Raw genomic sequence first — 122,523 nt, 5'->3', positions numbered from 1 at the left:
ACTGAATGACTTCCTGGTGGGTGGCGCCGATGCGAAGAGTGAGGGGAGGAGTCTGCCACTTCACCAGACCAGGGGAGAGGGGGGAACCATCAAGAGTGAGGAGCCGAATGGGCGGGGTGACTGGCAACCGGGGAATATTCCTGGATGAAGCGAGTCCAGAGTCTAGGAAGTTCTCTTCGGAGCCCGAATCAACAAAAGCAGAGAGAGAGGTCCGTCCAGTAGTCCATGACAGGGTGGCTGGGAGAAAGAGTCCGGATCCAGGAGAGGAAGAAGTGACACTGGCCATAACAGCGGGGGGATAGGAGCGAGGAGGGCGACTGGGTCAGGCGGCTCAGAGGTGATCAGGGGAACCACAGTAAAGACATCGCCCCTCACGAAGTCGGCAATCTCTCTCCTCAGAGGTCAGTCTATGGAAGAAAGGCAGTTGGGAGGGTGTGGGAGGGGTTCGATTGTCCGACCTTCGCTGTTGAAGCCTGAGCTCTAGTTCAAAAACTCTAGAAATGAAGGATTCAAGTCATGGGAAGTCCAGGGGCAGGTGCACCACATGATCCTTGAATTCATCAGATAATCCGAGGCGGAAGAAGTGAATCAGGGCATTGTGATCCCAAGCGAGTTGAGCAGCCAGAAAACGGAATTCAGAAGAGTAGTCCTAAAGAGAGCGAGATCCTTTAGTGAGGGAAGTGAGGCGTGCAACAATAAGGTGGCGAGAGTGCAACTGCCCAAAGGCAGATTGTAGAGCTGTCTGAAAAAGGTGGAAGTTGGCAGTCTCAGGCACGTTTCGAGAGAGGAGATGTGCAGCCCACTCCAGAGCTCGTCCAGAGAGGTAAGATACCATAAAAGCAATCTTTTCTCTATCGGTGGGGAAGCAGTCTGGGCGGATGTGGAAAGCCATCTGACAGTGAGTCAGAAAGCCCTGACAGCTGGAGGAGTCACCATCAAATTTTTCCGGGAGGGGAGGGGGTAGAAGATTAATTTGCGTTTGAATTGGGGGTGCAGGGGCAGGAGCTGCAGGTGGGGGAGGCGGTGGAAGTGCAAAGTGGTCAGCTAGTTGCTGGACTGCCGTAGTTAGCAGGTGCAGGTTCCGGGAGTGTTCGTGGAGAATAGAAAGATGACTCTGGTCCGCTGGATCCATTTTAATGTGGCTCACTATTCTGTCAGGGGACCTATATGTGGGAATAGGAGGATCCTTATGCGTGACTGGAATCCCACAGGACGCAGAGTAGCAAAGGGACGATCCGAAAGACGAAATCCAAAAGGCTGGGTCGATAAGGGAGGCAGAGGGTCTGGTAACGAGAGATATCCAAAAACAATCCAAAAGTCAAAATCCAGGAAGCAAGGTCGAAAAGGGAGGCTAGGGGTCTGGCAATGAAAGATATCCAAAACAATCCAAAAGTCGAAATCCAGAAGGCGAGGTCAAGAGGCAGAAGCAGAAGATTCGTACCGGGAGATCAGTCGAAAGGCTAGGAAACGCGCACTGGAGAATACTAAGAAAGGCTTCTCAATAGTGAGCGTGGGAAGGTGTGCGAAGGGGGTTTAAATACTGAAAGGAAAGGGGTGTGATTGGATGGTTAGGGAGTGAGAATCTGATGCATGTCAGAATGTGATGGGTGCAATCAGGGATGAGATTGTGAAGCAGAGGTTCCGGGAATGTAACGTCGTTTGCGAGGGAGAGTGTGGAATGTGACAGGGGCAGAATGGCGTTTCCGAGGTAGAGTGTGGGGTGTGACAGAAATTAATACATGCTCTTGTACACAGCAGGTTAGACTGCAATGCCCTACTATCAGGGTGCACCAACCACTCTTTCAACACCTTACAACGAATTCAGAATGCAGCAGCTAGAATTGTTACTAGGAGCAGAAAGTATGACCATACAACCCCCATAATTAGCTCTCTTCATTGGCTTCCTGTCAGGTATAGGGTGGACTTCAAAATCTTTCTACTTACTTATAAGGCTATCAGAGGTTGGGCACCTGTCTATCTATTGGAACTTATTCATGTTTACCATCCAAGTCGCCTGCTTAGATCACAGAATGCAGGTCTTCTTCATCTTCCACGCATTAAAAAAACAAACAGTTGGCGGTAAAGCCTTTAGTTACAGGGCCCCTAGCTTATGGAACGGTCTCCCACCCCATGTTCGGGATGCCGAGTCAATATCAGTATGCAAATCCAGACTGAAGACCTATTACTTCAGCCTAGCCTACTCACACCTTACATCATAGCCTGCTGCAACCATGGCTGCTGGTGCTGCTGTACATGCCATTGTGTGTCTTTATCTTGGCCCACCAGGTAGATACATCTATTCTGACCAGACTATCCTATTCTCCTCCCCACATGTCCGGATGGTGCCTGGGCTGGGCACCATCTGAGTTGGATGCTGCATCATTGCCATGGATCCCAGAGGGACATCGTGGATATAGCTATCGTTTAAGAGGAATTTGCTGGTCTACAGAGATCTGCATGGAGTACTGACATACAGAAGGCACAACGGATGGATTAATACCTTTATTCGTTTTTCCTTTTTTTTATTGTATAATGTTAGCATGGCCAAAGGGGTTGGGCAGCCAGCTGACCTTAGACCCATAGAGTAAGGTTCTCCTTACTAAGGAGTTTTGGTTCCTCTCACCCGTTGTCTTCTGGTCTTTTCTGTTCTGTATTCACAACATGTATGGTCACTTGCTTTGTAAAGCGTCTTGGGGTGAAAGGCGCTTTATAAAAATAAATTGAATTTAATTTAATAGATTAGCTTTAAAGGTCACATAGCGCAGGAGTAGTTTGTGTAGCCTAAATCACAAACTGAGCACAAAGCAGTAGCCCAGAAGCAGATTTTGTGCCAGCCCTGAAAGCAGTGAAATGTTGTGCACCTTTTGCAAGAGTCTGGTCTCCTATATGCTCTCAGATCTCTTCCTGAATTGAAGGTGGGAAAATAAGTGCATCACAGTATTAAAGTAATACTTTGTATTTACATTTGAAACAGCTTTGAACGTTTCATAAGACTCCTTATCTGTTCCTCATCTACCTGTAGCTCTGTAGAGAGGCGTCATACTATTTTAACTTACATTTTCAACTTTAAAGTTCACTTGTTTGCTTAGCACTGAGCTATTCTGAGCACTGACATTCCTTTGGATTGTGCTTCTAATGTTTTTAAAGACTGTGTTTGCATCTGTAATTTCTCAGATCAGAAGTAAATTAGAGACATCTCTAATAATTTTTAAAAATACCTGGAAATGAAATTATACATAGCAAAACCTTGGCTTAATTGTTCGGCAGATAGGGACGCTGTATCTTTAAGAATGAGACGCTTACGTATATAGGAATCCAGGACAACAGCGCCAACCATGAAGCGAGTCGTCGGTGTGTACTTGGTCTGTCAAAATACGGCGGTCGCGTTCACAACAGAAAGACATGATCTGTATTTTACTGGTCGCGGGACACGGCACTCTTCTTGAGACACAGATCAAGGTACGAAATAACGTGTTCTCGGCCCGGAACCTTACCAGTACACATCATTTGTTGCTCGTTTCGGTTCTCCAGGCCACGCTAACGATTCAGTACAGTACTATTGCTGCAAACGGACACGTACTGTAGTACGAGTTGGACAGAAAGAAACTTTGCCCTCGAATTGTTTCGTTCATACTCGGGTTTTGAGTTTAAAATGTTATCAGACTTCAACTTCAGCGTGACCGTGATATTCAAGCATGAAGGAGCTGCATGATTTAAAGATGATATTTCGGGTTGGGGCTCATCTCGTTATGAATGGAAGATTTTGTGATAGGGTGCCCACGGGAGGAACTGCTGCACTCCAGTGAGGTGCTGACTCCGGTCACGCGTGGGAGATCTCGAACTGACTTGAGCGCAGCTGAAAGGCTTACAATCAAATTGTATGAAATCTAATATCACCAGTTTAGGCTGCAGGAGACTCAAACTGTAGAGATATTTCTTGCTTTAGAAAAGACTGCCGTATTTTGTTCAACGTTCAAATTAAAATCTAGCCCAAACTAAACGGTTCTATCGGGACCTGAAAACTAGTTGTCTAATGTACTACGGTCGATACCGTTCATTTTAAAAGTGACAGTTAATCGATTTACTAAAGTCGTTATGCTTTAAAATACTCCTAAACGTCTGAAGCGTGCAGTAAGCACGTTACGTCTCCAGAGGTCTCTGTTTTTTTTACGGAGAACCAAGCTAGGGGCTTCGCACAGTTTGTACAGCGCTCAACCGCCCACGGTATACTGCGGATCGGACGACCCAGGGCTGAAGACTGCTGCATTTGATAAAGAACTGGTGCAGAGTTCAGTAGTACACTATTGACGAGAAGCACCCATACACACATACTGTAGCTTTACATTATCTGTAACAACGGCAGGACAGAGCTACAGGGATGCATTTGTATGGCCTGTATCTATTGCGACAAAGGGACAGTCAGACAGAGCTCCTGTTGTCTGTATTGTATGTAGACACACAGACAGAGCTCCTGTTGTCTGTATTGTATGTAGACTCACAGTCAGAGCTCCTGTTGTCTGTATTGTACTGTATGTAGACACACAGACAGTGCTGCTGTTGCTTGTCTTTATTTCCATATCACCCTGCAACTCCCAACTGACAACCCACTGAAGCTAAACAGATGTGAGTCTGGTCAGTACCTGGATGGGACGCCTCCTGGGAAAAACTAAGGTTGCTGCTGGAAGAGGTGTTAGTGAGGCCAATAGGGGGTGCTCACTCTGTGGTCTGTGTGGGTCCTAATGCCCCAGTATTGTGACAGGAATACTATACCAATAAAAGGTGCCATCCTTTGGATGAGACGTAAAACCGAGGTCCTGACTCTCTGTGGTTATTAAAAACCCCAGGGCACTTCTCGAAAAGAGTAGGGGTATAACCTTGGCATCCTAGCCAAACTTCCCACTGGCATATAGCAATCATCTCTTAATAATCCCCATCTCTGAACTGGCTTCATCACTGTTCTCCTCCCCACTGATATGTGGTGACCATACTTTGAGCACTATGGCTTGCCATCGCATCATCCAGGTGGATGCTGCACACAGGTGGTGGTGGAGAGGATACCCATTACCTGTAAAGAGCTTTGAGTGGAATATTCAGAAAGCTCTATATAAGTATAAGAAACTATTATGGTAATTGTACTGTAGACACACAGACAGAGCTCCTGTTGTCTGTACTGTAGACACACAGACAGAGCTCCTGTTGTCTGAGTTGTACTGTAGACACACAGACAGAGCTCCTGTTGGCTGTGCTATATTTAGCAGTGATCTGTGTTTTCCTGCTCTTTCTCCCTGCCCTCTCTCTCTCCAGTATACTTATCTCTCTTTCTACTGTCAGAACGATGGCACCGGTCTGTACAGTCACCTTGCAGGGGTGCCAAAGGCTCTGCTGCCTGGAGTGGGAGGGAAGAAGATCCTGGACTTCTGGTGGGAGACAGTGAACATGTGAGTGGCTCTGGCCTGTGGAGGGACAGTTATGGAGATCCGGCTCCTGCTGTGAAGCACCTTTAGCCATCTCAGGTTTTACCTGCATTTGTGTGTAAGATGATGGTTATGTAGGTGCGTAACAAGTAGCTTTAAGTAGAATTGCATAGACCGGCACACACACTGAAAGTTAGGTCTCTGCTTCATCTGCACAGCTTGTTCCAGTTCAAACATGCATGTTCCCTGGGGGAGAGTAGTCTTAGTGTTCTCACACTTCCAGAGCAGTGAGGACTACGCCCCAGGGTTGTGCTGTTTGAAAATGATAAGTTCTGCATTGTGCCGAAACGCACACAATCAGCCTGGTTTCAAGGGGGTAATTCTGTTTTTCTGTGTCCAGGCGGCAGCTGTTCAGCGAAGTTTATCTCGTCACCAATGCTGATAAGTAAGTTCATGCACCAGATTTTGTTTTGTCCTTGAAGTTCTTGTTTGTGAAAAGCAGCATTTCCTGTAACTGCAGAGCTTTCCACAGGGGCTGGCATGGGGTCTTCTGTCTGCTTCGCTCTCAGGGTATAAAGCCTGCGTGCTGTCTTGCAGGTATAAGCACTATGAGCGCTGGGCCACGGCCAATGACTTTCCAGTGGAAAACCTGGTGAACGACGGCAGCACCACGCTGGAGGGCCGGCTAGGAGCCGTGGCTGACCTGGAGCTGGCCATCCGCAGCCGCCGGCTCAGCGATGACATCATGGTGGTATGAAATTCACCAGGCAATCACTGCTCTAACTGGGGACAGCGCTCCCCAGCCAGTGCCCCCTCACACAGAACCGTGCATCACGGAGCTGCACATGTGGCTGTAGGATTAATTACTCGGGTGTCTCCAGTGGAACAGAGAACTTTCTCAAGATGCTGTATCAGGAACTAAGTTAGTCACACTTTAGGAACACATAGCCTCCATGAAAACAGAGCTTGATAATGCTGCCCATCCAACTTCTTTCCCTTTCTTTCCTGCTAAGGCCATTTCTTAGCATTTTGGTGATGCAGTTGCTAGTAGCTCAGTAATCTGAATCATGTCAAGCTGTGTCTTAAAGAATTGAACAAAATCAGCTTCCAACAGTGTGGCCTAATGAGTTGGTTTCAGACCTCTAAGACTTTCTGTGTGAAGATGTGCCTCCTGTCTTCAGTTTTCAGCGTTAGACGGCACTATAACTTTGTGTTCCTGCCTTGCGCAGATTGCAGGAGACATGCTATGCGCGGACCAGAACTTCGACATCGCCCAGGTCTTGCGGTTCTTCCGGTCAAAGGTCAGTCGAGCTGGATCTTGTTATCATGGCACAGGCCAGAAGGCTGACCACACTCCGCTTCCATCCTGTCATTGTAGGTTGGGTTTTAAAGGCTGCATGTCGCCTATACTCCAGATTCTTCTGTTCTTGATTGGTATATCCTTCCTGCCATAATGCAGCATGAAAGACGTAATTTGGAAAGATACACATTACTTTAATGGTAGTCACAGCACTAGTGTGACTTAGCTCTTGCAGTGCTCTAGCTGCTCCACTTGGCCTTTGGCAGCCCTCTGCTGTCCTGCCTGCCTGGAGCTCCTATGTGGGTGCAACATTCATCTTGTTCTTATCTCTGTCAGGGTGGCGAGCTGGCCATTTACTATGAGATGGAGGAAGGAGAAGAGACCACTTCCAGGGGGATCGTGGAAGTTTGCCCTGTAACTCACAGGTCAGACCTATGCACTCTCTCTCTGTCTTTGACTGTATTCTTGGTCTTGGCTTCAGTTGCTTTCCTTTCTGTAACCAGTTTGGGAAGGACACAGAAATGTGCACATGATTGCAGCACCTTGTAGAAGCAGGAATTATGTTCACTAACGATCTTGTGATGCTGCTGCTCCATTTCAGAATAACGCGGTTCCTGGAGAAGCCAAATGCAGGACTGACGGGCTCCCGGTTGGCCAGTGTGGTCTTCTACTGCCTGCGCAGACAGACCTTGCCCTGCCTAGCCCAGTTCCTTGACCTGCATCCTTGCGCTGAGGACAGGATGCTGGGCAGACTCTGGGTAAGGGCTGCACAGCTGGGCTGCAGGAAACAGAATAACAGGTTGAGATTGTGTCAGTGAGCACAGCAGAAACCCTGTAACCTTGGCATTTCACCTGAAGTCCACGATATATGCAGTTATATATTCTGATATAGATATATATTCTGCTCGCGTGCGATTTGCACTTCATAATAATCACACTTGGTAGCCCGGCAAATCTGCACCCTGAGATTACAGCATTGATCCAATGGGTGCTATCAAAGTGATTTTTAATTTCACAGAATCACCTTCGACACAAAATAATTTGTCCCCAAAAACTAATTAATAAATTAATTTCCACCTATGTTCTTGTACTCTTGGCAATGTTGAAAATGCACCCTTGGATTGACCTTTTCAGCATTTTGAATCCTGGAATCTGGATTTTCCCTGTTCTAGGTTGAAAACAGTTCAGCTAAATTGTCTGCCTGGAGAACTGTCATTGTAAGCAGTTGACCTGTTCTCCTGACAGAACACTTTCTCTGCCTTGTCCTGTAGGAGTGGCTGGTCAATGAGGAGAAGCTCCCTGTATTCGGGATGAAGTTGCCCACAGGCTTCCAGCTCATTGGACAAGTGGTAGGTCTGGTCATTCTCCATGGACCTCTGCTTTTTTGTTTATAAAATCTAAAAATTAATTATCTTTTAAGGACACTTAACATCCTGAGAGAAGACGTCTGACACTTTTCACAAGTTTGCTTGCACGAAATCAGTGCATGATGCTCAGTGCAGGGCACTCAGTGCACACTAAGCGAAGGATGGTCAGTGCATGACACTCAGTTAAAAATTCTTGGTGTCCATTCAGTGCGGGACGGTACATTTACACTCGGTGCAGGACAGTCAAAGCAGGATGAACAAAACATGACGGTAAGTACATGCTCAGTGCAGGATGGTCAGTGCATGCTCATGTCCTGTTCGTGTTCCAGGGGCTGGCAGACTATACCAAGTGGCTCGCACACTACTCTGCCAAGCAACAGGAGTCACCAGGCAAGCCAATCACCAGCCGATCATACGCCAGGTACAACTCTTTCATAGTCTCACAGGTGACCATCACAGCTTAAATAGAAAGTGCCCAAAGTTGAATAATAATAATTATTATTATTATTTATTATACTTATATATCACATTTCTGGACATTTCACTCAAAGTGCTTTATAGGAAATAGGGACTCCCCTCCATCACCAATATGCAGCACCCACCTGGATGATCTGACTGCAGCCATCATGTGCCAGTATGCTCACCACACGACTGGAAAAGGCCAATGGGAAATTTGGCCAGGAGACTGGAGTAAAACCCCCACTCTTTTCAAGAAAGTCACTGGGATTTGTAATGACCATAGAAAGTCAGGACCTCAGTTTTACGTCTCATCTGAAGGACGCCGCCTTTTTACAGCATAGTGTCCCCGTCACTATACTGAGGCATTAGGACCCACACAGACCGCAGGGTGAGCGCCCCCTACTGGTCTCACTAACACCTCTTCCAGCAGCAGCATTAGCTTTTCCCAGGAGTCTCCCCATCCATTTGAAGTTGAAGGAAGCATTTGCTTCAGCCTGCTGATTAGTGTCTAATGAGAGCAGCTAGCAATGTACCATGCCTGTACTGGCACCGCCCGACTCACGGGGTGACCTCTCTCTCCAGAATCGGCCTGATGGGGAATCCCTCCGACGGCTTCAATGGCAAAACAATAGCCATGACCATTGCTAACTTCTGGGCAGAGGTCACCCTGACGGAGAGCCAAACCTTGGTAAGACACTGCTTTATCCTACATAATTAATTTAAAATGAAGTCATTTAATTACATAATATCTGCATTTTTTCTACTTGATATTGCTACTTATATTCTCCAGAGTTGATGTCGAGCAAGAAAAAGCAGAGCAGAATTTGCAAAAGAAAAGGATGCAAAGACATTTGCTCTGGTGACCTACTTTGCTCTGGTGTGTGCTTGTCAGGTGCTAGTCCCTCATCCCCTCAATGACCCCACGGAGTTTGGCAGCCTCCAGGACCTCTACTGCATTAGCAGGAAGGAAGGGTACGTACCCACAGTAACCATCACAACTGATCATGCCTAGAGCATGAGAGCATGGGAAAGAGGAGGAAACTCATTTTCCAGCTAGTAGCTCACTGATCCAAAGATTTTTATCCTGGCATGTTCCAACAATATGGTATGGTATCCTGATTTAGACACTTTTTGTGGAAAGATGTGCTTCCCATTCTCAGGTCATCATACCTTGTGTCCCTATCTGGCAGCTGAGCGTGTCTGCTCTATCCCAAGATGGTGTTGTACTGTATTCGTATTCTCCTCTGTGTGACATCCTTTCTCTGGCTTTATCTCCTAAGGTACCTGGGGGGTTTGAGGCTGCTGCAGGCCACCTGTAAGAAATTCTACCACTTCTGCTCCAAGCAGGGGTGAGAGACATTTCCACTCTGGGCAGCATCAGTGTCTGCATGTCCATGTGTGTTATAGCCTTGGCAATGTTTGTTCTTTCTGAGTTCTTCACTTCAAGATGTAGCAGGAGAGGGGTCGCGGGAGAGCTCCGGTTCCTCAGTGGTGATTGTTAGGTAGAAAAAATATTCAAAAGCTAAAGAACTGTTCTGGTTTAATAAAGGAACATCCTTTGTTGCATTAATAATAATTAATAATAATTGCTTACACTTATATAGCGCTTTTCTGGACACTCCACTCAAAGCGCTTTACAGGTAATGGGGACTCCCCTCCACCACCACCACCAATGTGCAGCCCCACCTGGATGATGCGACGGCAGCCATAGTGCGCCAGAACGCTCCCCACACACCAGCTATTAGTGGGGAGGAGATCAGAGTGATGAAGCCAGTTCAGAGATGGGGATTATTAGGAGGCCATGATTGATGAGGGCCAATGGGAAATTTGGCCAGGACGCCGGGGTTACACCCCTACTCTTTTCGAGAAACACCCTGGGATTTTTAATGACCACAGAGAGTCAGGACCTCGGTTTTACATCTCATCTGAAGGACGGCGCCTGTTTACAGTGCAGTGTCCCCGTCACTATACTGGGGCACTGGCCCCACTAACACCTCTTCCAGCAGCAACCTTAGTTTTTCCCAGGAGGTCTCCCATCCAGGTACTGACCAGGCTCACACCTGCTGAGCTTCAGTGGGGCTGCTAGTTGTGAGTTGCAGAGTGATATGGCTGCTGGCGTTGAAGAGAGGACCCTTTGAAAGCCCAGAGACATGATTAAAAGCCAACAGCTGTAGTCTCATTGTCTGATTACTTCTGAACCCGTTTCTAAAACAGACAGGTACTCGACCCAGTACTGTGCAGCTTGCCAATATAATTTCAAAATACAAAAACAGAGAATCAGAAGGTTTTTCTGAATAGGTCCCATTTTTCTCCCTGTGTCAACAGTATCGCTTTAAGCAAGCAGAACTTCACTCTGAAGTACGACACCAACATCCCCCGTCAAGTGGTGAGTGTGCGCGCGGAGTATCGACAGCTGGGTTTGCGTGTTCCGCTGCTCTATTGCAACACGCCATGGAGGGGTGCTACAACATTAGGGAAAGTGTGGTAGAAGCAGTACTTATCCAGATGCGATAAGTTAACAAAAAATGAAATAATGAAGCAAAACAAAATAGAAGGATGATACTGAACTGTGGTTACCAGCTTTACAAAGTAAGTTTAATTCAAAATATAGTATAGTAAATATAAAGTAAAAGGTTTATTCCATGCTGAAAAGAGAAGAAAAGAGAACAAAGAAAACACAATGTTTCAGCTGTGGAGCCTTCTTGGGGTGTGATAAATATTAATATTAATCATTCAAATATTATCTATGTAATAAAAGATGTTCCTACTGTAGATGTAACCGTGTTATAAAAGGTGTACAAAATTTCAGAATTCTGGTGTTAATTCCTTGTTCTTCTTCCTCTCTCCTTCTCTAGGGGCTGGCAGGCAGCAGGTAAGGGGATGGCCGGGTCACCTGTCACTGACCACAGAACAATGACCTCTACATCCACTCAGTCCTGGAGATCACTATACTCACCCGTTCCTTCAGGGGGCACTTCATGCAGTGGCAGCCCTCTTCACATGGGCATTTGACAAGGAGGATGCTCTTGTGTTGCTAGGGAGTGAGCTGCTCAACAACAAGTCAAGGTTAATTCAAGTTCAAGAAGTAAAAATAATAATAAGAAAACACGCTTAACAGCTGTGGAGCCTCCCTCCACAGCCCAGACATTGTAGTTCTTCTTTTTTCTGTTTGCGTATCAGGATGGGGCTATGCTGCCTCAAAACACTTCATCGGGACTGGGCTGCACAACCCTGAGAGATTCCTTGCTGCATGACCACACATGTGCTGTCTTAACTGATGTCTGATTCTGTGTCTTTCCCACAGTGCCATCGTGTCAGCCACTCTGAAGTGTCTGATGAAGTTTTACAACATCACAGACGGCGTATGTATAGCCAGCCTTAGGTCTCGCATGGCTTGATTTCTTCGTGACCATCATCATGACTGACTTCTGCTTTTCTTTGTGTGCGCCTGTAGGATCTACCCAGACCAGTTCGGGCCAACTTCATCTTGAATGTGGAGACAGAGGAGCTGTTCATCACCGCAGGGCTCCAGGATAGGGTAGTGCAGGTCAGTGCCAAGAAAAAGTAGGACGAGAACATGGCAGCAACAGACAGACATCACCACAGTAACAGCGAGTAAATCTTAGCAAGGAAAAACAGAATATCAAGATGAGATTTTAGTTCAGATCTTTGGTTACCTGTGGCTTCATGGTGGAAAGTTCCACAGGGCAGGGCAGGGGATTCAGTCTCCAGTAGAGGCACTCACAGCCAGAGGGGTGACTACTCAGTTCAGAGGAATGATTAGTGCTGCAGGGTGGCAGTAATACACAAAGATGACCTGGCATGCTCTCAGTTAGCAGGAGGATTTGCCTCAAAAGGCACCTCAGAAGTTTCAGCTTCGCAGGAACTGCTGCAACTGGCTTGTGAACAAAGCCTCTGGTGCTGCCCCCTGGCTGTTAGATAAGGTAGTGACATTGCAAGGGTCCCCTGCAATGGGTCAGTCCTCTTTGAACAACACATAGGCTCTTCTTACATCCCCCTCCGTGTTTGTCTTCACAGGTCTACGAGGGCCTGGTGTACATGGACTTCGGCAAAGAGCTCATGGAGGGGAAAGGCTATGGTATTCAATCTTCACACTGGGCAGTCTGGTTGCTCTCGACACAAAGATTTAGTCCAATCAAGCAGGCGTGTTTTAGCTCAGTCGGATACCCAGACCCATCTGGTTCAATCAGTTATGATTTTATCTTTTGCCATTTCCACTCACGTGCCCTCTGCAAGCACTTCCCAGGTACGCTGCTGAGACAGTAACTGACAGCAGAGAGGGAAGGCAGATTCCCCACTGACTATTCCCATCTCTTTCTAGGAGTCAGCCGCAGTGTTGAGGCCACTCAGTGTGTTTCTTTCCCACAGGAGAGTACATTCCTATGGACATGAACTGCCTGCCTCCACTCTGGCTGGCATACCTGGGAGATCCCAGCGACTCCGGCCGGATCCACAGCAATGTCCGTCAGCGCTGGCTAAATGGTGAGGAGCACAGACAAACGGGCTGAGACGCAGCCGGACGCGCTGACTGGGTGACATTCAGCCAAACGCAGTGACTGGCCGATACGTAGCCGGACGCCGAGAGCACAGTGCAGTGCCAGTGAAAGGCAAGAGCTAGAGGATTGAGGACAGGCTTGTCCTTTTTATAAAATAGGAGTAAGAGCAGCTGTATAGGGTTCAAGGAGCACTTCTACGAAGAAGTGCTGATTCACTGAGATCTCTCAGGAACCGGACTAACAATTATCCAGGATCGGTGACCAAAAGTAGTCAGCTTGTTGAGGGATTAATGGGATACTGCTGCCATGCTCTGTGTTCTCATCTGGCAGGAGAGCCTGATGTGGTTGAAGCCATGAAGTCGTTTGCAGAGCTGACAGACCAGGCCAGGTGGGTCCTCTCTCTGAAGTCATCTGTGCCTTTATCTATGAAACTCAGAATGGCCAAAAATGAGTGGAAGTCTCATGACTCTCTGTGGTCATTAAAAATCCCAGGGCGTTTCTCGAAAAGAGGAGGGGTGTAACCCCGGCGTCCTGGCCAAATTTCCCATTGGCCCTTACCAATCATGGCCTCCTAATAATCCCCCTCTATGAATTGGCTACATTACTCTGCTCTCCTCCCCACTGATAGCTGATGTGTGGTGAGCGTTCTGGTGCACTATGGCTGCCATCGCATCATCCAAGTGGATGCTGCACATTGGTGGTGGTGGAGGGGAGTCCCCATTACCTGTAAAGCGCTTTGAGTGGAGTGTCCAGAAAAGCGCTATATAAGTGTAAACCATTATTATTATTATTATTATTATTATTATTATTATTATTATGATTATGATTAAGTCAATTGGCCACACAGACAGGCACCCCTGGAATCAAGTCAAGTCAAGATGGTGCTCTGGGGCAGGGGCTGCTCCATGTCTGTCCTTAATGACTGCCTCTGTTTCCAGGAACGCGCTCCAGGAGAGGGATTGGTCCAAACTGGCTGAATTGATGGACAGGAACTTTGAGCTGCGGAGGTATGAATGGCATAGCAGCCCTGATTCCAGTGCTTACGATTCCCATAGAGCAGTGGTTCTCAAACTTTTTGGACCAAGTACCACCCCTAATCCAACCAAAGCATCCAAGTACCACCTACAAGTCATCATCTCATAGGAACCCCAGAAATTCTCAGTGACCAACATGAGTGCGCGTGCACACACACACACTCACACATACATATAATAAATATTATAATAATAAACTTTATTTGATATAGCGCCTTTAAAGGTGGCTTCTCAAAGTGTTTTACAGAAAAAAAAAACATTAACAACAACTAATAAAAAAGCACCATTTCAGTGAGAGGGGTGAGCCTGTTTAGTTGAGCAAAGCAGATGTGAATTAATTTTTCGAGCCTTGATACAATTCACAACAGAGTCTAATAGATATTAAATCGTCAGGCATTTTCTTGACGGCAAAGGTCTCGCGGTGGATGTTGTAATGCGTACATTAATTTCTGGAGCAACCTCTCTAATTCGTGCAACTACACCGCTATGTCGGCTTGTCATTGCTCTAGCACCGTCTGTTCAAACTCAGACGCATTTTATCCAGTCGAGGCCATTCTCTTCGATAAATTCATTCAGAAGCTGAAATATGTGCTCTCCTGTAGTTCCTGTTGGTAGCGGTTTACAGAACAGAAAGTCTTCATGGGACATGCCCTCAAACTCGTATCTAACGTAAACTAGCAAATTGGCCAAATCGACTACAGACTCATCTAATTGCAGTGAAAAACATCTGCTCATCTTAACGCGCTCTGTCAGTGTACTTTTGATATAATCCTTCATTTCAATAATTCTATGAATGACTGTGTCTTTCAGGGGGAGGGGGGCAGCAGGTCGAGCTGTTTAGCAGCTTTTTCTCTACACATAATACGTGTCAGCTCTTTTGCCAACGGTAAATTAGGTTCTTCAAAAATAGTGTGGCTTACCTGCTTTAGCAATCCGCAAGCTTGCATTTTTCCGCGTTTCCGTTTTTATTTCCATATTTATTTAAAGTTTTTATTTCATGCGCATGGGAGCGAAACACAGAGACGCTCGGTGTATTTTTCTCAAATTAGAACAGTTCTTAAATAGTTTTCTGTTATCGCGCTTTCGTGTGCTCCCAAGATTACCTGCGTTCGTAGCACGTATTTCTATGCATTCCTGTGTTTACAACGTTGGCATTGTTCCAAAATCACGCACATTCTCCTTTCTCCCTATTTGCTGGAGATGCAGTAGCTTTTTTTAAATACAATTGGTCACTTGCATCCGTAGCACGCATTCCTATAGAGTGGTATAGAATTACAGAGTATCTCTTGTGTCCACTGAAGTATTAGCGCACACTGTATCGTAGTACATAGGCTGCGTATTCGACACGTATTAAAATACAAAATATAAAAAACCCGCCCCGATTTTTCAGCGCACACGACACAGTTCCAGGGTCATTTGGCGTACCACCTGGCGGCACTCCACGTACCACTGCCGGTACGCGTACCACAGTTTGAGAACCACTGCCATAGAGGACCAGGCCATTTCAGGTTTTATCAGCTTCTGATGTTCATACAGCAGACAGATGTCTCAGTGTGCAGATTTGTACAAAGCACCATCGCAAATGTGAAATAAAGCACATTGTTCTGACTTATAACAGGAGCCTGCAGCTTACAGTAAAAGCTGGAATGGTTCAAACTGGCATACACTGGGGCTGCAGCTGCCAGTCTGTGCAACATGCTTGACCCTACAGATATATCATTACTTCCCTTGCTTAACTTTGCCCCGCCTCGTTTTCTGTTCTTTGGAAAGATCAGAAGTGAGAGAGGATGCAGATCTCCCACAGACGCCTGTGTCTGTAGTACTTCCTCATGCAGGAGAGCGCAATTGTGGCCCAGGGCTATAGTCAGGCCTCTTCTCTCTCGCAGGTCTGTCTACACCGATGAGTGTCTGGGACAGGGCAATCTGAAGATGGTGGAACTGGCACGACAGGTACAGCATGTCCCATGCTGAATGCTGAATTTCTTTTAATCTGGGCATTTCTGCCTTTGCTACAGCCTTCACAAAATGCCCGTTCTGAATTTCATTACAGATGGATAATTTTATTTAAAGCCTCACTAGGCAAGATACTGATCCATCAGCTTCTAACTGTATTCCACAGTTGGACAAAGAGTTGCAAAGAGATACATTACAGATATTCACTCGAGCAGGAAGGGTGTGCAAGGGTTTGTCACCATGCGTTTTGTGTGTGTCTCCCCAGTTCGGCTCAGCAGCGAAGCTGCCAGGCAGCGGAGGAGCCGTGGTGGGACTCTGTCTAGACCCTCACAAGCTGGTAAGAGTGGGCTGGTCTCGCACATCCCTGCCTTTCTCCTTCACACCACTGCCTGGGTCAGGATGAGGGTCTGGCTGGGGTCAGGGATCACTCCTAAAGCCCCCCTGACAGCTGAAGCTGGGGCATGTGGTGCCTCTGTCAGGAGATGTCATAGCAAAACAGAGGTGACAGGGCCCATGGCTTCGGGAGATCTGTTAGATTTGGGATGCTGGTCATTGCAGGCACAGTCATGTTTTTATAAATAAGTACATACAAAATGTTTATAAACCTGTCAGATTTCGAATTAGGCCCCCGATTTCTCTGCCTCATTTCCCTAAGGGCATAGAGAGGAGCCCTGCAAACTCTACATGCCGGCGAGCTGCCTGTGTACGGGTTGTCCTGTGGTCCTGTGGTCTGAGGGCTGTGTGTTCTACCACCAGGGGGAGCTGAAGCGGGCCTTCCAGGAGGCTGGCTGTGTGTTCTGCCAAGTTGTGCCGTATGACCCCTCCTCCAGCACGGTGCAGGACCAGGGCTGAAGGACAGAGAGGAGCTCCATTCCGGCTGGCTGCCAGCTCAACAGTGCTCCTCCTGCACAGGAGAGGGCAGGCAGCCAGAGACAGTCGCTCTGTAGACCGCTGGAGGAAGCTGTGTCCTCTGTTCCTGCTGTTTTTCCAGCTTAAGTGTGAAAGACACACTCTTCCCAGCTATATGGGCCCAAATCACAAGAACAGACAATGGTACTTTTAGTTCAGGTGGGTAGCTGTGACAGCGTGCGTAGGCTGCAAAGGAACAAGTAATAGGTTTATTCCATGCTGAAAAAAAGAAGAAAGAAAACACGTTTTGGCTGTGGAGCCTTCTTCAGGTGTGAGAAAGACAGGGCAGTAAGCAAAGGTAATGTAGCAGGAGAACAAAGACTGGGAGAGAGGAGGAGTGAGAGGCGGGAGCAGGGGACAGAAAGAGAGGCCAATCAAGAGGTGGCCCCCAGTGGAGGCCCTCTTTTCTGACCGCCCCATCATCTCATATCGCCGACCACCTAATCTGCGCAACCTTCTTGTTCACAGCTCCCTTGACCGCCCTCAGCAACCAACCACACCAGGCAGGTGATACAGCGAGCTCTGTTGCAAGTACACATCTAACACCACACTCATTCAAGGCCCCTCAGGACAATTCCGGATCACCCAGATGGCATCTTGTACCTCCAGCAGCCTTATTTACTGTATCTCTTGCAGTAAATGCCCAGTCATCTACTTTAGAGAAACAGGAAGGAGACTCGGAGACCGCTTCAGAGAACACGTCAGGGCTGTGAAGATTAAAGATCTCTCCATGCCCTTTGTTTCTCATTTCACCTCTGACGGCCATGACCACTCTAATCTCTCCATCTGTGTTCTCAAAGACGGTTTTCCGAACTAATACATCAGAAAGACTACAGAAACCAAAATAATCCTGCAGCTAGGATCACACCTTCCCCCTTCTCTTAACGACAGACTACTTTTCTTCTAAATTTTCTCCATTCATTGGAGGTTTCATTTCACACTTCTCTACACCTATCCTGACTTCACACCTCCTGATTGGCCTCTCTTTCTGTCCCCTGCTCCCGCCTCTCGCTCCTCCTCTCTCCCAGTCTTTGTTCTCCTGCTACATTACCTTTGCTTACTGCCCTGTCTTTCTCACACCTGAAGAAGGCTCCACGGCCGAAACGTTGTGTTTTCTTTCTTCTTTTTTTCAGCATGGAATAAACCTATTACTTGTTCCAATGGTACTTTTAGTTACACAAAAATGAATGCTTTTCCCAAGTCAGAATGTACATTTTAAAGGATACCTAATAATGCCGAAGGAAGCAAGTGTGAGAACAAGCATCTTGAGTTGTGTGAGCATTATGTCAATAACTAAGCTATGTCTTATCTTCAGTTCCTGCATTATACCACACAGCAGGCCTTCAGTCTGTAAAGTATCGTAATTGGCTGTCAAATAACTGATTTTATGTCTGCATTCTTTAATGTCTGGAACATGGGAAATAATACATACATGGAGCTAAATTTTGTACTTTTTCATTTTTGTTGTGAATATTCAGTAATACAAGCATTTTTATGTTAAGTGCATTGAAAAGAATGGTTCTGTACATTAGATTCTGTAACATAAGCCATATCAGCAGCCAGCAGCCATATCACTCTGCAACTCACAACTGGCAACTCACTGGAGCTCAGCAGGTGTGAGCCTGGTCAGTACCTGGATGGGAGACTCTTGGGAAAAACTAAGGTTGCTGCTGGAAGAGGTGTTAGTGGGGCCAACAGGGGGCGCTCACCCTGTGGACCATGTGGGTCCTAATGCCCCAGTATAGTGACGGGGACACTATACTGTAAACTGGCGCCGTCCTTCGGATGAGACGTAAAACCGAGGTCCTGACTCTCTGTGGTCATTAAAAATCCCAGGGTGTTTCTCGAAAAGAGTAGGGGTGTTACCCCGGCGTCCTGGCCAAATTTCCCATTGGCCCTTACCAATCACGGTCTCCTAATAATCCCCCTCTATGAATTGGCTTCATTACTCTGCTCTCCTCCCCACTGATAGCTGGTGTGTGGGGAGCGTTCTGGCGCACTATGGCTGCCGTCGCATCATCCAGGTGGGGCTGCACACTGGTGGTGGTGGAGGGGATCCCCATTACCTGTAAAGCGCTTTGAGTGGAGTGTCCAGAAAAGCGCTATATAAGTGTAAGCAATTATTATAAGATGCAGCTGGTTACTAATGGTTCTGAAAGATTTAGATTTTTTACCTGCTTTTTGAAGTGTTTTAGCTTGAGCACTGACTGCTCTGAAAGGTTGTGAAACCATTTGCTGGGCTGTATGACACAAGCTGGAGGGTCCTGAGATGGGAGATGGAAATTGTAATTCTGTGTGACCAGAGTACAATGACGTCACAGAGGGGCCGTCATGCTAATACTGGACCAGCTGGTCACATGACTAGGTCACATGACTACAGTCCAAGAGCAGCTGGAACAAGGTGGCATTGATAATTCTGAATTTGGGACTTAGAATGGCCTTAGAACCTCCTGATATACTTTCTACTTTTATTCATACAGTTAGAAAGAAGCTGTCCACTAGAATTAGAATAAAAACAAGCCTAAGGACACTTAAATGCAGTCCTTCAGACTGTCAGACCCGGACATAGTCCTATTTACGAATGTAATCACTTCAATAATCCCCGATATCGCCATATACTGACTTAAGTAACAGGCATGCTACCGTAACACGTCGCCGTCGCTCCACTACTGATGTCGTGGCATATCGATACTGGCGTATGAAGGTGTGCAGGCAGCTGTGTCTTTAAGACGGGGGAGGGCCTCCAGCACGGCAACAAGGACAGGCCGAGCCGTTCCGTCACGATCCATTCATAAATTAGTCATTGCAGGAGGAAGTGCAGTCACAAGGGATTATTAATTTCGAGACCTGTATGTGTGGAAATGTTTGGCACTCGGCTCGGAGGAGATCCTGGCTGTGAAAACTCTTCCGATTCGCCCAATTAGCGCATCTGAGAGAGAGAGACGAGCAGGAGCCGACTGCCTGCCCCTCTCCAATCATGATTTGGTGCGCTGTGCTCCAGGAAGCGTAGCTCTAGCTGTGTGTTAACATAGGAAACTGAAGCTGCACTTTTTTTGAGTGCGATCGCACTGTACTTGCAAAATCCTCTCCAGCTTCCTCCTATGTCTCTGTTGCTCTGTGGCTCTGGCTGGGAGGTAGCTGAAGTACAATTAATGGAACCCTGAACTATGGCAGCGAAAGAGGATCTCTACACCAAAATCGTCCCGCGGAGGCACCGCCAGAACCGTCCGGGAACAGTGAAGCATGGGTCCAATCTAGACGTGCTCCTGTCCATGGGCTTTCCCAAAACCAGGGCGTGAGTAGTCTTCTGGCATCCCATTGTCTGTTGTTGTGGTCGGTGTTCAAGCGCTGGCGGCAGCCCTGCGCTGTTGCAGTGCGGTGCTGCTTAAGCCGCTGAACGGCCCCGTTATGCTTTCCAAACTGCTCGGGCTCGGCCGGTCTGGTTCTGCTTTACTGGTATTCGGTAAGGGGAGGCCTCATGGTAAAAGACGCACTACTATCTGTGTATTGTCAGTACTTGCAAAATAATAAAAAGAAGAACGATGAAGAAATTGGCACCGGAATTGATCCATTCGGGGGTCTGTTCTGCGTTTCCAAGAGGGTGCCATTCTGTCTCGGTTTGGTGCAGTGCGAGTCTCGGTGCAGAACGCGCACAGGGGACTGAGGGCTGGAAGAGCCGCGCCGCTGCGTCAGTGGTCCCCGTGCAGGGTCAGAGCCGCGCTGCCCGGTGCCAACGTCTCCCCCCGTGACAGCATTCCCCAGGCGGCCGGCGGTCTCTCGGGCAACTCGCTGGGCAGCCGGCGGCTTTGGCGTACCTAAGGTCACTGTCCAGCGGCAGCGTACTGGTCGGGTCACCAGTCTCTCGGCTGACCTCTGACGCCATCTCAGCTTTGACCCACACGCGCTGGCACCTGCGCACGGGCGCTGCTTGACAAGAGGGATGTCTACCGCGCCGGCTACCGACAGCTTGCTCGTCAGATTCTTCCATTCACAAAACGCCACCTTTCCGTTTTTTGCAGCTGCATTGGGTATATGTTGACTTATTCATGAACGCCTATGTAGCTGTTCTGGCCTTTCTGTTGTGCAAGTAGTTTACAGTCATATAGGCTGGATGCTGGACTTGTCCCAGTAACAACAAAGCTATTTTCTGGCAAAGGCTACTGAATTAGTCGTGCAGCTCCACAAAATGTCGCGTAACGTCTTGAAACTGGATTGTAACGACAGTTGGCTTTAATGTCTATAAACGATCGTGCCTGTTGAATGGATTTTGTTGTTTAGTATTTAAAGTAAGTTATTTCTAAAAATCTTTTTGTATTCCTGTACGGTTCGTGTAAAATATCTCCATCCAAGCAAGCGGATGCGTCCGTAATTCATTAACTAATTGGGGTGTTTATGAAGGCTGTTACGGAAGAATAACGCGCGTTAACTTTTGGCTCCTCATCTTTGTTTGTAAGATTGTGGCAGCAGGTTCTGATTACTGTGGCTCTGAAGTGGATTGGCCAGGGCCCACGAGTTGTTTTGACATTGCTGCTGCTGTGAAAGCAGAGCTCTCCCCGCTCTTTAATGTCGCACAGGGACATGAACGTGTGAGAACGGTGTCATTCTGCGCGCCTCCTTCCGAACGGCGCTGCGCCGCGAGTACGGGGCGTGGTGTGCCTCGGGCTGCCGCAGGCGCGGTCATGAGCCGGCAGTGCGCTGCCCGGTCCAGGCCAGGCCGCTTGTTCTGCAATTTCATGTTTTTCGTTTAGTGGGATATCAAAACACTACAACTATAAAACACTCTGTATCCGTGCACATATTTTGGTGTGGGGGGGGGGAGATTTGCTTGGAGGTAGTATTAGGTCGATCTCCCACATTCACGAAGTGTTTTAAGCTGGTTGTTAATAGGTAGAAACATAGTAACAGTGTCAGCACTTCTGTCCCCTATGGACACCAGCGGTGATCCAGGTTACAGCAGCAGTTACATATGGCTCTTTCAAATCTGTACATGAAGCGGGATTATCATTTTCGATCACTTGATTGCAGTATCACTTTCAGTCGGATTGTCAGTTTTTACAATGTGGGCCGTCGAGCATGTTCCGGACCCCCACAACCCTTCATGTAAAGAGGGGCCTCTTATGCCTCTGGCTTCGCTGAGGCGAGTGGGACAGCAGCCCTGGTGTGTCCAGCCTGTTTCTTTGTGCAGGACAGCCTTGCACTGACGCACTGTACATGTTGGGCTGCTCCAAGTTTGAGAAGCAAGGAAGGACCTGCTGTATAGCATGACGTCCAACCCTTTAAACGATAAGAAACTGTCCTAAAAAAGCACAACAAAGGCGATTTTTGTATTACCTAAACAGGCTCTGGTATGAGACTGAGAGTAACGAGCAGAGCTCAGTACTGTGGCCATCCCAGCCTTCTAAACGTGAGACCTGTGCAGTGGGTCAGCAATCATGCAGGACAGCAGCCTACATTTCAGTATTGATCTATCGGGTCTCACTCCATCCCAGAAATGAATCAAAGACAGTCAGGACACAGCTGTGTAATTGTATACAGTACAACCTACAGAATCACTTCATATTAATATGGGTTTAACGCCACCTCAGAAATAAAGAGGGCCAGCAAGTGAGCACAAATCTGCTTCTGGATAGCACAAAAAATATTCTGCGTTATCAATGCAACTTTACTGTATATATTACTATTTGCGAATGCGCTGTATAATTTTTGTATAAACCGTATATTTTTGTGAGAAAAAAGTGTGAGTAAAAACTCCAACGTTGAGGCTTATTATCATATATTGTTACAGATTTCACACTGCCCTGCTCTGGAGCCAGTCCTGTTACCTTTCATGGAGATCTGCTCGTTTCTCTGAAACGCTGCGTAATTTTTTAAAATACGACTATTTTAAAATATTTTGAGTTTCTTTCCAACTAGCAATCGTACACCAGGCACATGAACATGCGGTTGGAAGGAAACATTTCTGGTTTTCAAAATATTGCTTGTTATAGTTTCTGATCGTTAATCACTGAAATATTAATCAGCGGAATATTTGAATCATTTTTTTTAATTAGACCGAAAATCTAGTAGCTTGGAGAAGTTATCGTTTGCCTTATTAATAGGCTATCCGAAACAAAAATCGCTACGTTGTTAATTTTGTGACCTTTGAATGTGGTGACTAACTGTTTAGGTGTCTAGATGGTTATCATCTTGGAGGGGTGAGCTCTCCGGCTGCAGATCTCGGCGGGTGTGTGGGTGTAGGTCGTGGCTCTGCCTTCACACACGCTGTCCAGCCAGCGGCTCAAGACTCACTAGGACTGCCCTGCCCCACTGAAAACATTATTAAACCAAAATCCATTACTACAGAGGCACCATTCATTGTCGACCCATTGCAGCAACAATCATGAGAACTCTTTTACCACTCAAACACACACGCACACAATACGCCCGTTCAAAAGTAGCTAAATGTAGCCCAACCAAAGCAAAAAGTACCTTACAGTTTTACGCTTATCATCTGCTTTATTAATAGGCCATCTAAAACAAAACACAGTCTATTAATGCAGAGGACTCTTGACAGCTAGTATAGTCCACAGTGTCTGTTCTAGCAGTAGTCAAGAAAGGGTTGATACAATTAATTGTAATTAGCAACACTTCACTCCGTTGGGTTCCTGAACAAGGCCCTTAACCCCAACTGCTCCAGGGGCGCCGTACAATGGCAGACCCTGCGCTCTGACCCCAGGCTCTCTCCCTATCTGTCTGTCTCAGGGAGAGCAAGCTGGGGTATGCGAAAAGATCATTCCTAATGCAAGAAATTGTAAAGGGTTAATAAAGTGATGTTATTATTATTATTCATACTGGTGACATCCACAAGCAGCCCTTTCAGACATTTGAGTTTATTCGGATACTGTGAGTCTTGTTACCTCAGATTGCGTGTCGTTCATATTAGAGCTTTACAAAATCACAGGTACTACACGTACAGTATTGCTATGTATGTGCTATGTATACATACGGTTCAACGCAGGAAAATCAGGTATGATGACATGAACACCAGTTTGCCGCCCAGGTCCGATTCAACCGTTGACAAATATGGTCATTTTGAAAGCAATAAATCCATACAAAACCTCATTATAATGAATATCTTATCTTTAAACGATGGGGTGTCTGTGTATGAAGAGCAGGAAAATCAGGTATGATGACATGAACACCAGTTTGCCGCCCAGGTCCGATTCACCTATCAGCCGGGACGGAAGTTGAGTCTCGTTCGACCGTTGACAGGCGCGACGCCATTTCCCGTCCCCGGCCCGTTTGAAAACGCGAGCGCTCTTTCATAGTTCGCATCTACGAGCTCTGTGGACACGTAGGAAAGTGTGCTTGTTGGCTGCTCGTTCTTGTAACCTTCCTTTTCACAGGTTCACACTTCACGGGCCAGTCATTTCCTGGAGATGATGAGTAAATAAGCCCGTGTGTCGTGAGACAGAAGCGCAGCCGCGTCTTCATCACCTGAGCAGCGGTCCAGCTTTTCATTTATATTGGCAAGGTGCCGAATCTTTGGCAGTTCAAAAGCTCTGAAAACCTTTCCCATTTTCTTCACAATACATTATTTGTGCTTATTCCAATTATTAATATTGCGTTAGTCTCACCTGATACTGTCCATTACCCGGTTCCTGGTGTTTTTCGCTCCAACGTCGGAACTGACGTCATCGTCAGTGGTGGCGTTCGATCCTCATGCGCTGTAGTCTGGAGCTGTGCGGTTTATAATAATAATAATAAAAATAATAATAATAATAATAATAGGGTATCTTTTCTTGTCCCACCCGGGACAGAAGTTCAGACACGTTTGGCCTTTGACAGGTGCATCAAAGGTGAGTATCTTTTTAGCAAAGCAGCTCCTTTACACCCCTTGTTTAACATTCCTCTTAGCACTCCCCAATGTCTATCCAATGACCGCTATTTTTCGAGTAGGTAGCTGTATTAGCATGTGTAGGTTGCAGAGGAACAGGTAAAGGTTTATTCCTTGTGAAAGGAAAAGGAACACTACGTTGTGTCCGTTTTCTTTACCTTTCAGCATGGAATAAACCTGTTCCTTCGCAGATTTTTCGTTTCACTGCAAAATCTTGAAAACCGATCAGATTCACAACAAAATATTTTCATATCGCAACAAAAGTATAATCCATTTCGCTTTTTGTAATTGGACTGTAGGTGGGATATTTTGTACTGTGTTTGCAAACATGTTTGGTTCCCTGACTGGCAATTGTATTAATCTATCTGTGCTCATTTGGAACGGTGCTGCGAAGAGCTTTGGTCTAAGGAGAAAAATACTGCACACAGAGGATTGTTCATTTATGACCCGGTCATTTATGCAGCTCAAGTGTTTTTATCAAGCTCATGCTTAATTCATGAATTGTTGCAGTGCTGAATTAATGGTTATATAATTCAGAGGTTCATGTTCATAATGAAAGTAGAACCAAGTATTTTGTGTCTGAAAACTGGTGAGATGGCTTGAATTCATTGATTTTTTTTAAAGGAAAAAAAGGTTAAAAAAATGGTACACACCCATTTTATCTGTTTAAAAAATACAGTTTAGCAGGTGTTCATTGCATTTAAGCCGACTGGAGTGCCTGTGTCAGCTCTGCAGGATGAGTCCTCCTCTCACACTCATGTCCCGCCTCTGCACTGAGCACGTTGCGTGTGATGAGATTCATGGTTACCGATGACTGAGACCCCCGTGTCTCAGTGCTGTGCTTCAGTCCTCACATCGATCCTGTTAGCGCACTGGAAACAGTGATGCAAAATGATGGCCAAAGTCATCATTCATGTGTATGAGATCAGGCTGCGGTCAGTCAGGTCGTAGGTTTCCTTGTGAAATCTTGAAAACGGGGCAGAACCCTTTGCCGTAGTACTGTTACCTTGTGCCCAAAATGGCGGAGAAGATATCAGCTTCTCACTCGTACTTAGTCCACTCTCCATTCTCTGTCGTTCGGTCAGAGCCCACCTCTCCCCCCTAGAGAGAATACCCTCAGCCTTTAATGAAAAAGCCACAGGCATTGCTCATCATTACGCCTGTGACTGCCTGTCCGTAACAAAGCAGGCTATAAATACACAGCCTGCTCCCTCACACAAGGCCTGGCCTACTAAAGTGCTTGGCCAGCGTGAAGGAACAGTGTCCTGATTTTCCGAAAGCTTTATGAATCATTTATAAGTGTGTCTCTCCAGACTCGGGGTGGCGCAGCTTTGAAATACATACCGTACATGCTGTAGCATGGAATTGAGGCTCAGTAAAATGCTGCTGTGAGCGCGCACGGATGAAACATCACATCTTTGTCCTTTACAGAACCCCACAGATACTGTAGCACAACAGACAGAGGACAGTTGAGCTGTAACCCAAGGAAAAATCAACATTTTTACTTCATTAAAGTCTGAAGCTTTATGTTGCTGAATTTTTATGATTAGAATCTTATTTTCTGTATATAAAATGCGCACTGGCAGGTAGACTTGTGTCTCAGTTCTTAAGATACAAATCTTTCTACTTGTTTCTCTTTGCCAACAGGATGAGACTCAAGTGCCCTCTCTGGATTTTGTTGTTTCCTGACATTAGCGTGTCCTGTTGTGTGTGCTCATAATTAATTATTAATTTTTTGTTACTGTTGCTGCTATCTGTTCTTGGATTAATGACCACGCCAGCTGATTGCGGGGTATAAAATTGCAACCTGAAAGGAAATCAATAACGCAAAGGTCATTCAGATGATGGAAAATCATTAAGCAATATTTCTTGATGTTATAACCTGTGTTGTGGATGTGAAACTCCAGAAGTGCAGGAAGAAAGTGTTCACTGATGTTCACTCACGCGCTTCTTCTCCGGAAGCCGCAGGGGTTGGATTGCTACTTAATTATTTTCCATTAACCTTTTAAACAGGAGGAAAGAGGGCCTCCAACTGTGAGCTGAATGATCTGCTAAAGGTCCTGTGCTTCTCAAATCAAATCAAAGTTTATTTATCAAATGCACAACAATACAGCATGCAGCAGTAGTTGCTGGCAATGGAATGTCTTTTTCTGCGAGCTTCACAAAAAACACAAAATTCACAAAAACACAAAAATCACAAAATTGAGGTTACATTTTTTGAAATTGAATAAAACTCAGTATGAGTAGAGCTGTTATGTGTCCATGGTGTATGCAATATATCCAAGTAGTGCAGTTATGCTGAAGACAGTGAAAACTGTGTGTCCATGTAGCCATTACAGGTGATTTGCTAAAGGAGCTGCAGGTTGGCTATTTAGCAGTCTTATTGCCTGGAGGTACAAGCTGTTCCGTAGTCTGTTGGACTTGGACCGAATGCTTTGGTACCGTTTACCGGACGGTAGGAGGGAAAACAGTTTGTGACTGGGATGACTGGGGTCCTTGAGAATGGACCTGGCCTTCTTCAGACTAGCTGAGTAGATCTCCTGGATGCTTGGTAGCTCTCAGCCAGTAATGAGCTGTGCTGACTTCACCAACCTTGCAGTACTTTGCGATCCCGGGCGGAGCAGTTCCCATAACAGGCAGTGATGCAACCAGTCAGGATGCTCTCAATAGTGCACCTGTAGAAGTTGGCCTGGATATGTGACGGCATGCCGAACTTCTTTAGCCTGCGTAAAAAGAGCAGGGGCTGCCGTGCTGTCTTGACCACAATGTTGGTGTGGTGGGTCTGTTTGTTGAATAGAGGTTCCTGTGTCCCTGGTATGTTGTTACTGCTCTCCCTGCTGGTTCAGGATCATGATTCTAGTCCTGGATCTGGGGGTCCTACCCAGTTGCTCCTGTGTAACGAGGTCGTCTCGTACTGGACTGCAGCTTCTAAGGGAAAACCCAGACCTCTGTTGTGAAATGGCCTTGAATCTGATGTGCAATGCCCCGAGATCGGAAGTGTGGACTTTGCCCACAGCATATCAGACTCAGAAAGCCCCAAAACTATCTGTATTAAAAATTGAGTTAAAAGGCACTTCACTGTAAGGTACTCTGAGCTTTACACCTAAATTAGAAACTACACAAGCTAGGGGGAAATTAATATGAGATCATTATGGCTCTATTTATCCTGCAGTGTGCAAGCTCTGGACTACAGTCTCTAAAGGCTTTAAAGCTCGGGCCATGAGTGTGTGTCTGACCTTGTTTAGCTTTGCCCGCCTGTAGCACAGCAGAGCTGGGCAGGAGCCTGTTACCACACGCTGAGGTTCAGACCTTTGCTGTCACAATGCTTGATCTGGTGATAACAGACACTTCTTCCTGAGTGCCCTTCTGCACAGCCAGTGCCTGCGTTTCAGTCTGCGCTTGGTTCAGTGGAAAGACTTGTACACAGATCAGAGCGTGCTGGCCTATGACACAGAGCCCCGTCACTGACAGTCGGGAGGTTCAGTGTTTCCAGTCGCACCCTGGCTGCTGCTCTCCAGCCCCAGTGGGAGATTCAGAATTTTTCAGTCACTTTTCCATTAAAAAAAAAGCTCTGGTGGGGTTTTCTGCTTGTTTTTGGTTGTGTTTGGTGTCTCGCCAGTGGAACATTTGAATCCAGCTCTCACTTACTCATTTGTATTTTGCCATTTAAACAGTGTAAGTGCCTGGGCTTCTCTTCAATGGAAAAAAAAAGAGCATTTTAAAAAACTCACAAATGGCCTTTTTAGTTTGCCTGTCTGCAACAGTCTCACATTTCTAGGTAAAGTAGTACCCTGCCTGTTTGATGGAGGACTGTATTAATACAAACAGGTGCTAGCACAGTGATATCATTGCAACCTGTCAGAAGCATGGCGTCCTGTCTCCCATGTGGCCACATGAATTTTGCTGGCGCTGCACTCTTGAGCACAGCCTTTGCCTGTATCAGAACGGACACCTTTTTCTCCTTATCAAACAAAATCCCGTTCATGTGACTTTCATCAGGCATGTTAACATTGCTTTCCTTTGAATATGCCTCACCTTTGCTAGTATGTTCTATGTCCATTTTTGAAAGGCACAATAATGTTTGTATATATTTGTATATTTCGTGGTCATTAAAGACACATAAAGTGCTTCTCCCAATTTCACTGCAAGGCTGTTATTTCCTGGAACTGTTTAGTGTGGATTAATGTGTAGACATTGGCAAGAGCTCAGTAGCTGCAATAAGGAACATGAGTATCTTTGTGTTAAGAATTCACTTTTACCTAATTCAAGGCTCCCTTTGTGCTGAGTGATCGTTTCTCAATGACGTGAGATTGTCGGGTCAGAAGTTTAGATTCAGAGGATACTAATCTTTGACAAGGAGTCGGTGCTCATGTGGAACAGACTGCCCAGCCATGTGGTTGAAGCGCGCAGCCCGGGATCCTTCAGGACGTGGCAGTGGGATGACCTACTGCTACACATGGACAAGAGAGGCTTGGCAAAGTCCTGCTGTCTTTCTGACATCCCAGTTACAGGAGCCCGGCTGGCAGAGCTCGAGCAGTGATGAGTCAGGAGCCCTGAGGAAGAGGAGGGAGCCAGCAGTGCTCTGTGCCGCCTTTGTGCGTTTGGACAGTCTGTGTTTTCAGCTGTGCATGAGTAATCGCTGATCATGCTCTCTGGACAGAGCAAGGGCTGTCAGTTCAAAACCCCCCTTCACGCACACTTGTCCAGCACACGCTGCAGTCATGTCTGGTATGAAAAGCCACACAGTTAGTCTTGTTTGGGTTGTCGGCAGCACTGGGCACGGCTGCCGGCTTCACGCGGCGACTGGAAACGCGATCCGACCGCGAGGGGCCACAGCAGGCTCTCTGTGCGGTGAAATGGGAGTGGAGGGCACGCGGGCCCCTCCAACACTTTCATGGCAGCTCTGGCAGAGCCGCGGTAATCCCTGCGGGCCAGGCGGGCAGGGGTAGCGTGTTGCTTCGTGTCGGGAGCAGCCCCGAGCTGCAGGGGAGGGCTGAGCAGGTTGATATCTTATTTCTATCTGAAGAAAGGAGTGTGGCGGAGTGGTGTGTGTATGGACATGAAGCTGCAGTGTTATTACAGGCTGGTTTCTACTGACGCAGTTTCTTCTGCATAGCTGTCTGTGGCCACTGGTTGAGTTAGCGTGGAAGTGTAAATGTGAGAGTAATGGCACGTCCTGTTGTTTAAGGTCTCTCACTGGCCAGTCCAAGGCAAATGGCCACCAAGTTGGATGAATCGCAACGAGTTAGGTTGGCTATGGTTTAACTGCCAGAGTTGGATACCAGCTGGGTTGCTTTCCCAAACCAGCTTCAGTCCTTTAGCTGGAACTTCAACTCACAGGCACTCCCTTGTTTTCATGGCATTGGCACTTGGACTTCGTCTTAGCTGTGATTGTAGGTCATTTGCTGTCGACTGGTTGCATTTATATAATGTAATATATAATGCTAGGTTTGTCCTGGTCTGACCGGCAGCTTTTCTTACAAGCTCTGTATTTGTTACTGACCATCAAGTGAAGTCTGTGTCCGGGTATCATCTGAAAAGCGCTGCGTTCCTCTCATCTAGTCATCTGTGTGCCCTGAATAGAATGGCGGTGCCAAAACTTTCAGCTGTGTGTTTTATTTTTTATTTATTTGCTTCTTTTTTTTTTCCTGCTGCCAGCAGGGATTTCAGATCTGATTACTTGCACATGGATTAAGAAATGTTTCTGTCCGCAGAAGGGCTGTGGACTGAGTGAGGGCTTTGTTTCCCATCTCGGGGAAGTGCCTCCTACTGCTTCACTGATCTGTGAGAAAGGCAAGCCTTAGATTGTGCACATCGCCTGGATTGATCTCCAGTCTCCAGTTTGAACGGGGGGTTAGTGGGAAGGGGTGGGGAGGTTAAAAGTGAGTTCTGCATCTTGAGCCGAGATTGAGGTCTGGGACTAAACCCCCTTCTCTCCTCACATTATGCACTTTCAAAACCTTACTGAGCAGGCCCCTGCGAGCAGCCAGGGAAAAGAAGGTTGCTTCATGTAGGCTCAGTCCTCCAGGGCTTTAGGACTGGAAACAACTTGTACTGATTAAACAGCTGGCTGTTTCTAAACAACCTCTACTGCAGGACCAGAATAGCATGATGCTGTGAGTGGTGAGCTGATTTATTTATCTGGGATCACAGCATATTGAAACACTATGACCACCCAGGAAATCAAGCAGGAATGTGTGCCCTCTAGAATCCTGGTTGTTGTCAAATCATTCACCTAGCTTTTTTTGTGAAGATGTCCTCTCTCACTGACATTACTGCCATTGCCATCACTGCTGACCATAACTCGCTGGTCACCAACAGTACCCCACTGCGTTCTCATCACAGGCACCAAGCAGGCTTACAGTATGTGGGAAGCACAGGTCCGCCGGCTGGATTTCTCTGTTATGTCTACCACATAATATGTTCTGTGACGTGTTGGGGGAAGGCAGGATAAGGCATGATGTCATCCTGGACAAATGCACAGTGGACAAGAGAGGAAGAGAGAGAATTGAGCTTTGTTTGAGTCTCTTCCTTTCTCTCTGGTTTCACAAACAAACGCCTACGTACTCCATCGCAGTCAGAGAGCATGCAGGGCAGAAGGCACAGCTCTTACTGCGCTAGGCTGAAGCTCCACAAGGTATTTTAGTGATGAGGAAGCAGGCCTGGGTTTCGATTGCAGAAAACAACTGCGCCTGTAGCTCCAGCTTGGTTATTATGGACTGATTGAAATGAGCTGCTTATTTTCATGTAAGCAAATTTATATAATATACCACCAGGAATGAACAAACAGCCACTGTAAAAATATCCCCAGGTCAAAGCAGAATAAACATAATATAAGAAAGGTTACAGAAGACAGGAGACCATTCAGCACATCCACAGTAGCTTCTTTGTTTTTTGTTTTCAGTAGGACCTCATCCATCCATTTCTTGATAGTAGTCAAGGTTTAACAACATGCCTGAGCAGCTTGTTCCAGACTTCTACAACCTGTTGCGTAAAAACCGTAAAGGACAGGAAATCATGGAATGCATTTGGGAATGTACAGAGAGACGTGGTGAACAATGAGAGAGTGAAGACCCGTGGCAAAATAATGCAGTATTGCAGTATTAATAATGCAGTATTGTAGTATTAATAATGCAGTATTGGTCTAAATACTGCAAAACCTGGGGAAGACTGTGAAAGGACCCCAGAAAGTTCACTGTGGCAATCATGGCTGAGAACGTATTCAGCCTGTATTGACTTTATTCTTCCAGTGAACAGCCCAGCAACCCCGGAGTTGCAGATGGTAAGGCCTGCACAAGTGAAGAAAGAGTGGTAGACCGAGCCTCGCTCCTGGGGTATCAACAGACTTGTTTCCGTCAGCAGTTTTCAGAACAAAAATATTGAACCACAGCCTTTTTGAACTTCCTGTCCTTGTCGTGTGCAATTTAGAAATTCTTCTACTGTTACCTTGGAAACTGCATAATACTAATAAATTCACACATGATGTAGTCTGTATGGCGAAAATGGCTTTACCTCTTTTTCGGAACTTGTCCAGCATAAATGCCAAATAAGAGCTAAAGCCCTCCTGCCTTCCTGCTGTGCCACTGAATAAAGCTTTGACAGTTTAAATTGACTCGTATCTGTGAAGTGTGAAAGAGAGAGCATGGGGCTACAAGGAGAAAGGCGAGGACCGGCCTGGAGAGGGTGGTCACCAGGGCTGATCAGACTCCAGCTCTTTTCACACCACACCATCAAGATTAGTTTCTGTTAATTTGAGCAAAGGAGAATGAACCACTGCCTGCTCATCATTAGTCCAGGAACCTAATATGTTTTAATTTTAAGGATAAAACCTTTGCTTACCTGATGTTAAAGAGAAAAACACTAGGTCAAATTGATCTTATCTGAAGTGTGTAGCCAGGGGTTGGTGTTGACAGTGATGTGCCCAAGGTGAGAATGGTGAGGCTGCAGCTTGAAATTAGACAGCTAGACTTGGGTCTCCCTGTCAACCCTGTGCTCACTGGAAGAACTTGTACTGCACCTCACGTGGTCTGCAGGACTTCAGGGAAAGGGGTTCAGAAACAGGACCTGAAGAAATCTGTTGAAAACAAGTAGTCATCACTACATGTCACGTGTCACTCACTACCAAGTTTCAGAAACAAGAATTACAGGAAGCTAATAATCCACTGATAAAGGACTTGCAATGACAAAAAGGCTCTGCACGTGGAGGCACATTACAAATAAAGTAACACTAAAATAAACCAGAAGAATCAGTCCTGTTCACCCAGACAGGGGCAGATCTCCAAAGTTATAGGAGACGTTTCAACTGGTTTCAGTTTGTTCCATTTGTAAAAGTGACTGGGTGTTAGAGATCGCTTCAAGTAATAATCGAAGATGTTTCCATGACTTTAACCTGCTCGTTTCTTTGCTCTGACCCCTCGTTGGTCTTTTGTTGGTGTGAATCTGAAGATTTGGAATTTTTCTTTACTCCTACAGGATTATTTCCTTAGTTGCGCTGCAGATAACGATGTAACACAAGGTCATAACAAGCGTGATGTGAATGAGTCAGCTTTCCGAGGTTATACGAGACGTAATGGGCAGCTAGAGAACAGGTATGGCTTCACCTGAGATATGAACAGGGTCAGCACGCTCGGCCGTGTGGGTGCTCTCGAAGAGGAAGTAGTCTGCACAAAGCATTCCTCCAGAATGCTGGAATAGTGGGTTCAGAGATTTAAAAATGCAGAAAAAAAAACATTATGTGGGACTGAACTGAACCTGAGGAAGTTGAAAACAAACGTTTCCACATCTGTCTTCTGGCTGGCGAGTCTTGTCCAGGCTCCAGTGTGGCTGCGTGAGCCAGCTGGGCTCTTCACAGCTGCGGACCTGCTCGGGCTGGGGCGTGCGGAGAGAGCTCTCCCTCCCTCGCACACGCACAGTGGTACGCACGCGCTGTGTGAGCCGTGCGCTCAGGGCTGTCCGCCGAGAGGAAGCTGCCTGTGGCAGGAAGTGGCTGCTGACCTTTAGACTGCGCTGGGTTTGGATGCTGCGCAGATGAGAAAGGCAAGAGGGCCCCCATATGTGCAGCACAGAGGAGCGCAAGCGTGGGGGAGGGCGAAGAGGCACAGTCTCTCCAGCCCCGCAGGCTCTGCAGAGAACATGTGCAGACCCTTCGCCTGCACACTGCACAAACATGGCCTGAATCAAGCAGCTAGGGATTCAGTGAGCAACAAAGATGAAGGAATGTTTTATGACAGAAAAACAGATGTGACTAATGGAAGTTTCAGAAGTCGCCTACATATATATATATAAACACACGCATGCATATGTGTGTGTTTCTAGATTTCTGTGTCAGAGGCTCACATAGCCTGGCCAGACTTCCTCCTTTATTCCCTTGCCTGCTCAGAGAGGGGATCCGAGTTCTCCTGCTTGGTCTGCATGTGGAGACCCAGATTCTCGCCCACTCATCTTTACAACAAACACAGCCCCTGCTGAGACCCCTCTTGGGTCACAGTAACCAGCATTTTCCACTAGAAGATAAGCGAGCTGATGTTCTTGAAGTTTTCATTTCCGGTTTTGAAAGGAAATCAGGCTTTACATTTTTTCTAGTTGTTGTCTAAGCACTGTAAACTGTTGGTTTTGATATTTTCCACATCTGCTTCTTAGTGCCCTGTGTAAGCCACTGTGACAGCCCGGTTCTGTGTTCTATATAACTACAGCTCACTTGTCACCTCTCTCCTGCCTGGGGACATACTGGTGTGAGGCTGCCTAGTTTGTCTGGTTGATCCAAAGGTTTTCTAACTATCCTGGCTTGTATTATACCTTGAACATATGTTTCAGTTAATCATTTTAACGCAACAGGCATGACAGGGCACTGTGGGTTAGTATTTTTCTTATCAGTTTTTTATTTTATTCAGAGTCAAACATCTCATCATTATTCCCCTTTCTCTGTTTCTTTGCTGGGTTTATTTTAAGATTAGTGGTTGCTATGGTCTATAAGCATTTGCTGTTGAAAGGTATAGTGGAGAGCTGGTCAGAATCACGACTGTCAACAGAAAACGACTAAAACAGACTTCACCGCAGAGAGCAGCTGAATAAGACACCTCTCGGGCACATCTGTTCTGCGAGTCAAGGCCAGGTTGGGAAAGCAGTCAGGTCTGTCCCCAGGAAAAGCAAAGGCCTAAAACCAGACTGCATGTGACTGAAAGAGGTCATAGTTTACAGAGAGAGAGACCGTTCTTGTGGGGCCCTGATAGGCGATTTGTTATTCACTGTAGGGCTGCAGTTTGTGAATTTAGACTTTGACAAATTGTGCATCCTTCATCACATGCAACCGTCTCCCTTTCTTTTAAATAAGTCTTAACGAGCTAGAAACTATTTGAATCTAAGCAGTGAAATGCTACCCATTGAAATTTGTAAGCATAAAGCAGATCTGTCTCTCTCTCTCATCCTAGCGTTAATCCCGCATCAGCAGGGTCCACTTGTCGGCACGCCTGTCTCCATTTGGTGGTTTGAATAAAAATCTTTGAGCTGACGTTGCCATTAAATGCGACCGAGAATACTCCAACCGGCACGTCGTTCCACCTGCCGTTGGAGTGGGGGGGGAGGAGAACAAAGTAATGTAGCCAATTCATAGAGGGGGATTATTAGGAGACATAGGAAATTTGGCCAGGATGCCGAGGTTACACCCCTACTCTTTTCAAGAAACACCCTGGGATTTTTAATGACCACAGAGAGTCAGGACCTTAGTTTTACGTCTCATCCGAAAGACGGTGCCTGTTTACAGTGTAGTGTCCCCGTCACTATACTGGGGCATTAGGACCCACCTGGACCGCAGGGTGAGCACCCCCTGTTGGCCCCACTAACACCTCTTCCAGCAGCATCCTTAGTTTTTCCTAGGAGGTCTCCCATCCAGGTACTGACCAGGCTCACACCTGCTGAACTCCAGTGGGCTGCCAATTGTAAGTTGCAGGGTGACATGGCTACTGGCAAAGCAGATCTGTCTCTAATGAAGAGATTAATAAACATGTAATAGGTTTATTCCATGCTGAAAAAAAGAAGAGAGCAAAAACACAACGTTTCGGCCATGGAGCCTTCTTCAGGTGTGCCCACCTTGCACACCTGAAGAAGGCTCCATGGCCGAAATGTTGTGTTTTTTCTCTCTTCTTTTTTTCAGCATGGAATAAACCTATTACTTGTTCCTTTCCAGCCTACGCATGCTGACGCAGCTCCCCACCTGGATTAATAAACATGACTACAGTAATTGTTTTCAAAAGAATTTAATGCAAGCAGACTGCATGCTGCCTGACCATGAATGAGGGAAGAGCACCAGGTCCAGGCATCTGGATCCACAGGCCACAGGAAATTGACTCTCCAGGTGGGGCACCAGGTTGCCCGATGTTTCCTGCAGGCCCATGTTTCATTGAGAAAAAGAAAAGCAGGTTCCCAGAAGGAATTCATTCCTGACTGGGGTCCCAGTGCCATGGTGTCACCATGGTTACTGGATTGCATTCACCTGCTGCCCTGTCACACCTCAGTCTGCTTCACCAGCCTGCTCTGTGGTCTCGCTGTGGCATGAAGGATTGGCCCTGGACACAGCAGGGCCACACTGAGGCTTTCTAACAATCGCCATGCTCTCATTTTCAAATGCCAAACTGCAACCTGATGTTGGAAAAGATAAACCTTTTGTGTTGTAACTTTTCGCTCCATATCTTCCCTCTGATGACTCGAGATCTGCAAGTCTTCAGATCGCAATAGCCTGTGCGGAACACTGGTTTTGACAAGCTGTCTGGTAGATGCTTGGTTTCAACTGGTTTCAATGTGTTCCATTTGTAAAACTGACTGGGTGTTTAAGATGGCTTCAAGTAATAATTGAAAATGTTACCGTGACCTCGTTTCTTTGCTCTGAGCCCTCATTGGTCTTTTGTTGGTGTAAATCGGAAGATGTAAAATTTTCCTTTACTTCTACGGAATTATTTCCTCAGCTGCACTGCAGATAACGATGAACAGTAACACAAGGTCGTAACAAAACGTGATGTGAATTTTTCTTTTGGCACATTTTCACCCGCAGTCACAGTCCCTCTGAAGGACCGTGTGTGGCGAACAGGCTGCGAGGAGTCTGGGTGTGGGTGTGTTCATCTCGCCAAAGAGCTAGAAAACAAGACAGAATGACCCTGTGCGTCTGTCAGATGCTCAAGTCAAAAAGGACAGTTTGTACAGCCGATCAGAGCCTGAACCTTTCTTCTAAAAAATATCAGATTTCAAAAACTTATACAGTGCGTCTGTGCAGAATGTTAAGGTGGATATGATTTCCATGGTGTGTAAGTCCTTTTTATTTTACAAGTGAAAATCTTTAAAGAGCTCCACACAATTGAGTTGGAGCAAATGCCAGGCTACAAAATCTGTTCCCTGATCAGCTCTGTGCTCTTCAGTTTTGAAACTCCTCAGTTGCGCAATTGATTGCCGGTGATCTGTAATTCTGTTACTGTTTGGCTCTGTGAGACGCAAGTGCCCTCAGGCTCAGGCCAAGTGCAGCCGGGGAGCCTGAATTCTGGCATCGGGTCCGGAGACTCGGACACACTCACCGCTGGGGACCAACAGAAGAAGGAAAGGCACTGGCGCACATTTGCAGAGCTTTCTGTGGACAATTGCAGGCTCACAGCTCCGTAATTTGTGCGTGACAGTTTAATAATAATTCTAATAACAGCAAACACGGATAATGTTCTTACAAGCAATTAGTGGGTAATTGCAGCGTGTTTCTCAGACTGCTGGCCATGAATTGTGTTTTGAAGCACGCTTCCTTAATCACAGGGAAACAAATGCCTCTTTTCTTTTCTTTTTCTTCACTGCATTCAAATTAGATGAAGTAAAGCAGAAATTAGTGAGGAAAGTGAAGTCACTCCTGAATAATGTTAATCTGTACAGTGGAGAGTGCCGTTGCCGTGCAGTGTCTGTGCAGTGGGGGGCAGTGAGTGTGGGGGCTGTGTCTGTGCAGTGGAGGCATTGAGTGTGGGGGCTGTGTCTGTGCAGTGGGGGCAGTGAGTGTGGGGGTTGTGTCTGTGCAGTGGAGGCAATGAGTGTGGGGGCTGTGTCTGTGCAGTGGAGGCAGTGAGTGTGGAGGCTGTGTCTGTGCAGTGGGGACAGTGAGTGTGGGGGCTGTGTCTGTGCAGTGGAGGCAGTGAGTGTGGGGGCTGTGTCTGTGCAGTGGAGACAGTGAGTGTGGGGGCTGTGTCTGTGCAGTGGAGGCAGTGAGTGTGGGGGCTGTGTCTGTGCAGTGGAGACAGTGAGTGTGGGGGCTGTGTCTGTGCAGTGGAGGCAGTGAGTGTGGGGGCTGTGTCTGTGCAGTGGGGGGCAGTGAGTGTGGGGGCTGTGTCTGTGCAGTGGGGGCAGTGAGTGTGGGGGCTGTGTCTGTGCAGTGGGGGCAGTGAGTGTGGAGGCAGTGAGTGTGGGGGCTGTGTCTGTGCAGTGGAGACAGTGAGTGTGGGGGCTGTGTCTGTGCAGTGGGGGCTGTGTCTGTGCAGTGGGGGCAGTGAGTGTGGGGGCTGTGTCTGTGCAGTGGGGACAGTGAGTGTGGGGGCTGTGTCTGTGCAGTGGAGGCAGTGAGTGTGGGGGCTGTGTCTGTGCAGTGGGGGGCAGTGAGTGTTGGGGCTGTGTCTGTGCAGTGGGGACAGTGAGTGTGGGGGCTGTGTCTGTGCAGTGGGACAGTGAGTGTGGGGGCTGTGTCTGTGCAGTGGGACAGTGAGTGTGGGGGCTGTGTCTGTGCAGTGGGGACAGTGAGTGTGGAGGCTGTGTCTGTGCAGTGGGGACAGTGAGTGTGGGGGCTGTGTCTGTGCAGTGGGGGCAGTGAGTGTGGGGGCTGTGTCTGTGCAGTGGGGGCAGTGAGTGTGAGGGCTGTGTCTGTGCAGTGGAGACAGTGAGTGTGGGGGCTGTGTCTGTGCAGTGGGGGCTGTGTCTGTGCAGTGGAGACAGAAATTAGTGAGGAAAGTGAAGTCACTCCTGAATAATGTTAATCTGTACAGTGGAGAGTGCCATTGCCGTGCAGTGTCTTTGCAGTGGGGGCAGTGAGTGTGGGGGCTGTGTCTGCAGTGGAGGCAGTGAGTGTGGAGGCTGTGTCTGTGCAGTGGAGACAGTGAGTGTGGGGGCTGTGTCTGTGCAGTGGAGGCAGTGAGTGTGGAGGCTGTGTCTGTGCAGTGGGGGCAGTGAGTGTGGGGGCTGTGTCTGTGCAGTGGAGACAGTGAGTATGGGGGCTGTGTCTGTGCAGTGGGGCAGTGAGTGTGGAGGCTGTGTCTGTGCAGTGGAGGCAGTGAGTGTGGAGGCTGTGTCTGTGCAGTGGGGGGCAGTGAGTGTGGGGGCTGTGTCTGTGCAGTGGGGACAGTGAGTGTGGGGGCTGTGTCTGTGCAGTGGGGACAGTGAGTGTGGGGGCTGTGTCTGTGCAGTGGGGACAGTGAGTGTGGGTGTTGTGTCTGTGCAGTGGAGACAGTGAGTGTGGGGGCTGTGTCTGTGCAGTGGGGACAGTGAGTGTGGGTGTTGTGTCTGTGCAGTGGAGGCAGTGAGTGTGGGGGCTGTGTCTGTGCAGTGGGGGGCAGTGAGTGTGGGGGCTGTGTCTGTGCAGTGGGGACAGTGAGTGTGGGGGCTGTGTCTGTGCAGTGGGGACAGTGAGTGTGGGTGTTGTGTCTGTGCAGTGGAGACAGTGAGTGTGGGGGCTGTGTCTGTGCAGTGGGGGGCAGTGAGTGTGGGGGCTGTGTCTGTGCAGTGGGGGCAGTGAGTGTGGGTGCTGTGTCTGTGCAGTGGGGGCAGTGAGTGTGGGGGCTGTGTCTGTGCAGTGGAGGCAGTGAGTGTGGGGGCTGTGTCTGTGCAGTGGGGGGCAGTGAGTGTGGGGGCTGTGTCTGTGCAGTGGGGGCAGTGAGTGTGGGGGCTGTGTCTGTGCAGTGGGGACAGTGAGTGTGGGGGCTGTGTCTGTGAAGTGGAGGCAGTGAGTGTGGGGGCTGTGTCTGTGCAGTGGGGACAGTGAGTGTGGGGGCTGTGTCTGTGCAGTGGGGGCTGTGTCTGTGCAGTGGGGGCAGTGAGTGTGGGGGCTGTGTCTGTGCAGTGGAGGCAGTGAGTGTGGGGACTATGTCTGTAATCAGAGGGTCAGAGTATGAGTGCTCAAATTGTCTGAGCTAAAGGGCTGCAACATTTTTTGGAATTTGTGTTGAATTTCCTTGTGTCTGTCAAAGATCAACTAATTTTATGCACCGGTTGAATAATGAGCTATAAGCTGCCAAGTTTTTATAATGAGACCCAGCAGTTAACAGATTTACTTGTTGCGGTTGCCTGCTTGGCCTCTTCAGTAGTAACCATTGTTATGGCAACCTTTCTCATTGGGTTGCCTAGACCAGCCTGTCTGGTGTTGTGGATTTAATGCCAAATTGCTGTGTGTCTTGGGCACTCTGAGGTGACCTTGAGACAGCAATCATCAGCCAGAGGACGGCAGTAGGCCTTGTGGCTTTGACTGTGTCATAAAGTCTCACGTGCCCTGGGCCAGGGGCGTATTTGTGTGGCTCATCCTTCCTTCCTGTTCCTTCTATGACAGGCTGACTGATGAAGGCTGGTCTGTCTTCTTTGAATGAGTGAGAAACAAACATCCAGAGCAGGAAAAAGTCTGAAACACATTCTGTGCAGGTTTCTGGAAGAGTGAGCTATTGTTTCCTGTTACATTTGCGGTTCCAGGTCTCAAGCAGCTTCACGACGTCAGAAAGCATTCAGACTCAACAAACAAAAGCTGCTGTCCCCACAGTAGAGCGTTCCTCAGCAGGACTGCACTCTCGCTTTGACTTGTAGTGAGGAGCGAGGTCTCACACAATGAGCATGTCATTTAGTCAGATGCTGTAAGACAGCCTGGGCTTGACATATCACTGAAGAGCTGAGCACCTGGAGGTGCAGGAACATACTTAGGGTGATGCCCAAACCTGAACTGGAAACCCCCTACACTCTGCAAACTGGCAGTTTGGCACCAGGCTCTTTTACCTCTGAATTGCATGTATACAAATACACACAAACGCTGTCACAGACACAGTCGCAAAAGCAGATGCAAGTAAATGTGCACAGCCACACGATGTCACTCCTCTCCTGGAGATGTCCAAGGGCTGGATTCGCTCTTCAAAACAAACCAGACTATTTCTGCTCTGAGCTCAAGGTTACAGCTCTGACTTGCCAGGTGGCTTCTTAACCTTCACAGCTATTTCTTCAAATGAGAAACCTATTCTGACTTGAAATGATGCACATTTCATAACCGGACACAGGCACTGACCATGCTTAGCTCCCCATCAGGTTGTGATGTTTTTAGTGTCTTACCTGCTCTGAGAAGAACATGCACCAAGAGCCATGTCATGCCAGGGAGATCTGCTTCTGGAGAACCCTGTTCCCAGCAAAACCAGGCTCAGGTACCGTGTCAGCGACCGAGGTTCTGCAAGAAACAGCCCTTCTTCTGCTGAGCAGCAGCAAAAGAGAGTGAGGATGTAAAAGTCAGCAGAAAAGAAAGAGGAACATGGTTTTTGGTTTGTTTTCAAAGGCGAAGGGGAGGCAAGTAAAACGAAGCTGAAGGGGTCTCCGAGCTGGATGTGAGCTCCCTGTGAGTGGGGGCCCACCACGCTGCCTCGCAGGCTGCTCCTGTGACCCCTGGCCCTCGCTCAGATTCCCGTGCTGTAACCCGCACGCTGGTACCAGTCAGACAGATGAGAGGGGATGCTGGGCCTGTGCAGCCGGGTTGCTGAAGGATCTTTCCAAGTGACTGGGCAATTTGACCACAAAGCAGCACTCAAGACTCCTATATTGGAGTGCTTGGGGCGGAGCGGTGGCTCTGTGGCTCAGGATCTGTGCCTGTGACTGGAAGGTTGCCGGCTCAAATCCCGCAGCCGGCAGAGGAATCCTACTCCGTTGGGCCCCTGAGCAAGGCCCTTAACCCCAGCTGCTCCAGGGGCGCTGTACAATGGCTGACCCTGCGCCCTGACCCCCAGCTTCTCTCCCTGTCTGTGTGTCTGTGTCTCATGGAGAGCAAGCTGGGGTATGAAATTCCTCATGCAAGAAATTGTATAGGGCTAAAAAAGCAACATTAAAACATTATTGTCTTGCCTACACTACTGATGTCCTCGGGCCCTAGTGAACTTTCTGAGCTCGATGTAGATGGTTGCCTGATGACCTCTCCCATCCAGACTGCCAGCAGGAGTCCCTCTTATCTCCTGCGGCGGCTGGGGTTTCCCCTGGTCTCCCTGTTTCATGCTTTTTCCTCTCATTCTCCTAGGATCCTCCTAGGATGACAAGAGTAGGGCACACTGCATGACAATTCATTCGCCAGACTAACCAATATAAAATAAGGAAAAAAAACACCAGAACCAGGGGTCGCAAGCATTTTCTTGTAAAATAAATTGAACCATCTTGCATATTTACTATGGTTGTGGGACCGCCATTTAATAGTCAGAGTGAGTGATGCAGAAGCGGCCATTTTCACTGTAGCCATGTCTCTACTTTCAAAACCCCAGCTGTTTTCGCAGTGTGAGTGCGGCTCAGTGTTTCAAATATTAGTTTAATTATTAGTGTGACTTGCAGCCAACCTATATGTAGGCCCTAGAGCAAAAGCAGGTGGTTGTTTGAGCTTATTTGAACCAGCTTCTTGTTGATTGTTAGTTTCCACTGTACGGGAGTGGACTGAAATGTAAGACGCTTTCTCTGTCTTGCACGGCTGTGCTCTGGGTGTCTTTGTGTGGGGAGGGGGACATGATAGTGGGGATGTAGAGCAAGGTTTTCTAAGTATTCTGCTTCTTTTTCACGTATCTGAATTGGTCATAAGCTACGTGGTTGGAAATGTCTCACATTTTTGGAACTAACATTTTGATATTGCACAATTTGTTTGCTTGTGGTCGTCGTAAGTGCTGTAGCTGGAAACTTTACTTATCTTCTGAAGATGGTTCACACACTGTGAAGACAGCGGCCTGGCCTTCTAATCTGCATATCATGGGTGCTTATTCTCACAGCTGTTGGGAGGGGGAACCTATTGCTCACTCCCACATGCGCTGCTGTTACAGTTCCACTGCAGTGTCTGGAAGACGGCTGCAGCTTGCTTTGAAGACTAACCCAGGCATCCCCCTCTACTGATAGTGACACGTCAGGCATTTTGATAGTCGGCGTGTGGAAATGTCGTGTCTGCTTAAATGTGGTTAGGGAAATAGCAAGGCGATGTCGCAGTGAGAAACTGACAGGAAGGACCACCTGGAAACCTATGGAAACACAGCGGTGAATTAAACTGAATAAACAAGTTCATAATTATATTTTCTAGTCACCCCAGTTAGTACTGATACACCAGTTCTACCAGAAACTGGTAAGCCTGGGATCAGTAGCACACCAGACAATACAGATGAAAAAGGCACTTCTCTGCTGCATCCGTGCAATGAAGTGTAGCTACAGTGCCACCAGTTAATTTCTAGAAACATATACTAGTGTTGCTCCTTCGCTTTGAACCACAAAACACTCCTGTCATTAGAGGATCACTAATGGTGTTATTGCATTGCCTTAGAACATTCTGCTAGGCATTGCTAAAGGTAAGAAACAACATTTATCCAAACAATCTTGAACTTAGTGCAATGCCTGAAGGTCTGCAGAAGCTCTGATATCACAGTGTTTCTATCTCTATCTGCCAGGCTTTGGTATCTGTCTGTCATGCGTGTTTGGAAGAGCCTGTACCTGAAGAGGTCATAGTTGTTAGCGTTAATTAGCAGCTCGCAATGGAGGTGTCTGTCTGGTTCACCGTGGAGAATATCATTCTGTATAGTACCAGCTGCGCTCATGTTGCTGTGCGTACAGACTGGCTCTAATGAGGTCAGCCTCTGAAATGGCTCCTGCCACACTTCAGCAGTGTGAGCCTGAGGAGGACTGAATCGCAGAGAGATTCCAATGGAATGGTTTGGAGTTCCCCTTCCACTGAGTTTAGACACTAGACTCCAAGAGGGGCAGGAGGGACACCAACTGATGAAGTAGCAATGCCCAAACCCTGGAGGTGGTATGCAATTTCCTGCAATCTCTGTGCTCAGGCTAAGGTGAGAGAGCACATGAGCAGAACAGAACAACACGTCTGGTGATCTGTAAAGAAGACATGCACTTTTGGACAACGTAACACCTGGTTTTCTGGAGTCTAGGAACACAGTGTGCTGGCATTTCCATAACTAGCAAAGCAAGGCCGGCCTGTCTGAACTCTCACTGCTCAAACTTTGAAGCTGCTGTAGGACAGGAAGTCTGTGACCCATACGAGGTCCCACTCCTGGATTTAAACAGTCTGGAAAGACGCCCTCTCACGGGCAGGCACTCCTTCCTTTGCTGTTTAGGGCTGTGTGTCGGTTCACAACAGGTCTGCACGCAGGGAGTTTAATGTAGGGAATCCACTGTAATCAGATTATCAGGCCTTGTTATTATGGTACTAATGGGAGTTCAGTTGATTCAGAGAAGGCTCCTTCCATAGGGCTATCTGGCACAGAAATTATTCAGTTCAAGTGTGTGCATGTGAGACACGTGCACAGTAGCTAAGACCTGGCAGTTTCATCAACACACACACTCAACACCCAGGGCTGGAAGAGTCATTAATGCCTTAGTGCACAGTAACGGAGTGATCATGTTGAGTTGAGTGGTACTCCTCCCCGTTAGCGGCACAAAGGATTCATTGTCAAAAATTTCAGTTTTCCACTGGAATCACTGGCAATTTGACTGTGCATGTCAGGGCTTCCACAATGGATATCTGTCAACGTTCACAGACGAAAGAAGAGATTTCAGACCAGAAACAAAGCAATTGATGGATTTACACTGTTCCAAAATACTGAATGAAAGGGCGTGTCTGAAATCTCTATGTGGGCTGCAATGATTTCTTTTTATTGATTTCTTATTGACTAAAGAATGGCTTGCTGGTGAGAGGGAAACAGCTCGAAAGCTGATATGAGATAGAGTTCTGCAGTGGAGGTGCCATTTCAATAAGAACAGGATTGCAGTATGTGTCTCCGATTTTGCATTATCAGGGAGAAAGATGGATCAGACATAGAAAACCTGTTGGATTCTTTTGGATTCTTGACCCAGAGGACTGCAGTTCGAGAGACCTGCCCTGTTCTCTGTAAGCCGCTAAGGATAAAAATCCTGCTAAATGTCTAGAATCAGAACAATGTATTGGATTTTTTATTAATTTAGTTAGATAGAAGTGAGTGTGTATGTAGCTGCTCTTTGCCACAAAGATGAATATTTTTAGGATGTGCTGATGTCTCTGGTGCCTCAGAACAGACAACGGCAGCTCCACCAGCACAGGTGGTTTAGCAGACGAGGCTGGTTTGAGAATCGGAGGAATCGCTGATGTGCACTTTGCATTGAAAGAAACATCTGTGTTAGGGTTTTGTTGTGTAGAAATGACTGTTTATTAAGCTCCTCTTATCTGCTGTGCAAACGTATTTTGTGATTTTTTGTCAAATAAATCCTTCCATCCATTTTCTAACTACTTCTTCCAGTTCAGGCTTGTGGGGGAGCCAGAGCCTATCCCAGCAAGCAGCGGGCACGAGGATACACCCTGGGCGGGATGCCAGTCCATTGCAGGACACACACAGACTTAAACTCACTCACACCAGGGCCGTTTTTTCCCAGAAAGCAATTCGTTTAGCAGTACATTTTTGGCCCGTGGAAGGCAACCTGGATGAAACCCATGTGAACGAAGGGAGAACGTACACTCCATGCAGCTAGCACTCCAGGTCTGGATGTGAGCCAGGCCCCAGTGCTGCGAAGCAGCAACGCTAACCCCTGCGCCACCATGCTGCCTGAATAAAGGAATCAACCAATGTAATTCAAATGTAAAAGTACTGCCTGTGGCCGTGACTCAGAAAGTTGTGGCTGAGTCTGATGCGCACTCTGGCACTTCCATGAAACTCCCCTTTGTGTGTATCTGGGGTGGCTGGTGTTCCTCCTCACGAGATCACTTCCCCCATGGCACTTCCACTACTCTTTCCTCTTTCCAGTACCTGTTTGCTGGAGGTTATTAGCCAGCAAAGCAGCAGCGTCACACAATACCACACCGAACAGGACAAATCACAACATCAAGTCAAATCTGCACTAGCAGACACCGGCCACTGCTGTTCCCCGTGTGAGAAGGACTGCACTGTGCATGCTCTGGTTCCCTGAGACCAGTCTGAGCCGTTCCAGGCTTTACCAGCCACTGGCGTCGGTGTGTATAGACAGCACTGGGTGTTGAGTGTGTCTTGCTGGTTATTGTGTGTTTATTCTGCCTCTTCATCAGTGTAGCTCCAGCCTTGTCTCCCATCTGTTTCCTCCTTTTGCTTTCTTACTTTGGCCTTGAACTACATTCAATACCATTTAGCCCTAAACTGCAACAATTAAGGAATGATAATTAGGAAGATTGGATTACTGTATGTCTTCGGGAGAAGTAGGTCACTTCTTTAGTGATTTGGGTCCTGCCACTTATGGGACTGTGTGAATTAATGTAATGTGGGTTTTGATGATAACCAATCCTAAGTCTTGTGTTTGAGTTTTCGATAAAACTGTGGCTGTAGATGGTAGTGTTGTGCTTGGCCCTAGGGGTTGCTTTCAGTCAACATTAACTGTTTTATTCTTTTTTAGCACTACATATTTTTTGGCACTACATCACTGAGTATTATATTTCCCTTTTTGATTCTCAGGAGTGCATGCTTTACCGCAAAAGGTCTGAGGTTAAGTAATGACCAAAGACATGTAGAATTCATTCTTTGTTTCTGAGAAGTCCAGTGTTTCCAAAGGTTCTGAAGCTGTGTGACATCCGCAGGCCTGGCTCAGCGCCATGTGAGCAGTGCTTGCAGTCTCTGCTCAGAGCTTAAACAGGTACAGGAAGCCAGCCCTCTGATCACCACTAGGAATTGAGTCTCTTGAAGTGAAACTCCATCAGACTGGTGAGAGTTCCCCCCGACACTTTATATGTTACAGACAGGAAAACCAAAACCAAAGAGAACTCTATCAGCTGGGGAACAGATGGTCAATTAGCAGACTAGAACTCCCTCGCAGCTCAGTCACGCCAACACCAGAATGTGCTGTGAGCTGCACTCCAGTGAGCCCCTGTGTCTCTGTGAGCAGGCGTGGAGGACGTAAGTGTCATTTCTTTGCCCGTCTCCTGAGTGGTGTTAGTTTTGGCCATCCTGGTCTACCCTAGTAGCACACTCACTACTGGTTATGCCTCATGTCCCCCAAAGTGATGCAAACATGGGGCTCAACCCTAGTGATCTCGACCTCCCTGGGCTTACTGGGTACTTAGTGAAAGTGATCTGTTACTTCAAAAAAATACCAACAATACTATTTTTCAGGTCATTATTTAGTGTATAGCTAAAGTATATGTATTAGGTTCTCTTTGACAGGCGCAGGTGCTGTGTATTTTAGCTAAGCAGCTTGACAGTGTGCAGCACAGATCCAATGCCAAGCTCTTAGAGAAGGTGTCAGGACTGAAGAGGACGCCCAGGACAGACTCCTTTTCATCTTCTCTTTCTTGTATGTTATAGAATAAAGATCAAGAGTTAAATGATGGTTCCATTACCCGCCATATGACTACTGCTCATGAGACATGAAAACCTAATTTGCAAATGAGAAAAAAAGGCACCATTTCGGCACACTAATTAAGTGGAATTGAATCCCCATCCTTCCTTAAGAAAGCCTCCAGGCAGCAGAGGAGGCTGAGCAGAATGTATGTGTATGAAGGGGGATTGGTGGTGGGTCGTCCTGAGCACGCAGGTGTGCGGATGTCTGTGTGCTCGTGCTGTGGGGAGCGCGAGGCTGCCCCGCTCTGCGTCTGTCCACGAGAGGCTGTGTGCGGGGGTGGCATGAAGAGAGCTGAGGGGAGATACCACAGAACTGCATTGGAGCTGAGGAGGAGGACATCTACAGAACCCTGGTTCTTTTCTGCAGATGCAGATTATTTTTCTGGCATTTTTCTCCCGGTTCAAATTAACAAAAATCTCTGATGCTGGTTACTCGTGGAAGCGTGCTCCGCAGTGCACTGCATTAATCTCTGCCCACTGGCCCTCGGCTCCACTGTCTGGCGACCTGCTGCTAACGAGCTGCTTCTCTGCACTAATTTGTCTGGGGAAGACAGTTTGTGACGCCCAGGCACAGCGGCCTTAATGAGATCATTTGATAAGCCCTGCTTCTTCGTGCGTGTGTGTGCGCGAGCACGTGTGAGAGAGTGTTTTTCTGAGGCAGAGAAGCCGCAGACTTTTCTCCAGGAGCAGTTGCTGTGTAGGTGTGTGTGAAGGTGGCACAGCTGGGTGGATGAAGCTCTGGCTGTACTGACTGCCTCACTGTGGCAACGTTTGCACAGAAACATATTTGCCTACTGCGTGCTGCTACAAGTGTGAAAAATATTTCACACTTAGATATAATCATGTATTTGGGGCTTAAAAATGTTGCGAACGCACAGTGTTAAAATGCGGAGCTCTGTGGATGTGAAACAAGACAAAAGACACAGTGAACCCCTCAGTCTGCAATATAGTGAACTCAGTTAAGACAGCAATGGTGTTTGCTGTTTCCTTCTTCAGTGGTTTTTTAGCCTCCTACATAACCTTGTATTTGCTCTCTCACTGCTCTGCTGCCCTCTTCCCAGTGCTCTGCAGTAAGACTGGCCAGCTGGGGGTCAGCAGCTTGTGGAGGAAGACGAGCTGAGAAGCCTCTTGTCATGTGTGGCCTTTCCGCCGCTGTGCTGGTGTCAGCGTGAGAGGCGCAGCAGTGTTAATGAGTCTCAGGGGGACACCTGTGTGTCTGCCGCCTGCGGCCTGACTGCGTGTGAGGCAGAGACACTGTGCTAACAGCCATGTCTGAGGTTTAACTTGCACTCCTGTCAACCAGTGTGTCAGTCGGTCAGTGTGTTTATCAGTGTGTCAGTCTGTCTGTCTGTCCATCAGTGTGTCAGTTTATCAGTGTGTCAATCAGTCTGTCAGTCCATCAGTCCGTCAGTTAGCTTATCAGTGTGTCAGTCTGTCTGTCTGTCCATCAGTGTGTCAGTTTATCAGTATGTCAATCAGTCTGTCAGTCCATCAGTATGTCAGTTAGCTTATCAGTGTGTCAGTCTGTCTGTCTGTCCATCAGTGTGTCAGTTTATCAGTGTGTCAATCAGTCTGTCAGTCCATCAGTATGTCAGTTAGCTTATCAGTGTGTCAGTCTGTCTGTCTGTCCATCAGTGTGTCAGTTTATCAGTGTGTCAATCAGTCTGTCAGTCCATCAGTATGTCAGTTAGCTTATCAGTGTGTTAGTTGGAAGAATATGACTGATTTACTTTGGCTCCATTGAACATCTTGTGGGGGAACAGGAAGCAGGATGCAGGTGACATGACTCTCCCTCTCTCTCTGTGCTCTGCAGGCAGAAGGCTCTGGTGTCGACAGGAGGCAGGAGTGTCCAAGCTGCCTGTGACTGGTGAGTATCTTCTGCCCCACACATCCAACCATACTGACATCCCTGAAAGTCTGAAAGGCTGAAAGCTAATGGCAATCAAGAGATTTTTATATAGCAGTGCTCTGTACAATGGGTATTGTCCCCTGATCGAGACAATTTGTACACTGCAGTAAGCTGCCCTTGTGTGGACATACTCAGAACACAGCAGTCAGAACACAAGTTACCAGATAATGTCGTGTAGAAATCTTCACGATATCACTTTCAGTCATCAGTTGTTCTTCTCTTTTTTGTGCTGTTAACAAGTGCACAAGTTCCCGGGTACCATGAAGAACGCTGAGTCACCTTGTGTACAGTACAGGCCAGAATGTCAGAGTCTCGGTTTCACAGCTTCACGCCAGTGTGCTGGTCTGACTCCGCTGTGTGCTCCCAGGCTGTTCTCCCATGTCGACGATCCCTTCCTGGACGACCCCCTGCCACGGGAGTACGTGCTGTACCTGCGGCCCAGTGGTCCCCTGCTGCACCAGCTCTCCCACTTCTGGCAGCAGTCCCGGCTCACCTGCGGCAAGAACAAGGCCCACAACATCTTCCCCCACATCACGCTGTGCCAGTTCTTCATGGTGAGACACCCCTGCAAGAGTTCCGCAGCACAGAGCAACCAACACAGCAAAACATGGATCTTTATACAGCATCAGGCCCACACGGCCTGCACAGAGTGTATCTGGATTCACAGGCTGTGGCCATTTAGTTCAAGCATTAGTAACCAGAGTTGTCTAGTGTCAGAGCGGAATCGTTATTTGAGCGTGAGGGCTTCCTTCCTCTAACCCGGTAAGTGGGTTGAAGAAAGCAGAATATCTTGCTTCTCTAAATCCGTGCTGATTCTGCTGAAAAGTGGAAGCCGTTTCCAGCCGAGTGTCTGTTTTTAATCCTGTGCACCTGCCCACAGAGGCAGCAGCAGGGCCGTGAGAGTGGGAGTGCATGGGTGCCGGGTGGCGCGATCTGACTTGGCGTGCTGTGTTGCAGTGTGCAGACAGCAAGGTGGAGGCCCTGTGTGAGGCGCTGCAGTCCACGGTGTGTCAGTGGAGAGGCCGCTTCCCCTGCCCCCTGCCCCTGGAGCTCTACACCTCCTCCAACTTCATCGGCCTCTTCGTGGAGGAGCAGTGCGCCGAGGTGCTGAAGAAGTTTGCTGCAGATTTTGCCACCGAGGCTGCCAGCAAAGCAGGTGAGGGGGTGGGCGCAGTGGTGGAGGGGAAGAGTTCTGACGTGGTCCTGATGTTTTCAGCAGCGCTCTGCCCTACAAGGAGCACCTTAGTGAAAAGGGCCCACATGCCCAGTCGATATACTGGTTTCTTTCAAGAAAAGGGTGGACGAGATCCTCAGACCGATCAGAGGGGCCAGATGTGCACTCTTCTCTTGCTCCATCTCCAGGCCTGTGCTTCTGTTAGTTCTGTGCATCTGTGGGATGAGGGGTCATTCAGAGCAGTGCTTCAAGTCAGAGCACGGTAACTCAGGCAAGGCAGACTCGGCTGTAGGTGGATGTTTGTTTCTTCCAAGCTCTGAAGTCAAGAAAGAAAGAGGCATTCAGCCTCGGTCGCCAAGGAAACTGACAACCTGTTCGTTTGGGCAACATTGTGAATTTCAAGGAGGTGACCTTGCATTTGGTAATGAAAATGACTCTGCTGCTTAGTGAGGTCTGAGCCAAGTCAGGACTGAAGTTCTGCTCCGAGGGCTGGCTGTAAACAGGGCAGGAATGTGGTGTTGTGTGCTTCAGGCCAATGAAGCTCTGTCTCTCTGGTTCTCTCACCCTCTCTGTGTTGTCAGATGTCCGGGTGGAGCCCCATAAGAAGCAGCTGCATGTCACCCTGGCCTACCACTTCCAGACCGTCCACCTGCCCGCCCTTGAGAAGCTGTCCAAGGGCATCGACGTCTCCCTGGGCTGCGACTGGCTGGCCGTACTGTTCTCCCGTGACATCCGCTTCGCCAATCACGAGGTGAGCCCCACTAGCACAGCACTGCATGGCACGAGAGCAGCACCGATCACACAGCACTGAGGGTGTAGCACACAGGCAAGAGTGAGGCAACAGAGTGAACTAGTCCAAGCTCTGCACCAGCCAGTAATCCCCCGTGCTCCTCCTCCCCTGATGGAGCCTCTGTGTTTTGTGTGAGTAAACATTAAGACTCATCTGCGTGTTACTCTGAAAGTGTTAGCTTCCCAGCAACCAAAACTTCCTGAGGCTGTCTTTCTGGCCGTCTGTTCGGGACATCACTGGCGTACTTGTGTTAAAGCTCCATTAATAACACAGTCGGGCTGCCAGGCTTTTATTCCATTTTCTGCAGATCTGCAGTCTGGTCTTCATGATTAACACCATGAGTCTTGTTGTGCATTTCATTTCTCTTCACTAAAAACCTGAAGATAGGTCTTTGAGTTGTTTTGTACATTGGGAGGTGCAGTGACTCTCTCTCTCTCTTTCTGGCGCCTCTAGACCTTGCGGGTGATGTACCCCTACAACCCACAGAACGAGGACGAGCTGGAGCTGGTGCCTGGAGACTTCATCTTCATGTCCCCAGTGGAGCAGACCAGCACCAGTGAGGGCTGGGTGTACGGAACCTCCCTGAGCTCAGGGCTTTCCGGCCTGCTGCCCGAGAACTACATCATGAGAGCCGACGAGTGTGACACCTGGGTCTTCCACGGGTGAGCTGGCGCTGATACTGACAGACAAGCGCATTCAGGCCCCCTGTGAGGGAGGTTCGAGCTGGGATCATACCACAGTGGCCACACACGCTCACACGGATACGTGCTTTTCACAAGGTGACACTGCTTCGTCCCCTCAGCTGTCTGTCTGGGCCCCTGCACTGGGCTTCCAGCAACAATCACTTTTCCTGTTGGGTCTCCTGCCAGCTGGGGACCGAGTGAGTTTCTCCCCTGGAGTCTGTGACAGGTCACAAATGTAAGAAACATGTTTAATTCTGTCTCAGTTTGTGTGGGTCCTAATGCCCCAGTATAGTGACAGGGACACTATACTATAAAAAGGCATCATCCTTCAGATGAGACTTAAAACAGGTCTTGACTCTCTCTTAATGCTCTCTCAGGGCATTTCTCAAAAAGAGTAGGGGTGTTACCCCGGTGTTCTGGCCAAATTTCCCCCCTGGCCTTTACCAATCATTGCCTCCAAATAATCTCTGAACTGGCTTCATCACTCTGCTCTCCTCCCCACTGAGAGCTGGTGTGTGGGGAGAGGACTGGAGAATCATCCAGGTGGGGCTGCACACTGGTGGTGGTGGAGGGGATCCCCATGACCTGTAAAGAGCTTTGAGTGGAGTGTCCAGAAAAGCGCTATATAAGAGTAAGGAATTATTATCATTGATTCTATCTCTCTGTAGCCACCCTCTGCCTCCCCACAGACAGCGTGCCCCTACATCCATCACAGGCAGCCTATGGAGAGCACAGGGTGTGCTGTAGTGACTCTCCTCTGTCTGTGTGCGCAGATCCCACTCCTTCCTGAACTGCGCCTCCCCCTCGGGCGCTGCTGGGGGATGTGACGGGTTACTGGATGGCCGGATGCTGGAGGAGCCAGGTCCAGGAGAGCCCCCCACCCTCAGTGTAATCTGTCAGCCAATGCAGGTGTGTAGTGCAGAGCCATGCAGAATACAGCAGAGCATGGGACAGCAGTATTGTGCTGTCGTGTAATACTGATAATAGTCACTAGAGGGCAGACTGCTAACCTTGTGCATTCGGCTTGTGAGAAAAGAAAAGGTTATCTTCAGTATGGGATAAGAGCACAATTACTACTATTACTACTGCTTGTGCTGTGCTCCTGCTCCAGGTCCTGAGGGTGAACAGCCAGTCCCGAATGCCCAAGCGCTGCCTGTTCGTCTGTCGCCATGGTGAGCGGGTGGACGTGGTGTTTGGGAAACACTGGCTCTCCCAGTGCTTCGACGCCAAAGGTGAGGGCCCAGTCTGAGCAGGACTGCTGTTGCACTGGAGCCAGAACACTCGCATAGAACCTCAGTCCGGTAGAGCAGTCCTGATAAATCTCTGAAATCCTCCAGACCAGACAGGAGCACCTTCAAATTTGTGCAGTGATATTGCACTCAGTTCTGTTCAGTTTGGGTTTATATATAGTGCCTTCTTCTGGCTACAAATTAACACCAGTGTACGGGCTAATCTAAGCAAACGTCAGGTTAATACAAATGAAAAAGCAATGTAATAAGAATGAAACACATTAAGGTAAACATACAGTACCAGGATGCACAGTCCTTTCTTTCTCTTGAGAGGGGCCTGAGCAGAACGGAGGACTCGTGACTTGCTGTGTTGTGTTGCTGTGTTGAGCAGGCAGATACGTGCGCATGAACCTGAACATGCCCGCCGGCCTGCCCGCCAGGATTGGGGGTTACAGGGACTACGACAAGGACGCTCCCATCACCGTGTTTGGAACCACGCAGGCTCGGCTCGTGGGTAAGCTGAGCGCTGGGGCCTGTCCCCTGTCCTGCACGGACTGCTGACCGCACCGGGGTTCTCCACTGCATACTGTATGTGCTTTGGAGAACCCAGCACCTTCCTGGCCAAATTCTCCCCTGGCCTTTCCCAGTCATGGCCTCCTAATAATCCCCATCTCTGAACTGGCTCCATCACTCTGCTCTCCTCCCCACTGAGAGCTGGTGTGTGGGGAGAGGACTGGGGCATCATCCAGGTGGACCTGTAAAGAGCTTTGAGTGGAGTGTCCAGAAAAGAGCTCTATAAGTCTAAGTCTATTAATGTTGTTGTTGTTATTATTTTTATTATTATGTATTCCTTACTCATTTGTACAGGTTTATAGCACATTTTGTTTTCACTTTGGGCAAATGCTCTTTCACGCAGTCCTGATGCCACAACTATAACCTGTACTTGAGGATGATGGGAGATTCTGGCAAAAGCCCAGGGCAGACATGACTGATATGAGAACCTGCCCACTCCATGCTGGAGCTCTCTACAAGGCCGACATTTCCCCCTGGAGGTCTCAGTGCTTGCGGGAGTTGTGCGAGATGCCGCTGAGAATAGTTGTCTTTCCCTTGTGTGGCAGGAGAGGCGCTCCTGGAGAGCAACACGGTGATCGACTTTGTGTACTGCTCGCCCTCGCTGCGCTGTGTCCAGACTGCACACCACATCCTCAGAGGTACAGAGGCTCCTCTCCGGCGCCTCACTCCTACACGCTCCTAGAGCCCTGGCCCGCTGGATTTCAAAATTCCCCATACATTTCCCCTCTCTCCCGGGTCCAGATCACTGCAGGTGATTACTGTTAAGACCGTTCTCTTGGTGTAACGTGACGCCTCCCTCTCACCCAGGGCTGCAGCAGGATGGGAAAATGAAGATCCGTGTGGAGCCGGGCTTGTTCGAGTGGACCAAGTGGGTGTCGGGCACCTCGCTGCCAGCCTGGATACCCGCTGCCGACCTGGCTGCTGCCAGCCTAAGTGTGGACACAACGTACAGGTGAGGGCTGCAGACTGGCCCCGCCACACCGCCGCTCTGCTGGAAACATCCCAACAGACGGGAATTCATCTAGGTTTGCAACAGCGCTTGTTCAGATAAAGACCTTCTCACCTGCCTTTCCCTCTGTCCCCAGACCTCATATTCCAATCAGCAAGCTGAGTGTTTCTGAATCCTATGACACTTACATCAGTCGCAGTTTCCAAGTGACTAAGGAAATCCTGTCCGACTGCAAGGGCAAAGGTAGGAGCTGGCGTTTGTGTCCCTCCCAGGAGACAGTATTGTCTGTTTCCCGGTGTGCAGTAGACCAGGGCAAAGGAAGAGACCAGCCGAATAATTAGGAAATATCCTGAGCAAACAAATAATCCGCAGATTTCAGACAATTATTTAGACACAACAAATCACAGACATCTGAATCAGAGGGCTTTATAAGTGTGCCTTCTCTGAGTGACGAACAGCCGTGTGTGTCCTGTGACTGGGCAGTGGCTGAGTGACTGGTCTGTGTCTGTGACAGGTGAGCGCTCACTGTGCCCTCCGGTCTCCGCAGGTAACAATGTACTCATCGTGGCCCACGCCTCCTCCCTGGAGGCCTGCACTCGCCAGATCCAGGGCCTGAGTCCCCAGAACTCCAAGGACTTTGTACAGGTGGTGCGGAAGGTCAGTGTGCATCTTCCCTGTTTGTCCGTCTTTACTGCCAGGGATTTCAGAGTGCACAAGCTCACACAGCACCACCCTGTGGGTACGAGCTGCAACAGCACCGCCTCAGTGTCCAGGATGAGACTGAGGTGTGTCTCCTCCCTCCTGCCTTGCAGATCCCCTACCTGGGCTTCTGCGCCTGTGAGGAACAGGGAGACACGGGGGTATGGCAGCTGGTTGACCCCCCCATCCTGCCCTTGACACATGGACCCAATCACAGCTTCAACTGGAGAGAGACCCTGCTGCAGGAGTGACCCAGAACCACGCACACGAGCTCTTCCCTGGCTCCTGCCACCTGCTGTCTACCTGTCTGTTCCACTCTCCTAGTATTTGCCAAAACCTCAGTCAGGGCATGACTTCCACTGAGGCTGTGTGGAAATGTATCCATATGTGTATGTATATACAGATAAACTGTAGAGGGGAACGCCTCTGCTTCTACAGCATGGCGATTCTGCAGTGTAGTCCAGTTATATATATATACACATACAGTACACATAATCACTTCTGTACTTGTGGTAACTAAAGCAAAGGCTGGGTGAAGGTCCTTCACTTTCCATCTGCATGGAGAGCAGCACTGAAGCTAAAAGTTTATGGAGCCATTCTGGGTTCTGGGCTGCAGCACCGACTGCGGACACCCCCGGGTGAAGCCCATTTTAACATCCCCACAGTCAGTGCTGCAGTTCTGCGAGGTGAAATCCAGTGGCTGTTAGTCTGAGTCTTTCAGTGGGTGTCTCCTGTGGCTGTCGGCCAACAGGAGGGTCATCTCAGACTCGCAGTCAGACTCACAGTCTTCACAGAAGCAACACGGGGCTTTGCGTGGTTAGATCTGGGGCACATTCCCATGCAACAGGCATGAGCTTGCTGGTTGTTGTGGCGACTTGGTGTCAGGGCTGTCATTTGACCAGTGGGATGTCCTCTCTCAGGATGATTCCATGTCACAGTTCAGCAAATGGGCCTGAGTAAAGACCAATAATAGTCAGTTAGGATAAGGCACTGCAGCTGCAGTCATCTCACAGTGCACGCAACTCTGATTAACGATTTTGTTCCGCTGCACGTACAACTGACTCCAGTCGTCTCCTGTGATGGATCAGTAGAAACCGGAAAGGCAAGGAGGAGGGACATAAATAATTAAATCAACTTGATTGCACGCCCCGACCTAAATCCTACCTAAAACCAAATCAATTTATACAATTAAAAGCCTAACCTCAGTAGAAAGGAGCTGAGCCCTGAAAAGCACAAACTAGAATCTTTTGAGCTGACGAAGACAGATACCCAGAAAATGGCATTATTCTGTGCAGCAGCAGAACTTCCACTGCGGGCTGGTGGCGTGTCCCTGGCTGACCGCATGTTGACCTGGTGACACCCAGTCCTACATCATTACACATGCCGTGAGGTCCAGCGAGCGCTGTCTGTGGGCGAGGCAGGTGACCATCTTGACTTGCAGCTGTAAACCACTGCTGGTCACATACAGTACAGTAAATAACCGTCGGTGTAGCCCGGTGTCCTGCTTACCTGGCCTGGCTTTTCATCATCGGACATTCAGAATGGGAGCGATACGCTGCCTCCTTTGCAATAGCTGTCTTCACTCCTGGTAACCTGCCGAGGGTCTCCGCCTTTCCCGGGGGTCACCGTCTCCTGCCAGGAGTGCAAACATTTGCTTAATGTCAAAATATGTAACCGATGCATTTCAAAGCATCACTGGAACCCAGGTGTTTTAAATTGTTTAAAATATTTCAAAAGATATAATTATTTATTTAGCCTGTCTGTCCCGTCAGTGTGTCTTCAGGTCATTAGCTTACTCGACGCGGGTGCACTCCAAGCCTGCTGCTCCGTGCTCTGCCTGGTGCTTCTGCCTCCTCCGGGCTCAGAGGGACCCGGCTGTGCCTCCCTACACTAGTTTATCCCCGGTCTGACCTCCGAGGCTGGATCATGCCCTGCTGTTCTCTGTGCACTGCAACAGTGTGTGTTGTCCTTGCAGTTTGTTCTGAAATGTGAAAAGGTCAACGTAGGGTGCCAAAATTCACCTTGCCTGCCACAGTTTTGCGGGAAACAAGCACAGTCCCATTAGAGGGTTCTAAGTGGGTCATGAAGTTTAAAGGTTTCTAATTTTAACGTGCCTTCACTGTGCTTCCCCATGCAGGGGCACATGTGTAGTGTGATGTACTGTAGTGAACATTGGATATCTGTTATGGGGCACGCAGTTCCCAAGAGGCCACTGAGATGTATGGAGCAGCTTGAACGTCTCTCACTGCTTCTTCAAGGAACGACATGTTGGCAGATGAGACATGAGAATAACATGCCTCCTTCACACTAAGAGTAGCAAGTATCTGCATCCAGCAAGGCAAGCCGAGCCACAGATGCTGATGCGCTGAGCTCCTCCCAGGAAGGTTCGGGGCACTTCTGGGGTCTGCACAAGCGATTGGGCCAGCAGGCCTCCTCTTGTGACCTGCGTCGGCCTCGCAGGAGGTCAAATGTTAATAGATTGGCTGTGACACAGTAAGAGGAGAGATGTGGGCTGCGGTCACTAACCAGTTTACAAATGGGAAGGCTGAACAACGAGGAAATGTTGAGCAGTCTGAACAGGATCCTGCCTCAGCACTGGAAAAAAGCCGCACAGCATGGACTCTGCTCCAGAGCTGAGAGAGGAACCCCACTCTGAGTGACCAGCTGCCTTGTTGTAGCACTATCTCGCCTCTGCTCTCCTTCCTCTTGGGCGTGCAAACACAGCTGGGACTATCTGTTCTGTTAAGAGTTTCTTTGAGACAGAGAGGCACCCGTCTTGCACCGGTTTGGTTTTCATCGTCTATCGGTCAGTATCGGCATCCTGAATTCACAGCTGCGTGTGCCCTCGGTCCTGTCGTCCCCTTCGCCTCCTGGTTTCTGTCCTCTTGTCTGCAGAGCAGAAGCCCGGCTCCTCCTGCGGTCAGCCAGGCAGCTCCCACAGGCTCTGCAGTGCTTTGCATGTATCTGGCCAGAAACGCGCCACAGTGAACGAGCGAAACTAAAACCATACGCAAAACATGAAGCTGATACAAGGCAAGTCTCTACTTGACAAAGTCCTCTCCTTTGAGAAATAATTAATGCTTTATGTATTTAAATTATTGTCTTCATTTTTATGCAATTAAGAAGGTCAAAAATGTGTTTCTAAAGAATGTGTATACTATTTTGTTGCAAAAGATCAATTGCCTCAGTAATTATTATTATTATTATTATTATTATTAATATTATTATTAAAATTATTTACTGCTTCAGGAATATATAAATGATGTTTGCGAATAAATGTTTTATTGGCATGTGGTGTGTTGGTGTCTTGCCTGGCAGCCCTGTTGGAGACTGGAATTCATCTCTCTGCGCTCACCAGCTGGTCAGCCCCATTGGTGTTGGAGACGCCAGCTCCTGTTGCACAGCCCGTCCTCTCCAGTGCGCTGGCAGGGTGTGGCACTGCTAGGAGAGCAATTCCATTCATCTCTGTCACCATTCAAGAGAAGATAAAAGGCTCTTGTTGCCGGAGAATTTAACCCATTTCAGGTTTTAACAGCTACAGGCTGGCGGGCCGATTTAGCAGAAGAACAACGCTTTTTTTTTTTTTATCCTGCGCCTGTGTGAAAATGTTCCACACTCAGTGTCGGCCCTGACACAACCAAGACAGTCGTTCTCTGTATTCAGCCTTATACACGAAAAGTAAAATATACTGAAAGAGTTTTTCATTCCAGTTGATGGAAATTTTGCATTGGGCTTGTGGTTCTTTGAGTTCATTTGTGGTATCATATGAGTTCGTGCTTTAGCCTGTAACCCCTCCTAAATACCCTGATCTTGATCAGCTTCTGATTTCGTGATTTGCAGGCCCAGTATCTCAGAGAATCTGATGACCGAGTCTGTTTGCTTTCAATTTCTGCGTATATGTGCCACTGCCTGGCCAGACATGCAGTCTCTGAGTATCAGGCCATCTGTCTGTACTGTCTTTCTCTTTCTCGGCCTGTTTCTCAAGTAGCCTTTATGAACATTACTAAAATGTTACAGAAGCTTAATGTTATTGAGCTTGTAAAGCAGAAGGATTTACTCATTGTTAACCATTGCTGAATATGACCGTCATCATTAAGATGACAAAGACCTTCATGCTGTTGTAATTACAAATTCAGAACAAATGTGATTTAAACCTGATGACTTTTTCTCGAAAGCTGCAGCAGGTAGATTCAGGTCCGACACTTGCACTACCCAGTATTGTCCACTAAGGGGAGACATTCCCCAATGATTTTTTCGAATGCAGCGTTTAAAAGCGTCAATTTGGTGCCTCACTACTACTAGCTCAGGACAGGCTTAAAGTAACGAAACAGCGAAGAGACTGCGCTCCTTTCTCAGCTGGTTGGATGCACCATTTCACCACCAGAGGGCACTACAGAGTCTAACCCCAGAGGACAGGGTTCAACTTGAAAGGTATCAGCAAAGGTCATTGTGAACTGAGGCAAGTCTGCTCTGCAGCGAATATTCATTCTTACCCCTGTAATCCTTGTAGAGATTAGGGAAGTACTTGAGTTTTTCACTGAGTAAGGCCTAACTGACGTAGAGACGTAGAGACGGTGTAGTTATGTCTCACTTGTGAATCCCTGTGGCTAACAGCCGATTGAGGTGTGGCGCTGAAACAGACAGCAGGCTGTACCTTCTCTCTCATAACACTGATAGTTCCGGGGAATTCATTTTGGAGCAGGTGACTCTGGGCCGGGTGTGCCCTACATATGGTTACTCTATAGACTCTTTTAGGGTCACACTTCTCTAGCAAAAGGAAAAGCATGTGGGATCTTCTACAGCAGCAGCTATGCGCACTGCGTGCTTGTGTGCTTTATGCTCGTGGTAGGATAAACAGTGTGGCCGCAGCACTTCATGTCGGAGCTCCTGCGGTGTCGTTTGGAAAAAAAGGTGTGCAAAGCGACGCCAGGAGAGCCAGACAACACGGCCCGTTCCTAAAATTCAAGGGGAGTCCGGCGCTTTCCTTACGGGCTCCGGTTCAGCCCCGCGTCTCTCACTCCTTTGTCTGGAACAGCTGGGGAGGCCGCGGGTGGTCTGTGACTTCTGCCCAGCCGATTGGCTCTGGCTCCGTCCCAGCGCACCCGAGCCTGGGACGCGATTGGACGACGGTGTTCGGAGCTTCAACATCCGATGCGCTTGTCCGGCGCGCACAGCTGTCTCGGCGGCTTGCAAATCCGGAAATCTGCCACCAGGCGTCGCCAGTTCTCCAAAACCCAGTCCCGTAATGCCGAAGCTCCGCAGACGTGTTTTTCGTGTAGGTGGCGCTTTTAAAACGCGGGATCTTTCTGTTGCTTCTGGTAACCTGATGGAAGCAGCAGTGCCACTTGGCAGCCCGATCTGTTCAGATCTGAGAAGCTCAGCAATGCTGTGTCCAGTCTGGACTGGGGTGCGAGTCCTTTGGGTGAAACCTTCTGGCTTCTGTGTTTTGTCTATGCGGAGTTGGTGGATAAATATACGGTGCTCTGGCTCTGCACCAGTCAGGTGACCAGGGCACTGTGCTATAGGAGATGTTGTCCTTCAGGTGAGGTGTCAGACTGTCCTGGATGATCTAGGAAGTCCTCACTCCTTGGTCATTACAGATCCCAGGGCACCGTTCGTATGATTAGGGGTATCAAAACCACTGTCCTGACCCAGTTGTGAACACTGGGCTGAGGGAGGTCTCCTTTAGCTCACGCGGTTGGGGCCCTGTTGCGTCACGCTGGAGATCCTGGTTCGCGCCCCAGGGGCCAGAACGGGCGGCGGGGGGCACAACCCCGCGCGGAACCGTGACTGTCACATCAGCACATCGCTCTTTCTTCTTGCAGTCAAAACTGAGACCCCAGCCTGCCGGCTCAGCTGAGCGCCGGTCCACTTATCCAGCCGCGCAGTGCGGTGACTAGAAACGCCATGGTTATTTTCACCCTGACCAGCTGTGCTTGTTGCAGTACACATGCCGCAGAAGCAGATCCAGTTTCAGATGGCCGCCACTCAGCAGACCCAATCCTCTATCCTTCTGCCCCCAGCTACCCCCCAAACGCCTCCTTTCACACATCCCACTATGGGGAGAGATGAGCCTCTCCGTCTGGGTCATGTTCAGTTTAAAACACTCTGACCCTGTGAGTCTCCCGATTTAAAGCACAAAAAGGGACAGGCTAGCAATGTGCACCTGTCCCTCCACCCAGATGAATGTGTCTGCGTAATGATCTAGTTCAGCTTTCCTGGGCCCCAGCTCCGCTCCAGGGGTCATTGCTGTCCCCCTGCAAGAGGACCTATTTTCTGGGTCTGGGGTGTGATGTCCATGTGTGTCTGCACCTGTTCGCCCCTGATGACCGCTGGTGTGAATGTGTGAAACTCTGCCTTAGTCTGATGCTTCCCCCTCACGTGCAATAAAGGTAAAGACACCTGAATGCACACGGCAGAGACAAACTGCTTCTGAGACACAGCGGCGCTGCCCCCTGGAGGCGAAGTCTGGAGCAGAACCTGGGCAGGACAGCGTGTGTGAGGTGGTGTCGGTGGAGAAGATGTGACCTTTGTTCCCTTCGATCACTGTCAGTGAGGGTCCCTGTCCTTCAGGAGCAGACATCAGGTTGAGGACGTGTCTTTGTCTTGGATCTCTAGTGCTGCTGCCTCTTTGATAGACCAGATCCTGCTTAGGATAAGCAGGGCATTAGAAAGTCTTATCTGGTGGTCTACAGTAAGGATCAAGGGGAGTCTCATTAAATCTGTTTCTTATCTACAATAACAGTCCAAACAGCTTTGTCTTTGACATTCACTGATTCCCAGAATCCTGATCTGTGTCGGGGCTCTGTGTGTGAGCAGTGACCACACTGCCCACCCTTCACTGTGGCTCTAGTGGGTCTCCAGGCTACAGCTGGACTCCAGTGGAGATCCAGCAACCTTGTAGTCAGTTTTTTTAAAGGAGTGAATCCCCATTGGCAATTTATTTTGGCCTGTTCAGTCCTATATCACTTCCTGCAGAAAGTGTCACGACCGCACATTATCCGCAATCCGACCCTGACTACAATTCCTGGCTATTCGGTTTGGCTGAGTGCACCTGGCTTCCTTTCTTTCTTCTTTTGGATCTCGATCTGTGCTACTTAATTATCGCATAGGGTCCAATAACATATTTTCGGCTTAAACTTTGTTACAGAAAAGTTCTAGGAGCAGAGCTCAGCGCAGATTTTCATTTACTGACTTCTCCTTATGGAAGTTTGTAAATGAGCGACACAACACTGAGGCTTTCAGCTGTGCACCGCTGGTCCCAGTGCTCATCTGACGCAGCCAGTGCCAAGCTGATCCAGTTTCAATAACACAGATCCTCTCACGCAGGGGGGTAGCCTACTTCCTGCGCTGCAGACCAGGAGATGTGGAAAATAATTCACCAGTTGATCAAGGGAGGAACTTCAGTGAGGACAGATAGCACAAACCAGGGTGGAACTTAGCCAAGACACCAGGATTGACACCCTTTAATGACCAGGTAGTCAGGACTTCAGTATCACCGGTCTCACACAGACATAGGCAGGTGACATGGTCACTCAGACAAACGTTTCTCACACTGGAGATAACAGACGCCCGGAGCCTCACAACTCACAGAGGGCAGCCTGGCTTGTGAGGACTAATGACTTCAACTTCGCACTGTCTGCTCTGCGTGTGCAGGTCTGCTGGCTAACGCAGACCTCCACAGAGACAAGACAGGAGAGCCAGCATCACCGGACAAAGTTTAAATCCGCAAGTCAGAGAGCACGACCTTCCACAGTCTAGTGATGGTCTTTGCACTCCTTTCTGCCTCTTGATTGCTCGTTAATCACCGGCGAGCTGGTACTCAGCCTGGCCGCGCAGTTTCAGTAGCGCCGCGACTGCTGGTTGTGTGAGGGGTCGATACCAGACGCTTCAATCACCGGGCAGCCCTGACAGACGGGGGGCCTGCGTTAAGGGTCCTGAAGATGAGGGGTGATGGAGGAGCAGTGATGTGCGAGGCAGGACTAAGCGCCTGTCAGACGAAAGGAAAGACCAGCGCTACCCTCAGGCCTGCAGCGGGGGTCCTGCCTCCTTCCTGCCCCGTTCTGGCAGGGCTGTGCTGACGCTCTCTAACCGGGGAAATGTTGCAGCGCTTGCTAATTGCTCTGCCATCGATTGGGGCTGGGATGGGGGCCGGTGGCGGGGAAGAGGGTGGGATGTATGTCCTCCTCTCTCCCCGGCTCCGCAGAGGAGGGCTGGGGCTGGATTGATGGCAGCTGCCAGGCTGCTGCCTGCCCCTCTGGAAAGCATGAACAAAGCCCCGTCAATGACCGTATAGTTGTTTGCTGCTCTCAATCAATCGTGTTCCTCTCTTTCTGGTTGTTCTTTGTGTCTAAATGGGGTTTGGGATTAAAAAAAAGCCTACAGCCTGAGTGGCGCGGTCTCATGCGAGGGGATAAAATGGGACGCACTGGGGAGCAGGAGCTCCTCACCTGAGGTTCCTCTGAGGACCTGTCCCAGACCTTGTCCCGTCAGTGCGTGTGAACTGGCGTCAGGCAGGGAACCGTTGGAGCCTGCGCTGCGGCTCGGCTTCTCTTCTCATCGCGTCGAGCATCACAGGATCAGCCCGGCCAGCAGGAACGGAGCGAACACAGAGGTTCGGTCCGGGTTCAAGGTGGTGTCGGAGCGAGACCTAAGCCCTCAGGTAGCAGATGTGGGGGGACCTGGTGAGGCGAGCCTTTCGACAACTAATCCCAATGCCGAGCGAGGAGGATAGGGAGACCAGGAAACATAAAGCCCCAGACAACAAGACACACCAGAAGATCAAGTAAAGCACAGGGAAACTAGGAACAGGACAGAGCAGGAGTGCCCTCTAGATGTGGAGGGCGTGCCAGTACCCCCCCACCCACCCCCCCTTCAAGGCCGGCTCCTGACACCCAAAACATAAATGAGCTGCACAGAACTGGGGGGAGGAAAAACCTCATTTAACTGAAAGGAAACCTCCGGGAGTCCACGGCTGAAAGCTACCCCCTCCTCCGGGGTAAAAAACCTTTATTGGGTAGAGGGGGGGGGCGGGAAGGGCTCCTGGGGAGCAAGACAAAAAAAACAGAAAAAACATGCAACAAAGCACGCACAACAAAAAATAAGCCCTGACGGAACAGGGGAACCAACAACACATAAAAATGACACACAAAAAATAGGGAGACCAGAGGGCATGGAAGCCCAGACCAGAGAGACCAGCGGGCGTGGGAGCCCGGGACAGGGAGACCAGCGGGCGTGGGAGCCCGGGACAGGGAGACGGCGAAAAATAAAACAAAAGATCACACACAGAAATAAACCCTGATGGAACAGGGGGACAAGCAACAAGAACAAAACCAGGGAGACAAGGAACCAGAAGCTAGGGTGGACAGGAGACCTCTCATGAGGTCCAGTGCAGGGTTGGCATTCTGTCATGGAAGCTGAGGGCTAGCCGTGGAGAGAGACCGGCGAGACGGGAGGACCCTGTGCATAGCGGCAGGAACGGAGCAAACACAGAGGTTCGGTCCAGTCTCAAGGTGGAGTCGGAGCGAGACATAAGCCCTCAGGTAGCGGACGTGGGGGGACCTGGTGAGGCGAGCCTCTGGACATCCAATCCCAATGCCGAGCGAGGAGGATAGGGAGACCCGGAAATATAAGGCCCCTGACAACCAGACACACCGGAAGAACAAGTTAAGCACAGGGAAACTAGGAACAGGACAGAGCAGGAGCGCCCTCTAGATGTGGCGTGACACACGCTCTGTTCAAAAAAGCCTGCTGGACTCTTTTTTTAGTGGTTGCATCTGCAGATTAAAAAATCTAACATGTGCACCGATTCTGAGTAAAGGAAACATTTTTCAATGTATTATTTTATTCTGTAGTTTTCACTATTGGGGTGGGTGAATTTTAGACATCTCTCTATCTAGTAGGCTCTGTTGTTCTGTGTTGCTTATGCGCAAGCCTGTGTTGAATTAGTGCAGCAGTTGCTGCAGCCCAGCTCTCTCTGGGGTGAGCAGAAATGCAGTAAACCAGGCTCTCGGCCGCCCTGCTGAAGTTCTCCCACTCCTGGGCTCTTTCTTGGCATTCAAGTGCTGCCCTGGGGCTGTGGTTTGGCAGCACTCCAGACTGGCATCACCCCTGCCTTGAGAGTTCAAACACTTCTTCTCCCGCACTGGTGAAGGCGTTCCAGTCAGTAAGGCAGAGGCAAGCTGCGTGCACAGGATCCACAACTCAAATTGCCTGAACTGCAGCCTAATCGTTGACGTGGGTCCAGTTCCTTCTGCAGGTGGTGGATGCCTGGGATGACCACTGTCCTGCAGTGTCCCTGCCTTCCCACTCCTCTGTCTCAGGTGCAGTGACTTTCTGTGCTCCTGCTGTCGCCCTTGTGCCACTGCTGTCATAACTGAGTCCCCCTCTCAGAGGCACTTGCATTGATGGAGGCTTTCTGAATTTGATCAGAGGGCCAATAAGAAGCCAAGGCAGTGAGATAGCTGTGCTCCCAGCAGGAAGATAAAACGGGGAGGCATTGGTTACATTCTTAGAGAGAGCCCCCTGCTGGGCAGGGGTCTCTAAACTCAAGGTGAAGTAGCAGACCTGACTCATCTGGTTTCCTTGCAGTGCACTGACTGGCTGGGTGTCTCAAGCCAGCAGCTCATTTCACCGCAGTGTCTTTAGTCAAATATGAGTAAGAAAATGGGAACCACCATTATCATGTTTGCTGGTGCCATGAAGCAGCAGCAGCCTGTTGCAGTGCCTGCTCCCTCAGAGGTGCAATGCATGCAGAGTTAGCCTGCGCCAGGAGATCTCCAAGCTCAGAAGGCTTGGCCGTTCACAGAGGCTGGTGAGGCACAGGGCTCTCCTGGCCTGTGACAGCCCAGGCCTCGTGCCCAGGGCAGGGTGGGCATGTGCCTGGCACCTCCACATACTGCTCCTGTCCTTCCTTCACCACATTGCTGCCCTGCGAAGATGCTGAACTCGCTGCTTTACCGAGACCCAGGGCAAGAGGCTCACTGCAGTATCAGCGCACGCTCAGGGGAGGACGATCCCCTCTCTGTCTTTGACGCCCCTGGGGGACTCAGGATTTCCGGAAGCGCCGGCACAGCAACAGGAGCAAGGCCGTGTGGGCCTGACTGGCCCAGTCCCATGGGGCCCTTGGGCTTCGCCCCCACAGGGCGGGCCGGCTCTCACACCGCCTCGGAGGTGTACGAAACTCTCCGAGACTCACTAAAACTGCCTGACAGCCTGATGGCCAGGGTGGGATCCAGCAGGTATCGATCAGAGAGTTGTGCCTTGAAAGCATCTCAACAAACAAGTCATGCATTTCAAAGCACAAGTCCCTTACCAATATAAATATATAACAATATACCTGTAGATCAATATATCTTGATATGCAAGTATGCAGTGCATTTTTTCTGGTGAATAAAAGAGCAAAATGTAGGCTGTCTGAAGGGAGGCTGAAATGGCACCAGACTTGTGCCTCTTCATCCATGGCCTTTGATCCCTTTTCACAGACAGATCAGTGAAGGGTCTCCAGCTCTAGAGCTGTCGGTCTTACAGGCTGACCTTTGGCAACACTTGCATGTTATTGATCAACTACACCAGCGACATGTTTGATTCAAGGAGCTCGGCTCCCTGCGGGCCGCCGGGTGTTCAGAGTTCTGTTCTGAAACATCCCAGACCCACTCACGCGGATCAGGTGGCCTGCTCTGCGGATCGCACTCCCGTGCTGCGGAGCGATTTCGTGACCGCCTGCGAGAGCACGCTGCCCCGAGCGAGGCTCTCTGGGAGCAGGGCTGGAGAAGGAGTCGTCAACGCGCACTCTCATCTCCCCGTCTGGCCGACTGACGCCTCGGATCACCGTGGGCTTCGCATGAGGCACCTCCTGTCGATGCCCGGCTCCCACGCCTGGGGACGGAGTCTGAAGGGATGGAAAGATATCCTGACACTGCGGCAGAGGTCATCGCTCGCTGGCGACCACACGTCAGGTTCCTGTTCCGCTCTGTGAAATACAGGCTCAGGGCTGGGCGATGGGTTTTCGGCAGTTTTCGACAACTTTGGCTGCAAACAACCCCAGAACTGAGTGTATTGATTAAAGGGGAACTGCAGGCCCAATTTCTCAAACTTGTTATTAAATCACAGTAACAAAGTAAATTCATTGACAGCATAGAAAAATTGTACAGATTTCAGATTAAGCACAAAATCGTGAGATTTGTGAAAGCTCAGTAAGTTGCCATGTTGTCACCAAAATACTGGTCTTGTGATGGGTGAGAGCGAGAGTTCCCACGAATTGCGACGTGATGCAGCCCTTCCTGCTCACTAGTCTCTGTAATGATTGATGTAATGTGATGGACGAGGGAATAAGTACAGGTTGTGCAGCAGACATTTCACCTCAGAAATGTTTCAACGTGATCTGCAGGCAGAGTTAACAAGTATGTTGTATTTGTTGGCAAAACTGTCTTGAAATCAAAAGCAATATTTCTATTGGATTAAAAGAGCTGTATTCACAGGGCCGATTCACCTCTCCAGAAGTTTTATGGCCTTGTTCTGAATTGCAGAAAATGGCGCTGCACATACCTGGAAATTTAGTCTAATTTTGTGATGTAAATGGGAAGTTTTACACGTTACTGTGCACATTTGACTTTTTTGTATTTTGAAATGCACACAGCAATGCAGATTCTTTCCAAGACAAGGCTATTTCAGACAGCCACAGAGAATTACAACAACAGCGCAATGAAGCAGGCTTTCACCCAAGAGGAGTGAGAGACAAAACATTGTCAATTCCCCCGGATTTTGTTTTGCAGGAATGGCTTTCTGGCAGTTAGATTGAAACCAGTGAGGGAAAAAGAGGTGAAGCTGAAAGACTCGATAGAGAAATTTACAGACAAAACCACAAAACAAATGCCATTCGTTATTGCTGCTATTAACATTGTACAATATTCTGCACTGAGCTCATTTTGACACAGTTAAGGCACATTCTGAAAGCAAGCTTGCCTCGGGGGGTCCTGACGTTTCACCATTGCTGATGTGAAAAGGGTCATGTAGTTCTAACTAGGGCTGAGCTCTCCGGCCTCAACGATGTACATCTCCATTTTTCACCCAGATCATTACATTATTAATTCCTTGGGCAACATCAATGCAACAGGCACCTAAAAAAGATAAAAAACCTCATAGACCAGTCTAATCGTGTGATGAAAAGGGGGCGAAGAATTTAATGATACCAGAAAATAGTGTGAGACATATTTAATTTGTATTAACATAGTCAGTATTCTGTATTTTATGTTCTTATTTAGGTTTATTTTTACTGAGTTAATTTGTTCAGCGTGAGAGAAGTTTTATTTGATCTCTGACCCCGGGGAAAGTGTGGCGTGGACAGTTGAGGAGAGAACGAACGCTCACGCTGTGTCCGTTATTCTTCTGGTATTTTTCTTATTTTGGATCCCAATAAAGGTTTGATAATCAGCCAGTGAAAGCTCTGTTTTCCTTTGAATATGAATGCCAAAAACCCTAAACCAAACCCACGATTTTACAATAGTAACTGGTCGCTATGGCTCCGGTGCGCCGGGTGCCCGCCTTACCGGACGTATGACGTCAAAGCAATCGCTCGTGGCCCTTCTTCAGAAGCTGCCGTCACCTCGTGAGGGGCGGGATGTAGGGAAGCTGTAAGGCACCTAATTCTTAAATTATTATAAGTTTAGTTGTTTCTTGGTGATTTAACTGGACATTAAGGTGTTCTTCACATGAGTTTGGTACGCGGCTCAGCAAGAGCACAGGGTTTATTTTGCGGGCACGATTTATCAAAGCTGAAAGGTTTATTTAAAGGATGATTTGAGACTGAAAGAATCTTCACTTTTTTGATTCCCTAATATCTCAGGCAGTATCCCCGTTCTTCATGAAATTTCCTTGCAAATGCTGTAGCTGCTGGGATTTTTTTAATGCAGGTATTTCAGTGCAGTTCTCACAAACAAATGTATTAATTTCTTCCAGTCTTTTTTTGTTAAAGAAAAAGTTACGCCAAAGTCAGGAGAATGTTCAGACCGAGTCATGTGATCAGCTCAGTCTGGGAGGAGGCGTCCCGGAAGCGGCGATCAGGTAATCAGCTGCTTAGATGCGAGGGGTGACCGCAGGTGTGAGTGTTAAACCACCATTTCTGAGCATTTGAGAGATCTGTGCATCAGTTTTGTTTTATAAGCCATTTGGGACAAAGTCAAATGGTCGCTGTTTCACACGTCCGGAATCAGGTTGGGCAAGCTTGCTTTTTAGTAGTTTAAGACTTGACTTGGAGCGGTGTGCGCGTTTCTGCGTGCTGGGTGGGGAGTGGAATTGCTGTATTGCCTCGTATACATCGTCACTACTTTAAAATAAAGTGATTTTAGCAAAAGAATATTCATTTTTGAGTTCTAATTATTCACTGAATCAAAGGATTGGCTGCATTCGCCGATGAAACCTTGTTGAGTTGCCAGTGTTGATGTCTGCTGATCTATTTTGCAATCCAATTAGTGTTTAACAGATCTGCGGTGTAGATATCCAGTGTTGATCTTTTCAAGGTATTCTGCCTGTTGGGTTACGTGATGAAGTCCTTTTTTTGACCTTTTCAGATATTTATCACGATGGTAGCGGCTGGCTTGATGTCAACCCTGAACCTTAATGAGATGTTGGTAAGTTCCAGGATTCCAGGTTCCAGTTTTGTAAACCCATTGAAAGAAAACCTGTGAAGTCATCCCGGATTCTCGTTAAGAGTTGTGCACAGGTGTGGTTATTCCCTGTTGCGGCTGCTCAGCACTGACACAGTGGTGTTAGTCTGCCATATGTCCCAACCTTACAGTAACACAGAGCTCCTGGTTAAACTAGTGTGGTTGAAACACTTCCTCCTGGAAATGCAGATTCACAAGAAACAGAACTTTGTCTTTAGCACATTTAAAGTAAAATAGATGCAGTTACTGGGAAACTTTTAGTGAATCGTGTGTTCCAGAATTTTGAAAGACTGACCGTGTCTTAGAAGGAAAAAGGTTAAGATCAAGATACTCTTACATTAGACTCCCAACCTGTAGGAGGTTGTTAAGTGGTCTTGACATATGTATTGGTGAAATTCATCCACTAAGTAGCAACAAGTGCAAAATAGTCAGTGTTTCCGATGTGTACAAGAAATTGAATCGTAGTAGGCAGTAACATTGTGCTCCAGTTCAATGTTCTCTGGAATTAAGAAGATTAATTGTTGAATTAACGCTGTTTTAAGATTTTAACGTTATCTGCCATGGTGTCTGCAATACTGCCAGTGAACCTAGTGACAGCAATGACAGTGACCTTGCAATCCTGATTGTGTGTTTGAGACAGAATGGTGAAAAGAAGGAACAGAATGGTCTTCTATCTGTCCAGGAGGAGGCACTAGTGATCCATTTTGGGTGCAAAAAAGCACAGCAGAGCAAGCTAGGTGTTCAGCCCCTCAAGACCTGCATACTGGACTCTTCCACAGGGGAGTCTTGTGAGGCCCAGAGAAAAGGTAACTTTGTCTTTTCACATAATTTAAGTCAGTAAGGAACCCTACAAAGGCTAAAACAAAGCACACAGTTGCCTCTTTTCTTTGGTTTGTGCTGAGCAGAAACAATAGACTTTTAACTGCTACTTCGTATGTTAAAGCAGCAGATTCAGTTTTAACTTAAAATGTTTAAAAGGCTAACAGAAGAGAGTGGGAGGAGAGAGAGATTCTTAATGTCTACAGTACGTATAAGCATTTTTGTAAAGCCGGTGTATAATTACTGACTTTGTGAACACCCCTAGTCCAGTGGTTGGCCAAATCAGATCAGTTGACAACTTTATTGGCAAGAGTCAACAAATGAAGAAATGTTCAATTTTGGTCTAAAGCTGTTATTTTTTTTTATGTGACATGCATAGTGTGCTATTAATAATCTACTATGTATAAAATGGTGCTGTCTCTGTCAAAATTAAGACCCCGTACAAAATGTTCCATTTGTAGGGAGAAATTGGTGCTTAGTAATGAAACTGGAATGGCAAAGCCAAGTGGAGATCTCTTTGTGTCCTGTTGTGTCTGTAGAGTTAAAAGCCTGTCCATAATCTGTCTCTGAGGGTCAGCTTGGAGATCCTGTAATTGGGGTAATTGATTGATTATGGTGGCAGTGGAGGAAAAGCAGTTTTAGTTAAGCAGCTCAGATCAGATTTTTGGACCTCTTGTGGCATTTGCAGATGCATTTCCAGATTTATTTCCTGCTGTTTGCTCCAGATAGTTATCCTCCTAAACCAATTAGAAGAAAACGCTGTCTGCTTGTCTCAGTGTTTTTCTGCTTGTTTTTTAATTTTCAGTAGTGTGAAACGTGAGGCCAGGACAGAGCTCTGGCCTCATGTCTCTGGCTCCCAGCTGGCAATGAAAGCCTGATGCAAGAGGTCAAAGGTGTCTCTGTCTGGTCAGGGGTCACCACTCAGTGACTTTGATCAATGGCTGTTTTTTTTTTCCCTGTCTGGTCGACTGCAGAAGGGAATTTATTTGACTCCCCTACAGGTGCAAGAACCGGAGCTGGGGGTAGGGAAGGAATCCAAGCACAGACAAAGAGTGCAGAGCAGCAGAGATGTCTTTGAGTACACTTGACTCTTTAATGTACCTGCTGTATGTAAGAGCTGCGGCAGCTGCTGCTGGTTGTTTCTTATACAGATTGTCACAATCCTTCCTTCACTGTTTCAGCTCTGCCTCTGCTCCTCTGTTGTGTGTAGACGTTGCAGTTTGTACAAAGTCTGCTGAAATTTTAGTGAAGTGGAGGGGCGTGGGGGGTGGGTTCGTGCTGTGAGTGATGAGAGAAATTATTTAGAACTGATTTTTTTAATGTTCCATTTTCACATCAGGACAAATTCTAATATTGTCAGAAAATGTGACACTGCATGTCAGCAGATCTGTCTGGTTAACTGTCGTTGTACAGATATTGATGTATAGTAGCTTTAATTTTTGTCTTTAGCCTTTGTGCCATTCACCAATAATTCAAATTTCTTTTGTCAGAATTCCTCTATCAGTGTTTACTCCCTAAAGTCTTACAGCTTTAGAGTAAGCTAATAAAGCTACAAGCTACTCATAATTTACTTATCTAGATTTTGTTTCTGTAATTTAGTCATACCCTCTTACACATCTTCAAGTGAGTTCCTGAGGTGTACTTATTTAAAAATGTTTGCTTAGCTGTATCTTCTTTTCGCTTTGTGGACAGGTACTTGGGCGTCCACAATTCATAAAATTAGTTAACAGAGTTTTTATTGAAAATATATTAAGCAACTATAATGCTATGAATCCATAAATATAATGTGTTATGGGGAAAGAGATTTTGTCATTCAGTGATAATACAGTACACAGATGTTTTGTGTGAATGATGATTCTGCATCATATAAATGAGTTGATGCTCTTCTCAGGAATTTCTGTTAATGGCACCTCGTTTGTATTTAATTGGGAAGATCAAGTTAATTAAGTGTGCATTTGGCCTTTTTTTTTCTTCCTGCAGTACAAGTCTGAGGCATGACTCATAAATGGAAAAGCTTTGTACCAGTGTCAGGAGTCACTGTGTGGACAATGCAGGAGGCCTCTCAAAGATACATTGTTTATAAAGGAAGCTCTTCTGGCGTGGGGAAAGATAGCTGGCCAGTCTTCACTGGGCCTTTGAGAGGACATGTGACGTTACAGATTTTTGCGACCTCATTGCTTTGGGGCGCTGCTCCAGTCGTTTGCTGTGGTGAACCTGCTCTCGGTTGCCAGCCCCTCCTCCACCCCACCATGTTCCTGCTCTTTTCTTCTCGGCCATCACTGCTCTGCCTTTCTCGCAACAAGTGCTCTTTTGTTCTCCTGTTTTCCCATAACCTTTGACTTCTAGGACAGGCCTGGTGTCTGTCTGGAGTTAAGATCCCCCCACCCCTCACTTTATACACACACATGGGTGTCTGCACACACCTATCTCTTTGTGCTTAACCTGTGACCTCTGATCACTTCAGACTTATTTTGGCAATTTTGTTAGATAAAGGGGGAACATCTAATGTCTTTTCTGTTGTGATTTTAGTATGAATCAGTGTCTTAGGCAGCAAATATGCTTCAGATTTTAAAAAAAAAGTTTTATCTGGAGCACATTTGCAGCCTACGATACCGATACGTCATGATTCCTATGATGTATGAGTGTCTTCTTTAGATGCAGTTACAATAATCCATTCAAACTTCATATCTACACAGCACATTAGTAGACCAGTCAAAAAGTTTTTTAAAGATTTATACAGATGTTGCAAGCAAATGTGCGAAGCAATGACAGATCCTTCTTTCCTATTTCATGTTGTTGGTGGGGTTGTGAGAATTAACACCCAGACAACCTTTAGCCTCTGACACATCTGCATTTGAAAGAGAATTCTCCCAGTCTCAGCCCGCGCTCTGGAGAGAGCAAGACCAACCCAGTAAGGTTTGTTAGTTTCTTTTTTCTGTGTTTTTTCTTCCTTAAAGCAGATGTGATGGAAGTTGGTGGTTCATGTGAGGTGTCATTTGTAGTCCATTCTCCATTGTCACAGTACTTTTTTTTTTTTAAAGAGGCACTGGACGAGTGTGTCTGGTGTTCTTCTGACAGCAAGATTCGTTCTGCAGACTTGGAACAGCTGCACTAAAAATCAACTTGACTTTTTGGTTTTTGCATCCTGTTCTGTACTTGCATATTAAATAAATGTGCATTTTTATAGTCACTTCTGTACTTGCTTCTAAAGTAGAGTTAAGTTTTTAAGGTTTCTGCTCATTCGTGGTTCTGTTGTAAGAATGGTCTTTCAAGCTGATGCGGCTCATATTGCAAATATGAAAATCGCTTTGGATAAAAACAGTGGCCTAATTAGTAATAATGTTTTGTACAAGCAGCTGAGGACAGAGCTGGTCTTGCTTTTCAGGAGTCGGGATGTTTCAAGAGGCAGTGGGTGTTGAAGGAGACTTCATAATCAAGGAGGGTTTTTCAACTCTGGACCGCAGTACCTCAGTCTTTTCTGGTGTTCATTGCAGTTGAGCTCTTGATTACCTGCAAAATTTTAGGATCTGAAGATGAAAAAGTCTGATTAATCTGGATGTAAGTCAGATTGGTGTAGTGATGTATTTGGTCAGATTATGTTGTAATTGTGATTGTGATGTATACAGTGATATTTACACTGGTTTTTGCTGTAAAGCTAGCTTTGTAGAAGGATATTGTGAAATGCTACAGTACCAGTAGTGTTGAGTTCATATCTTGTGTACAGAATGAAAGAATGAAACGCAGAAGAACTGTGGTTCCCCAGGAGATCAATTGGTTTTTCAGGGCCCCCCAGTAAAAGACACTCTGAAGTGAGATGAAAGCAAATTATCCAGAAACAGCAAAAAAAAAAATATATTTCTCTTTCTTTATTACCTCTGTCAGGCAGACTTTCTGTGGGAATTAAAACAGTGAATTTTGTTTAAAAAGTAAACACAGGAGGTCTTTTTTGATAATTTTAGTTGGCATCACACTGCCAAACAAGTTTGCGCCACACCAGGATTTGGAAAGAGCCAGTCAAGACCTGGAAGGTCAAGGCAGAGGCCCCCATTACAGACACTGAGGTCTAGCTGCAGCAGTCCTGACAGCTGTACCAGAGGCACCCGATAGAGAAGTGGTAGGTGCCAGGAACACATTAAGTGAGATGAGCAACAAGGACCGCAAGCTAACAACAGTCTCCTTTGTGCACCATGTCATCCTGAACCCGTTGGTGGCTGTTCCTGTTAGAGAACTGGTTAATGGATAGCAAACAGAGTACAGATAAGAGGTAAATGCTTTAAAATGGGGTGATGTAATTAGTGAGTACCACAGGGACCGCTGTTCTTAATTTATATAAATGATGTAGGTTCTAATGGGTGGCACAGTGGCCCAGTGGTTAGCTTTGCTGCCTTGCAGTAGTACTGGCACCCTGGGTTCAATTCTAGCCCTGAATTGCTATCTGCGAGGATTTGTATGTTGTCTGTTCTTGTGGGTTTTGACCAGGTACTCCGGTTTTCTCCTGCAGTCCAAAGACATACTAGTCAATTTATTGGCTTCTAGTAAAACTGGTCCCGGTGTGAGTGTGTCTGTGTCTTGGTGTGCCACGGTGACTGGTGTATTCTGCCTTGCGCCTGTTGCTTAACGAGGTGCGGCTCCTTTGTGACCCGATTTGGATGAAGTGGTTATAAAATGGATGGATGAATGGAACTAGGCTCTGGTGTACTAAGTAAGAAATCGCTTTGTCAGATAATACCCAAAGAGGAGGGCTGGCAAATCTGAAGAAGCAGTAAAGAAAATACAAAACTATTTAGGCAGAATAGCCAAACTATATTGGACATGCATGTAGCCTAAACATATACTGTAGATATAAGATGGGGAACTTGAAGAAGCTGTCTGTTGAAAAATTAAACAAGAGGGAAGCTGTGCTAGGAGATGAGGTAAAATTGCTCTAGTAAGACCCCATTTAGAATGTTGTGTACAATTTTGGTAGCCATATAATCTACAAAAAGTATATTGCCCTCAAATCAGTCCAGAGAACAGCGACCAGATACATTCTTAGACTTAAAGTAATCTTTTGCTCTGAGAGCCTGAACTGAACCTTTTTAATCTTGAACCGAGAATACTACAAGGGGACCTGACTCCAGTATTCAGAATATCCAGGGCATTGAGAAAGACACCCCAGCGAACATTGGAATCAGCAGTGAAACGTGAACCAGAGCACACAGTGAAACTACAGAAAGAACATTTAAAACTTAGGATGGGAGGCGCTTCTTTACACAAAGGGTTGTGAGAATAAGGAATGAGCTTATACTCGACTTCATTCAAGAAACAGCTGTATGGGATCTTTGGATCAGTTCACTACTAGCAGCTCAATGAGCCAGGCTGCTCGACTGGTCTCTGGTAATTGATCTTGTGTTATTGAAATGACAAAAAAGTATTACTGCCTCACCTGAATGACTTCACCTGCCTCAGCTTGTCGTGGGGTAAAGTTTCTTATTTTTCTTGATGTTACATGTCATTATTTTTAAAAAAATAAGGGAATCCCAAATTATATACAGTACAAAAATACTATTTTATAACAAAAATACGGTTCTAATAACGAAAAGAAAAACATTAAACCACGACATTGCAGGCATGCCAGGCCTAGGAAATCCTTTTTATTTAAAATAAAATACATTTCTGTATGTTCTCTATATGTATGTATGTTTGCTGAGCAGCTTGTAGGGAAGGAATGAGTAAAAATGTATTCCATGCTAAAAAGAAAAGAAACACAACGTTTCGGCTGTGGAGCCTTCTTCGTGTGTATTGTAGGGTAGCTTGTATGGAAGTTGCTTAATAAACATCAGTAAGAAGGAGTACAAAACCCAGTGTTTTTTTTCCATGACTACTGGACAAAGTTAAAAGCTCCTATGCAGAAAGTGTGAGTTGCACCAGTGGAAGCCATTCTCTAGCCTTATTTTCAAATGCACAAAGACAGAGCAGCCGTCTGTATTTTTCTGAGAGCGTGCATGTGCGTGAGTGTGTGCTATCTTCCTGCACGGAGAGGAGCCGGGATTTTCCTCTGGATTTCTCGCCGATTCCCTTTAGCCTTTCAGACGCGCTGTCCCGCATGGCCGTTTGTCAGCCAGCACGCTGCGCGCGGGCGTGTGCCTCGATCAGCACACCCAGCGCAGGCTAGCTAGCCGCGGGGAAAAGGGGAGAAAAAGAGGGAAAGGAAAGTGCAGCGTGGAGTGGTGCTGGTGAGGCAGGAGGTGAGCGACTGACATGGCTAGTGCAGGCAGATCGGAGAGACATGAGCCCACTTCACACCCCCATTGGCCGATCCGACTGAATCAGCACAAGTACAAGTAAGTTATTTATTCTGTGGGGGGGAGCGGAAGCGTAACGGAACGAAAGCAAATTGAGCAGGACAATAGGGCAGCGGAGTTGTGACTGTACGTTGTGACTCAGGAGAAGGGGAAAGCGAGAGGGAGAGGAGGGTGTAGGAATCTCAGACAGGTTCCTCCTTTTAATTGCAACACTTAATTACGTGCAAATCGAGCGATTAATGTGTTACCATCAAAACAGGCCCAGCTGTAAGTATTGCTGTATTTTCTAAATTTTTCATTCCTTTTTTGTTATTCTCTTTTTATTTCCAACACCAAGATATGAGATTTCACGAAAGATCATCAACCCCAAAGATCTGTGACCAAAGGCCAGCGATTTGGGTCTTTCATTGTGTATTGCATTTTTTCATGTTTTCTCCTTTGTCTGTGGCTGGTACAGGAATTCCCATCCCTTACTGGGCGGCTACGTCACCCTTGTCTTTTTTTTCTTCCTCCACTTCCAGAAATGCACGGCTTGTTTGAAAGGCTTTGGATCTTTTCAGACATCGATGAGGTTTTGTGTAGATTTTCTCCCCCTTTTTTTCATTCTCGTCATTAACCCTCTTCACAAAAGCAAACCTGAATAGCATACAGAAAATTTGCATGGCAAGTATTAAACACAAGCCTTTCACAGCATGTTTTCTCACCGGGAACCGCCTCGGATTTGTGTAGGCAGCCCGGAGGGGAAAAAGACGGGGTGGGGGGTGGTTTGAGGGGATGCGGCTGAGCAAATGTTCCCAAAAAGCTCTGGCAAACTTCTGAGGAAACTTCATGCTTTTAGCAGCTTTGTCTTCCAGTTGTGTTGCAGGCCACATATTCTAATAGCAAAAGTGTTAAGGCTATAGAATTTTTAAAAAAATGTTTTGTAGTCAGGAGATATATCTAAGGGAAGCAGGGGCACATTGAAGCAAAGAAGGGAAAAAAAAAAGAGTTTTCAGGAGAAACAAGGGAGGTGGAGACAGAAAAGTGTGTGGGAGAGAGAGAGATGGGTAGAAATGTAGGCGTCCAGTGGCTGAGATGCATCTGCTTCACACGTTTCCCTCCGAGTGCAAGCGCTCCTTTTTTCACTGTAGTCGCTGGTGCTATTGTAGTAAACCTAATGGCTTGTTAAGCTGCTACTGTAATTAGACTGAGATGTTTAACAAATCGTATGCAGATCTTTTTCCTCCTTATTTTCCTGAGTAGAGAAGTGAGAGAGGAGGAGTGCACGGCTGGGGATGTTGCTGTAAGAAGCTCCTGTGAATCTGTAAGACAGGAGACACTTTAATGGTGCAGCTTGCTATACACGCATACTGAATACACTTGTGTAAACCCATTGTGGCTTCTTTTGTCTGACTGAACCACAAATTGCCCAGCAGCGTTGAACCATGCTGTGCCGTTTCATTTTCTGCTCTTCGAACAGTGTTATGTGCTTTATTATTGTGCTTTAATGTTTTAAATCACCTTCTTAAATGTGGTTGAATATAAATTACCCCTGTTACGATATACACAAGTAGCAATTAAAGCAACATTTTGCATTAAAAAGAACGGGTTTGTTGTGTGAAGTTCTTGTAACTGGTTTTTATTTTGACCAGATTTCAACCTTTTTATGTTTCTGTTGATGATGCACAATGTTTTTTGTCTTGGTAGCAATTGTAATTCAGTTCAGCTTATTTGTAATAAGTAGTTAAGCTTCGTGGCAAAAGCAGGTGTAATGCAGGAAGTATTGAAAGGAGCCGTAGCAGTTGTACAGTAGGAGTAACTGTAGATGTCATGTTCCTCTGAACTTTCTCATTTCAGACACTAAACTCCAAATAGTCTTAATCTCACCTTTTCTGACCTCTGCCGGTCCCTCGCTTGCATTTCTCGACTTTTTTGCACCCCTGTTCTCACTCAGACCTCGTCTCTCGCAGACATACTGCCTCTCTGCTTCCCCCTTCCTGTCACACAGGTTTTATTTCTCTCAGTGTTTCTCTAGACTAATCCTTGCACTCTTGGCTCTAAGCCAGTGTGCGGCTTCCCTGGTGAAGAGTTGCCTATTGTAATAAAAGCACTTGCTAATTCACCTTATCCCTCCCTCCTCATGGCCAGAGGATCACCATCTCTCTCTCTCTCTCTCTGCCTTTTTATCCATCGTTCCTCCTCCCTCCCAGTCAGGGAGATGAGGCTAGTCTAATATAGCTTCCATGAATGATTTTAATCTTTAGATGTGTCTTTGGTGTGCTTGGCCATCATGTTTTCAGCCTCAGTACTTAGGTCTGGGCACTCAAAAGTGCCCAAATGAACACCCTCCAAGCCATTCTGCAGTTCCTTCAGCTAATATGGTTAATGTGCTCTATTGTTTCAACCTCTGGGCTTGTGTGTTTTTTTTCTCTTTTTTACAAGCAATGTGTAGCTGTAAACACATTTTGCAGGAATGTGTAGGCTGAAGATAATGAATTGCTTGCATTTTACCATTGCAGCTGACTGCTCTGTGGGCACAATAAGAATGATTGTTGGTTTAAGAATGCATTATTGGTCAATGGTTACTTATTTTCAGCTTCTTCACAGCACATTTTGTTATGTGATCCTGATGCTCCCTGTTGGCATGCTGTGTTTGTCCCTATTGTTGCCCTACAGCATTTCTGCAATGCCTTTAGTCCTATGACATTGTCATTGTACAGTCATGATTCCTTCAATGTTGCTCTGTAGCAATGGATATCTTTTTGGGAAATATTTGTACATTTTCCTTTGTTTTTTAGAAAGTCAAATAAGATTTGTAATGTGTATCAACCCTGTACCAATTTCTGAATTTCAGTACTGTCCTCATTCAGGATTTCTGCCTGAAATGCAACCAATTGTACCTCTGCAGAAAGAAAAATGCATGTTGAGGGAATGTCTGATAGTACATTTCTCACCTGGGTCTGTTTATTATTAATTCATAAACTAGTAAGACCTTTTAACCAAAACTATCAGAAAACGAGGATGTACACCAAGTTCTGTGTGCTGTTGTTGGAAACAGCCCACTTACTGGGGAATTAAGGGTATCAAGGGTGGGTATTTTTCCACTCTCAAGAATAATTGAACAAGTTAGATAAAAGTTCAAACAAGCAAGCAGATCAATTATGTAATTAGTTAGCAGTGGAGATTTTAAACTCAGCTGCAAGTAAAATGAGCAGTGACAGTGTTCCTCCAGAAACAGGGTTGGGAACTGCTGCCCTAAAGCATTGCTGCATTGCCTTTGGTCCTGTGGTGTTGTCACAGTACAGTCATCATGTTCTCCTTGTTTCCCTACAGCACTGCTGGGATGCTTTAAGCTGGGTGAATCTAGGGCACCTCCCCTGTGGCTGGTGTTTGTCATTGCTTCCATGTGATTTTACTTTAGATGAACTAAAATTGAACTAAGAAGGATAGGATTTGAAGGTCCTCGCATTAAGAGCATGTTACAGACATTACATCTGTGCTGAATGCAGATAGCATCCTCCCTGTATTCAGTTGGAGAGAATTTTGTCTGCCCTGGGATGAACTCCAGACCAGATGTATAATGAGGCTCTTTAGTGCATTTTCCTGCGTGTCAGGGGCGGGGAAAAATGCTTTGATTCTAATAAGCTTTGATGTTGCTAAAATTACAGAAGAGAAAAATGTTTATATCCATTGATCTGAATTTACAAGAAAACAAAAAGAAAGTAAAATTCATCGACCTGTAAGTATTGACAGTCAAGAGAGTAACAAATGTACCCTTGATTATCTAAAATTGAATTTATATTTTAAGCATTAATAGAGCAATATATATATGTAATAATACCCACGCTCTGATGTAGATTAGTAGTTTGTTAGTAACAAAACCTTAATCCTGACCACAGCCTGAAGTACAATCCTAGACCTATAGTAATTGTTCCATCTATAATGCTTTAACTGCTGACATATTATCTATTTATAAAGGGGAATTTTGCAAATTTATACACTAAAGTGTGGCTGAAATTTGTTGGTAATGAGAGATTGGCATTCAGAAATGTTGTACACTCTGTAGACAGACATTATTCTCTGATATTATTCTCTGCATTTTAAAGCATTTTCTTTAATGAACCAGGTGCATTTTAAACATTCTCCATGTGCCTTTCTGCGACCTCTAGATGTGCTTGCAGTCAGATTGTACGGTTTGTGGACGTGAAAGGTGGTTTGGCGACTGAAGCGTCTTGTTTTAATTCTGAGAGCGCAATCCAATAGGGCCACAGAGAATGCATGTCCTTTGCATCTGTAGCCTGGAGGGCTCTCACAGGGGCAGGGCGTGCCGTTGTGACTTGGTGTAAAGATAGACAGGTTACTGGAGCGTGGTGGAGCAGCTGGAGTGGAGAAATTGAGCAGGAGATTATATAGACAACAGTGTGCTGCGATTAGCTTGGAGCCAAAACGTGGAGTGTTTTCAGAAACAAAATTGTAGCAGTCCAGCTAATCAATTCCTTTATATTCCTACTAAAAGTGCTATCTGCTGGTAGTGCTGGAACTAATACTACTGCTGCTATTCCTGATAATAACATTGATCAGGTACTCTTTGCTGCATTTTGATTTTTTCTTATTTTGTCTTATAGTTACTTACAGAGGGAAAGGCTGTTTTTTGGATTTTGTTCTGCCCTTTATTAGGTACACTGTGATATACATTACTGGGCTGAATTTCCCTAACCTAGCAAGAGTGAGAGAGTTTTGCTAGCTGTTCAGTATGCTCCTCTGAATGTGGTATTTCAATTTTTAGCTTCCAGGCAGCTATGGCTGGACTAGATGGAACCTCAAAGGAGGCACATGGTGCCCCTCAGTGTGTCTGTTGGAGGTGGAAAGTCAGACAGGGCACGGTTCTCCCTCACGCGTATCATATCCAGGCCGTGGGATATGTACACTTCCTCATGCCCAGCAGGAGGTGTTTCCTGTTAATTCATATACTGTGGAGTCAGCCTGTCTCGTAAAGGATAAAAATACAGTGTATTCTGTACTGGAATACGTGCAGTTATGCAACACAGTTTATAATGCGCATTTATACATACAGTATACAGTAGATGTATATCCACAGTTTCTGGTGAACAGTACAGGAAAGCACTGTTACACACTAATTCTTCAGTTGCCATTTTTTCTTTTTTTAAAGAAACAAAACTACATCGAGCTGAAATATATTTCCTTTTATTGCAGGGGGTCAGTTTGTGCAATACGTGTGATTTTAACGTTCAAAACTCTTTTACCACACTGCTATAGCAGCAATGACCCACATAATGAAATGGGCACAAGCACAGCCTCAACTAGATACTCTAGAGCAGAGGTTACCAACCTTTTTTGTCAGCTGAACCCCTGTAACCCAAATTATTTGCCTGAAGTACCCCCTTGAGATTTTAAGTAAATCAAACCTTTCAATAAATGTAGATAAATGCTACAGCAACCCTCTTAACATGCTTCTTTTCACTTTGTAAAATATTAATATTACTACTGTTGTTTTTCTTATTTTTATTATTACATTATTTATTCATAGAACTATTTAATTTGACATTGACGTTTCCATCACCATATCACGAACCCCCTGCAGTACCGTCACGAACCCCTGCTCTATAGAGTATGGCTGAACGCCTCTCACATCTCTCCTACTGAACTTTGAACCAGTGCTGACTAACAAAGATCCAAGATTGCCTTCACAAAGAAAACAATGAGTTTTTAAATGTTGTTAATTCATTTATATTTTCCAAATGATTCTGGAGTGCTGTGTAGCCAAGGGAGGTGTGGATATGTTTCAGACTGCAGCCTCAGGTAGTCACTCTGAAAACTGCTTCAGAGAGTTAGCAGCCAATATCCAGGGAAAACAGCAGGTGTAGAAACAAGTTCTTATGTCCCTTAGTTTCTGATAAAGCTGAGCACCCATAAAGTAGGTATATCCCGTGCGAACAGGCTGCACCAGGGAGGTTCATAACACTGAGCACTTCTGGTTTGCTCCCCAGTAACGCACCATAGGGAAAACAAATTGAATATTTTTTGTCTTTCAGTTTGGAGAATTATTAGTAAGCAAGTATGTCTCTCTAGAATCAAAGCAGAGACTCACAGATTCAACATTTGTAATAAAATGTTCAGTACAAGTACCTGTAGGAAAGTTTATGCATTTATGAAAAAATGTGGACACTCTTGGTAGTTTTTTAGTTTGTGGCATAGACTCAACACTAGAAAATCCTAATTAAGTTTACAAATGAAATTAAAATCTTTTAATAACATTGTGCTACGTGAATGTGAATCTTCTTAAATATGAATTGCTTGTCATCGTGTGCTGCAGGAACCCTCGCAGCTTTATCTATTTTCCTCTGCCTTTGCACAGGCTGCTGCCACTCCTCTATGAACGTGGACTCTGAGAAACAGAATAACCATTGCTGACTCAACCGACCTCTACAGCATGGTTTAGCTTTTCTTCAGGTGGTGATGGGTGTTTCAGAGGGCCTGCAATTGCCCTGCTTTCCAAAAACGAACATGTAATTTCAAACACATAGCTGTGGTTTATCAAAGCTGAGCTCCGACAGCAGTGCTGAGATGGCAGTTGTAGCCTTCGATGTGCTTCATGTATTTAAATAGACTTTCGTTGTAACTGGTTGTGTACAATTTGATTTCACCCTTTATTATAACATACCACATCCCTAGCATTCCTTATCAGATTGACCTGTCCTTAGCAGGGGACATTACTGGTGTTTTTATTGTAAATTGGGTCTTTCTTGTGTACTGAAGTGTGGTACCCACTAAAAGCAGCTATCTGTGCAGGTGCAAACCCTTTGATAAGTTATGTGTTTCAGCAGTTGGCCTGTAATGCTGTAGCCTCTGCAGCACAACCAGAAGGCCAGTCATATGAAAATGGCTCACTATACTTAGAGATTGCAGTCTTATCTGAGTTCAGTCAGACATGATGTTTGTGGTGTTCACAGACACCGACAGCAGGCCTTAGATTAGAGAGAGCAGTGGATTGTGAGAGAGAGTGTAGGAGCCCTGGGGCAGCTTTGGGGCCTTAAATGACCTGGTAGAAATTGAGTACAGTCCTGCAGGGCAAGGTGGCAGCATAGTGTAGTGGTAAAAAACCTTTGGGATCAAATTGAAAGGTTTGTGGGTTTGTGACACTGCCGCAGACACAGATTTTGCACCCTTGATCTATGTATTTTTATCCCAATTGCTCCTGTCCACCCAGCTGTATGAGTAAGGACCAGCATTGGTGAGATATAAGTGCTGTGATGGACTGATGCCCCATGATGGGGTAGTCATGTGGTCTATCATCCTCTTAACAATACAGACATCAGGATGAGCTCTGGCCCAATGAGCTGCTGTCCTCTGTGAATCTGGCTCTGATGTGGACTTTACCTTTTTTTTACCAGCATTGCAAGGAGTTAGCAGATGAAGGTACTGGTCTAGTGATAGCTGAGGTTTAAGAAGAGGGGTACCATTACACTTGCCTTCAGTTGGACCTATCCATGTACTGTATGAATGTGCTGACCTAGTTTGGAAATATTTCTGGGGCAGAGTTAAGAGTGTGAGCAGCAGGAATGTTTTCTAGCTTCTGTGATAGTTGCCCTGAGGTGCTGAACAGTGCCTGTCAACAGAGTAGATGCAGAATGATCGTTTTCATCACTTCACACCCCTCAGACTTTTCATCAAAGAGGAGTCTCTCCTTGTGCAACCTGTACCAAAACAACAACTGTGCTGGAATAAATATATACAAAACATACTGCTAACTTCTCAAATCACATACAGAAAAATTAAAATTCCTACTAGATTTAAACATTTTTATTTTGCTTATACATACAGTAAGCCAGAGAGTAGAAATATATTACAATCAAGCAGTCACTGAATTTCTGCATATAGGCATTTAGGCATAATAGTGCATATAGGCCAAGCACCAGCTCAGAGATTTTTTTGTAGCGATTCGTCTTGAAATAGGGCTATACTAAACGTAAAGCAAGAGGAGCATCAGAGAAAGCACCCATAGATGTGAATTTTTGTTGGTTTCGGTTATGAAGCTTTCATCTTTTCCCCGCTCAGTCCTGAAATTGAGAAGTGTCATGTGGCAGAGCAGCAGTGGCGCTGATCCGCTGCACATTTGCATGCAAGGCCCAGGCTGCGTCATCCTCTGCACCTCCCCTCCAGCGTTCTGCTGGTTGCTGAGAAGCCACATCCTGGACAGGGTCCAGAAACGCTTGGGAAGGAAAAGCTGCAAAATGCTGTGATCATCCTGACATTCGCCTTTTTTGCAGCACTCTGAGGATGACCTACTTTTCACTTGCTTAGGCTTCCTGCCTGTCTGCATTGTGAAGGTTTAAAAAATGTTCTGGTATGATGAGCTGAGGTGAATAGACTCAGACGGGTCTCCAGTGAGAGCTGAGGATTGGGTTTGCACTCCCTCATCAGCTCAGATTATCTTGTTGCTGTTGCCAGGGCTCAAAACACAAGGGTCCCGGACTCTTATGACCCTGACTGCCCATGCTTATATGCTTATAACGTACTATGCCAGTAGCCTTGTTACAATACAGGGAACAGGCCTGGTAATTTTAGATCTGATACTTTCACCAGATGTTGCAGATTATAGAAACAAAGCTATCAATGAAGTACAGTGTGTAAAACTGACAGGCCTTTGATTTTTTTTTAAATAAAGCACCATAGACAAATATACTGTTATTGAAAATTTCAATCATTTATAATTTTTCAAAACTCTGATGTTTTTATTTTGTCTTCATTTTCTAATTGAGTGATTGCACATTGTGTTTCAAAGTATTTGCTGTTTTTCTAGTGTTTTTCACATTCACTTATATCAATACTGTCTGACTAGAAATATCAGTTTTTGAGTGTTCCCAAAAGTTTTTCTCAAAGGCTTAAAAACATTGTGAAATGTGCATGCTGATATGAAGCAGTTCTGACTAGTTGAATCTCCCATGGAGATTCCTTCTGCCTTCTTTCTTGCTGAGTTTGCCACAGATCAATACAGAAAGATCTGATTCCTTAACCAGCTGAAATAATGACACTTCACTGGTTTAAACAGATCTTAAATCATTGGGATAAGTCCATACAAAATTATTTTTAGTTTGTTTCAATAGTAGATGATTAGAGAAGACTAGAAATATGAACAGATTGGATAACAGAAAATAAAAACAAGGTATGGTATTGCACTCATCACATTGCACAAATTGCATTCTTAAACTGAGTCAGATCAAAACTTTGAAGAAAACCAATTATACTAAGTAGTTCACCAAAAAAACCCATTCTACTTGTAGAACTATGTTAGTTTTGTCTTTTTTGTAATGTTTTGAACAGATTTCTGAACGTGCTATTACAATTAAATTTAATGATCACATCAGTGAAGATAACCTCTTCAATCTGGTCTCATACAATTACACAGCACAGAAACAGCCCTTGTTAAAAGGGGAACTGCAGTCCCAATTTTTTCATACAGGTTATTAAATCTCAGTAACAAAACAAGTTTATTGACAATATTGCAAAATTTTAGAAATTTCTAATTAAGTGTAAAATTGAGACCATTGTGAAAGTACTGTATAGTGGCAATGTAGTCACAAACCGCTGGTCTTCCCATAAGCGAGAGCTCGCTTGAATTGTGATGTGAAAGCAGCCCTTCCTGTTCACTAGTCGCTATAAGTAAATGAGGAACATGGTTTCCTAACAATTATCAATTGTTTATTATTTGTAATCAGATATTAAGAGTTTTTTTGTTGATTGCCCTTTTTTGCAGTACTTAAACATGTCACCTTGTAGGTTTCATGAAAATATTTACTGTTCATATAGAATCGAAATTCACTTGGTCTAAAGCATGTTTACAATCTAGTAGGGCTGCTTTCGCTTCAGCGGACTTTTTTTTTTGCCTCATTTTGAATTTGCAGACGATGGCAAAATGGTGCTATATTGAAACTTTCTTTTCTGTGATGTAAACTGGAGGTTGTAAGTGTTACTATGTACTTGGTAGTTTTATTGTGGTTTGAAATGCACTCTTCATCACCAGTTCATTATAACCCCAAAATATAAAAACAGCTTTGCATTTCCCCTTTAAAGTTACTAGCAGTCTTCTTATGGCAGCGGATTCCGGTTCGGTTTGTCCTCATTCTTCTTGACCTACTGTAAGTGCTACTTTTGATATTGTTAATCATGACATTTAACTCTCCTTTCTTGAGACAGTGTTTGGAGTTTCTGGTGTTGCTCTTAAGTGGTTCACTAACTATCCTACTGACACCAAAACCTTTTTTCTCTCTGGGGGTCTTTTTGTTCTGAAGTAGGGTTTGTTAAGTCTAGTGGTCCCCAGTGCTCGATACTGGCCCCGTATTTTTTACATGGTGCATTTACATGTTCCCCACTTGGTCAGATATTAAAATCACATGGTCTGAAATATCAGTGATGCAAGTAGAGAGATATAAAAACGTGGATAACTCAAAATTTCCTTTACTTAAACTGCAACAGAGCTGAGGTTGTGCTACTCGGCATCTCCCACTACATAAGGTAAAGCCAGTGCAGTAACCTGTGGATGACATTGTGCTTGCATTTCAATCAAAATCGAAAGACTTTAGAGGTGATGTTTGATCCTGGCTTTACTATTGACCCTCGTATGTACCATTTTGTAAAACCATCATACTTCCATCTCAGAAATATTGCCAGACTACAGTGGTGTGAAAAAGTGTTTGCCCTGATTTCCTGATTTCTTATTTTTTTTGCACGTTTGTCACACTGAAATGTTTCAGATCATCAAACACATTGAAATATTAGACAAAGAGAACACAAGTAAACACAAAATGCAGTTTTTAAATGAAGGTTTTTATTATTAAGGGAAAAAAAAAATCCAAACCTACATGGCCCTGTGTGAAAAAGTGATTGCCCCCTAAACCTAATAACTGGTTGGGCCACCCTTAGCAGCAACAACTGCAATCAAGCGTTTGCGATGACTGGGAATGAGTCTTTTACAGCGCTGTGGAGGAATTTTGGCCCACTCATCTTTGCAGAATTGTTGTAATTCAGCCACATTGGAGGGTTTTCGAGCCTTAACCGCTTTTTTAAGGTCATGCCACAACATCTCAATCGGATTCAGGTCAGGACTTTGACTAGGCCACTCCAAAGTCTTCATTTTGTTTTTCTTAAGCCATTCAGAGGTGGACTTGCTGGTGTGTTTTGGATCATTGTCCTGCTGCAGAACCCAAGTGCGCTTCAGCTTGAGGTCAGGAACAGATGGCCGGACATTCTCCTTCAGGATTTTTTGGTAGACAGCAGAATTCATGGTTCCATTTACCACAGCAAGTCTTCCAGGTCCTGAAGCAGCAAAACAGCCCCAGACCATCACACTACCACCACCATATTTTACTGTTGGTATGATGTTCCTTTTCTGAAATGCTGTGTTACTTTTACGCCAGATGTAATTGGACACACACCTTCCAAAAAGTTCAACTTTTGTCTTGTCAGTCCACAGAGTATTTTCCCCAAAAGTCTTGGGATCATCAAGATGTTTTCTGGCAAAACTGAGACGAGCCTTTATGTTCTTTTTGCTCAGCAGTGGTTTTCGTCTTGAAATCTGCCATGCAGGCCATTTTTGCCCAGTCTCTTTCTTATGGTGGAGTCATGAACACTGACCTTAACTGAGGCAAGTGAAGCTTGCAGTTCTTTGGATGTTGTTGTGGGTTTTTTTCTGACCTCTTGGATGAGTCGTCGCTGTGCTCTTGGGGTAATTGTGGTCGGCCGGTCACTCCTGGGAAGGTTCACCACTGTTCCATGTTTTCGCCATTTGTGGATAATGGCTCACTGTGGTTCGCTGGAGTCCCAGAGCTTTAGAAATGGCTTTATAACCTTTTCCAGACTGATAAATCTCAATTACTCTGTTTCTCATTTGTTCCTGAATTTGTTTGGATCGCAGCATGATGTCTAGCTTTTGAGGATCTTTTGGTCTACTTCACTTTGTCAGGCAGGTCCTATTTAAGTGATTTCTTGATTGAGAACAGGTGTGGCAGTAATCAGGCCTGGGTGTGGCTAGAGAAATTGAACTCAGCTTTCGAAAGATGTGATAAACCACAGTTGATTTATGTTTTAACAGGGGGGGCAATCACTTTTTCACACAGGGCCATGTAGGTTTGGATTTTTTTCCCCTTAATAATAAAAACCTTCATTTAAAAACTGCATTTTGTGTTTACTTGTGTTATCTTTGTCTAATATTTCAATTTGTTTGATGATCTGAAACATTTCAGTGTGACAACCATGCAAAAAAATAAGAAATCAGGAAGGGGGCAAACACTTTTTCACACCACTGTACATCCTACTGTATGTTGTCTTTGACTGTAGCATAAAATTTGGTCTTTTGTCTTTCTAGAACTGATTAGCTCAACACACTATTTGCCGGGGTATCTAAATCCACACTGAACAAACTCCATTAGTGTTCAGAATTCGGCAGCCAGAATCCTGACCAGGTCATATACGCTTGTCTTAGAGTCCTTGCACTGCCTTCCTGTCAGATTTCAAGTCGACTTCAAAATCCTCATTCTCACCTTTAAGGCTTTATAATGATTTGGCACCTCAGCACCTGCCTGACTTATCTGTCTGCTCCCCACCTTGCAGTCTTTGTTTGTCTGACTCTAGTCTTCCATATGTCCCCCAAGCTCGTTTACATTCTGTGGGTGACGGGGCTTTCTCTTGCCATGTCCCAAAACTGACAGGGACTCTATTACCAAGAATATCAGAGCAATAGCAGAGTGCATTTAAATCTAGATGTCTGTGTCTGCTCCATTTTCTAATGACCTTGTATCTTCTGCTGTACCTCTAAGTGCTTGTGTTTCTTATATGCTTACTCTGCAATTTGCTGTCCTTATAAATGTTGTTTTACACCAGTGCTAAAGTGCTTTGAGATGGTATACAAAGTAAAGGTTGTTATAATTATTATTTCCAGTTTAATCATTGTGAAAATTAAGGTCAAAATTTGATAGTATTCTGACATATTCCTTGTCTGGCCTGAAATGAATGCTCATTTAAAGAGACCCAAGATTACAGATGAATGGTGGAATACATGTCTCTCTAACCTAATCAATTATACTGTTACAGTAAAAATCACATCTGGAAAATAATGGCAGGACCCACTTTCATCATACATCTGTGTATGGAATGACATGAAAAGCAAATTTATGATGATTTTTAAAGTATACTTCTGTAAAACGTTTTATAGCTTTGACATAACCCATGAATAGGGCAGCATGGTGTTGCAGTGATTAGCATTGCTGCCTCGCAGAGCTGTGGCCCTGGTGGGTTCAATTCCCGACCTAGGGTGCTATTTACATGGAGTTTGTATGTTCTCTCTCGGTTTGTGTGGGTTTTCTCACACAAACTAAAGACATACGTGAAGGTTTATTGGCCTTAGCATGAGTGCGTATGTTTGTATCAGTGTGTATCCTGCAATATACTGGCGTCCTGTCCAGGATAGGCTCTTTATTGGATATAGCGGATAGAAAATGGATATATGGGTAATATACATCTTAATATTTTAAGATAAAAGGGTTTCCATGCTTGTTTAAATGCATTTTAGGTATTTAGTGAGTATTTGTTGTTTGTTTGACTTTGAAGGTTATGGGCCATGTTCCTTACTTTACTCCAGGGTAAAGCTGTTCTGAAAAGTCCATATGGATCATCTTCTGTCCTTTAGAAAGACACTGTGAGACCTGCATTTCTTAACTACATTCATTTATTTGTCAAATTGCAGGCCTTATTGAATCTACATGTTAATTTGATATTTCTGCAAATCAAAGTTGAATTTAAATGTATACATTGGGCACCATCAACATAAATGCAGACCCAGGATTTTTGGGGGCAGAAAGAAAACTCTTTGTGGTAACACAAATTTCAGTCTTTATTTAGGACTTTTCTGTTCCCTCATACTTGCTTCTGCATCGTGTGGAATAAACACAAGGGCTTTCCCCTGAAATAGTGCTTGTTTTTAAAAAACAGAATTCTTCAGGGAAAGGACTCGGCAGTCTGCATGTGGCAGGGAAAGAGTTAAGGCCCTCACTGCTGGAGCACCTGAGCGAGGAAAGTTAGACTGCAAGTTGTTTGGTCAAAATGACCTTTTTCCCTGAGGCCAGTGTGGCAGCTCACAGAGTTATTGATATAGTGGGGGCTCTGGTCTAGATAGGAGCATGCTGTCTGGACTTTGGCTAAAGCTGCATTCCTGCTTTTCTGAAAATGAGAAGGAGGGGGGTGTGGGCTGGATTTCCACACAAGAGAGGAGCCACTGGGAAGGAAGTAATGTTCATTTAAAAGCGTGTCTTTCAACTCTGAGCATGCTCACTGCGTGTATTTCAGCCCTGACAATCAAGCCTCTAAATTTGAACTGGAAACGCGAGCAGGCTAGAGACTTTGTGCTTAACTCTCTCTCTCCCTCTCGCTCTCATTTTTCTTTCTCTGTTTTGTGTGTGTGTGCTCGACTGCGTTAGGGGGTGTTGCATCTACACTGGACTAGTAGCTAAAGGAAGAAAGGAAAATGAAATTTAGTGACTAGCGGTAGTGAAGCCGCACAGTTCTGTTTTCATTGGCTGAGCTCAGAGGAGAGAATCTGGAGCACCAACTTCCCCAGCGAGAGAGAGAGGAAGAGAGACGAGAAGTGTAACCTGTGGACTGCTTTCTGGGTCAGTACTTCGGGTTCTTGGGGTGGGGGTACGTGATGTACACGTGATGTGTTAAGAAATTGTGCTTTCTTGATTAGCTTAGAATGTAATAATAAGTGAAAAAATCTATAGAAAGCTGCTGGCCCTGTAAAATCTGTAGACAGTGAATTGGCTTTGGAGGAAATACACTAGGTCAGTTACTATGAAAAGCCAGTTTTTAACTTTGCTCTTTGCATGAGTTGACATTTGAGGAGCAGTGCTTGTTCCTTCCAGCCTGTGAATTTCTTTTGCTCTCGATCCTTACAGTCCAGTTGCGTTTCCTCCTAAGCAACCCCAGTGCTTCTTTTGTTTAGATATTAGCGTGTCAGATATGGCTGTCCAGCACAGCGCAGTGAAGGAGCTGTTCCAGTTCTCCAAGTTTTCCCAGTCACGCCACGTGGACACAGTCAGAAAATTTGAATCCCATGCCAGTGGGGAAAATGTGCGTGTATCTGCACCTCTTCACAGGTTAGTGTTAGTTTTTGGAAACTTAAGGATTGGCACTGGCCTCACAGTAACTAGACTCTATATTAGTGTCCTGCGTGTAAAATTGTGGAACTGTTAAATATATCTGGGAGATAGCTCGGCTCTGTATGAGTGTGTTTGGCTGGGATTCATATTGGCAAAAAAGTAGTTAGTGCAGTTTATGTTTCTGCAAGAGTTTACTTAGGCAGTGCTGAAGCTTTGAAGTTGTGGTTTTGCTTTGAACTAACATGCTGAGCCAACTGCACACAGCAAAGTATAAGACATTTTCTGTCCTTATTGCCTACACTTACCTAGAAATATTTGTTGGATTGGTGTTGTTCTACTTCTTTAGACATCATTTTGAATGAAATTTAGCTCTAGGTCTTGCTTTGCACTGAGGTTTGTGAATGCAGGGCACTGTTCAGGGCTTCACTAGCAAGACAAGCCGTAAGTGCTGTGTGCATCCAAGAAAAGGATATTTTATTCATCCAAGCTACTGTTTCAGAAATACATTTGTCAACTTGTCCACATATTGGATTTTTTCTTAAATAAAAGTTTGCAAAAATATTGGCTTTTGTGGTTCAATAAAAGCAGTTATTTGGAGAAGTACTAACTCATTATTAATAATACTTCTGCAAATGATGCTCATCTCACCGAAATTGATGAAAAGCATTGATGAGTGTACTTTAGATGGGGGATGCTTTAGACAAACAAGGCAGCATTGGCAGTGCCAGAACAGGAGTGTTGAATGAACTTTTTTGCATGTTTGCACAAGTGAATGTTTTAAAACTGCTTCATAAAAATTTCCATAACAAGCAGAAGCCGACCTGCAAGCAGCTGGTGCTGAGGTGTGACAGAAGGCAGTTTGTGCGTGGGGACATGTGGAGCTGTAAACTGATGCAGACTGGACTCCAAAGGAAAAGTGAATCCCTGGTAAAAATAGTAACGTGAGAGTGTGGGGGCTGTGGGCAGCCCAGTACCAGCAGGTTGTCAGCACAGTCACAAGCACGGCGCTTGTCAGCCATGAGCGCTGGACCATTGCTTACATTAGGTAGTTCTTGGGAACAGTTGCAAGGTTGGCCCATAAATTGTACAACAACTTGACAGTTGTTTTGCTAAACTACATACAGTATATATTTATTGTACATGGACTTAGAAATTCATATGTGCCACGGGATATAACACCAAACCCAAGACAAATCAGACAAAAGCAATATCTGGTCTGTCCCTCATGTGCAAGGTAGGTGAATTAAACTAGTCCCATACTGAACACTGCCTGGCCCCTGGCCCCTGACCCTTGACCCAAGCATTAGAACTAATACAGGGGTGAGCAATCATTTATCATTGAGCAATGAAGTGGTGTGGCACTGACTGCCCTGTGAACCCTTGTAGAGATCTCAAAAATGTCACCCCCTCCCAGTCTTTGAGTTTGGTGTTAGCACTGACCGTGAGTGCCTGTGTTGGCTTCAGTTGGGTTTAGAGGCTCTAATTTCATGGCGTGAGAATGCTGAAAGAAAGCCACAAATAACCCTAGGTTTGTCACTGGGGACGTGCACAGAACTGAAAACAAATAACCCACCCACCAGGTGATATGGCCTTTCTTTTTCCATTGAATTATGGTGAAGATGTTTTCTGAAGCAGGAGGACATGTGCAGCCGGTGAATATGTAAGGGGGTCAGGGGATCAGGAAAGTCACACACCAGAGCTAAGTGTACAAGCAGTGTTTTGCCCTGAAGTGGCTATTAAATGTTATTAGAACTCTTCTTCTCTGCGTTTGAGTTTATGGTTGAAGATAAGATTGAACAGGTTGTTGAACAACTTCCTAGGCAGGCCACTTCACCAACATCACTCAAAACCAAACCCAAGAGCTCACCAAACAAGCCAGAACCTCAAAAAGAACATCTGCAGTTCAGTAAACAACTGAAAAGTCTTCTTCTAGTTTAAGTCAACTAACCATTTAACTGCACAGTTCACGCTCTCTAACCAACTCACCAGCGTTACAGCCACAGTTCTGAAATCTCAACAAACGCCAAACCCACAAAACAGTCCACCCACAGATCTACTAACCTATCAAATGCTGTAAGCCTCAATGTGAATATATATCCTACTTGCCAATTAAGCTAACAAACCCAGGAGATTAGGAAATCTGGTAAACTGAAACATGAAACTTTTCTGATTGAGCTGGACAGAGTTAAGCTACTGATTTCTGAGTTTTGAAATGCAGCCCATTTTGAAGAGTTGGATTTGAGTGTGAAACGGATGATGTGACTCAGCTGAGAGTTTGCAAAGATTTCCTCTTGTGTCCTCCTGAAACCAGCCTTCAGGAGGTGAAAGGTCGGGGAGTGAGGTCACTCTCTTTGTATTGTTAATGAAAACACTCCAGAGACCCTGCTGATCATGAGTAGGTCAGTGTTGGCAAAGCTCTGTTTGCCCAGCTTTCTCTATTCCAGTGGTATAGTGCTTTATTTGCTGAAATTTGAATTTTGAATGAATTGTTTTATGTATTCTTAAATAATAGCTCTGTCTGGGTAGTCTATATTTAAAAAAGTACTTAAATAGCTGGCAGCATTAATATGTTTAAAGTTCTGGATGAGGCCTGTTCTATGAATATTTTAAAATGATTGGAGGATTATGTGGATTAGGCAAAAGACAAGTTTTTCCTTTATTTCCTTTATTTACTTATTTACTAGATCAAATTTTGATGTCTTAAATGAGGTAAATTAACAACATCTCCCAGTAGTTCTGGGCATAACTTTAGTTTAACATTAACATTAGTTTCTGTAACTATAAGGCTTCCGTCGACTGTACAGGATGACATGGTGTGGTTGCGATGGTGTCTCACAATGTTGGCTTCTGTGTTCAGCTCCAGAAAGGAGAGCCTGGTGAGCTTGCATTTTTCCCCAGCTTCTTTTTTGTTTTTCACTGGGTGTTCCAGTTTTCTCCCAACCTCTAAAGATATTTTGGCTGGGGTAATAGGTGTCTGTAAGTTGTGCCTGTGTGCATGCCCTACACCAGGCAGATGTTGCATCCACAGGTTTCTGTCACCCTTATGAGGAAAACATGGTTTTCTGATAATGGCTCTTGAGAGATTGTTGTTGTTGTTGTTGTATAACAAAAGTGCTGCTATCACTACTTTAAAGCTCTCTCAGGTTTGCTAGGAACTTTCCACTGCGATGCATTTCTTAGAGCCTGCTTTTGAGAGAGTAGGAAACAAAACATTCCATGCCTGTTACCTATGATTTGTGGTTGCAGCAGTAATTGCATTGGTAGATATCAGGTGGCTAAAAAATAAACCATACTGAACATAGGAATTGTTACAAATGAGAGGAGGACACCCAGCCCCTCCAGCCTGTTTGGTAGTCAATAGTAAATTGATCCCTTAATCTCATCCCACTGGTCCTTGAACCACGTGGCTGGGTCGCTTGTTCCACACTTCCAAAATCCTTGGAGTAAAGAAATACTTCCTGTCCTTACTTCCATATGGTTTCCACTAGTGTCTGGTTGGTATTTCACTGTTAAATTTGAAGATGTCTTCTGGATTGGCTTTGTCAGTGTCTTTGAGGATTTTGAATACTTGTATCAGTTCCCCTTATACTCTCTGTTCAAGACTAAAGAGGCTCGGGTCTTTTTGTCTAGGGTATTCTAAATAAGGCCTGAATAGTGCATTGTACAATTTTAATATGACATCCTGTGATTTAATGGCTACACTTTTAACTATGTCTTATGTTTTTATTGTTTTTGCTTCCCCACATTGCCTGTAAGATGTAAGCGATGTGTCAACGTAAACATCCATGTCTTTCCGAAGTAAATTGTAAACTGCTAGACATTGAAGCGGGCTCAAGGGCAAATCAGTAGGCACATCTTCTTTGAGCCTTTCACCTTTCTATCTCATACTCAACAGAGCAGATACCCGGTGATCCACTGGCTGTCAGTGCCAAACTGGTTGCATATTCCTTCAGTGGAGCCATATACTAAGGCCCAACACTGCATCCATGTATCCAAGACCTGTCAGTATTCTACCAAAGATTTTTAAACATGGCAACTGAATGGCTTCCATCCTGGGCCTCTGTAATCCCCGTCTTTATTGAGGTTCTCACCCCCGGAAGGCACTATTTTAAAAAAAAATGGTAGAGTTCATGTTTGCAATATGATATAACCACATCAGAATGTGAAATCTGGGTAAGAGGCATGTTATGCTGTTGAAAAACTGTGCTTTGGCTGCACTCTTGAGTTTCCAGCCTCCCTAAATCATCCTTTTTGCTTTCTTGCTGCAGTGACTGAGGAGACCGGCAAATAATGACGGCTGCAGAGCTGAGGCATAATTGCATAATTGTGGATCTCTGTGGTTTTGCTTGTTGTTTTATGAGATGATAGATTACCAGGACCCTGAATAACAGAGTGGCATGTGACATGTTTTCAAGAATCTGATTTTTGTGAAATGCCTAAAGGGAACATTAAGCTCTTTCTTTAAACAGCGAGTTGAAGATATTGAGATACAGTTCTTTACACAGTGCTGATCTGTGTTCTGTTTGCCAAGTCACAAACACCCATCCAGCTAGCAACAGCTTTAGCACAACCTGGACCTTGTAGGAGGCACAGTGTCACTTTGCCCTACAGAAGACAACACGACACCAGGAGAAACATACTCTACCAAATCAGTTCTCAAGATTTCACTATTAATTCAAGTACATTTAAGCTTTAAAGTGTTTGGACTTTGTTATAACTGTATTACAAAAGCAGTAAACATAAAATATTGGCTTAAACTTCCTTTATAGCCCTGTTTTAGAATCTTTAGTAGGTTCTAAAGAATTTAATAAACCTTAAATAATAGTGATAGAGATACAGTATAAAAATTAGCATCATACAAGCCATGACCACAGGCTTGTGTGTTGAAGCCTGCATTGCTTGTCTGCTTTTCCCTCTTTTTTTCTTTCATTCAGCCTGGAGAGCATTTAGTGCTGCAGACTCTCCCAGAGCAGATGGCTAGCTGGACAGATAGCACTCTAAGAAGCAGAGTGTCAACAAGAACATGCAGCTGGATCCATATCTAGGAATGAGTTAAACTGGAAAGGCATGTGATATGAGCTACTTCTTTAATGCTGCAGTTGTTTTACATTTAGTAAAATAGCCAAACCTGTGTGTGAAGTACTTGGGCCAGTCCTGTGCTTGAGCCTATGACATAACCTTCGGGCTGTCTGATTTAACACTGACACAGAAAGAAGCTGAATAGGATTCCAGCACTAACAGGTCTCACAAGGCAAGGTAATCCTGGGCAACCCAAACTAGGGACCAACAGCAAATTTAAACCTCGACCCTAAACAACAAATTAAAAATACTCTAAAGATGTCGGTAAACAGTTTTGTACACTGGCTTGTACTGTACTTTGGTGTTGAAAGGAAACTGACATGTAATGATGTACAAAGCCATTTTGGCACCAGTTCATCATTCACACAGATCATGTGAATTGCGAAAGTACTGTCATGTGTCCTGTGATCAGTTACGCTGGCAAAGTCAGTGTTAAAACAAGTATTTGTCACGGCCAGTAATAATCCAGAAGAAATCCAGTAAGAGCAGAACAAACAGAAGAAACTCGATCTAGTTCACGAACAAAGATAGTAGTGCCTGCTCCCTGCAAGGAGGAAGGGGTTAAATCAATATAACACATCATGGAAGCCCTGCGACATCATTCTCTTGAGGAGAAGCAAAGTTTTCCTTCCATCTCCTTTGTTTTCTCCCGCGGGAGAAAGTGAGAGTGGCGTCTCGGACGATGCTGTGGCCCGGGTGCGAGAGCCCTTGACGGCTGTGTTCATTGCCCTCCCCGTGGTGTTTCTGCAGAGCCCCAAGGCACGGCGACGGACTGCGGTCTCAATCGGATCCCTCTGTGGCTTGCTCCCTCACCGCAGCAGGGCGGCCCGTGGCTCCCAGGCGGGGCCCACTGCTGCCTCTCTCCCCCAGAGCTCGTGGTTTTGTGTTGTTATAGAGAGTCTGATTTGAGGGAGAAGACTTTTAGTGTTTAAAATATAAAAAACATCAGGAGTCCTCCCCCTAAAGAGGGGCTTAGCAACCCACTGCTTGCTTATTATGACTTCTGTTTTTTCAATGTAAGCTAGGGCAACTTTGACTGTAAACCATTTTTTTTTATTTTAATAAACTAATGTGAGACAAGCTTAGTACAGTATTCTCCTGTTCTAGACTTAAGATATTGGAATGAGCTCTTGATGCTGTTCTTTATTTTTAATTCTCTTAATGCATATTGCTTAAGACTCTTCAGGTGCCTTGCTTATCCTCCTGTTCCAGTGTTGTTGGTGAGCAAGCCGAGCACGAGAACTGACAACACAATACAGCTTTGTTCCAGCTGCTTCCTTACTTAAGGAATGAGAGAAGCAGTGTAGAGGGTTGTCTATATGTTGGATAATTTGTGATATTATGATTTTGGGACAACCAGTTAGGAAATAAAGTTTTTTTTTTTAAATGCCTGTGAGAACTTATGAAATTCTGGTACATTTCTAGTCCCAAAACATTAAACAGTAAAGCCTGACAGACCCATAGTTTAAAGCAGAAGGTCTCTATGAATGAAACATATCTGATATTTCCTTATGTATCATGAGAAATTGTATAGGAGGAGAAAATTACCCACAGAATTGCAAAAAACATGTATTTGTACTAAAAGATAGTGAAAATGGGGGAAAATACGTAGAGACGCTCTCTCGGTATTGCAATAGTAACAGGGGTGCAGTAGACAATTGTATAAAATGTAATTTAACACTTATTTTGTGTTTTGGTATGCCCCCTGTTTTTGTATTTTCTGTTTTTTTTGTTGTAATGTATGTTTTATGTAAAAAAAGAATACTATCAGCATCAACACATCTATACCAAACTATATAAAAAAAACATTAATCCACAGAATGGATAGTTACTTCTGCTGCTCTGTCTTTGCTTTTTTTTAATTATCTTGATAACGTCTTGCTGTTAAACCAAAACTTTTTTCTCTTAAACCTCTCTCTCTTACAAATAAAAGAAAACACACAAACTGAGAAAATCTAGAAAAAGAAAATGTAGAAATGCCCATCCTGGCATAGCAGTGATCAATGAGTGGCAAGTCAACAAAGGCTGACTGGGCCCAGCTTCTCCCTGGCCACCTAGATAAAACCCCTCTCCGGCGTGAATATGTTATAGTGTCAGGTCCTTCTGGCACACTGGGATTGGTGATTGTTGGTTTACTTCAAGACAACTTAACATTGTCTGCGTTCAAGGTGTTTGTGAGGTAGTTAATTGTAGTTAATTGAATTTACCATGCTTATACCACACAATCATTTGCTTTGCCATGGTTTCCCATAAGTATGTTAGGGACACTCAGGAGTATGCTTGTGATGACTTTTCATGCCCGTAATCCAAGCACCCTGATGTCATACTGTGCGGCATAAATGCTAGCAGCCCAACCACTTACCTCTGTTCAAGGCTGCTGTTCTAGATGTGCCACTCAGCAGCCTGCTTTGTATAGAGTGGACTTGGATGATCACATTTCAGTTGCTGTATACTGTGTATGCAAAGGAACAAGTAAGCCTTCTTCAGGTGTGAGCACTGGTCCAGGACTGTTTCTTGATATCTATGTGTCATCAGAGGGAAAAAGAAAGCACCAAAAGAGTACGAAATCCTGATGAAGGATTATTTGTGCCAAAAGTGTTGACAGTTTCGAAAATTATAATGGAATTGAGAATGTGTATCCTCTTTTTAAATGTATTCAATATTGATGCTAAAAATATTTTATTGAACCCAGAGTGTCATCTTTCTTTTGTGTATCTACTGTATATGTATGTGTGCCAGCCAGCCTGATACATTTGTACCAGTGGTGGATTATTTTCAGTATCCTTCAAAAAAAAGCTCAGACCCTGACCTGAGCAGGGTCAGTGCTTAGCACACAACCCAGCTTTACTGTCCCTCTCTCTGGGATTTACTGCCAAAAGCTAGTTATTTTTTTTATTGACACCTTCCTCCTAAATTGCACCCTTAATTAATTGCCACAGAGGCTTTACTGATTACTAGATGAAAACATCATATTGTGTTCAAAAGTAAAATTATACATTTGGATTCATTAAAGCAGCATCTTAGCATCTAACGGATTACAGCTACTGCAAAGAGATTTGCAGGCTTTTATTTTGTGGATGACCTGAGTAATCACTTGAAATGATTGAACCTTTTAGATTAGACTATGCTGAGGACTGTGTCTAGTCATGCAGCCTAAATCTATTAGTACACAATTCTACTGCTGAAGTAGGTAGCCTCTCTTACCGTGATGGTGTACGAGGGTAATAGCAATGTGTTTAGTAAAGCACAATAGTGCAAGCATTGCAACAACCTGGAAAAACCCTGGTATGGTAAAATATAGGTAACCATGGCCCAGTAAATGCATGGTATCGACATGGCAGTGTGCATGGAAGTGTGGTCAAATATCCCTCCTAAGAAGTGATTAGGAGGCTAAAGGGAACAAGTGATTTAAGGTTATCTGTGTTTAAATACTGATTGCCAGAGTAAAAAAAAAATAAAACTTTTAACATGTTATTCTGCAAACAATATTGAGACTCGTGGAAGTCTTTAGATATTGATTTGTTTGTATCAAACGTGATGCTGATAGTACACCTAGAGTACAGCTCATATATTGTATGAATACATTTGGAGGGTACTGTATGTGTACAATTTTGATGTTGCGGGTGGGTCCAGTGATAAAATACCGAGTAGAGGGTTAAGAACAGAGTTTCCTGTGCCTTGGCTTGACTAGAGACTAATTTATGGTGTGTTGGTGTGTGTATCTCATTACGGGCTAGAGTTGTAAGTACAGCTCTGAGCCCACCACATAAATCTTTGCACCACCTCTTGTGCCTGTATTTCCTACAGCGCTGTAGCCCTTCCCTTAGGTTCTGAGCTCTGGGGCGATTAGCCATGGAGCTGGTGCTGGGAGGGGTTTCAGTACTTTACACAGCCCTGAAAGCCACCGAGCTCTGCTGTGGGCTTTGAATATTTTCTAGGCTAGATTCCCAAACCAGTCACCATAAGTGTCCCAAAGAATTAATGCATGGATAACATCCTTTCATTTTGGTCACATTTTGATTTAATCAAGTAAAGTTTCACTTGTTCCCAAATGGGTTTTTGCAACAAATCAATAGCTTAAAAGAATAAGTATCTGTTTTCTTGATTGTCATCACAGTCTCCAGCAGAATGTTTGCAGTGTGAGCTGAGGAAGAGCTGCCTGCATGACCTGAGGGAGTTGGAGAGGTTCTGCATACAGGAGCTGTCAAAAATCCCTCATAATGAACAATTTAAGAAGCGACTGGGAGGCTAAGAGGAGCAACTAATTGAAGGTTGTCAATGCAAATAGTAGGACTTACAAAATACTGTACAACACTCATTTAAGTTTGCCACTGGTAGTTATGCTGGTGAAACTCAAGGGGAATTGTTTGACTAGGCTTGATCAAGCTACTGATTGGCTAATGAGCCTATCCCTACAATGACTAGTGGCCCTGGTTGAACAACTGCAGTTGTCTGCAATGAGCCAGCACTTGCCCTGTTAGATTACATTTGCTGAGGCTGGAGGGTGGAGAGGAGCTCCTTTACTGAAATGCCTTCAGTATGAGTGAGTTGGAGAGTGTCTTTAATGCAGCGACAGACGATGTGTCTTTTGTGCAGAGTTTATGAGGTGATGAGCTATTAAACTCATTTACAAGACTGCCGCCTCCTTGCAAGGCATTAAGAATCGCCAAACAGATGGTCTGAACCTGTCAGTGTAGTCAGGTAGGCTGGCCCCTCATAAAAACACAGCCTGTTATCAGCAATAAAATCCTCGGGGGGGGGGGGGAGTGTAATGAGGGTTGTTCCTCCCATAGCCCCTCCCAAAGCCGTTCTTTCTCTGTCAGCAGAGCTGTGCCTTTTACAACATACCAAACTTTCTTGACCTGGAAGTGGAAATAGAGATTTCTATACAATGATATTTTAACAAAGCTAACCTTTCTATTAGCTGTTGCTAATTTATTTGCTAGTTGTTTGTCTTGATGCTTTTATTCAAAACTACCCTCACTGTAATGTACACAAAATTCAAGAAATTATTTCAGTTTTTCTCTGTTCCACTTTTTGTCCAGCTTTTCCTTTGAAGAATGCAACAGAAAAAATGTGTTCAAATTTCTGACCTATCTCTAATAACTCTAATATGACTCTTTATTATGATTCTTGCTTCTATCCCTTCTTCGTTCTTCTAGTACGTCAGAAGACGAATTTAGAATTTAAGCATGATTTCAAACACGCCCCCTCCTCTGATACAGGTTCCATCGGACTACCCTGCTTTTTGGGATGCAGTTGGTAGAGCTTACTGGAAGACTGGCAGACTGCCTCTCAGTGCAGGCAGTGGGGCAGGATAAGCACTACTGGGGCAAGACAGATGAATTCAGTCTGGACCTGTCATGTTTGCTCTGGAAATGAAAGGTGCACTGCCATCCTTTGCGAAAGCAGAGTGAATTTATGATCTGGTGAGGCTGTCATTAGCTTTCTTGGAGCTTGGCTGGAGTGTAATCTGATATAATGGACACTGAGCTTTGGCCCCAAAAGTGGCTACTCGACAGAACACAATTATTGGTTTTGTTATTTGTCTCGATTTTTCTGCCCTGAGGTTTCACCAGGTGATCTGCTTTAAACCTTTTGTAAGGTTTCCTGTTTTATTGATCCTTTTAGTTCATTTAAAAAGAGAATACATTGCGATCTTTATGGTATTTGAATATGGACAGGGAAGAGCAATGGACCTGTGTGCGTGACTTCAAATGTAGCTTCAAATCTGTCTACTTGCGAAATGTAACAAAATATTTGTCAGAGCTGCTGAGCCCAAACAGTTCAGCTCCTCTCTCAATTCATAGCTTTGTCTCCAGTTCAATTAAGAAAAAACTGAAGCGCTGGATTAGACAAGCAGACTGATGACAAGTAAAAATGGAGCACCAAGAAACAAAGTTGTGACTGATGGCTTTATCACAGCCCAACTGACTCTCGTATCCAAGAGCATGCCTTGCTATGCAGCAAACGACGAGATTTGTTGTGATCGTTGTACAGTGGTATGTGGATAGGAAGGGAGCAAACGCAGTGATGCATTTACTGTAACAAAGTCAGTCAGAGGGCTTTTGAAATGATTTGATAAATATAAGAATCCTGCTGGGATGCTGAAGCACTCACATTTGTCTATAACAGTTTTCTTCATTTATTTGCATTTTTATTTCATTTGTTCTGCTTTTTCTGGCAAGGATCTTTGTACAGGAAAGTATTTTATTGTACGTGCATGTCTGGATGGTTTGATAAAGTATTCAGAGTAAATAAACCCGCTGAATTGGGCAGAGGCAGTTGTAAAGACCGCGGACATTTTCAGCATAACAGCAAGAACGCTGGATCCCTGAAATGGCGGCTGCCAGAAAAGAGAGGAGAGAGAGCACGAGAGAGAAAGAATGAGGGTCTGGGTGACGGAGCGACTGCGAGAGGGAGAGAAAGAGAGAAAGGGCTGAGGAAAAGAAAGAAGACGCAGCACTGAAGGAATAGTAAAGTGAGAGAATGACCGTGATAGAGAAATAGAAATTAGAGGAGAGAAACTGAGAAAAAACAGGAAAGAGAATGAGAAAGAGGGATCGAGAGCAACGAGGACAGAGAAGATAAGAAGGAGAGGCTAAGTGAAGAAGAGAGAAACGGAGACCAAAGAACCAGGAGTCGGTGATGAGGGAACTAGTGTCTCATTTCTGTGTAATTGAGGGTCTCCCAGATTTTGGCGGGAGAACATGAAATCTGTCCAGCTATTTTTTTTGGTCTGCAAGCTGCTTTTTAGTGGCTATGCAAGGTTATCTGAGTGGAATCAAAGGCTTTGACAATGAGGTCAGAGAGTTTTAAAGCTTGTGAACGTAAAGCTAAAAGCAAGGAGAGCAGAGTGGCTTATCAGTTTAAGCAAAAGATATTTAGTCATCCGTGAAATGGGTCATTTTGTTTTCATGTTATAACAGAACTGAAAATCAGAGAGGAAATTGGTTAATATTGACATTGCATGTTTTGCTTGTAATGTTTTTCTGTTTTCTTAACAGTTAAGACATGAAGCCAAGTATTGGTATAGTCCAGGGCCTGTCAGTCTTTGAACGTTTCTGTACCTCTTCTTAGTCAGTTGCTACTGAAAGGGACCTACCAATTAAGCATAAAATAAAACCATAATATTATTATGTTGTGCCACTGTTGCTTGAGTGATTAATGTTGTGGACAGTAAATAAGAGAGGAAGTAGCCATAAGAATGAGATGGAGCAATTGCCCGCATGGGAGAAAACTGCTATAGAGTTTAACTTCCAAACATCTTCAATAATAATAAGTATAATAATACTTAAAATAATAATGGAAAAACACAATATGAGGCCATTAAGTAGTCATGTGGGTTGTGGTGCTCATGCACAGCTGCTTGCGGGTGTCATTCTACAGGTGACCCTCCCTCCCCCCCATGATCCAAATCACCCACAGAACAGTAAACCGCACAGTACATCCGTATGGGAGCCATCTTCTGCTTGGTCCACACAAACAGAGAAAACCAAGAAGGGAACGTCCGTGTGTATGTCTCAGAGGAAGCCATTGTGAAAGCCAAAGTGGATGGACATTGTTTTCATAATAAACAGGCTGAGTAGCTTCAGGGGACCATGGTGGCCATCCTCTTTTCTGTTGACATGAAGGTGGCCAACTTGCCAACAATAACCAACCACAACTAATACTGCCCACCAGCAACAGCCCAGGGATCCCTTTGCCTACTGTAATCCCTGGTGAATATCAGGATCTAAGATACAGGATTTGGCCCAGTGATTGTTTAGAGTATTTTCTTTGGAACAGCCTAGTGCATTACTGACCCTGTTGAAACGGCAGCCTTTGGACATGATGACTCCAGTGAATTGTCTGTGCAATGCAGAGACATTCCGTTTAATGGATATTTATTGTTTTAAAAGGCATAGGTATCAACTTACTGCTTTTTAGAAGACTTTGCCATGTCTTTAGGATATGACCTTAGCTCCAGTTTTTTGGAGTTTATGGTGGTGTAACCTGGTAAAGCAGAAGAAACTATAGTAAACCACAGTGAAACCACAGTATAACCACAGGAAAGTGATTTAAAACATAGACGCATAGAACAGCTTGATGCAGACTATGGGAAATTAAAGCAAAGTGAATTAAATGTGTGATACAGCCATGCTTTAACCTTGGGAAAACTGACAAAAGCAAGTGAATTTACCACATTGTTCTGTCATAAGGGGTCATGTCTGACCTTGATTTGGTGGGAGATGGATGGAGTCTTCTCAGATTAGACAAAACCAGCCGTCTGTGTTATGTAAAAAAACAAGATGTGTGGAGTATAGTACACATCCGTGGTGTAGTAACTGATAGCTACAATCAGGTGCCAGTGAGAAAGATGGTTGTTCTGCTTTCATGGAGTCTCCACCTGCATATCTTAAAACAGAACATTTTGACCTTGGTAGGGGCTGGTGCATATTAACATGCATGCATGTTGTCTGTTGAAACTCAGTGCAAAGTTTTGATTTGTAACACTGCTGTGCGGCTATAAGGAAAAGAGTCTGAATTGCACGGGGTTTATAGCCTCCAAGTAGAGAAACAATCTGAACACATTGGATCACATAAATGTCTTTCTCTGACTCCTCATCAGCCTGTTTTGACTCTGACAGAATGCTGTTTTAAATCCTATTACTAAGCCTGTTTGGCTTGCGGATATGGAAGGTTTTCCTCGTGAAGAGTGGTAAGTGTTTTGACAGCTGCCTTATAAAGTGTAAAGGGCCCATCTCTAGTCTGGTGCTTGAGTGTCCTTGTCATCAATACAGCCCACATTCCTTCTTCTTTCCCTGTGTCTCCATCTTCCTTTGCTAACCACTCCCTCTCTTTTCTCTCTCTGTCGGCGGCTTTCTGTTTCTCTCCGTCTTTCTCTGCGAATCTCTTACTGTTACACCCTTTCTTTCTATGACTCTCACTATCTCACTCTTTGCCCTTTTCTCTCTCTGGCTCTGTTGCTGTTTCACATTATTTTTTCTTGCTCTGCTTTTCTCCCCTTTATTCAAGTTTATGAATTTATGGGTGGGAAGTTCAATTACATGTTTTTTCCTGACTTCATTTAATTTAATCACTTGTGAGCAAAGCCATAGCAGCACATTTCTGTTTTTTTTTTGTGGGAGCTTGGAAAGAGTCAGAAAGGTCAGAGGCTTCAGGTCCTCTCTTTACTTGTGGATTTATATGGCAGTAATGTAAATGTGTCCTCTGGTGTTTCACTAATTGAACAGCTATATAACTCAAACAGTCTCTGAATGACTGAACAGTTGCACACTTAGCACTACCTCAAGCACTGTACAGCAAGATGTGATACATGTTAACATCGAACTCTAGCATGGTAGAAGTTTGCTGCTCTTTGCTGCTTGATGTCAGAATCGGGACAGTTCTCTGCTGTTTCTCTGAATCCCAGGTCTGTCACTGGAAGTGTCCCATTTGATCTGAGCACAGTTACTTCCCTGTCTCTTTCCTGCTTGTGTCTGTGCTGCTGACTGCTTATTGTGTAGAGTCTGGCTCTCTCTCACACTGAAGTGAACTCATTGACCCGGCAGCAGGTCACAGCAGTGATATACACCTCACACACTAATGTGCACTGAGTGACTCCAGAGCAGGTCACAGCAGCACTACTTTCCTCTCCCATCACACACTCACATGACTCTTTTACCCTTTTAGCAAAACTAACACACTGCACCTCCAGCCACTGTCTTTCTCTCCCAAGATCAAGATTCTGAAGCTCTAAAAACAGCCCAAGCCATGTTTACTAAGTTCAACACAATAAGTTTCTTACGTTTTAGTTTTCTGTTTTTCAATAGCAACAGTACAGTTTTACTGGCCTAAGCTCTGCTTATGACTATCACATACTATGCTATTTTGTGTTGAGTGTTGTTATTCATAAAATAACAGAGGTGCTTTGCCATTTTTTACAGGGAGAGTAATGCTTGGAGTTCCCCTGGCACTGTCTTGTTCATTTGCCTGTGTAGATTTATAGCCGAGTTAAAACCGTCTGTATCACACTAATGGTAAACACGGGCCTTGCTCCCTCTTGTGCTGTTTGGTTCTGGCATCAGCACAGAGAAGAATAGCCAGATACAGTCCTGGATCAAAGTAACACCCAACTCTGACTCTTATGTGTCTCGAATTGGAGACATTTACAGACAGGCCTGATGCAATTCAAATTTCTCGAAGGCAAAGGCTGAATGTCCTCGTCTCATTTGTAGGCCTTCTTGTGTTCTTATGATATCAGATTGTTTGCTCCCCTTTTTGCTCCAGGGCTAGGGTGCTGTTGCACAGAGCTGTATTTTGTAATGTCAGAACAATTACAGAAGTGTTTATATCATCTGAATTTTCCTGTTATTTCAGTTCTTGTTAGTTTCCTATCTTATGTTTGTTTCCACATGGCCTGCTGTTCTTGATTTTTCTTAGATAGTTTTTTTGCCAATCCAAATAACCTCTCCCACAACAAGGTTTCTCAGGTCTAAATGGGAGGAAATGAGGTCAGTACACGACAGGCTTCGGCAGTGCTTGAACGCGTGTCCTCAACACACTTCCTTGCAGTCAGCTTGGGATTTTTTTTCTTGAGCAACCAGGTTGTCAGATTGCTTCGATATGAAAAAGCATGAAGAGAGACAGGAGGGAATAATGTTGAGCACACCTGATAGAACATGGAAGATATTGCAGTCTGTCATCGCCTTTTGCCATCATTTATGTCTGTTTTGTTAAGAGACCTTATATGACTGCAAGTTGCTTTGGATAAAGGCTTTTAATAAGTAAAATTAGATAGTTCAGGTTATACAGATCAAAGAAATGTCCTTCAAAGAGCTGGTTTATATGATACGTAATTCACCACTCAACTGTGTTATCACTGTCTTCAGCACATGACCATTTTACTGTCAGCTATCAATCCAAGTAATCAAAGGCAGAGAAACACATACAGCTTTCCCAACACCACTGCTTGGTAAAAATTGGTAATGATCTGCTGTCTCATAACAACTCCTTTTCCATGGGTTCTCCCTGGAAGAAAAACTAACTCTGTAATTACTCTGACAGGTTGATGAGAGGGGAAGAGACATGGGAGCATAGCAGGCGCTGTAATGGGCAGAAACTGAGCCTCTGCAGCAAATCTGAGATTGATGAGTCTTTGTTCTGTACAAAGTGCTTCATAAAGGACCTGACAGGCCAGTGATGATAAAAACACATGTTTAGGACTCAGAGTGACTTGATCTGGCCCAAGCCCCTTTCCAGCTCCTAATTCATCCCATAGATCAAGCTAGAACCTGTCATTTCACTGCTGCCTCCATAAGATGGTCCTAGAGACGACTGGTCCCCGTAACGTATAGCAATTTGTGGTTAAGTAGTGATTAGAACTACAGTATGCAATGGAGTCAGTCTGAAGGTAGAAAACCCAAAAGCACTCTTGGCAAAGATATGGCTATAAATTCAGTCCGATAAGATCACGGTGGCTATTTACCGTGATTGGTGCCCTATAAAACACCTGCTACGATGTTGTAGCTGTGTCAGAATATGTTTTAAGAACAGATGAAACTGTTTTGAAAGTGTGTCCTATTTTGGGGTGTTTTAAGTATGTTCAGCCAGAGGTTCTGTAATATGTAGCACTGCCTACACTCTGTGTACACATGTGCGTTTGCTTATCAGCCACAGTCAAGCCCAAGTGGGTATTTGTGTGTCTGGCATGCTTTGCAAATGTACTGGTTCTGTCCTGACAACAAGCGGCTAGGCTGTGTTGTCCCTGGAACAATCTGACCTCTTTTCGCTAGAGGTCAAACAACAGGCTGCACATGCAGCTTTTGACATTTCTGCCTCATAGCTGGGGATGAGATAGGGGCTTATGGTTTAATTTGATTAGTTTATTTTTAGTTTGGGGAGAAAAAGTCTGTTGTTTTAATCTAAGGAGACAATGTATCCCATCCACTGCATACAGAATAAGAATAGACTCAGATGTTTGCTGGGAAGTGATGTGAATAGTGTAACAAAAAGTATTTTGGGGGCACATAATCTCACATATTTAACCAATATTTTTGAAAATTGGGTGGAATTATGTGATCTTTGTTTAGTGTATAGATGCAGGGGATTGCGCATGTTTATTCTAAACCCCTGTATTCCTGTCTCAGACATTGTCTTGTCTGAAGAAGACAGTGTTTCAATAACAGAAACCTTGCCGATAGTAGTAATGCCCTGCTCTGAATCTTGTTTCTCACAAAACTAGGCTTAATTCTTAAGTGAAATCTGGTTTAAAAAAAAGCTTGCAAATATCCTGAAGTAACCGTTAATGAAATAAAAATAGTCTGTGAGTCCTTTTAAGGTCAGTTTACCTTTAAAGAGCAAAATTAAAAGCCAGCACCTCAATGGTAAAGGACCTGAAAGCAGCCTTGTGGGTTTGGGAGAGCATGTTCAAACTGTTTACTTCATAGCAAAGCATCTCGCAGTTTATGACAGGATCTGCAGCTGTCCTACATGAAAATATAATGTGTTAATCCAACTTGCATGTTGTAAGAAAAACGAATAGAAACCAAAGCAAAAAAACTGACTGCTCTAACAGACATTAACAGTACTGCAGACACGCAGTGACCCTGTTTGATCATGAGATGCATACAGTTCGATTCAGAAGAAGTAGAATTGCTGTGTCTGTGCACATATGGTTTTCTGATGTTTTGATATGGTGTTTAACTGTATCTATTGGTTTTCTCTCTGTCTTTCATTTTCTCTGCGTCAAGAAGCCAGCCCCAACGAGCAGCGGAGTCCTTTGTTAATCAGCCAGAGTCAGGTCAGTGCTGTAACTCTTCTCATTTCCCCTCTTCTATCCCCCCCCACCGCCAGACCGCTGGGATAAAGTCTGACGAATGGGGTCAATCTGGTCGCCTCTGGCAGATTTACTGAAGCGTTCTGCGATAAACGATTCGATACCAGGATGGTTTTAAGCCAGGGTGGAGCGAGAAGGGGCTCCCAATTTACTGGCACTTCTTGTGACATTCATTTCACATCCTCTCATTTTTCCACATTGTGTGTGATGCTCCTGTGCCCCGGCTGTGTGTGCGCATCTGTCTGCAGTTTCAGCTTCACTGCCTTGCATCTGCGTGTTTGTTATGTGGATTGCTTTCATCGCAGCTCCTGTTTTAAGGGCTGCTATTTTAGGCTCTTCAAAAGAATAGCAGAGAGGAAGCGCCGATGCTCATTTTCAAACCACCTTGAAAGGGAATACTAATATCAGATCAGATTTAGTAAAAACATATCTTCCTTACCAAATACCACTTTGTACAAGGCTTTCTGCGTCCACTTTGAAGTGCAGATACTGGTTTAAGATATCCGTACCTTTCCTGTGTTAAGCAGGATGGCCAGTTTTGCTTGCTGTGGAAAGACCTGTTCTGGTGCTGGAGAATCTGGTATTGCTGAAATAGGTTTAGAATAACAGAGGCACACCAACCCTTATCTCTGTGTTTACAACATCAAGGGTAACGATTTGTTACAGGTGGCATATCCTAACAAACGCCTTATGTTTGTTTTATGTGGCATCCTGGATGCTGCAGTTCTCTCTTAAGTGACCTATAAATGTCACTTCAAACTCTCAGTAAGATGTAAACCCTTCCTCTTGAGAACGGATTAATTTTAAACTTTCTGAGTGGATTGTTCAGCAGAACAGCCTCTAGATATGTGTAGCTGAAGCCTGCAATATACTGTAAATTTCTATTGTCCTAAAAATTATTTTTTGAAGTTGCTCTGCTGGATGACAAAAATGAATTTTGAATCATCTGTTGCTTTTCTGCCTGAACACAAGATTTTTAGGGACCTTGGAATATCCTTTTATACTGTACGATGTCACAATTTTTAGGAGACTCAGTGGTCAGATGTTAGTTTCCAACAGTCATTTCTGATTATTATTTTATTTTTAAATCTTAACATTTAAAACTAAAGATAAAATAGAGGAGACACCAGGGAGAAACTCTTTATTTTCAGTATAATTGAAACGTTAATACAGCTTATCCACATACAGTGTGCAATCATTAGCTGTAATAAGTAATTTATTTATAAATCCTTGTCTATCAGTGACACATCCTTCTCATTATTAAGCACTTTGATTCTAGCAAGTGGTAGTTGAGAGGTTTTTTAGCAGTGAATTAACTGATTTTAAGGTTAATCTATTTTTTGCTTGTCTATAATACAGTGATCTGGTTTTTGTACATTTTGTCCTGCGTCCTTCACTGTTTTCACTGACCAGTAACGATTATCACCATGTACCTTCTGAACTGGAGGGCTGTCTGTCTAAATACATTGGAGATTCGGAGTCTTGGGACGTGTTCCATTTAGAATGTTCATTTTTTGTTTTAATGAGCTTTGAGCTTGAATACTTTCATGCCTAGAAGGTGATTTCCTTAGAAAAATGTAATAGAACTTCAGCAGTTAAAAGTAGTGGAACTAACCCTCATAGAGCACTGCTTGCACTTTCAGTGTTGGCTCAGGACTATATGTTATATAGGGCCTATAAAAGTCTACAAACCCTTACTGAAGAATTACATTTTGTGGCCAAACAGCCTGAACTCAAGACATGTTAAATCAGAATTAATTTTACCGTTATTCAGACATTGTAACGCACAACCCTCAAGTGAAAAACAAATCCTCTAGCATTCTTTCACACTCTTCACACTCAAGGGCTTGCAGATGAAAACCAAGAAAAATGGTTTGGAAAGCAAACTCACCCCTGAGTTAGTACATGGTAGATGCAATTTTTGCTTGAATTAAAGCCATATTTCTATTTGGATTTGTCTGTACCAACATAGCACACCTAGATTTGGCAGTTTGCACATTCCTCCTTACAGAACTGTTCAGGCTCGGTCAAATTGTGTGGAGACTGTTGATGGACAGAAACTTTCAGGTCTTTCACCAGATGAGGCACTGAACCTGTCGTTGCAAAGGTAAGCAAATGAACAAGCTAATCTGCATGCGTGGGCCAAAAAGGGTGCAGATTGAGTAAAAGTAAAAAATGGCAGGACTGTTGGTTCTGAGATTTAAAGAAACATACTTTTATGAATCATTCTCAAATTATTGCTTTTGAGAAATTTGCAGTAAATCTTTTAAAATACTCTGCTGCTCGCATGTGCTTTGCCTGGGCTCAAGTGCAGCTCAGGTCCTACTGCGAGAGCAGTGTGGTCAGTCAGTGGTCTCAGGCCCCAGTGGACTCGCGTCACTCAGCTGAGACACCTCACACATCATCCGTCTGCATAAGAGAGGTCAGGGAGTGAGGCCCCTCAAGACTGAGCTCCTATCCAACCTCCTGAGAGAAAGGAGAGCAGTCAGATCTGGTTGTTCAGCCCCAGCCCAGCTGTTCGACGCCTCTTTCACAAGGGTGAGCGCAAGATGGAGCATAGCCAGGCCCAAGTCTGATGGTCTGGATCTTACTCTCACACCAGAGAAGCAGGTCAGCTTAATGTTTCCATAAAACAACACATAAGACGTGTTTGCTAATGAGACCGCAGAATGTTATTTCGCAAAAGAATGCACATGGCTGTAGCAGCAGGAAGCTTTTGGGGTACTGAGGGGTCAGCTACATTTATTAGGGTGCTCACCCATTGCCTGATAAGCCTCCTGCTGTACATGTGCTGCCCTGTTATCAGGGTCATTTGCAGTATAAGAAGGGTATAATGTATAGAGTAATTACTTGGAGCTGTGCCAGGTGATCTGTATGCTGTGCTTCTCTAACAAGTCTGTTGGACAAATTACAAAGCTTTTTTGGAAGATGATCTAAATTTAAAGCTTATGTTTATGGCATTTCTTAAAGCTTAAGTAAAATCTTTCTATAAATCCACATTCATTTGATATCAGCACATGATTTTCAAAGTCGTGAGATCAAGTTTTGTTTTACATTTTTGCTGGTTTTCAGAGACTGATTATTTCACATTGCGGATAAAATTTCCCCTTTCTCCTGTATTTCTTTTTCCATCTCTCTCCCTTTCTTCCAGTTCTTTACTTCCAACATTTTTTGACAATTCATATGCTAATAGAGGTCAGGAGATGAGGTGGTTCTCACGTTCAACTTGAAACTCAGGCCTTTGTGTGACTGAAGCATAAGCTGGAGAGACAGAAGCCAGAACTGAAATTAAAATCTGCTGAATGACCCAGCAGGGAGAGGCTGGTGGTGGGGGATGCCACAGCTGCTGATATTGGATGAATCTGAGATAGCCACAGTGGTTCCCTGCACTTTCATTACAATTGGAATTGGAAAAAAGAAAACCTCATGTTCTCTTTTGTTATTCTTTTGAAACATTGCTGTCTTTCCAGTTCTTTCTCATGATGTTGATGCAATAGTGTGTTTCTCTCAGCCCTGATTTTTCTTTCTGGGTTGGCCTTGTCTTTTTCAGTGTCTTGGCATGTTAGAAAGTGTTGTGGTTCATTCCACATTGGTTCCAAAGCTGAACCGCAAAGAATGCAAATTGAAAAGAAGACCTGAAGTTAAGACGTAAACCTAGTTGGACTCATAAGTTATCCCACAGGTAGACTGTGCTCTATATTTGGGAGCTTACAGGATCAAGTCTAGGTTATACCATTCACTGTCTGTACTGGAAGCACTCAGTGGCAGTACGGACTGCTGTGAGAGCTGCTGGGTCTGGGTCACAGTAGCCTGTGAGATTCTTGACTGACTGTGCACCAGTGACTCCTGTAGCTGGTCAGGTGTATGTGAGACTGAGCTCAATGAAACATCCACCCATCCTCACATTGGGCCTAAGGTTCTGCGGTTTGCAATATACTATCACAAGTGTGAAACAAAATGTACACGCAGGTGAGTGTGTGACTCTTGGGTCTGGACTGGGGGCTGAAATGGTAAGCTTGGCTGAGTTACTACTGGCTTTTCTATACTGAGCATATGAAAGAGGAAAAAAATGATTTCTGATTCTGCTTTATTACTCAGCTCTGTGTCCATCTCTGCGCTTGTGCAGGATTGCAGAGTGCTGCTGAGTTGCAGTGTACAGGTATGGCAGGAACATCCATGGGGTTTGAAAGTCTGTTTGGAGCAGAGAAACAGGAAGATGGCTGTGTGTCATGTGTCATGACGAGCTGCCCATGAAAAACCCTGGATTCTCTCCAGTTTTCAGACATAGCTTAGCTGAATGATGCATCAGGGATAAACCTTATCTCTTGAAAGATAAGTTGATAAGACGTGTGCTTGGTGAAATGCAAAGAACTCCAATATGCAAGCTTCACATTTATTGTGTGTGTATTGGGTTTCTACAGTTTTTAATGTGTTGGGGGATAATCAAGCATCAAAAGTTGTTTTTTGTAAAAAAGTTTTTACAACTTTTATTATTAATGTATTAATCATTATATTATTATTATTATATATTATTACACAATCATGAAGTGGGTGAATAGCCCTTCCAAAACCATGACTCTTCAGAGTTAAGTCCTCCTTGCAAAAACACTGACTTGAGGAAGCAATATTTGTTAAGCAAACAAAGACAGGAAATATGGGCTACGGCTCCTTTAAGTTTTCTTTTGGTGCTTGTCATTAAAATAAAAAAGAACTGAAGTCAGCCTCGAAAAAGCCTTTATTTACAGTAGGCCACAAGTGTCGAATACAGCAGCTTTATTGCTATGCATACATAATACATAGTTAATGCACGAGATCAAATTAAATAATGCATTTGTTTTTCTTAGAGCACTGATAATTATTTGCTGTGCTACTCATACCCTCTTTTTAGGTGTTTTCTGTAATTATTTATTTTATTTATGATGTCTGTCTAAATAGGTGCCTGTTTCTCTGTAATTAACTCATTTAGCATGCCCGTGATTTTCACTCCTTTGTGGGAAATGTTTTGTTATTGCTGTAGTTGATAGGCTAAGGACTTCATTATTCTTTTCATAATTTTTCAATGATAGCCAGATCATCTTAATTAGCCACACAGATTTCTGTCGGCAAATGATTTGAACTGACATTAAATCAGCAGTTATATTTATTTGGAAAAATATAGCTTCCTCCTTCATACTTCTTTAATTTTATTACCTCTCTCTGCATATCTTTGTTCATTTAACTGTATTTGTACAAAAAGAGGAAAGAGAAAGTAACATAAGTAACAAAGTTTTGTAGAGCCCAGTAATAGAAGCCGCTGTTATTGCTGTGATACAGTGGCAGAATGGTGGAGAAGACAGAGAAAATTCAGGTTGTCTGTGAACGTTACAATGAGTAATAACTTAAGTCAACAACGCCTAAGAAACCTGTTCCATACACACACAGTTCTTGGTGTAAAGAGGTTTTTGTCTTTGTCCCTAAATTCCCTTTCAGGTTCCAAACGTGACCCCGTTTATCTATGTTTTGCTCTACAGCATAATCTGAAGTATTATTCTGGATTGACCCTGTCGATACCCCTTAGGTCTTGTGTATTTAAAATTCCTTACAGTCAACATTCAAGATGAAAGTGATCTACAGTATTTCCTTGAACCTATACAAAGTTCATGAGAACAGAAATTCTTGTTGCTCTGCTCTGAGCTCTTTCTAGGTTTCTGTCAATTTTGTGTTATGGTGACTATAATTGAACATGGTATTCTAAATGAGGTCTTGCTAAAGTACTTAAGCTTGAGCATAATGTCTCTTGATTTAACTTTGCTATATACTCAAGCATTCTGTGTTTCTTATTTACTAATTTATTTAATAATAAACACAGAGGAACGTCCTTTTCATGTGTTACCTTCTGCTGTTCAGAATCTCCCATGTGATGTGTATCCTGTGTTACATGCTTCCAGCATGGCTCACCTTGCTTATAGCAACTTTAAAATTCATTTGACAGATTTCTGACAAATCAGCGATCTTGTCTGTCCTTTTAAAGTACTTGCTGCCACTTCTGTGTTTGTACCATCCCTAAATTTAACTGGTTTGCTGACTATTGATATAGAAAGCCTACAACAAGTACACCATTTACTGTATGATCAGTGTGCATCAGGAAACTGCTCAAGAGAGGGCTGAGAGTTTTGTCTTAATGTAATTGTTGTAGAGAGGGCTTAAAATATTTAAAAAATTGATAGTTTTATTTAATTGCAAATTGCTAGTGATAAATAAAAAATACATACAAAAGGTCAGGAACCAATTTTTAATCTCCCCCTTTCAAGAACATGGGAAGTTTAGAATATGCCCTTTCCTTTCCTTTCCTTCCTTTCCTTACCATTTTTTACATCTCCTAACCCACCCAGGCCATAGGTCTGTCCCTGCCTCTTGCCAGTGTTGTTCACCCACTTCTCTTTATTCACAGTTCTGCTGCTCTTCTGGTCTCTTCTGTATTTCCCACATGCTGCTCCATTTCACTGCAGTCCCTTCACAGGCTCCCTATAGCCACATGCATCTGAATCGAACCCATTGTTGTCACCTACCTCTGTCTCAACCACTCTGCTTCTGCCAGCCTTTAGTCTTTTATCTTCATCCTTCCGGTCTCTTACTTGCAGAGTCCATCTGTCCTGCACTCTGTCCCCTCGGTGGTGGGATGACCTTCCCACAGACGTTGGGACTGCTCAGTCCCCGGCTCCCTCCTCAAGACACACCTGTGACCTCTCAGCCTGCAGTGTTCAGTAACTCTTACACTGTAGTGCACTTAAATACTTAATTTTCAGTTTGGACATGTAATTGGCTTGCTGCACTTATTTCCTTTAAATGTGGATCACATACTGGAGACCTGCGTACGTTGCTGCTTGACAGTCACACTCCCTTTATGCTTGCTTTTGTTTTGGTATCTACTGCTTCTTTTTTTTTTGCTTTGTTTTTGTGCAGAACTTGCATGTCATTTCTTTTACTAACATGAATGTGCTTGCCTTTATTCTAGTTGTTGCATTTAACTTAATTTACATATATGTACATGCCTATAATAATATCTGTTGATCCTTTGCACCTACACTTCATGCAGCAAACCCTGTAAGTCTCCATGGATGTAGCACATATAGTAAGCTTTTAGTTGTTTATTGTTTTCAGCCCATCGCTTGCAGCCTTTTTGCACTCATTGCTATTTCAGTCAGGTAGTGTAAGTGAAACCTCCCTATTTATGAATCTGTCTTCTCTCTCCTTCTCTGTACTTACGGCAAGTCCAAAAATGCAGTTCCTTTTGCCTCTCTTTCGGTTCCCTCTCCTGAGCTCTGAATAAAAAACGGTAATAAATTGTATGCATAAGCTGGATTGGATGTGTCAGTCTTGATCCCTCCAGGGCTGTAACCCTGATAGATCGATCTGTGCTCAGACATCTTGGCTGACCACCCACTTTCTCTCTAAAAACAACGGCTGCGTTTACCTAGAAGTTGTAAATTGAAATATGACATCCCCATAAATAATGCTATAAAATCATCGTCTAGTCACTGGAAGCAGATGGCCGGCAGGGCTTTGTAGCACAGTTTTTATTGCTGATCACAGATTGCCCTGGTATAGTATTCAAAGCAAAATTATAAACATAAGAACCTGCTGTTTGTCTAAACAGATGATGCGGAAGGATGCTGACAACCAGATTTTCTGAGCACACTGCTGAAATGTGGGCAGTGTGCATGATTTTAAAGGGCCTGTTCCTGCAGTGGCATTATCCTTCTTTTGACCATGCTGCAGATTTCACATGTTTTCATGTCTCATGAAAAGTGCAGTTCAGTCATTCAGAAATCTTCTACGTGCGCAAAGTGGAAGTGTGGAGAGTTCCAAAAATCAAGGCATTTTCATGATCGTTGTTTAAGTGCTCAGTTGGACACTCTACTGTACATTAATGAGTTCTTCATTCCTACAAAGAGAAAACTTTGTTCTCCATGTGGGCACTCATGAGACCTACTCCAGCCTGTCTTGTACACTCTCACTTGTACTTCTAGGGAAAACCTTAGCAGTTCAGGGGCAGTGAAGCAAACAGAGCAGAACATTCGGAGATATTAACAACAACATCATACTTTAAAATGGCATTGCTTGAAAATAATTTCCTGCTGCTTTGAAGAATTTAGGTTGAAACGCATAACATATTGTGGGAAAACAGCAAGTTAATCAGTTGCCTAGTAATAGTGGGCATGTACATGGCTTCGAATGTAGACTTTGATGAGCAAAGCCCCATGCAGCAGTTGCTCCACTCCACCCTACTGTAACTGTAGGTACCTCCATTCTCTGGAGGAATGGACCCCAAAGAAAAGAAATAAGAATCTGAAAATCCGAAGATGACCATGGAAAACAGACGGTTGTGCTCAGTCATTACAGCCTGCGGTTTCAGAACGCTTGACTTAGACTATGTGCCTGAGGAGAAACGTGGAAGCAATTACTTCTCAACACATGGAGATTTTGTGGAAAGGAATGGCAAACCATAGTCATGAGGAGTTCCCCTTTCTCACTTAAGTATGGGGCAGGGCTCAGACAGAGCATTGGAGTATTTCATAAATGAACTGGCTTCCTTATATGCTCTAAGTGTGAAAATAAGACAGCATTGCTGGTCGTGAGGGGGCCATGGCTGGGTGTGTGCGGGCATGGGTGTCACAGGAATCCTGATGATGGTGTGGTGGCATACTGGGTGAAGTGAGAGGATGTCCGTTAGTTTGGTTTTGTTATAGGCTTCGGTCCAAACTTGAAAAGTTTTTTTTTTCTTCTCAGACTTTTCCATTTTAGCTTAGAGAAGTATTTTCAAAAGGTGACTTTATTAATTAATTTGAAATTATTGTTGTATAAAAGCACACATTATTGTTGTATTTCCTGTTTAATCAGAAAAAAATGAAAAAAGTTCTAAAAATAGAGATTAAATTAAGCTATAACACTGTTGTATTTCCTTTTATTAGAGTTATGGTTCCGACTATTTAAAACGAATGTCCTTTTTCTAAAGCATTTACTCCGTCAGTAAATGCTTTTGTGTCCCTCATATACCGTTCAGTGTTATTAAGCCTCTCCCCACACTGGCCTAGATGATTGCTCTTTGTGGAGCAGCAACGTGCTTTTCATGGTTTCAAAAATGAACACAGGAGTCTTAATGGGATCACATGACAGCACCATACATATTTAGTCTGACCTCCATTAATTTAAAATAACCTCTTTTAGCCTACATTGCACCCGTGCCTTTTGTTAATGGCTTCTCCGGTTTCTGGTTGAAATGGTAAAAAGAGCACCTTGTCCTCTGTTTAGTCAATGCCTCTTCTCTGTCAATACCTTTATTAACCTGACTAAGCTCTTCCAAAGACTATAAGAACCCCCCCCCCCCCAGGCAGAAAGGAGCTGTGAAACAAGCTGACAGTTTGTTTTTCAGAGATGTTACCCTCACGTTGCCCCCTTAGTGTGTGCTCCGCCAGTCCCAGAGCCCTGAGTTCGATCCTCGGAAAGAGAGTGCCTGGAATACCTTTCTGTCATTAGTGCTGGTTACGGGTGAAAAATGGAATCCAAAGTACTGTCTTGAAGCCTTTTTTTTAGGCTTGCTGTTTTTTTTAGTCCTTTCCAAAAGACTGCACCCAAGAAGAATGGGGGTGAGGAGAAGTGGTTAAGTCCATTTTTCTCTTGAAAGTTTACTGTGGTATACAAAGATAAAGTAGAATGTGAAACTCCCGTAAAAGCCTGTTGAGGTGAAGTATGAGTTGTGGAGAGTTATGGCACACCAATGGAAATGGTAAAGCTGAGAATACTGAGCCAGAGGCCGTTGCGCAGAGGGCCCAGTCAGCCCCCGCAGTGCTGTCAGTTGGCGGCCCGCCCTGCAAAGAAGTGGATCCTTTCCCTCTTCCATCTTTGCTTCCTGTGTGTCTTGTCTCACGATTGGCCAGTGATCTCATCTGTGCTAGTGCCAGCAAGGCAAGGACAGGCATCCTGCAGCGGCACAGTCGGGCCTCATGTTCGGATGCACCCGACAGCCTTGCCGCGTAAAGGGTGATGTTGTACCAGTGGGTGCTCTTCCACATCTGTGGATGTGTTGATTTCTTGATTCCTCAAGGTAGGGTGGGGCAGTACAGGGGCTAGTGTAAATGACCTGTTTTCTTTATTCCTCTCTTCTTGTGGCTGGCTTTAGATCTCATGCGGTTATTTATTCTTGCAGCCCTTCCTTGGTGTTGGGAAGTGGATAAGTGTGTGACTGTCCTATACGCCACAGCACCAGACTGTATGCATACTGTTCGTCATTATATGTAGTACATTTACATACATGGATGTTACAATTCGAGAGAAATGTAGTTACATATGCTGCATATGAACAAATTCTGAAAAGAGTGTGACACTTAAAACAGAAGTGTGGATGACCTGTTATATGAATTCCAATAGTATATTAACAATTACCGCAGGGTCTAGACATCTGCAATTCTAACCTTGTTTGGCTGATGGTGTCTTTTATGGAAGAAGAGCAGATCAGGATTAATCAGGATTTATGACAACTTTTAAATTAGCATCTAGTGAGCCTCTCCTTCCTGCCTACCCAAGTACCCACCCCCCAGCACCTGCAGCTCAACATGGTCTTGTTTTTATATCGTAACGAACCCTCCAGGTTCTGTGTCCGAGCTGTGGGGAATGACAGGCTGGAGGTGACTTTACAAGCCCACTGACAGATTTATTGCCTATTTCATTCCAGTGGGATGTGCTAATTGCTGAGGCAGAGAAAGTGCAGGCTCTACAGTATGTTGAAGGGGATTCATGTTTATTTTAGCTGATTACTATAAGTTTGTGATTGCTGTTGGTTCTTTTCATTGATCTATGTTATTTAACCTGAAGTCAACGCATTAGTGCTTTAATTCTTACTAGGGAGGGTTATTATGTCCTTTAACTGTACATACTATATACTGAAGTACATTATAAATGAATTTGGTTATTTGCAACGGTTCTCAGCACTGAACCCTTGACAAAGTTGCGACTCTGCTTTACTTAATACACCCGTGCTGATGGATTATTAACTGCGTAGGCAATGTTTTTTTCTTATATGCCTGTACCCATTTGTATTTGTTTCTCCCCTTCAAAACTGATGCGGTGTCAGTCTTGTTTATCTTGTTTATCCTGTATAGCCATCCACTCCTATGGCTTGAGAGAGAGAAGGAGAGAAAGGGAAGGAGAGGGAGACAGCTATTAATCTTCTCAGACTATTTTATTTCATGGTGCAAAAATTGCTGCCGCCCAGACTGTCGTTTTTGTGACAGGTAATTATTCTAGTCTGAGCCACCCCCCTTCTCTCCCTTACCAAGAAAAAGGCACATTCACTGTATCTGTCCCAAGGGTTTACTGTGAAATGAGCTTCTGCCTGGCCGACCTAGATACCTAGCAGACTGCGGGCCAATGGTCATTTTCCAGGCCCACAAAACCTATCTAGGAAATCTCCTAGAGACTGCTGGGACTCCACAGTGCTAGTTATCTGTGATACAAAGGACAGCAGGGGAGGAGCAAGCACACACACAAACACAGGAGTGAGGTTGCTACACAGTGCACGTCTCTGGGACCAGCTTCTTAAAGACCTTGTTAGCCTACAGAACAGCACCAGCAAGTCTCTCCTGTCTTAACAGGGCAACGTGGCAAGACACTGTGGTGTATTTTCATCTCTGAAAGAGCTCAGCTAGTCAAGTGATGGAAGTGGTTTCTTCTGTGTTGTTGAAGAAAGTTTAACACCTCCAGGTGATGCTCTTGGAGCCAGGGCTCCTGTTCATTACCAGGAGTGGCAGTAAATTCCCATTATTCCTGTACTTGAGAAATCATGACAAAGTGATGCGAGAGCGCAGAGCAAGCATTGCTGTCGCGCATAAAGTGTGGCTCTCTTATTGTCCAACAGGCTTAGGTAAGCACGCATTACATCTAGGACTTTAAAACCTGGTTTCACAGTTGAACAGACAGGCCATTGCTGGCCCCTACTGGCGAGACGATTGACTTTTTACAACACCCCTTGTCCTTTTTCTAGTAATGTGGCATGGGTCCACAGAACTCCTGCACTGTAGCTAGCAAAAAGCTAAGTAATCCCAACTTACTGAAAGGGGGTGTTAAGAATGATTGAGGCTTCATTAAACTGCATTTATTGATGAATAATATTGGCGATTTCTGTGGTAGTTGAACATTGTACATTTCTGTGCTTTTTCACTCTTTAGTTTTACTACACCTAGAAACCATAGTTCTGCAGCCATGGGTGGGGTCTTGTCTGTCAACACAGACTGTCATATTGGTGTGTAAGAGAAGCACAGGTGTAGCATCGATAAACGTTTTGGCATTTGAGGT

At 45.2% G+C, this 122,523-nt stretch overlaps 2 protein-coding genes across 2 annotated transcripts; both read left to right on the top strand.

Moving 5' to 3' along the window:
- The first annotated feature begins 3,344 nt into the window (after positions 1-3,344).
- On the top strand, positions 3,345-18,396 carry gkup (glucuronokinase with putative uridyl pyrophosphorylase). The gene is made up of 23 exons (XM_088939803.1): positions 3,345-3,459; positions 5,332-5,438; positions 5,815-5,859; positions 6,012-6,165; positions 6,644-6,715; positions 7,051-7,139; positions 7,316-7,472; positions 7,986-8,063; positions 8,411-8,502; positions 9,123-9,228; positions 9,433-9,512; positions 9,821-9,889; positions 10,866-10,926; positions 11,396-11,412; positions 11,845-11,902; positions 11,995-12,087; positions 12,579-12,639; positions 12,930-13,043; positions 13,388-13,445; positions 13,996-14,064; positions 15,978-16,041; positions 16,310-16,381; positions 16,801-18,396. Exons 1-23 carry the CDS (start codon positions 3,403-3,405, stop codon positions 16,894-16,896), a joined length of 1,869 nt encoding a protein of 622 aa, XP_088795929.1. The 5' UTR covers positions 3,345-3,402; the 3' UTR covers positions 16,897-18,396.
- Positions 18,397-19,684: 1,288 nt separating this feature from the next.
- LOC148816695 (ubiquitin-associated and SH3 domain-containing protein B-like) lies at positions 19,685-58,669 on the top strand. Its single transcript, XM_088939712.1, has 14 exons — positions 19,685-20,248; positions 49,187-49,240; positions 49,650-49,836; positions 50,240-50,438; positions 51,038-51,207; positions 51,700-51,908; positions 52,703-52,838; positions 53,041-53,161; positions 53,550-53,672; positions 54,277-54,369; positions 54,539-54,683; positions 54,817-54,923; positions 55,228-55,337; positions 55,493-58,669. The coding sequence occupies exons 1-14, from the start codon at positions 20,121-20,123 to the stop codon at positions 55,628-55,630; spliced, it is 1,920 nt and encodes a 639-aa protein (XP_088795838.1). The 5' UTR covers positions 19,685-20,120; the 3' UTR covers positions 55,631-58,669.
- Positions 58,670-122,523: the final 63,854 nt, after the last annotated feature.

Source organism: Atractosteus spatula, chromosome 22 (assembly GCF_055471065.1).
Source record: "Atractosteus spatula isolate fAtrSpa1 chromosome 22, fAtrSpa1.hap1, whole genome shotgun sequence".
Lineage (NCBI taxonomy): Eukaryota > Metazoa > Chordata > Actinopteri > Semionotiformes > Lepisosteidae > Atractosteus > Atractosteus spatula.
Note: the sequence above shows the minus strand (reverse complement) of the source record. Positions and strands in the feature narration are given on the sequence as shown.

Excerpts from the sequence above, each read along its gene's own strand:
- gkup (XM_088939803.1), top strand. The coding sequence starts at position 3,403 with ATGATCTGTATTTTACTGGTCGCGGGACACGGCACTCTTCTTGAGACA. Across the intron at positions 9,890-10,865 it reads CACTTCTGCTCCAAGCAGGG|TATCGCTTTAAGCAAGCAGA; the intron begins GTGAGAGACATT and ends CTGTGTCAACAG. Across the intron at positions 13,446-13,995 it reads GAGCTGACAGACCAGGCCAG|GAACGCGCTCCAGGAGAGGG; the intron begins GTGGGTCCTCTC and ends CTCTGTTTCCAG.
- LOC148816695 (XM_088939712.1), top strand. The coding sequence starts at position 20,121 with ATGGCAGCGAAAGAGGATCTCTACACCAAAATCGTCCCGCGGAGGCAC. Across the intron at positions 54,370-54,538 it reads TGCACACCACATCCTCAGAG|GGCTGCAGCAGGATGGGAAA; the intron begins GTACAGAGGCTC and ends CCTCTCACCCAG. Across the intron at positions 55,338-55,492 it reads TTGTACAGGTGGTGCGGAAG|ATCCCCTACCTGGGCTTCTG; the intron begins GTCAGTGTGCAT and ends CCTGCCTTGCAG.